General features: G+C 43.5%; 2 protein-coding genes across 11 annotated transcripts in view; both read left to right on the forward strand.

The window, feature by feature from the left end:
* Positions 1 to 2093: 2093 nt before the first annotated feature.
* Positions 2094 to 84976, forward strand: LOC118385968 (myosin light chain kinase, smooth muscle-like). 4 transcript variants are annotated; one of them, XM_035773250.1, is made up of 33 exons: positions 2094 to 2308; positions 15384 to 15532; positions 22068 to 22224; positions 34874 to 35081; positions 36225 to 36270; positions 36696 to 36861; positions 37162 to 37327; positions 37581 to 37602; positions 37764 to 38344; positions 38560 to 38763; positions 39876 to 40010; positions 49668 to 49820; positions 53189 to 53326; positions 55213 to 55410; positions 55594 to 55840; positions 56220 to 56300; positions 56647 to 57428; positions 58754 to 58870; positions 59741 to 59809; positions 69418 to 69465; positions 69980 to 70107; positions 70272 to 70428; positions 71850 to 72155; positions 72315 to 72341; positions 72528 to 72612; positions 72925 to 73128; positions 73748 to 73965; positions 74229 to 74352; positions 78788 to 78940; positions 79354 to 79477; positions 80383 to 80473; positions 80747 to 80875; positions 83288 to 84976. In XM_035773250.1, the coding sequence occupies exons 2-33, from the start codon at positions 15399 to 15401 to the stop codon at positions 83518 to 83520; spliced, it is 5631 nt and encodes a 1876-aa protein (XP_035629143.1). In that variant the 5' UTR covers positions 2094 to 2308; positions 15384 to 15398; the 3' UTR covers positions 83521 to 84976. The 4 variants fall into 4 exon arrangements, with proteins under 4 accessions (XP_035629143.1, XP_035629145.1, XP_035629142.1 ...); XM_035773249.1 differs by lacking the exon at positions 2094 to 2308 and adding an exon at positions 7892 to 7987; XM_035773252.1 differs by lacking the exon at positions 15384 to 15532.
* A 13802-nt stretch (positions 84977 to 98778) lies between these two features.
* Positions 98779 to 144179, forward strand: part of LOC118385969 (formin-like protein 2) — a 94880-nt gene continuing 49479 nt past the window's right edge. For 3 of the 7 annotated variants that reach the window (XM_035773253.2, XM_035773255.2, XM_035773257.2), the window contains exons 1-3: positions 98779 to 99376; positions 136879 to 136962; positions 143006 to 143086. In XM_035773253.2, coding sequence (XP_035629146.2) covers positions 99263 to 99376; positions 136879 to 136962; positions 143006 to 143086 — 279 coding nt within the window. In that variant the 5' untranslated portion in view covers positions 98779 to 99262. Of the gene's footprint in view, positions 99377 to 120505; positions 120579 to 136878; positions 136963 to 143005; positions 143087 to 144179 lie in introns of those variants that run through there. The other 4 variants (XR_004826136.2, XM_035773256.2, XM_035773254.2 and 1 more) reach the window with 2 other exon arrangements.

Genomic DNA, 144179 nt, shown 5'->3' on the forward strand with positions numbered 1-144179 from the left:
TGTTTTCTACATAGCACTGCCATCACTGAGTGTTGACAGGCTGTGAAATCAGCTGCAAGTCAAGAAATGCATTTCACTGGGTTCTGTAACAGCCAGAAGACGTGGCAGGTGTTTTCACTATTCAGCCTCTTACTTGAATCCCACACGGACTAAATGACCATTCCACATGTTACAACTGTCTGCCTCAACTCTTGCGATAGCTCAGCTCCAAGAAGATGTATTTTTCACAGTAATATTTAATCAGCACAGAAATAACTACACTTTAAATGGGGCTTTCAAAAATGGTGGTCAAACCAGTGGCTGCTCGTCCCTAGTTACCACAGCCACAAAGTCAAATGAGGCTAGGCATAAGGTTAGCAGTGTGGTTAAGGTTAGGGTTGGGTTATAAATTGCAGAAATAGGTGGGGATTAGCCATAATTCAACTTTGTGGCTGTGGTAACTAGTGACAACCCTAGTGGCTCTTGGTGATAGTTGTGAACTATGGTGTTTGAACTGATTGTGGAGTGAATACAGTGACAAATGCAGAGGAGAAACAGCCCTAGACTGTCCTTTTTGTTTTGAGTAATCACAACCTGTCCAGGTAATGATGCAAGTAAGCCTGAGAGGCTATTTCAGTTTCGTAACTGGGTATTCAAGGTAATCAATACATCACTATATATACAAAAGTATGTGGACACCCCTTCAAATTAGTAGATTTGGCCATTACAACCACACCCGTTGTTGACCGGTGTATAAAATCGGGCACACCACCATGCAATCTCCATAGACAAACATTGGCAGTAAAATGGCCTTACTGAAGAGCTCAGTAACTTTCAACAAGTCAGGTCATCAAATTTCTGCCCTGCTGGAGCAACAACTGCTCAGCCACAAAGTAGTAGGCCATACAAGCTCACAGAATGGGACCACCGAGTGCTGAAGCGCGTAGCGTGTAAAAAGCGTCTGTCCTGGTTGCAACACTCACTACCCAGTTCCAAACTGCCTCTGGGAGCAACATCAGCACAATAACCGTTAGTCGGGAGTTTTATGAAATGGGTTTCCATGGCCGAGCAGCGCACACAAGCCTAAGATCACCACGTGCAATGCCAAGCGTCGGCTGGAGTGATGTAAAGCTTGACGCCTTTGGATTCTGGAGCAGTGGAAATGTGTTCTCTGGTGTGATGAATTACGCATCACCATCTGGCAGTCCGACAGACTAATCTGTGTTTGGCGGATGCCAGGAGACCTCTACCTGTCTGAATACATAGTGCCAACTGTAAAGTTTGGTGAAAGAGGAAAAATGGTCTGCGGCCGTTTTTCATGGTTCGAGCTTGGCCCCTTGGTTCTAGTGAAGGGAAATGTTCATGCTACAACATACAATGACATTCTAGATGATTCTGTGCTTCCAACTTGGTGGCAACAGTTTGGGAAAGGCACTTTCCTGTTTCAGCATGACAAAATGCAGAAATAGTTTGTCGAGATTGGTGCAGAAGAACTTGACTGGCCTGCACAGAGCCCTGACCTCAACCCAATCAAACACCTTTGGGATGACTTGGAATGCGAACTGCGAGCCAAGCCTAATCAACCAACATCCGTGCCCGACTTCCCTAATGCTCTCGTGGCTGAATGGAAGCAAGTCCCCACAGCAATGTTCCAACATCTATTGGAAAGTGATCTCAGAACAATGGAGGCTGTTATAGTAGCAAAGGGGGCACCAACTCCATATTACTGACCATGATTTTGGAATGAGATGTTCGATGAGCAGGTGTCCACATACTACTCATGTAGTATATGTGTTAAGGACTGAAAGTTGGTTACATTTCAGAATATGGCTTTCTATTTGTAGGCTATGTGGAATAAGCCCTGAATAGCCTATGTAAGTTATCTATTTGAATTTACCAGTTTAAATTTATGAACTAATCCTCAAATAAATAGTGGAAGAAGCTGAGAGCAAAATACATCATGTAGTTACATCATTTCATACATCAATTTACAAATGCTGTGTGACCCAGACCAGGCAGTACATTTGGGGATAGATCTGCAGATTTTCAGACCTCCCCCTTTCCCATCTCGCACGACCAATGAAATGTCTCACAACGTATGTTAGGATTGACGCCAAAAAGTTTGATAGTGGCAACGAATCCCGCAAGATCTTACTAAAGTAGACGGCGATACATCCGACGGATGAGTGACCCATCTGTCTTTGAAAGCGCAATACATTTTCTCTGCTGAATTGTTCCAGGAGAAGTTTATCTCATCAGAGTGAAAAGTTAGAGCAGAGGAGCAGCGCTTCATATTGGCGAGACGCTATTTTGGCAACGTGCTGTTTTGGTAAGTCCAACTGAAATATTGAAAATGTTTGTCTCAGCCTACCTGTAACTCTGGGATATCACTGCACCTACAAAAGGTTGCTCTGATCATGGTAGGCTATTGCATAAACGTTTCAAATGAAGGAACTCTGATCATGACAATGGAGAACTTTTATGATTGCCTCTAGGTTATTGATTTAGCTTACTCTATTATTGATGTGATTTTACAATTGTTTGTATGAATTTCCATTTTCAAATACATCGACCTTTAAATGTATTTATTACTTTATATTAATCTGAAATTACTCGTGATATTATTCTACTGAATTATTTAAAATAGCCTAATACTTTACCACAATATTTTCAATCTATAGTTCTTGTTATTGAGCTTTTCATTTTTTACTTTTTAGTGTCAAATTCCACATAAACCTTGCAGTAGATGATTCGAAAATCATGTGGTGTTTTATTTCAAGGTGTTCTCAGGGAAATTTGTATTATTCTGTACTTAAATCTGTGTCACTCAATTTAGTATGATATATTACGTTACGTTAGATTATGAATGGAATAGCAGTCGTACAATATCATACATATTACCCGGTCATGCAATAGAATACGAATTGGATGACGTAATTTATCATACGTCTTGGAAGACATGTATAATTAAATACGTGTCCACAACAGAGGATCGAGTAATCGAATTGAACGGTTTATTAACCAGAACTCACAGGCTGCTGTTTTGGCCATAGCCTACTCCAAATAAATCAGTAAACAACAACAGGCTTCCAACTCTCTGTCAGGATGCAAAAAGAGAGCAAACAATAGCAAGCATGGTCTTTCAACCTGCAGTGCCTGACCTCCTGCCTCCCTCCACCAACCACAAGGACACCTGGCACCAGAACATTCCAGGCATTCCTTTGGTTGGCAGACAACAGGTTGACCGGATACTGGTAAAGTGCACCACAATAAAGGAACAACATAACTTAGGGACACACAGTTGTCTATGTGGGTCGCTACACCCCCACCCCACCTACCTCAAAGTCCCTTGTCTCCGAGGGAACACACAAAGTCTTCGGAAGCAAACCGGAGGTCTCCTTTGTCTGCACGGGCGTGATGGGGCAGAGTGTCTGTTCTTTGGAAGGTGTCTCCTAGTGTACTCCGACCCCCGGGGGAACAGCAGGGCTATCAGGGGGCTGTCGAAATGCTATCTCCGCAGGGGTGCGGATCTCCCCCAGCATGAGAAGGGCATGTGTGCATGAGGTGGCGTTCTGGACAGTGGAGTGGCACGCCATGAAGACAAGGTGCAGATGATTGTCCCAATCATGCTGGTGTTTGGCAGAGATGTTCAGCTGCTGTGCAAGCGTTTTGTTGAAGAACTCCATGAAGCCATTGCCCTGTGAGTGGAGTAGTGCGGATCTTGAGAATATCCAGCTGCTCACACATGGTGGCTAACACGCAGCACTCAAAGTTTCTGATTGTGAATGGACTCCGCAGCGCCAAACTTGCTGAACGTAACTGCTGTGAGGGCGTCCACGATGGTTTCTTCCTCTTGGTCAGGCAGAGCGTAGGCCATTTTGTAAAATAGTCCATGGCCGTGAGCACCCAGTGGTTTCCACTGTCTGGTAGGGAATGGACCAATTACATCCACTCCTACTCTCTCCATGGGCGCCCCGACTGGACGCTGTTGGAGTTGTGTGTGAGAGCGGCCTAAAGGGCTCTTTCTCGCTGTGCTCTCTCTTTCTCGCTGTGCTCTCTCTTTCTCGCTGTGCTCTTGTGCTGCCCCCAGTAAAAGCCTTGACGGAGGCGGCAGAGTTATTGTGACCCCAAAGTGTCCAGTCCCTGCTCATCCATGTATGCCCTGGAGCACAGCCTCTTGCAGTGCTTTGGGGACCGCCACCTCTCTTCTCCTGTAGCTGGCCCTTTCCATGCTTGCTGTAACACACCCGTAGTCAGCCGCAGAGCCCCGAACTTTTACCACAGCCCTTTGGTGAGAGCGTTGCCATTCAGCCATGTTGACCACCTGCAGCTCACAGCAGACAGGCACGTGACATAATATGGCACAGGCCCCCTCCTCTGTACACAGCTCTCTCACGGGCCTCTCTCCGCTCAGTGGTGGAACCTGTCTGCAGTACACGGCCGGTGGGACGTGGCATTGGAGTGGCTTATGACTGAAGCTCCTTCAACCAGCATGCGACCTTCCTGTCTGGCACTTTGAAAGACTTGAGGCACTGAAGGGGGCAGGGTGGTCAGTCCTTACCATGAAGGGCAGGCCACCCAGGTAATACTTGGAAGTGACACAGTAGCGGCACTCATGTTTGTTGAATGTCTTGCTGAAAGTCAGTCACCACTTTCTCCCCCCTCTGGCCCCACCTAGGCCAGCACCCCACCCATTCCCACATTGCTTGTGGGGGGCGAGCATGGAGGCCTCGATCAGTGCACGCTGAAGGGTGTTGAAGTCCTCCTGGCACTCCATTGTCCATATCAAGGCCTTGTCTGGAGCAGCCCTGTACAAACCTCCTGTAGTGCTGCTGGTCAATGGGGGTAGGCCAGTCTCAGACAGCCCCCACTTTGTGCTCCAAGAAATAGAACCTCTCTCCTCATGAAGTGGCACTCCACCACATGCCGTAGCACTCCCAGGGCAGACTGGAAGGAGCTGCCGTGGGCAAGGATGTCATCGAGGTAGACCGCACACTCCTTTGGTGGAGATGCCGTCCAGCATCCTGTCCATTGACCTCTCAAAAGTAGCTGGTGCGTTGCAAAGGCCCTTGAACTGCCAGTGACCTCTGCCCTCTTGGCTCTGGCCTCTGGAGATAAGGGCACCTGCCAGTAGCTGCTGCAGAGGTCCAGATCAAGCGACTCATTGACGCATGGTAGGGGTGTATGAATGCTTCCCGGTTACCTCATTCAGCCGCCTGTTCTTCTGCACAGAACCTCAGCTTACCCCCCTTTTAAGGAACCAGCCCTGGGGCTGTCTGAGGGCTCGATGAAGTCCTCTCCTGGCGTGCCATGCAGGTACAGCAGGGACGCACCTTGATGGGCAGAGTGTTGCCGGTGTCGGTCTCATGTGGGTCTGACCCACCTTATCCTCAGAGCATTGTTCAGAACTTGAACAATGACTGCCACAGATGTTCCACCTGCTATGAGTCAAGACCATCACAGTTCTTTTCCCATATATCCTTCACTGCCAACAGTGTCCTCTCCTATCTTGAGTAGCTGGGCTAGGGGGGAGGTGTCATTGAGGTAGCTGGGGGAATGTCACACTAAGCTGTGGGGGCTTAGCTATAGTGTGCAGCTGGGGGAAGGTCTCACACATATGTGGGGGAGGGGCAGGGCAGCCATGAGTATTTGGTGACTGCAGGCCCTCCCTGGAAGCTAGTGTGCCCCTGTCTAGGCCTAGCTGGAAGCCTGTGCTCCGAAGAAAGTCCAACCCCAGGGTACATGGGTACTGTACAGCTGCTACCCACACAGGATGATGCACTGTCCTGCCCCCTACCCTTTCATGGGTACCAGCTCACCTGTGACCGTGCGGGCTGAAACTGAGTCCAACCTGGTACAACGTCTGACTTCACCGGGGTTACTGTGGACTCAGGGCACCCCCTTGACAGGGATGTAACAAAAGTCCCCAACACAGTTCCTGCCCACCGACAATGCAGGCTACATCTGCTTGCAGTTGTCTGCTTTTGAGGGAAGTGGAGCCTTTCTCCCCCGTCCTGATGATAATGGGGGTTGGTAAAGAGAGCCAGGGGTCCTCCCTGCCCTGTCTTTGTGGACCCCAAGCCCTTTCCCTGGGCTCTGGGGGACATAGGGCAATTCCTGGCTCACCACACCCCCAGCAGACCATGGGGCCAGGGTGTGTGTTGCATGCGGTCTGTGGCGATATCGCACAAATTAGTTGTCATTTCAGTCACCCATACAGGCTTTCCAGGCTCTGCACCACAGCCCGCACAGTGGGTGTATCTCCAAACGCCCCCACTGTTTGCTTCTGTAATGACTTGGGATGAGTTAGCTGGGTCTGTGTGTGCAGCTTCGTAGTAGAGCATGAACTGGTATATATAACTGGTCACGTGCCAGCTCGCTCTGCACGGAGGGGGCATGTGAGCGCATGCCTGCTGAGTGATGCGTTCAATGTCATTAGCGAACACCCGTAGCGGCTCCCCTGTATCTACTACTCAGTTTGGAGCCCAGCAGCTCGGGTTGTAAGTAGTGTCCAAAGGGCCTCATTGTTCCAATTAACACCCCATAATCATGTCTGTCCTCCGGGCTAAGCAACAACAAACAGGACAAGGCATCATCCGTGAGGCACAAAGCTAGTTGAAGTCCTCCATCTTCATCCGATCACTCGTCCCCACAGCGACCGTACGTACATATCCCAACCAGAAGCCTGTAATCCATGGCAACATCCACATTGAGCTAAAGGCTCGAGCTGCCACTTTCAAGGAGTGGGACTCCTTGAAATCCGGGCACTTATTAGAAATCCCGCTATGCCCTCCGATGAACCATCAAACAGGCAAAGCGTCTATACAGGATTACGTTTGAATCCTACTTCACCGGCTCTGACGCTCAACGGATGTGGCAGGGCTTAAACTATTACGGACTACAAAGGGAAACTCAAATGTGAGCTGCCTAGTGTCGCGAGCCTACCAGAAGAGCTAAATGCCATTTTATGCTCGCTTCGAGGCATGCAACACTGAAGCGTGCACGAGAGAACCAGCTGCTCTGGATGACCGTGATAACGCTCTCGATAGCCGATGTGAGCAAGACCTTTAAACAGGTCAACATTCACAAAGCCGTGAGGCCAGATGGATTACCAGGACTTGTACTCAAAGCATGCGCGGACCAACTGGCAAGTGTCTTCACTTACTTTTTCAACCTCTCCCTTAATGAGTCTGTAATACCTACATGTTTCAAGCAGACCACCATAGTCCCTGTGCCCAAGGAAGCGAAGGTAACCTGCCTAAATGATAACCGCCCAGTAGCACTCACGTCGGTAGCCATTAAGTGCTTGAAAGGCTGGTCATGGCTCACATCAACAGCATCCTCCCGGATACCATAGACCCACTCCAATTCGCATACCGCCCCAACAGATCCACGGATGATGCAATCTTAATCACATTCTACACTGAACATTCCCACCAGGACAAAAATAAACCCTTTGTGAGAATACAGTTCATTATCCCCCCCCCAATGCATAGTCACTTCACCCCTACCTACATGTACAAATTACTTCAACTAACCTGCACCCCCACACACTGACTCAGTACCCCCTGTGACTCAGTACCCCCTGTACAGTATATAGCCTCGTTATTGTTAGATGTTTTTATTTGAAACATTTGGTAAATATTTTCTTTACTATCTTATTGAATTGCACTGTTGGTTAAGGGCTTGTAAGTAAGTATTTCACGGTAAGGTCTACACTTGTATTCGGCGTATTGTACACCACGAAACCTGCATGCAATTTTTAGTAGCTTTACAACGGAGTTGCTTACTTGCTTCGGAAAACCCCCCTGCAACTAATTTTCAACTTGGTTGTATCCAGTTTAAACTTTGAAACTTTGCGAAACTAATTGTAAGTAACAACCTATCAAAACAAACATGTCACATGATCCATTCGAAGGTTCGGAATTCCGACCCAGTTGTCATGTCAACACAGCCGTCAGTGCTGCGCAACCTGGAATCAGGGCTGACAGAACAGACGAGCACAGTGGTATAAACATTATTGGCGTCATGGTTTATGTATATGGTTTAGCAATCAATAACTAATTTTGAGGTGATCCTAAACCTCTCACTGAACAGTTTCAACTGAAATTTTCCAACATGAACTGTGCTAGCTATCTTAGTTCGTTGCTAGCTTGGTTAGCACGTTCCTAGCTAGCTATGTTGGTGTTTTGCAATGTCATTTTGGCTAGCTAGCTAAATTATACAGGCTACAGGTCTGTATCCTTGCTGTTACAATAACCAAACGTTGGAGAAACAAATAATTTGTGAAACCAAGATGTAATGCAGCAGATGACATTCGGTGGGTTCTGAATTCTCAAACAAGCAGCTTCAATTTGATTGGCCGTTGCATGCAATTTGGGTTTGAGTCTCTTCATGTAACAGCAAAATTGCTTGATGTCACTTGCAACTGGAAATAAAATGGCGTGAGCGTTACTTCGTGTAACCCAAGCCTAAGGCGCGGTAGATCTGTACTATGTACACCATTTCTTATGTTTTGCCGTTCTTAGGTTTCGATTTTGCGCCTTTTGTACACCAGCTGAAAATACAATATTTTTGGTTATAGAAAATATATTTCAGTGGTTTAGATGGTACCATGATTCTCCACACAATGAATGCCTGTTTTGTCACACAAACAGAAATTGGGCGAACTACTGAAATTGAAGCAATCAGGAAATGACGGAATTCTGCATATTGCACCTTAAAGCCTGCAGTGCCCGGCCCTCTGCCCGAACCCGCGTCGCAAGGTTAAGTTTAGAATAAGAGTTAGAGGAATGTTAGTTAAAATGCTGCAATTGTCCTTGATTCAAACATGCAACCTGTTGGATTGCTAGACTGTGACCGATTACTCCTCCCCGACCAACCATTCTACTTCAGACAAACGAAACTAGACCATTAGTATGTATCGTATGTCTTGGAGGTGCTCAGAAATACGTAAAGTATACTATGTTTTTTATGGTTCTGAGGCCAGGCGTTAGGGCCTTTCATTTATTGCCTTTGAGTGACAAGTCCAATCGAATCACATACACATATTTAGCAGATGTTATTGCGAGTGTAGCGGAATGCTTCTGTTCCTAGCTCCAAAAGTGCACTAGTATCTAACAATACACACATCTAAAAGTAAAATAATGGATTCAAGAAATCTATATATTAGGACGAGCAATGTCGGAGTGGCATTGACTAGAATACAGAATAGATGCATGAAATGAGTAAAACTGCATGTAAACATTATAAAAGTGACCAGTGACTCCATGTCTGTACATAGGGCAGAAGCCTCTAAGTTGCATTTTTGATTAACTGATTGGTTGCTGGCTAGTGATGGCTATTTAAGTCTGATGGCCTTGAGATAGAAGCTGTTTTTCAGTCTCTCAGTCCCAGCTTTAATGCACCTGTACTAACTTCACCTTCTGGATGGTAGCGGGGTGAACTGGCCGTGCCTCAGGTGGTTGTCCTTTTTTTCCTTCCTGTGTAATTGTGGTTAAGTGTCCTGGAGGGCAGGCGATGTGTCCCTGGTGATGTGTTGGGCAGACCGCACCACCCTCTGGAGAGCCCTGCGGTTGTGAGAAGTGCAGTTGCAATACCAGGCAATGATGCTGCCCGACAGGATGCTCTCAATTGTGCATCTGTAAAAGTTTGTTAGGGTCTTGGGGGCCAAGCCAAATTTCTTCAGCCTCCTGAGGTTGAAGAGGTGCTGTTGCGCCTTCATCTAAATGTCTGTGTGGGTGGACCATTTCAGATTATTATTGATGTTTACGCCAAGGGACTTGAAGCTTTTCACCTTCTCCACTGCGGTCCAGTAGATGTGGATGGAGGCGAGCTCCCTCTGCTGTCTCCGGAAGTCGACGATCAGCTTCTTCGTTTTGAGAGGTTATTTTCCTGGCACCACTCTGCCAGGGCCCTCACCACTTTGCTGTAGGATGTTTCGTAATTGTTGATAATCAGGCCTACTACTGTTGTGTCGTCAGCAAACTTTATGATTTGAATTGGAGGCGTGTGTGGCAAAGCAGGCGTGGGAGTACAGGAGAGGGTTGAGCATGCCCCTTTGTTGGGCCCCTGTATTGAGGATACGTAGTGGTGGTGTTTCCTTCCTTCACCACCTGGGGAGTGGCCTGTCAGGAAGTCCAGGACCTAATTGCACAGGGTGTGAGAGTTCAGACCCAGGGCCCTGAGTTTAGTGATGAGCTTGGGGAGTACTATGGTGTTGAATGCTGAGCCATAGTCAATTGAACAGCATTCTAACATGGGTATTCCTCTTGTCCAGATGGGATAGGGCGGTGCAATGGCGATTGCGTCGTCTGTGGATCTGTATACAAATTGAAGTGGGTCTAGGGTATCCGGTAATGTGGAGGTGATTGGATCCTCAACTAGCCTCTCAAAGCACTTAATGATGACAGAATTGAGTGCTACGGGGTGATATTCGTTAGTTAAGCTACCTTTGTTTCTGTACCCAAGAAAGCAATGGTGGACATTTTGAAGCAAGTGGGGACAAGTGTCCGTAGACACTCCAGCCAGCTCGTCTGCTCATGCTCTGAGGACTCGACTAGGGATGCAGTCTGGGCGGGCAGCCTTGCGAGGGTTAACACACTTACATGTCTTACTCACGTTGGCCACGAAGTCCACGTTGAGACTGGTGTTTTGCGGGAACTATTTAATGAAGCTGCCAGTTGAGGACTTGAGGCAACTGTTTCTCAAACTATTCGCTAATGTACTTGTCCTCTTGCTCAGTTGTGCACCGGGGCCTCCCTCTCCTCTTGCTGTTCTGGTTAGGGCCGGTTTGCGCTGTTCTGTGAAGGGAGTAGTACACAGCGTTGTATGAAATATTCAGTTTCTTGGAAATTTCTCGCATGGAATACCCTTTCTTTCTCAAAACAAGAATAGACTGACGAGTTTCAGAAGAAAATTCTTTGTTTCTGTCCATTTTGAGCCTGTAATTGAACCCACAAATGCTGATGCTCCAGATACTAGTCTAAAGGACAGTTTTCTTGCTTCTTTAATCAGGACAACAGTTTCAGCTGTGCTAACATAATTGCAAAAGGGTTTTGTAATGATCAATTAGACTTTAAACTTGGATTAGCTAACACAACGTGCCATTGCAACACAGCAGTGATGGTTGCTGATAATGGTCCTCGGTACGCCTATGTAGATATTCCATTAAATTTTAATCGTTTCCAGCTACAATCGTCATTTACAACATTAACATTGTCTACACTGTATTTCTAATTAATTTGATGGACAAAAAAGCTTGTCTTTCAATAACAAGGACATTTATAAGTGACCCCAAACTTTTGAATGGTATATAGCTAGATATATAACATTTTACCCCCCTTTTCTCCCCAATTTCGTAATATCTAATTGGATTGAAGTGCCTGATGTAAGTCATCCCGACTTTGCCGCCTCTGACGCATTCTAAAACCATTATATAGTCTAATGGATTTGATTTCCTTTACCAGCATGAACGACGACAATGACCGTTTATAATGAAAACGATTTCTATTAATTTTCTAGTCTTCTATTCTTGGGATTTTAGAGTTGTAGGATTTTATTTGTGTTTTTTGTTTTTACCCCGTTTTCTCAAATTTCGTCATCCCGTTGGTAGTTCCAGTCTTGTCCCATCGCTGCAACTCCCTACAGACTCGTGAGGCGAAGCTCGAGAGCTGTGCGTCCTCCGAAACGACCCTGCCAAGCCGCACTGCTTCTTGACACAATGCACACTTAACCCGGTAGGCAGCTGAACCAATGTGTCGGAGGAAACACCGTACACCTGGTGACAGTGTCGGCGTGCATGCGCCCGGCCCGACACAGGAGATGCTAGAGCTCGATAATACAAGGACAACCCAGCCGGTTAAACCCTCCCCTAACCTGGACGACATTGGGCTGATTGTGCGTCGCCTCATGGGTCTTATGGATACCGGGCTGCGACACAGCCCGGTATCGAACCAGGATCCGTAGTAACACAGCTCGCCCTGGGAAGCAGTGCCTAACATGGAACCCAAACCGGCTGCGCTATTGTGCAAACATTTATTTTGTTCCCCTACACCAAACGCGATCACGACACGCAGGTTAAAATATCAAAACAAACTCTGAACCAATGACATTAATTTGTGGACAGGTCGAAAAGCATTAAACATGTATGGAAATTTAGCTAGTTAGCTTGCACTTGCTAGCTAATTTGTCCTATTTAGCTAGCTTGCTGTTGCTAGTTAATTTGTCCTGGGATATAAACATTTGTAAGTCGCTCTGGATAAGAGCGTCTGCTAAATGACTTAAATGTAAATGTAATTTAGTTGTTATTTTACCTGAAATGCACAAGGTCCTCTACTCTGACAATTAATCCACACATAAAACGGCCAACTGAATCGTTTCTAGTCATCTCTCCTCGTTCCAGGCCTTTTCATCTTTGAAATAATATGGTGATAGGCATCTACACTTTCATAGTATTACCACGACGACCGGCAAAAAAAAATCTTTCAATCACCCGCGTGGGTATAACCAATGAGGAGATGGCACATGGGTACCTGCTTCTATAAACTAATGAGGAGATGGGAGAGGCAGGATTTTCAAGAGGATTTGCGTCAGAAATGGGAATGACTTCTATTTTAGCCCTTGGCATCGCAGACGCTCGTTGGCGCATGCGCAATAATTGAATAGCATGGATTTCTACATTTATTTTAAGACAGGCAAGCGACGTGTCTGGTCTGGTCAGCATGTTAGACCGCTGCGCCACTCAGGAGGCCCCTGTTGAATTTCTTCTTAATGAGCTTGATCCATAATCAGTTGGACATGAGTAGTGCCATAAGTAATGAAACACAGGTGATTGAACAGGAAGTCCAATTAATACTGTAACACTAATAGTAATCTTCACTCTTCACGCTATTTTATTGGGCATCCAGAACCTAAGGACGGTCTTGAGCAGAAGTCTTAGGTCAGCACTTTTCCCTGTCCAGACACTGACTACAGGCAATGGAGCTGGTTGGTGTTACAGTAGGTTATGTAAAATTCCCAGGTTTTCCAGAAATCCCATTTGTAATAATCCTGAAATCAGGAGAAAATAAGCAGGAAATCTGGAATCTTCCCATGTGGATAAAAACCAACACATTATTTCACCTTTTATTTAACCAGGTATCCCAGTTGAAAACAAGTTCTCATTTACAACTGCGACCTGGCCAAGATAAAGCAAAGCAGTGCGACAAAAAACAGAGTTACACACGGGATAAACAAAAGTACAGTACAGATTTATGGAAAACAAACTTATTATTATGGTTTGATATGACATGACTCGGCTACAGTCACAGTTGGCAACTGAAACTGTTATGAGGCATGGGCCCTGGTCAAAGGTAGTGCACTATATTGGGAATAGGGTGCCATTTGGGATGTACTTTGTTGAGAGGTGTGGGTTACTGGGTTGTTACTAGCCTTATCACAGTCCTGTCCTATGAGCTTCCTGATGCTATTGACAAGCAGTAGTATTGTCCATGTACATCATGGACCCAGTTTTTATTTATTTGGTATTCATTTTTTATTTTTTTTATTCTCCTAACTCATGTTTCCCCCAGCTGTCAGTCAACAGTGTGTCACATTTACCAAAAGCTCCAAGTGTGACTCTACTCTGAGTAAGATTAGATGTTGTGTTCATACACACGTTATCCAGTTTGGCCCCATCATTCTCCTTTCATTATGTCCTTTGTATTTAACTGCAGTCCCCTCCGTGTTGTACACCGGTTTGTCATCCTGGTGATTCATTGTGCGTCCCAAATGGCACCCTATTCCCTATATAGTGCTCTACTTTTGCCCAGAGCCTGGTCAAAAGTAGTGCACTACATAGGGAAAAGGGTATACTTTGGAATGTGTATACCTTATGTGCTGTGGATTATCTCATCCTAATGGCCTCGAGTGAAGGTGAATGACCCCATGGCCATGTAAAAGTGTTTGCTTATTGCTAGCAACGGTCCCCCAAATTGTCAGAGTACATCTCTCCCAGCCAGGTATTCCAGGTATGCATATGTGACTTAACCCTTAGATGAAAGGAGCATTGGTATTGGAGTACTTTGGATGGAACCAATATTCCTGTGGGCCTCCTGGGCCCATGTTGTTAAGGGTTAACACAGTTAAATAGTCTTATGTATGGAAATAGCCACGTTTATGTGGGTTTGCAATAACAGTGATACATTTTTAGTGGTTTGTCTTCTATCAGCTATTGCAAGCATTTTTATTTGCCTGCTTTTTATTATGCCGTGGTTCTTTTTATTGATATTGGTTTTTAAAGGGTATGAACCTTACTTTGACCATGTCGAATGTGAGGTATGAAGCATGACTGACTCGGGGCCATGCAAAACATCATAGCTCAAATAAACTGAATATACATTCTGCAATGTGTCCACTGATAAAGCACCAATGTGCCTATCTTGGTGTTCCAATAAATAATTAATGAAACACAGGTCTGGCTGTGTTTTTGCTGATAGTGGCCCAATGTTATTATTTCATAGATGGCAAGCAACATGGCATCCTGATGATGGATTACAGAACATGCATCCCAAATGGCACCCTATTCCCTATATAGTACACTACTTTTGACCAGAGCCCATGGATCATTTGGGACACGGATAGAAGAATGCATTCAGAAAAACAACAGTTCTGTAGTTAAGGGCAACCTTTTGATGTTCGTGCTATGCTTAGAGGGAACTGTTTGTCGAATTTGTGTACAGAATAACAACTAACAGTTGTTTTTTTTCCCTGTCTTGATGGTTTATACAGCAAAAAGGGACTTTGTTGGTTATTATAGGCCTTGCACATCCTGTCAATTAAATGTTTTCTCAGACAGGAACCATTTATGTTAATTCCTGTGGCTGATGGAAAGTCAATACAAGCAACACAACTGTTTTCATTCTCTAGTCCTCACCAAGCACATGTTTAGATTCCACCTGAGGTTATACTCCAATTTTGTTTGCATCAGTTTCTCCTCATTTTCGTTTTGATTTCCAACTGAAGAGAAGCTAATGAATAAAACAAAGTATTTAACTTTTAATCGAGACCATGTGTTCTTCCTTGATAGATGTGTTTAACGTGATGTTGTGTTAGTTGAACAAAGACTCAGACTTCTTTTGGAAGTAAGCCATCATTTGACAGGCTAAATAGAGTAACATAATATGGACTTTTGAGAATCAAACGGAAAAAGAGGACAAAATTGGAAATCGGACGCCTTTGGGCATTTATTGTGTTTTATCATCGGTCATTTAAAAATAAATCAGGCTGGAGCAACTATATACTTATTAATTCAATCAATAAACAAATGAACCAATTACTCTCAATCCATGTGAAGATGTGCAGCTCTGTTTGTCCTTAGACAAATAATGTTTTCCTACCTTAACTAATTTTATCCATGCAAACAGAAGAAAAAAGGAGGGATGCTCACAAACCCAGCCCCAGGGGTAGCCAGTGGTGATTCCTCCGACGAGCAAGCATCAGGATTCCTAAACAGAGGCAGGCCTTGGTCCTCCACTGCCCCTCCTATGGCAAAGGCAGCCCAACACAGAGTACAGTGAGTTGGCTTCTCTCTGATTTTGTTTACCCTCCCCTTTTCTGTTGCACATACAATAAACATTAAGTCATTAAGAAAGTATGTACCTTTTTTAAAACATATTTTTTTTTGTGTTGACATGAATGTAAAATGTAACACGGCGCATGGTGATGTAATCATTGAAATCTGTCATTGTCTGTCCACTGCAGGGCAGAAATGGCATCTTTATAAACTTGGCAAAAAATAAACTTCCTCCCACTGTCAACTGCATTTACTTTCAGCAAACTTAACATGTAAATATTTTTATGAACATAAGATTCAACAACTGAGACATAAACTGAACAAGTTCCACAGACCTGTGACTAACAGAAATGGAATGTGTCCCTGAACAAAGGGGGGGTCAAGATCATAAGTCATTAAGTACTGCAGTGCATCTCCTCCTCATGGACTGCACCAGATTTGACAGTTATTGATGTGAGATGTTACCCCACTCTTCCGCCAAGGCACCTGCAAGTTCCCAGACATTTCTGGGGGGAATGGCCCTAGCCCTCACCCTCCGATCCAACACTTCCCAGACGTGCTCAATGGGATTGAGATCTGGGCTCTTCGCAGGCTATGGCAGAACTCTGACATTCCTGTCTTGCAGGAAATCACGCACAGAACGAGCAGTATGGCTGGTGGCATTGTCATGCTGGAGGGTCATGTCAGGATGAGCCTGCAGGAAGGGTACCGCATGAGGGAGGAGGATGTCTTCCCTGTAATTCACAGCGTTGAGATTGTTGTTGTTATTGCAGCCAATCTCAGTCCGATGATGCTGCGACACTCCGCCCCAAACCATGACGGACCCTCCACCTCCAAATCAATCCCGCTCCAGAGTACAGGCCTCGGTGTAACGTTCATTCCTTCAATGACAAACGTGAATCCGACCATCACCCCTGGTGACACAAAACCGCGACTCGTCAGTGAAGAACACTTTGCCAGTCCTGTCTGGTCCAGCAACGGTGGGTTTGTGCCCATAGGCAACGTTGTTGCCGGTGATGTCTGGTGAGGACCTGCCTTACAACAGGCCTACAAGTCCTCAGTTCAGCATCTCTCAGCCTATTGCGGACAGTCTGAGCACTGATGGAGGGATTGTGCATTCCTGGTGTAACTTGGGCAGTTGTTGCCATCCTGCACCTGTCCCACAGGTGTGATGTTTGGATGTACCGATCCTGTGCAGGTGTTGTTACATGTGGTCTGCCACTGTGAGGACGATCAGCTGTCCGTCCTGTCTCCTTGTAGCGCTGTCTTAGGCGTCTCACATTACGGACATTGTAATTTAGTGCCCTGGCCACATCTGCAGTCCTCATGCCGTCTTGCAGCATGCCTAAGGCACATTAACACAGATGAGCAGGGACCCTGTGCATCTTTCTTTTGGTGTTTTTCAGAGTCAGTAGAAAGGCCTCTTTAGTGTCCTAGGTTTTCAGAACTTTGACCTTAATTGCCTACCGTCTGTAAGCTGTTAGTGTCTTAACGACCGTTCCACAGGTGTATGTTCATTAATTGTTTATGGTTAATTGAACAAGCATGGGGAACGGTGTTTAAACCCTTTACAATCAAGATCTGTAAAGTCATTTGGATTTTTACAAATTCTTTGAAAGACAGGGTCCTGAAGAAATAGGGACAAACGTTTTTGCTGAATTTATATATAGATCCCATATGGTATTGATCTCTAGTTCTCCCCATTGTTCTAAGGTGTTAGAGGGGGCAAAGGAGGGATTTCTGTCAACAGGAAGCAGGAATGATATTGGTGTAAGGTCAAAATAGACTTTAATTTGCTTCCAGATTCGGACCGTGCTGTGTATAATAGGATTGTCACTATAAAGTGACATCAACATGACAGGTGACAAAACCAGTGCCAATAGAGAATTGGGGGCAATCCTCACGCTCCATACTAAGCCAACTGGATGACGGAAATGCATCATCCAGCAAAAACATAACAGCACAGAGGTTAGCAGCCCAATAGTAAAATAGAACATTTGGGAGAGACAATCCTACTTCCATCTTGGAATTAGAGGTGTTTTTACCTATCCTGTGTGTTTTATAATCCCAGATGAATGGATTGATAATTGAGTCCAGTTTAATGAAAGGACTTAGGTATGAATACTGGGATGTTCTGGATTAGGTAAAGCAGTTGTGGGAGGAAGACTATTTTAATGGCATTAATTCTTCTGAGCAATGAAATTGGGCGAGTTCTTAAATTGTATGTTTGTCTTGAGTTTTTGCATCAGAGGGGTGAAATTCTCTTTAAATACTGAGGGGTATTGTTTGGTAACTACATGCAGTGCCTTGCAAAAGTATTCATCCCCCATTAAGTTTTTCCTATTTTGTTGCATTACAACCTGTAATTTAAATAGATTATTATAATGTCATGTAATGGACATATACAAAATAGTCCAAATTGGTGAAGTGAAATAGATTTTAAAACATATTTTAAAAATATAAATAAAAATGAAAAGTTGTGCATTCATATGTATTATCCCTTTTGCTATGAAGCCCCTAAATAAGATCTGGTGCAACCAATTACCTTTAGAAGTCACATAATTAGTTTGTTTGCACACAGGTGGACTTTATTTGTCACATGATCTCTGTCTGTCTGTGTGTGTGTGTGTGTGTGTATATATATACACCTGTTCTGAAAATCCCCACAGTCTGCAACACCACTAAGCAAGGGGCACCATGAAGACCAATGAGCTCTCCAAACAGGTCAGGGACAAAGTTGTGGAGAAGTACAGATCAGTGTTGTGCTAGAAAATAATATGAGAAACTTTGAACATCCCACGGAGCACAATTTTAAATCCATTATTAAAAAATGGGAAGAATATGGAACCACATCAAACCTGCCAAGAGGGCCACCCACTAAACGTCATGGATCAGGCAAGGAGGGCATTAATCAGAGAGGCAACAAAGAGATAAAAGATAACCCTGAAGGACCTGCAAAGCTCCACAGCTGAGATTGGAGTATTTGTCTACAGGACCACTTTAAGCCGTACACTCCACAGAGCTGGGCTTTATGGAAGAGTGGCCAGAAAATAGCTATTGCTTGAAGAAAAAAATAAGCAAACACGTTTGGTGTTTGCCAAAATGCATGTGGGAGACACCCCAAACTTATGGAAGAAGGTACTCTGGTCAGATGAGGGTACAATTGAGGTTTTTGGCCATCAAGGAAAATACTATGTCTGGCGCAAACCCAACACCTCATCACTCCGAAAACACCACTCCCACAGTGAAGCATGGTGGTGCAGCATCATGCTGTGGGGATGTTTTTCCATCGGCAGGGACTGGTAAACTTTTCAGAGTTGAAGGAATGATGGATAGTGCTAAATACAGGGACATTTGAGGGAAACCTGTTTGTCTTCCAGAGATTTGAGACTGTCACCGAGGTTCACCTTCCAGCAGGACAATGACCCTAAGCATACTGCTAAAGCAACACTCGAGTGGGTTAAGGGGAAACATATTTAAATGTTTTGGAATGGCCTAGTCAAAGCCCAGACCTCAATCCAATTGAGAATCTATGGTATGACTTAGACTGTTGTACACCAGCGGAACCCATCCAACTTGAAGGAGCTGGAGCAGTTTTGCCTTGAAGGGGCAAAAATCCCAGCAGCTAGACGTGCCAAGCTTATAGAGACATACCCCAAGAGACTTGCTGTTGTAATTGCTCCAAAAGGTGGCTCTACAAAGTATTGATTTTTGGGGGGGGGGGGGTGAATAGTTATGCACGGTAAAGTTTTTCTTTTCTTGTCACAATCAAAAATATTTTGATCAAATGATACAACCCCCCAAAAAAAAAAAAAAAAATAGAGATATTTTAATTCCAGCAAAATAGGAAAAATGTCAAGAGGGGTGTATACTTTCGCAAGCCACTGTATAGGAGAATGTCATCTGTGTATAGTGAAATCCTATTATAGCCGTATATCGCCTGAGCGAGAGATTCAATGATTAGAGCAAAAAACAGAGGCAACAGCGCACAACCTTGCTTTGTCCCTATATAAAGGTTAAATCGTGGTGACAAAGTTTGGTACGTGGGTATTCTCACACAGGGGTTACTATATAAAAGCTGGATCCATTTTGTGAACCCATCTCCAATATTACATTTCTGTCGGACCTTGAATAGATAGGACCACTCAACTTGGTCAAAGTCCTTTTCGGCGTCCAAAGATATAACGACAAGGTTGAAGAGGCTCCTGGGATTGAAGAATGAGTTTCTGTTAGGGATAAAGAAGACCGCATATTTTAGAAAGGCCTTTTATTGTCCCCAGCACAAGGTGCACCTGTGTAATGATTGTGCTGTTTGATCAGCTTGATATGCCACCTGTCAGGTGGAAGTATTATCTTGGAAAAGGAGAAATGCTCACTAACAGGGATGTAAACAAATTCGTGCACAAAATTTGAGAGAAATACACTTTTTGTGCGTCTGGAAAATTACGGGGATATTTTATTTCAGCTCATGAAACATGGAACTGAAATTTTACATGTTGCATTTTAAAATATTTTTGTTAGTATACTTGCAGAGTAATAATACATTAACTTTTTGTAGATAGACTGCATTGACGTTGGGGCCAATCAAGCTTCTTTTGTTAGATTCATTTAATGTCACTAACATGTTTACCCAGAGCTCAAGCTAAATCCTTCCCCTTCTTGTGATGCTTTTGTTTGCTGACAGGGCATGTCAATGTCATGTTTTGAGTGTGTCATGCCATGTCTGTGAGGTAATAACCCAATGGCAAAGGCTGTGTCCCAAATGGCACCCTATTCCCTATACAGTTCACTACTTTTGACCAGGGCCTCAACTAAAAACACATTTCAAAGCCCCTCAGTTACCCTGAACTGACACCGCTCTCACAACACCAAAAGAGCAAGAGGGCTTTACAACACGCCACATCAAATACACAGCTGTATTGACATCATTATTAATCCCATGTGATGTTACGTGGCATTGTGTGGATTTGGGATATGAATTGTATTAAATTCTAATAAAGGCTATGCTCAAGTTCTTTGTTTGAGGCTTGAAAGCCACTGCCATTGAACCGTAGAGTACAACGAGTTTTTTTTGCAAAGTTTTTTTTTGAAGCAGATTAATGAAACTAAATGCGGCATGAGCTTTCATCCTCTGCTCAAAGGTATAACTGCCTTTCCTGTTTCCCAGTGGAACTGGTAGTTGTTAATCATCAAATCCTTTTGCTTAATACCACCAGTACTTGTTGTTAAGCTGGAGAGTAGTCCAACAAGCCCTTCTGGCATCTCGTGGAGGTAACATTCATGGTTTTCTACCCTGTGCCACTCTCACGTTCATCCTCAGGGGGCACCGGCTGCAGCTCCATATTGCTGCAGCTCCATATTGCTGCAGCTCCATATTGCTGCAGCTCCATATGGCTGCAGCTCCATATGGCTGCAGCTCCATATGGCTGCAGACTGACGGCCCCGTGTTTATACCAGCGTTAGGCATCTAACGTCTCAAAACAGGCAGGATAAAAACACGTGTACTTGTCCCAACTCCTCTATTTGAGACCATGGTGGTGATTAACACATTCCACACATGGATATACAATGACCAAGGCATCTGTCGGACCTACTGAGTACAGTATGTGGGTGTTGTCCTTATTTAGCTATTCTAATGACTTAGATTAGATACGCAGGGATGCAAATGTTGGCCAGCTAGAGCTAGATTGAGCACGTACTGTGATCCAGAAAACTTTGAGTAGTCAAATATGGTGATTATTCTTTTTGTTGAATATTTTTTTTGGGGTTGCTTATTTGCTCTAAATTTGACTTTTGACTCTGTCACAGAAATGTGGTCGGGGGGCTGAAAAGGTGTCTGAGTGCCATTTCTGTTCAAGCCTGTGCTGGAAAATAAACATGGGAGGTATTTCCCCTAAATCATCAGGAAAAGGAAGTTGCAGTTATTTTCTAATATTTCCTTAACTACCTCTACAGCTTGGCCTTCCAAAGCTAAACTAGGTGTATAAGAATAACAAGCTCAAAACTTGCAAAAGTAATGATTGTTAAAAATCATCCATTGATTCACAATTGTTTTTATGGTTGATAAGGTCTACTGATTTGGCTCGACACCAGGGTGTATTCATTATACCGATTCTGTTGCAAAGAGGTTTGTACGCTTGCAACAGGAAATGTTTACTCCAAACTGAGAACATTTTGCAACAAAAACAAGCATTTCTATTGGACAGATTCCGGTAGGTCCCTTCCCATTTTCATTCCGTTTGCTCTGTTTGGTTCTTTTAACGGTTTACGTTGCGAGACGTAATAAATACACCCCAAATGGTGGATTAGATTAAAGAGAAAAGTATATAAAGACAGGAATCACATTTCGATTTCATCTGTAATATGTGAAGCCAAACAGCCATTAGCTGTGTCCCTATTCCCTTTATAGTCTGCTATGGACCCTGGTCAAAAGTACTTCACTACGTATGGAATAGAATGCCATTGGGGATGTGGCCTATAAAAGTGAAGAGCATTATCAAAACAATTTTCAATAAAGTAATTCTATCCTTTACAGAAATATGGGGGATGTGCAGCTCGTGACTACAACGCGTATCTCCAAGACCAGCTTGACATTAGGCCGCGGTTCTCCAAGTCCGGAGTCTCCAACCTTCACTCTTCCACCCCGCAATGCCCGGGTCAGCCCAGGAGAGACCGCACGCCTTGATGGGAAGGTAGGAATCGCTCTCTCAAAGCCTGTCCCAATTCGCTCCCTGTATCCCTTCCCCTTGGTCCTATCTTCGTTTATGTTAGCATTTCTGAATAGGTATAACCAGTGTAGTGGTAAGGCTTCCACCATATCTGCAAACATTGAAAGATTAGGACCATAAGGAAGAGAGTGATCCAATTTGGGAATGGACCAAAAATGTAATGTTTTTCCTCCCTCCTGACTTTGTACCAGTTATATGTTTATCTTCAACCCACCCGAGTGTGCGTGAGCTGAGCATGTTGTATAACCTTCATTGTGTTTGGAGTAGAGGTGCTGAAGTGTACTTTGTTGCCTTGGGTTAAGGTCTTGTGTTGACCCCCACCCCACCTCCTGTTAACCTCCTGTTAGAAGGCCCAAGGCTCCTACTGTGCTGTTTCTGAGCTCTCCTTGGCATCCCTCTCTGAGTATCACTGTCTGTTTGGACTTGGCCCAATCCCAAATCGACCCCTACACCCTATGCACTTGTGGAGATGAGCAATATGGTGAAAACTCCACCTAGCCTATCCAAGGGGCAAGGTGGAGATATTGCCATATCACTAACACCTATAATATCTTTTCGTATCTCCACGTGCGTAGGGATTGATTTGGAATTGGGCATCAGTGTCCAATTTATCAGCTCACCCAGTGTGGTCATGGGTGAGCAACCAGGCTTTTTACAAAACAAATGACAGTCTCAGAATGCTTTTCCCAACGTACTTGAGGCTGGCAGACGGTACTGTCAAGTCTTGATTTATCGCAAAGGTCCTTTTGGCAAAGATTGCTTGAATTTCCATTTTCCAAATGATTAATGGATGGTGACTTGTTATCCTTAAAAATACATTTTTGCCCAATATGTTTTGAAGTTAACCAAACATTTAAATCATTGATGCGTAGGCTATGCTTTTTTAAAAATACACTTAAAAAATGGGAAAAAAGAGATCCATGTTGATCGGGATTAAGTTAGAGGTTTATCATGGGTGAAATGCTAGTCAGGAAGAATAATGTAATTTATGCCATTTAGCAAACACTTTTATCCAAGCAATTTAGTCATGTGGGCATAAGTGTTTATATTGGTGGCCACAGTGCGACTCGAACCCACTATCCTGGATGTGCTAGTGCCGAACTCTACACAGGACCACAATGCTTTTCTCCAATACATTTGATTTCCTAACTATATCTCCAGAGTGTAGGTCATTGGTTTTGTGATCTTGATTTGTTATCCACCAAAAATGCACGATTGAAATGTTACTCTGTCCACTGCACATGTCGTCAGCATGGCCAGTCAGTTAAGCTAGACAAACTCTCTACAGTGGCTTTGCTCTGTGTTTGGAACCTTTTCATCATGTACCCGTGTCATGTTTTGACACTCCCCTAAGGGTCGGTTCTGCTCCTCAGATGTCCCGGTCTCAGTTCCTGTCAAGTCTCCCCACTGCGTTCCATGTAAAAGGGATAGTTCACACACAAAATAAATGACATTGGTTCACTTACATTGTAAGCAGGCAGTCAATACTTTGGTTATGTTTACCTTACTGCTCTCTTCAAATGCTAATGAGTCCTCTTTAAAGGGGAAGTTCAGAATTTTACAACTTGATGTTCGATGGTTCCTCACCCTGAAAGTAGTCTACGGGCCAGAAGAAACTGTAATCCATGGTTCGGTTTTAACAACATGAAGGCAGTGTTATGGCCCTGCTGTGTGTGGGATCGCTCTTCGATTGGAAAGGATGTGTGACTAATGAGACTGTGGTGTTACAGAAAGCAGGCTCCTGTCGCTTTGAGTTCACCTCCACCGTACACATGGTTTTCATTCGGCTTCCCTGTCTCTGCTTTGAGTCTAATGTGAAGTAATGGAGTCATTTCTGGGGCTCATGGTAAAAATCCAAATTGCATCCTCTTTATGAAACGATAAAGGAAAGCTGGGTTCCCCAACTGGCGGCCCGCGGGTCAAAACCATGTGTATGGTGGACCCCCATGTTTTGTGGACATAAGATAGAAAAACACCAGGAAATCAGCTCCAAGTGATTTTCAAATCTGTTCAAGTATTCCCACGCATATTAGAGACATTCTGTATGTGATCGTATACAAATAATAATAATTGATTGGATTTATATAGCGCTTTTCTACAAACTGAGGAACTGCTAAGCACTTTTTACATAGTAGGGGGAAACTGACCTCATCCACCATCAATGTGTAGCACCCACCTCAGGGATGCACGGTGACCATTTTCGTGCCAGAATGCTCACCACACATCCGGTGAGGAGTGATATATGCCGATTAGGTGGGCATGATGGAATGTGGCCAGGTTGGGAATTTAGCCTTGATACCGCTGTGAACTCCCCTACTCTTACAATAAGTGCCATGGGATTTTGAATGGCACCAGCTTTAATGTCCTATCCGAAAGACTGCACCCTACGCAGGGCAATGTCCTTAAATGTAATCCAGGTGTGAAACGATTGTTTTAGTCAAATATTCTATCTGTTTAGTCAGTCAATTTGCAGCCCCACCGTCCGCTCAAGAAACATTTGCCCCGCATCTGTATCTAGTTAATGATCCCTGCAGTAAAGTCTTCAAGAAGGAGAGAGAATTCGGAAGGAACTGTTAACAGGCGTTTGCCGACAATTTAAAGTCAATAAATAATGCCTATCAACCAATCAGCATCCAGGATCTGAACTACCCGTTTCCAAAGTTGATTCAACTAAACCAGGCTGGACTTCAACCAGTGCTCATGATCAAGATCCAGTATGAATGTAAAAACCTCCCCTATCTTCAACTTCCTCTGGCTTCTCTAACATACCATCTTTGCCTGTGTTGCCGTCAATGAGCTTCCACATTTTAGTTGATTTTTTCCCCCCCTTCTCAAATGGCTCTTGGTACTCTAAATACTCTCGCCGCCCGCAAACCCTTGCGGTGTGCTCCTAAAACACAGTGGGTAAGGCAAAGGGAATTGAAATGATAAATGCCGCTGCAGTCTGGAGCCGGAGCCAGGGAAGCAGCAGGAGCATGGAGCTAGAAGCTTGGGACTGCTGAGGGAGTTAGAGGAGAACTGGACTGACTTTGTGTCTGACAGTGACTGCAGCTCAGACACTCGGTCAGAATCCATTGAGCTGTGGCCACAGATGTTTAACACCACAGAGCACCACAGGTCCACAGAGCACCCTGTTGTGCTCCACGTGTATAGCTCACTCACAAAGGAAGCTCATCCCTCCACCCTGTGTCATCCTAATCTATGAGTTTATTTGAATTTGTCTGGAAATGTATTTAAGATCTTTAAAGTTAAGTTGTGTTGGATGAAATGTGAATAGGGAAACATTCATAAGGATCCAAGTTGGGTTGCTGGGATTTCTGGAAAAACTGGGAATTTTGGGAAAGTTACCATAGATTCAAGTATGTCTCACCCGCCTACTGTAATTCCTATGTTAAAGGATACACACTTCTGACTGTTGTCATGACACACCCCTGACATAATGTAAGGAAGCACATTATTGAATCCCCCCTGAAAATATTGAGATGGCATGATAATGGCTGCCTCAAACAATTCTGGTCATTGATAGCAAAGCCTTTGGCAACCAAGAGCTGTTTCCTGATAGAATGGAGCTAACTGTTGGAGTTGAGAGGTCCAGTTTGGGGGAACTGTTCTGTTAGAAACCCATTTTAGCACTCTGGTTTTAGATACAGTACCGATCATATAGGTTCATACACAGCGACCCTAATATGTAATTCTATGGGTTCATATGGTTCAAATTGGTTTATTTTGGGCATAATAACCCACTGATATTGAAAGTACTTTAAATTTAAGTACAGCTAACTTGAATATCTTTAATTTAAGAAATATAACTGACACAATGGAAATTGTTTCTGCAGACTGACTACTCGCCTGGGTCACTTCTGTTCTGGCACATTGACAGTATGGATAAATCTGTATTATTTATAGATCCTAAACACAGACCTTTTGCATTCCTGTGCTGCACGTTGGACCAACAATAACAATACCTTCAGTTCTAATTCTCTAGCTCTTTCTATAATGTGTAACAGTCTTGGCATTTTAACCTTCATACAGTGATTATGTAAACAAGATTTTGGACAATACATTTTCTTTCCAATTCTAACACATTGTATTTCAATTACTGTTGATACTAAACCAACGCTAAATCCAACATCGAAATAAATGGATGTGTATTTTTGCTATGAGGATAGTCTAGTCCCGCCTTATGCATCACTTCCTTATCCTTTGGGATTGGTTGTTTGTGATGAGGGTGAGATGCTTGTTAGCAGAGGAAGAGAGAGCCAGCATTGCGGTGTCTGATTCAGTACAGCCTGACTGTCCAGTGGTAAGGATACCTGGGTTCAAATATTATTCAATGCTATAAAATGCTCCCAAAACTGTCACTCCAAGCAGGCTAGTCCAAACGCTCAAGTTATTGAAAGAATTGAAATAGTATTTGAACCCAGGTCAGGTGCTGAGACAGTAGATATATGGAATGCGTCTTGATAGGGATTAAAAGATCTTAGTCTTGTGACTTTCAGCTTCCTGAGGTATTGTTTTTTTCAGAGCCGCTGGAGCAGAACCCAGGCAGCTCCTCTTCTGCTTGGATGCTCTGCAACAACACAGAATTTCTCCAACTGTTACTTTTTGTGGAAGTGTACAGTAGTACCTCAAACTGTGAGGGAGCTAAAGCATGTTTGTGTGCAGTGAGAGCTTCTTGGTGGAGGAATTTTGAAATGACTTTAAAAATATTGTGTGGGATGTAGAAATGTTCAGCACCAACCTTAAGACTTTAGGTTCTTTGGTATCGATGGAATGGAACACTTTGGGCATCTGCCAGCCAAATGCCACACACACACACACACACACACACACACACACACACACACACACACACACACACACACACACACTGTTAGATTAAAGCGGGCTCCCACCATCTATGATTTACAGACGACCTTCAAACAATGGTATCGTGTGCACATATGGTTATCTGCTTCCAGGAGGAGGTCATGTGTCAGGGAGTTTGTTACTTTGTTCTGTTGCTCTCCCAGGCAGCATTCATCACTACTGAAGAAAAGATCCATCACCTCTCCTTACGTCTGTGTCCCAAATGGCACCCTATTCCATATATAGTCCATTGCTTCTGACCAGGACCCCTAGGGCTCTGGTCAAATGGAGTGCACTATATATGGAATAGGGTGCCATTTGGGATGCATACTAAGTCCTTACTCTTGACATTGAGGATCCAAGAAGAAGAAACCTTCCCAGTGCTGTAGGTCATGGTGCGACAATAAATACCACTGTCCCCCTTCTTTTGCCCGTCTAGATTGAAGCTTTTTCAATGGCTCTGTGTTACGTAGCGGGAAACTTGACTTCTCTTTTATCAGAACAGTGCAAGTTGTAGCTCCTCTGGCACGAAGTAAAGATATTTGTGGGGTCAGATACTGATCTCGATGCAGATGTTCCTGTTTATGCAAATCCCCCTGTTATCATTATAACAGAATCACTAGAAGCAACATACAAGGCGATCCAATTTTTTCTTTGCTATTATTATCCGTGAAACCCTTGCCCCAGGCAATTCTTACATTTAAGGAAATGACACCAATATCTCTAAAATATACTGACCACTTCATCTCATTATACGCAGTCAATGTTTTACTATATCTAGACAATGTATCCCAATCGCTCCCAAACGCATTAAAAAGATCATGGATAAATTCAGCGCCATCAAGTTTTAGCAAATTAATCAGCCCTACTGCCTCTTAAGACTCTGATGGAGGACTCCATCTCTACTTATAGATTCCCAATTGTTTCCAATTTTAGAAATTTGGGAGTAGATACATTTCTTTCCTTAGATAAAACCATTTTCAGAAACTTTAACAGAACACTCAAATCAATTCAATCCGACCTCAGTAGATGAACTAACGGTTGCTTTAACCGGCAGAATAACCATTATCAAAATAAATATATTGCCACAGCTGCATTTCTGTAGTTAAATGCTTCCCATGGTTCCCACTTCTGGTTAACGGGATAAAATGCGTAGTGTAGTTTAAACATTTATGTCAAGATAAGCCATCCTGAATAACATTTATAAACTTACAAAGAGAGAAAGACGTAGGAGGACTATCCATACCAAACTTTAAATTCTATTTTCAGGCTCGAGCAATTCGCCCCGTCAAATTGGTTTAGACATGATTTATTCTGCCCACTCGCTGAATATAGAGAGATCGTGTATCGTATTACCCTGGAAGAGGCTGTCTACTGATTATAAGCCTTAAACAATGCAAATCACACTTTGTTCAAAGTAGAGCTCTGAGACAGGATTGTCGAGGCACAGACCTGGGGCAGGGTACCAAAACCTGTCTGCAGCATTGAAGGTCCCCAAGAACACAGTGGCCTCCATCATTCTTAAACGTAAGTAGTTTGGAACCAACAAGACTCTTCCTCGAGCTGGCCAAACTGAGAAATTGGGGGAGAAGGGCCTTGGTCAGGGAGGTGACCAAGAACCAGATGGTCACTCTGACAGAGCTCCTGAGTTCCTGTGTGGAGACGGGAGAACCTTCCAGAAGGACAACCGTCTCTGCATCTCTGGCCAGACGGAAGCCACTCCTCAATAGGCACATGACAGCCCGCTTGGGGACTCAGACTATGAGAAACAATATTCTCTGGTCTGATGAAACCAAGATTGATCTCTTTGGCCTGAATGCCAAGCATCACATCTGGAGAAAAGCAGGCACCATCCCTACGGTGAAGCATGGTGGTGGCAACAGCATGCTGTGGGGATGGTTTTCAGGGACTGTGAGACTAGTCAGGGTCAAAGGAAAGCTGAACGGAGCAAAGTACAGCGAGATCCTTGATGAAAACCTGCTCCAGATCACACAGGACCTCAGACTGGGGCGAAGGTTCACCTTCCAACAGGACAATGACCCTAACTGCTTCGAATACACCGACAGCGTCTTTGCGCAAAATAGTATGCAGCATCATCTGGATATATATGCAACAAAAGTTAAACATTTACCTAGTGTTAGCATTTCTGTCAAGACGTCTTTTTCATCCAGTTTGATGCATACGTTCTATAAATCCATCGTATGCACCACACCGAACGCACTGCAACTGCTTCTGCTTTGGAAATTAATGTAATTCTGGTTTACCAAAATGCGATGACGCCGTCGGTGTGATCACAGGAGTGGCTGCAGGACAAGTCTCTATGTCCTCGAGGTTCCCAGCCAGACCTCAGACTCAAACATCTCTGCAGAGACCTGAAAATGGTTGTGCAGCGACCCTCCCCATCCAACCTGACAGAGCTTGAGAGGATCTGCAGAGAATGGGAGAAACTCTCCAAATTCACGTGTGCCAAGCTTGTAGCGTCATACCCAAGAAGACTCGAGGCTGTAATCACTGTCAAAAGTGCGTCAAAGTACTGAGCAAAAGGGTCTGAATATTTTTTTAATAAAAAAAGACTTTTCCGAAAATTTCTAAAGCATTTTTGCTTTGTCAATATGGGATAGTGTGTGTAGATGGAGGGGGATTTAAAAAAAAAAAAATCCATTATAGAATAAAGCTGTAATGTAACAATGTGGGGATTGAATACTTTCCAAATGCATTGTTTACTGAACAAAAATATAAACACAACATGTGAAGTGTTGGTCCCATGATTATTGAGCTGAAATGAAAGATCCCAGAAATGTTCCATATGCACAAAAAGCTTATTTCTCTAAGTTTGTGCACAAATTTGTTTACATCCCTGTCCGTGAGCATTTCGGCTTTGCCAAGATTCTCCATCCACCTGACAGGTGTGGCATATCAAGAAGCTGATTAAACAGCATGATCATGACACAGGTGCACCTTGTGCTGGGGCCAATAATAAAAGGCCACTCTAAAATGTGGACTTCTGTCACACATCGCAATGCCACAAATGCCAAGTTATGTTGACGTGGTATTACACTCTGGGTCAATAGCCAGGCCAAAAGCATCGATCTAAATATGGCTCTGGCCAGGCATAAAGTACATTCAACTGTCCAAGTGGCCAACAAATATCTGGCAAAAAGAAAAAACATGTCAACATAATTTAACAGCTAAGTTTTGAGGGAGCGTGCAATTGGCATGGTCATTTCTCTACCAATATCCGCTTCAATGTCATGGCAGTATGTCCAACCAGCCTCCCAACCGCAGACCATGTGTAACCACACCAGCCCAGGACCTCCACATTCGGCTTCTTCACCTGCGGGATTGTCTGAGACCAGCCACCCGGACAGCTGATGAAACTGTGGGTTTGCGCAACCGAAGAATTTCTGCACAAACAGTGAGAAACCGTCACAGGAAGCTCCTCTGAGGGCTCGTCGTCCTCAACAGGGTCTTGACCTGACTGCAGTTCGGCGTCGTAATAAACTTCAGTGGGCAAATGCTCACCTTCGATGGAGAAGTGTGCACTTCATGGATGAATCCCGGTTTCGACTGTACCGGGCAGATGTGTATGCGAGCAGTTTGCTTATGACAATGTTGTGAACAGAGTGCCCCATGGTGGGATTATGTTATGGGCATGCATAAACTACGGACAACGATTACAGTTTAACTTTATCAATGGCGATTTGAATGCACAGTGATACCCTGACCAGATTCTGAGGCCTGTTGTCATACCGTTCATCTGCCACACTCACCTCGTGTTTCAGCATGATCATACACGGTCCCATGTCGCAAGGTTCTGTACACAATTCCTGGAAGCTGAAAATATCCCAGTTCTGCCATGGCCTGCATACTTACCAAACATGTCATCCATTGAGCATGTTTGTGATGCTCTGGATTGACATGTACGACAGCGTGTTCCAGTTTCTGCCTACATCCAGCAACTTCGCACAGCCATTTGAAGAGTGGGACAACATTCCACTGGCCACAATCAACAGCCTGATCAACTCGATGCGAAGGAGATGTTGCTCTGCATGAGGCAAATTGGTGGTCACACCAGATACTGACCGGTTTTGTGATCCACGCCCTTACTGTGACCAACAGATGCATATCTGTATTCCCTGTCATGTGAAATCCATAGATAAGGGGCTAATGAATTTATTTCAATTAACTGTTCTTCTTACACTGTATGAGCATTATCTCAGTAAAATATTTTGAAGTTGTTGCGTTTATACTTTGTTCAGTGTGGTGTGTGTGTGTGTGTGTGTGTATGGTGCCATTTGGGACATGGACAATAAGTAATTGGGCGGTGCTGCAGGACTATTAATATGGCATAATTACAGACTCTCCTGAAAGAATATATAAATAAAAAAATGTAATGTGTTCATTGGCAGTGAAAAAGTACTATAGTCGTGCTTGTCTATATTCTACAGTAGACAGTGCAGTTGTCCATCGCAAACCAGGTCTGTGTCCCCATTTGAGGTCAGCTGGTCGTGCTGCCTGACGGTGACCGTACGTGTTTTTTTTTTTTTACCTTCCCGGCAGGCATTGTTGTTGTCATGCTCAAGGGGCATGTTCTTAATGTGAGGGGATGCTCCTCTGAAGACGAGGAATGTCCACCAACATGGAGGCAGCCATCTTACATGCCACGGGTCAATGTAGCGCCTCTCTCCCCAGCCTCCCAGTCATTTTAATGGCCTGCTAAGGGTAGAACTCATCCTCCTAAAGAATTCTATTATTACATAATTACGAGCCAGTAGGAAAATCTAGGGGGAGCAGCATGCGAGGGAGGCTCCATGTGAACGCTGTGAAAGGTATGCTGCCAGAAACCTGATGGTGGTTGAAACTGCTTGCCTATTGAAAGCAGATGTGGACCACTTCTAGGCTACTCCTACACGGCTCCACCCTGACTCACCGCTCCGCTGACTCCTCTGACCAGTGTTAGAGAAGCGGCCATCTTTCTTCTGCTGCTGGTTACATTCAAATGTTACATTTAGGTTTTAATGGCGTACACTGTTCACATAGGCTACTTCAATGAAGGCCTTTTTTCCCCGCAGAGAGCGGTCTCATCCGTCCACTGACCGTTGTTTGGAACGATAATTGAACACGGGTAATTGTCTTTTGCGTGTGTAATTCATGGCAGCCTTTTGGCAGTCTGGCTTGAAAGTGGCTGCGAAGCCAGGAAAAATGCAATGTTGATGAGATGAAGACACCAGGTTGTTTTTGAATGGTGAAACAGCAGTCAAATACTTAATTTTTCCCCCTCCAATGGAATGTTAGCTCAGGATTAAACATGAACATGTCCCTAAATGATGTTGGATTCTCACAATGTGGATAGTGGCTATTCACAGCACTGTGAGAATCAACTTATGGATCACTCAACCTGACAGAACAGGGATGTGTCTCAAATGGTGCCCTATTCCCTAAGTGCGTTTCTTTAGAACAGAGCCCCTATGGGTCCTGGTCAAAAGTAGTACACTATGAAGGGAATAGGGTGCCATTTGGGACGTTAACCTGTTCTGACACCATCCGGACGGTAGCGATCACAACTTGGTGGGAATACATACAATAGGTTCTGCTGAACTGTACGTCCAATGAGAATTAGCCAGACAATTATTCTTGAGTCTCTGAGAGGCCAGCTCCAGCTGTAATCCACTACAGGTGTCTTCCAGAATGCAAAGTTGAAAAGTAATTCTCTGCACAAGACATTTTGAGAATTACAGGGCCAAATAAACCATAAGCGTATTTCTTGGGGAATGGAAAGGACAAGGCCTTCGTTCCAAATGGAACCCTATTTCCTATATAGTGCTCTACTTTTCACTAGGACTTTGGTCAAAGGTAAAGCATTAAATAGGACATAAGGTGTCATTTGAGAAGCAGACAAGAAAACGTCTGATGCATTTATTGATTTGGAGCAGCGTCTTGTCTAAAGACACAAGGGATCAAAATAGTTGCTTCACATGGAAACGGTGGCAGTATAAATCGCTCTGCTCTCATGATTAAAATAACAAACTTCAGCTTCCCTTTGATCATTTTCCTCTTCATTATGAGGGGATTTCGTTGTAAAGTCTGCTTTTATCCCAGAAGTATTAGCCTTGTTATGGCAAGTAGTAACGCTTGATGTGGTGATACATTGGGTGCCAGTAGCGTGACTCAAAGCACTAGAGACAATATTCCTCGCTTTGTTCCTCATACGTCTCTCTCCCTGTTTACTTGTCTTCTTGCATTCTTGGGTATTTCGATGCTCTTCGGGAGCTAGCCTGTATGTCCAGGATGGATCAGCAGTCAAGGCTCTCCTCGGCTGCCAGTGCATTGATCCATAGTCCTGTCGCAACCTTTGTTTTCATGCCATTTTTCCCTTGACAAACCAATATGGTACTTGTGTCCGGTTTTTGTATAAACTTGACTCGGTGTGTAAACAACCCGTTGTTTCTCCTATACTCTACATGTGAACATGGTCATTTGGGATGTTTGAGGTCGAGAGGTTGACCACTAAGTTTTGTGAACGAGAAGTCTCGACTCTGCTTCAAGATTTCTGTGGCACTGAACGTCAAGCAGCTGAGGTTTAAGAGGAAATGCCAGTGTCTGTTTGATTTAATAACGACTTTAAACCTAGTACTGCTATTTTTGGGCAAGCCTGAGGAGGACTGGGTACAGCAGAGGTAATATTTTATTGAAACTGAGAGGCTAGTTTGACAGACTGGAATGAGAGTGGTCGATTACAGAGAGAAGCTGGACTTTCGCAGCTTTTTTGTAGTTGTTTTACCTCCCCTAAGACTTGAGTTCCATATGGAATCAATCTATTGTCTATGAGCTGTCGAGCCATATTCATTTGTATGTTCAATCTGAAATGCGTACCAGCTGCAGTGGTTAACAATTTTAACGTTTTTTTGCTGTTTAATTTAAAGCCAGTATGTGCAAGGGCTTGTATTGCTTTGCAGAGTGAGACCCATGTAATGTTCATGTTTGGGTTTACCATGGTTCTCCTCCGAAATGGTATTTTACAAAGTCCCAGGGGTTCAAGCTAAGGATGGTTGGCAATGCTACCAGTGGAAACACAGAGTGGGAGACAAAGAGATTGCCCATCCGCTGTCCTTTTATTAGCTGTGGTCTCTGCCTGTAGATTTGTGATGCTTCAGAGAAAATAAGCTGTAGTGCGATTTTTTTATGGAAGTCGACAAGAAGTGAAATGAATCGGAAGTTGTGGAAATGTAGGTTTTGTTGGAAAACAGAAGACCGGGATAATTAAACAGACATTAATTACTGCCACAAGTAGCATTTGTTGTATTCTGGGAAGTCGGAAACGCAGAGAGTAATCAGTAGCTTCCCAGTTCGCTTGCTGATTGTTGATATCAATGCTTATCATTTTGTTTTTGTAAATATCCTATTGTTTGCTGTGTCCATTTTGTTTTTACATGTTATTAAGTTTTAATTAGGCTATGGGCCACAGATTCAGTCAGTTTCACACACCCAGGGAGTTCCTGTGCTCCGACTCCAATTGTATTGAGAAGATAAATGGATGGATGTGAACACATACTAGGCATGGGGATTGTCACGGAGCTGGTGTCAGTCAGTGGCCTAAAAACGAATCTGCTTGTTTAAAAAAAGTCATTTCTTACGGAAACCATTATGATTGTGAGTAGCACACCGTTGGGCTGTGTTTCAACCATGACCATTAACCCCTGATGCCCCATTTTTCTTCTGTTTTTGTATAGTTAAAATCCACTGAAACACATCCATCTATTCCCAGGTGAGAGGACACCCTGAGCCCCAGGTCATGTGGTCCAGGAATGGGAAAGCGGTGATAGCTGGAGATCGCTTCGCCATGGAACAAAGTAGCCGTGGAACCTTCAGCCTAGTGGTCCACGGTATCCAGGAGGAGGATGCGGGACGTTACACGTGTGAGGCAGTCAACGATGCCGGAAGTCGCCAGGTCACAGTGGAGATCACTGTAGAAGGTACAGAAGCGCCTTTAATTTGTTTCCCAAATGGCAGTCTAGGCTTCTATTTGGAACACAACTTGACCCTCTCCGTCAGCCAACCAGATAGATAATTGAATGGTCTGTCAACAAATGTTTTGGCAGGGTCCACTGGCTTTGCTTTGTAGCTCCCTTTCAAATGTAGCATGGAAAGCAGACTTCTAAGGAACCCTGAGAAATGCACGGCCTCAAAAGCTCATGTGAAATTAAAACCAAGACTGTCAAGTATTTTAAACACCAGCACATTTATTCAACTCCATAAAATATAAGATGTCCTGTAATACGGGCTTTTATACTGCTTTTATACTTTGCCCAAGTGATGTTTTAACTCTATGTAATGATAGGGATAAGGTTGAGTATGGATCATCTTCAAAAGGACCACTTTGTTTTTGATTTATTGCAGATAATGTCCTTTTCTATTTCCCCATTCAGAAGGAACTCATTAGAGCAACCCATCCAAAGCCAACAGAGGTTTTCATCCCAAATGGGCCCCCTATTCCCTATATAGTTCACTACTTTTGACCAGAGCCCCATAGGCCCTGGTCAAAAGTAGTGCAGTAAATGGGGAATAGGGGGCCATTTTGGATTTGTACTGTCCTGTAAGCATAAGCGGTGTTAGCACACTTAGAAAAAAAAACAATTCCTTGGTGTAGACATGCCAGCTGTGCCTTTCCATTTCCGATAGTTACACTGTGGATACTTGGGTAACATTATGCATGATAGAGGGGGGCCGGCACCTACTGCTTTCCGGGGAGAAGTTGAGGATGTCCGAGTGTTTCCATACATTTCGTTCAGCTTTCCAAGATCATAAACAGCTATTTAGGCACCTCAGGCTCACTAAACATTAACATATGGAGCACGCCCTTTCTAACAAGTAGCAGAACAAACACATCTTACAAAGCATTGGACTGAGATATGAAGCATTCTGCAACACTGCCCATTCATTTACGTGCTGCTGGAATTGCACCAGTGACATATTCTATGGCTGTCTCCAATTGCACCCTATTCCCTATATAGTTCACTACTTTGGACCAGGTCTCTGGGCACTACATAGGGAATAGGGCGCCATTTGAGACGCATACTTTTAGTTTTTTAAATTCATTATCTCATGTTTTCTCTCAGGGAACACGGGGAAGAAATACAGCCTCCCCTCCTCCAGTAGAACAGGGTAAGATGTCTTTGGTTGTGTCCCAAATGGCACCCTATTCCCTATAATGTGCAGTACTTTTGACCAAGGCCTTATGGGCCCTGGTCAATAGTAGGTCACTATATAGGGAATACGGTGCCATTTGGGACACATTTTTCTTTGCACATGGTGGTATGATTTCTCTTTTTTAAATCAACCTTCCTATCCTGTTCCATCTGTAAAACCAGAATATTTGTTGCATGAGATGTTTAATCTTGTATTTTTTTTATATTTAGAATAATGCAGATATTTTTTATGTTGGTGTTAAAAATATAGCCAGTCAGTCATATTGCTATATTAAGTCATTATTTAAATGTCATTTGTTTGTTCAAGTGATGTTATTGAGCAGACACATCTTTGGACGATAAGGTAGTGAGTGAGTCATTGTGTTTTCTCTCTGACTCCAGCGGGCGGTTTGGAGTTCCAGCGGTGGAGAGCAGGCCCAGTATTTGGGGGGAGAGCCCCCCCAAGTTTGTGACAAAACCCTCACGTATTTTTGCCAGAATGGGACAGACTGGCAAATTCTCGGCCAAAATCACAGGACGTCCACAGCCCCTGGTTACCTGGCTCAAAGTGAGATGGAACAGAGAGAGTTTGGGAACTTCTGTAACTTTCCCCAAGTTTTCCAGAAATCTCAGTTGTAATGTTCTTGGAATTAGGAGGGAATAAGTATGAAATCTGACCAAGATTTCTAGAGACCTGAGAATTTGGGGAAAGTTACCTGAATTTTGCAACTCTAGATGGTATAGAGAAGACATTCTGTCTTTCAAAGATAGAGGGTGGGGAGTCTTCATCTCTGAATTTCTGACTTCACTCTCTTCCTCTCTCCCCCTCTCTTTCTTCCACTTTCTCTGTGATGGATGGCTGTCGTAGGGAGATGAGGAGCTCCATGCTTCTCCCCACTTCAACATGTTTGAGAAGTCCGGAATCCACTTCCTGGAGATCCGAGACGTGTGTGTAGACGATGCAGGAATGTACACCTGCTCTGTAGCCAACAGTGCTGGGAAGGCCACGGCTACAGCGGAGTTGATCGTTCAGGGTAGGACACTGCAGCCAATCACACAGCTTGTTATTCAGCCATCAGCCGTCAACACACAGGTTGTGGCCCGAATGGCACCCTATTCCCTTTGCAGTGCACTTATTTTGACTTGGGCCCACTAAATAGGGAATAGGGTACCGTTTAACGTCACAGTAAATCATCAGCAGCGCCAGTTCTGAATACCGAGTTATATTTCTGAAATGTTGATTTGTATTTGAGAGGGGAAATTCAGTGTGTATCCATTCCTTTTTAGGTTCAGGCAGTGACTCGGGCATGTGAGTATGTATCTCATAAAATTCCCTGCATAGTTGTATTACTGTGACTACATGAGTAAGCATTTTTGTGAGTTGGCTGAATTTCTAGAAAATATTTCCACAATTTCTTCACAGTGAGGTGTTCAATCTTTTGACAATGTCTTGTGTTACTACTTCTACAGCCTAAGTCCCTCGGCTCTGGTAGCACCTGTCTCAAAGACAACTGACTCACATGAAGTCAAGCCCACAAGTAATGGCCTGCTCGCAGACCAACGATCCCCTGCCAAAACAGGAGACGGGACCGAGACCAGGCTCACCACTCTCACTAGGGAGACCAAAGACAGCACAGAGATCAAAACTCCAGCATGGAAGACCAGCGCAGCATCTCCCAAGACCACCGTCGTGACTTCTCACAAGCCCCCTGCGGACCTGCCAGACAAAACCCCTAGAAAGCCTGGTGTCTCTCCCCCCAAGACTGCCAGCTCCACAACCCTGCAGCACCACCTGGGAGGCCAGGGTGCTGCAAGGACCAGCCCTCACCCCCAAAGCAGAGCCCCTGAGAGTGATACAAGAGATCCGTTGAAACCCCCCCCAAAGGGAGTCCCAGAGCCGTCTCCAGAGCCCACCAGAGAGACCAGAAGGCAGACCAGAGAGAGCCGGTCAGAGAGGGCAGCAGTGACTGCAGGAGCTCAACCCAAATTTGACTCTGTACCTCAGAGCCAGGATGCTACGGAGGGGACCCCAGTCACATTCAAATGCCAAGGTGATTCAAAACATTTCGCGATTCTATGTTTTCAGATGTTAAAAAATAAATAAATCTATATTTAATCTGAGAAAATCGTACATGGCCTTCCCAACACATTCCCAACTTTTAGATGTTTTTGACATTTTAATAGGCCATTTGGACAATGTTCACTAATAGCTACTTCATTGTTGCATGTTTATCCCATTAGATTGACTGTTGATGTGCTCTTCCAGTCTCAGGTTCTCCTGTGCCTGGCCTGAGCTGGGTTAAAGATGGCCTCCCTTTGAGACCCAGAGCAGGGCTGACCTTCCAGCAAGATGGCAACACACACATCATCACTGTGACCAACGTCCAGAAGAGGGACAGTGGAACTTATGGATGCACCATGACCACCAGCACTGGGAAGGTTTCTTCTACTTGGATCCTCGGTGTCAAGAGTAAGTACTTAGTATGCATCCCAAATTGCACCCTATTCCCTATATAGTGCACTACTTTTGACTTGAGTCCTATGGGTCCTGGTCAAAAGTAAGGCACTATATAGGGAATAGGTTGCCACCTGGGATGTAGTTTTACTGTAAATAAGTACATTTAGCTTTAATAGGGTGAACGAAGGCCCGTGTTGTGTAGGCTCATTACATTACTCCTTTTCAGTGAACAGGTCTATGTTTGTGAAAGTGTAATAGTTTTGAGCAGTTTCTGGTCTCCAGCTCTGCCTTTGGGTAAAAAAAAAACAACATCTAATTCCTTTCCCCTGGCTGTCTCAATCAAAACATGGTAATGATGAAGGCAGGATAAGTGAGCACATTGAGGTCCATTCCTCAGCTACAATGCTGAGTTGATCTAAAACGAGACTGTTGCGTTTGGAAACGAGACTGTTGCATGTCCTTATAACCCCCCCAAAAGTTGCTTGTTTATTTAATGATAATCAATGTGAAACTATTTTAGTGGAGGATTTGGAGAGGTTTTGATGTCTTGTCTAGTTGTTATTGTTTGGACTTGACAGACTGGCACCAGTCGACCAGTGATTCAATTTGCAGCAAAAGGGGAGCGTCTGGCATTTTTATATTGTGTTTATTTTCTCTAATTCAGAACAGTGCCAACCACTATGCAGATTGAGTTTTCTTGAGACGAGCAGTATATATTTGTTGGGAGTGAGCATCCTTTAGGAATGACTGTAACAGTTCTTGTCTTCCTATGCCATCTATTGGAAAGGAGGAAAATAGCATCTTGTCAGATACCCAGTATGCGTCCTGATTTTCCCAAAGTGTGGCACACTGGCACACTCCCCGTCATCGATATAAAAGGTTTGGTGTCAGCTTTGGTTGGAGAGCATTTCCAGCATTGTTAAATCTGAGATGGGAGTGTGCAAGTGCACACTTTGGGCAAAGGGTGCAGAATCACGATGGACCCCCCCCCCCACTTTGCTAATATCACATTTGTCACTCTTAGACTGACCATTACCACGCATTCCATTTGAAATGTACTGCAAGGCTCCAATACAGCATACTGTAAATGTTAATACACCATCTGTGTACTCCCTCCCCTGCAGAACCACGGCAGGAGGGCAAGCCCCCGGCATTCAGCACAGTCCTGAAGGGATGTTCAGTGAGTGAGGGCCAGGACTTCCTTCTGCAGTGCTCAGTGGATGGAAAGCCTCGACCTGACCTCTCCTGGCTCCTAAACGGTGAGAGAGCCTATCATCTCCCCCTGTAGTAAAGAAGGGTTGCAAAAGTTTTCCCAAAAATCATGGTTGAAGGATTCTGGAATACTTCCTGATCCTGGGGAATCTTCCAACCAGGATTTCTGGAAACTCCAGGAGTTCTGGGAAAGTTGAGGGAATTTTGTAACCCTTTCCGTACCAGTCATCACGTCCAGTTATGCCGCTTTACCCACTAGAGGGGGGTGACTTCCTGTTTTGAAGGCTTTGCACCCACAGGACTGACCAACTAAAATCAGGTCCATTTCTATGAAAAGTGAAGGATGATATGAGAAGGGGGAGGAATACAAATTTCTCTGTACTCAGAACCCTCTTGAACAGATCAGCTAGACTGGGGGGTGTGTTATTGTTTGTGTGTCCCAAATGGTGCTCTATTTCCTATATAGTGTGCTACTTTTGACCAGAGCCCTATGGGATGCCATTTGGGAGGCATTATAGGAGTTCTGCTACTGCTTTCCCTCTCAGCCTGAGGGCGGCCGATCAGAGGACCAACATTTCACAAGTCTGGCTGCTCTGCTGCTGAAGGCTCATGTGTCTCTGTACCACGTCCAGATCACACAGTGTTTATTTTTCATCTTTAACTGCTCCACATATTGAACGTCGGGGGAAACCCCCTTGAATGTTGTGTTTTATAAGGTTACAATAAAAAAATAAAAAATGTAAGCATTGGCGTTGACAATTGATCTAGTAGAATTTCAACTGAACACAGTGAAACAAGGTTATTATAGTTTTGTGATTTTTCTATTTGTTTTTATTTCTGTTTCTGTTTTCAGACTTCATCTACTATTTTTTATTTAGTTTGAGTATTCTAAAATGTCTATTTTTATATTGAGTTTCAATTTTAATGTTAGGGACAAAGTAGCACGTGTGGGAGGCTAGGATCCATAGTGTTTTTTGGGGGATGTCACTTCTTGTCACTGGGGGGGGGAGTAATCCATTCAGATTGATTTATGAATTATAATTTAAATGTAACTTAGATTTAAAACGAGAATTGTCTGCCGCGCAGTTCAAAGCTATGGCCAGCTCTGGTCATGGGTCTTTTGCCTGTTGTGTAACAGCTTGATAGCCTTGACTATGTTCGCCCTGTTGTCAGTTAGGACGAGAAGGATCTTCTCCTCTGGTATGTCCAATGTGCAGTCAATTACCTCTCCGGTGTGCGGATGCTAAATCCGATGGAGGTTGAGCAATGCATGCGGTGCCTTGTTGAAGGAGGGGTGACAGAAGCTGACTGAAATGCTCATAAATGAAGCAATCAGTCCTTTCATGCTCCGTTTGTCTACGCCCAGGGTTATTTTTCATGCCTCATTCAGAATGTCATAACTTTCTGGGTTGCTGTATCAATTTGCAAAGCAATCAACCCATTTACTCTAGCACCGGCAGGAGTTTTGAATAAAATACAATTCTATTTGTCACATGCTTCATAAACACTGCTGTAGACTAACAGGGAAATGCTTACTTAAGGGCCCTTCCCAACATTGCAGAGAAAGAAAATAGAAAAAGAATAGAAAAGTAACATGTCATTTTTAAATTTGCAATGAGTAACTACAGGATACCAGTACCGAATGGGTCCAAGCCTTCAGTCAGATGCCAAGCAGTTGCTATACCAAGACCTGCAACATTTTAGAATTCTGGATCTCGACCCGCTCGGGTCCCAGACCGGGTCTTGGGTATTCGGGTACAGGTGGATCCTTGAAGACCTCTAATCTGTGGATCTGCTTGGGCGCTATACGAATTGGAGTGGGTCCAGGGTGTCTGGGATGATGGTGTTGATGTGAGCCATGACCAGCCTTTCAAAACATGTTATGGCTACAGTTGTGAGTGCTACAGGGCGATAGTCTTTTAGACAAGTTACCTTTGTGTTCTTGGGAACAGGGGATATGGGGGTTTGCTTGAAACATGTAGGTATTACAGACTGGGTCAGGTAGAGGTTGAAAATGTCAGTGAAGACACTTGCCAGCTGGTCAGCGCATGATCTGAGTACGTGTCTTGGTAATCTGTCTGGCCCTGCGGTCTTGTGAATGATAACCTGTTTTTACTCACATTGGCTATGGAGAGCATGATCACACAGTTGTCCGGAACAGCTGGTGATCTCATGCATGGTTCAGTGTTGCTTGCCTCGGAAGCGTGCATAGAATGCATTTAGCTTATCTGGTACTGTAAGTTTGCATCGCTGGTCAGCTTGTACCTGGGTTTCCCTTAGTTATTTGTGATCGTTTCCAGGCCCTGCCAGATCCGACGAGCGTCTGAGCCAGCATAGTAGGATTCGATCTTAGTCCTGTTATTACGCTTTGCCTGTTTGATGACTTGTCGGAGGTCATAGTGGGATTTCATATAAGCGTCCGGATTAGTGTTCCGCCCCTTTGAAAGTGGCAGTTCCAACATTTTAGCTCAGTGCTGGTGTTTCCTGTAATCAATATCACCAAGCCGGTGACTGATGTGGTGAACACCTCAATGCCATCGGATGAATCCCAGAACATATGCCCATCTGTGCTAGCGAAACAGCTTAGCATCCGCTTCATCAGACACTTCCGTAATTGAGCGTGTCACTGGTACTTCCTTTTTGGAATCAGGAGAATATACACTGAAAATAAATATTAACACATGTAAAGTGTTGGTCTCATGTTTCATGAGTGTTGGTCTCATGCTGAAATAAAAGATCCCAGACATTTTCCATATGTACAAAAAGCTTATTTCTCTAGCATTATTGGTGTTAGGGAGCATTTCTCCTTTGCCAAGATAATCCATCCACCTGACAAACTCATTAAACAGCATGATCATTACACAGGTACACCTTGTGCTGGGGGGCAATAAAAGGCTACTCTAAAATGTGCAGTTTTGTCACACAATGTCCTCTAGAGCTGTTTCCAGAGAATGTAATGTTCATGTCTCTACCATAAGCTGTACTCAATTTCATTTTAGAGAATTTGGCAGTGTCCAATCAGCCTCATAACCATAGACCATGTGTATTGCTTTGTGACGGGGCGAGCGTTTGCTGATGTCCATGTTGTGAACAGAGTGCCCCATGGTGGCAGTGGGGATGTGGGCAGGCATAAGCTACGGACAACGAACACAATTGAATTTTATCGATGACAATTTGAATGCACAGAGATACCATGATGAGATCTTGAGGCCCATTGTTGTGCCATTCATCTGCCACCATCACCTCATGATTCAACTTGATAATGAACGGCCCGATGTTGCAAGGATCTGTACACAATTCCTGGAAGCTGAAAATGTCCCAGTTCTTCCATGGCTTTAATACTCACCAGACATGTCACCCATTGAGCATGTTTGTGATGCTCTGGATTGACGTGTACGAGAGTGCGTTCCATTTCCGCAATATCCAGAAACTTCGCACAGCCATTGAAGAGTGGGACAGCATTCCACTGGCCACAATCAACAGCCTAATCAACTCTATGCAAAGGAAATGTGTCGCTCTGCATGAGGCAAATGATGGTCATACCATAACTGACTGGTTGTGTGATCCACGCTCATACTTTAAAAAATATATTTTTAAGGTATATGTGACCAACAGATGCATATCCCAGTCATGTGAAATCCATAGATTAGGGCCTAATTAATTGATTTTAATTGACTGATTTCCTTATACACTGTAACTCAGTAAAAAAAATGTTTTTTTTTTGTACCTTGTCAGCTCAGGGATTTGAACTTGTAACCTTTTGTTTACTAGTCCAACGCTCTAACCACTAGGCTACCCTTCCGCCCCAATGATGCATTAATTATAATCATATTCTGTTGAAGTTTGGTTTGATCTGTATCCTTCACCCCAGCCTAACTTGATTCAGTTCTCAACTCTAACTTTCATGACCAGTCAAAAGTTTGGCCGCTGAAATAGTTTAAACTGATAGGGGTGAGTCTAGGCCAGTGTAATTGTTTATGTTTTGTTGTGCTTCGGGGGCCAAATGTGTTGAATTATCCTCTTCAGAAAACATCTTCTTTAAGCACTAATTGAATTGACTTGTTTTAGAGAAGTATCATTGTCTCAGTCCCAAATGGCACCCTAATCCCTTCATAGTATAGTACTTTTGACCAGACCCCTATATACCCTGGCCAGAAGTATTGCAGTATATAGGGTTTCATTAGGGATGTACTCATAGTTTCCAAAGGTCCGCTTCTCTTAGTGCTCCAGGTTTGAGCTGTTGTTAGCCTTAAAGACGGATAGACAATTAATGGCATCATAGTCAACTCAGGGAAGAGAAATAGTCCTGTTCCCAGCAACTGTGTAGGGATCCCAGTACCAATCCATTCACAGCCCCTCTGTTCTCTTCTGTTCCTACCGCTGGAAAATACACCCACAGCCATTAAACAAATATGAAGCCGAGGAACCATATAAAGGAAAAGCATGCATCCCTCCTTCCTGAAACCCTGCTGAAGTATTACACCCAGACAGACTTGGCAAGTGGTTGTGCTCCCTAAGCAGACATCTGAGATTCTCTCTTTCCGAGACTCGGACATGCGCAGGCCGATTCTGAAATACCTGCCAACAGGCTCCCCTGGATTTCAAAGTGAATGCCTTTCTTGGGATCGGGTTGTCCAGCACTGGGCGCGGGAGCCATTTATAATTGTTGGTGGCAGAGCATCACAACTCATCCAGGTTAAATTCAACACCGAGCTAGCTAGCTTCCCGACTGAAATGTAGGCCTGCGAGGAAAGATTAATACATAGTGCCTTCAGAAAGTATTCATACCCCTTGACTTATCCCACTTTTTTGTTAAAGCCTAAATAAAAAAATGATGAAATATTTTTCTCACCCATCTACACACAGTACCCCATAATGACAAAGTGAAAACATATTTTTAGAAATGTATTCAAATGGATTAAAAGTGAAATACTAACACATGTTCACCTTTGGCTGTGACTACAGCTGTGAGTCTCTTTTTGGGTATGTCTACGAGCTTTACCCACCTGGATTGTAAAATATTTGCTCATTATTCTTTCAATTCTTCAAGCTCGGTCAAGACAGCCATTTTCAAGTCTTGCAATAGAGTTTCAAACTGATTTTAAGTCAACTTTAACTAGGCCACTCAGGAACATTCAATGTTGGTAAGCAGCTCCAGTGTATATTTGGACTTGTTTTAGTTTGTCTAGCTGAAAGGAGAATTTGTCTCCCAGTGTCTGGTGAAAAGCAGACTGACCAGGTTTTCCTCTAGGATTTTGCCAGTGCTTAGCTCCATTCCATTTATTTTTTTATCCTGAAACTCCCCTGTCCTTAAGGATTACATGCATACCCATAACATGGTGTAGCCACCACTATGCTTGAAAATATGGAGAGTGCTACTCAATAATGTTTGATATGATTTTCCCCAATTTGTATTCAGGACAAAAAGTGAATTGCTTTTCCAAATGTTTTGCAGTATTACTTTAGTGCCTTGTTGCAAACAGGATTCTTTTCACTCTGTCATTTACGTTAGTATTATGGAGTAACTACAATGTTGTTGATCCATCCTCTATTTTCTCTTATCACAGCCATTAAACTCTGTTTTAAAGTCATCATTGGCCTCATGGTGAAATCCATAAGACAGTTGCCAGAGAGGAAGGAAATTGGATCTTTGTATTGACTGGATGTATTTATACCCCATCCAAAGTGTAATTGGTAACTTTTTGAACATGACTTTCTGTATTTTTACCCATCTACCAATATGCGCCCTTCTTTGTGAGGCATTGGAAAACCTCCTTGGTCTTAGTGGTTGAATCTGTATTTGAAATTCACTACTTGACTGAGGGACCTTAAAATTATCTGTATGTGTGGGGTACAGAGAGGAGGCACTCATTCAAACACATTGGTATTGATTATGTTTTGTGACTTGTCAAACACATGTTCGCCCTTATTTAGGCTTACCATTGCAAAGGGGTTGAATTCTTATGGACTCAAGGCGTTTCAGCTTTTCATTTTGTAAGTTTATTTGTAAAAAAATTCTAAAAACATAATTCTACTTTGACATTATGGGGTTGTGTGTGTGTGTGTAGGCCAGTGACACAATCTCAATTTAATCTATTTTAAATTCAGGCTATAACACAACAACATGTGGAAAAGGTCAAGGGGTGTGAATAAAGAAGGATCTTTTGCCGTTGTATCAGCATGTACCTCCGTGAGGTGTTGTCTTTTTATGCCTCTGCATATTTATTCGTTTTTATGAGCGATTTTACAGCAAGCATACGTTTGCTTAACATGAACGTCAACGGGACATTAAGAACTGTAAAATACTATGCTTTATCGAAGACATGCTGCTGTTCTGTTCTGCCAATGCATCTGGTAAGATCCGTAGGGGTGGGGTTTGTCTGTTTGTGAACAAAGACTGGTGCACAATCTCTAATATTAAGCAAGTCTCGAGGTTCTGCTCGCCGGAGTTAAACCTCATGAGCTGTAGACCATACTATTTACCAAGAGTTTATCTATATTTTTTGTAGCTGCTTAATTACCACCACAAACCGATGCTGGCACTAAGACCGCACTCAGCGAGCTGTATTTGGCCATAAGCAAACAAGAAAATGCTCATCCAGATGCGGTGCTCCTAGTGGCTGCTGAATTTAATGCAGGAAAACTGAAATCCATTTTACCTCATTTCTACCAGCGTGTAACCTGTGGAACTAGAGGGGGGAAAAACACATTAGATCGTCTTTACTCCACACACAAACAAAGCTTTCCCTCGCCCTACAGTTGTCAAATCTGACCATAACGCCTGATTCCTGCTTATAAGCAAAAACTCAAACAGGAAGTACCAGTGCTGTGCTCAATACTGAAGTGGTCAGATGAAGCAGATGCTAAGCTATAGAACTGTTTTGCTGGCACAGATTGGAATATGTTACGGGATTCATCCGATGGCATTGAGGAGTTTACTACATGAGTCACCAGCTTAATTAAAAGGTGCATTGACGATGTCGTCCCCACAGTGACGGTACGTACATATCCCAACCTGGAGCCATGGATTACAGGTCACATCCGCACTGAGGGTAAAGGCTAGTGTTGCTGCTTTCATAAGCAGGACACTCAACCGGACACTTGTAAGAAATCCTGCTACAACCTCCGACGAACCATCAAACAGGCAGTGTCAATACAGGACTAAGATCAAGTCCTACAACTGGCTCTGACGCTCATCGGATGTGGCAGGGCTGGCAAACTATCACAGATTACAAAGGGAATCCCAGTCCAGAGCTGCTCAGTGACGTGAGCCTACCAGATGAGCTAAATGCCTTCTATGCTTGCTTCAAGGCAAGCAACACTTGCGTGAGAGCACCAGCTGTTCCGTATGACTGTGATCACGCTCTCCGTAGCTGATGTAAGACCTTTTCACAGGTTTAACATTAACAAGGCCACAGGGCCAGACAGATTACCAAGACACATACTCAGAGCATGCGCTGAGCAGCTGTAGAAGAGTGGGTTGAGAGTTTCAATTTCTCGGTGTTCGCATCGCTAAGGACCTATCATGGTCCAAACACACCAACACAGTAGTGAAGAGGGCACAACAACAACTCTTCCCCCTCAGGAGGCTGAAAAGATTTGGCTTGTCCTTCAGTGCGTCAGTTCTACGGCTGCACCATTGAGAGCATCTTGACTGGCTGCATCACTGCTTGGCATGGCAACTGCTCGGCATCTGACCGCAAGGCACTACAGAGGGTAGTGCGTACGGCCCAGTACATCACTGGACCCGAACTCCCTGCCATCCAGGACCTCTCTACCAGGCGGTGTCAGACTGTTTGATCAGCTACCGCATGGCAAGCGGTACCAAAAGTCTCCTGAACAGCTTTTACCCCCAAGCCATAAGACTTCTAATTAGTTAATAAAATGGCTACCCGGACTATCTGCATTGACCCTTTTTGAACTAAATCCATCCTTTTGACTCCATGCACACACACTGGACTATCATGTATATAAATTATAGCTTGGCTCTATATACATTGGGGTACCAGTACCGAGTCAATGTGCAGGGGTATGGGGAAATTGATTTAGATATGTATGGGGTAAAGTGACAGGATACATCAGACAGTAGCAGCAGCGAAAGTGTGTGGCAAAAATATTTGCCCCACACATCACATACGCCAAGTTGTCATTGCTCATTGTCTTATCCCTTGTTAAAATGTTTTTCTATATTTACAGTACAGGTCAAAGGTTTAGACACCTACTTATTTCAGGGTTTTTCTTTATTTGTACTATTTTCTACATTGTAGAATAATAGTGAAGACATAAACTTTGAAATAACACATCAAATCATGTAGTAACCAAATAAAGTGTTAAACAAATCAAAATAGGTTTTGAGATTTTTCAAAGTAGCCACCCTTTGCCTTGATGACAGCTTTGCACACTCTTGGCATTCTCTCAACCAGCGTCATGAGGTAGTCAACTGGAATGCATTTCAATTAACAGGTGTTCCTTGTTAATTTGTGGAATTGCTTTCCTTAATGTGTTTGAGCCAATCAGTTATGTTGTGACAAGGTAGGGGTGGTATACAGAAGATGGCCCTATTTGGTAAAAGACCACGCCCATATTATGGCAAGAACAGCTCAAATAATTAAAGAGAAATGACAGTCCATTACTTTAAGACATGAAGGTCAGTCAATCTGGAAAATTTCAAGAACTTTGAGCGTTTCAAGTGCAGTTGCAAAAACCATCAAGCAATATGATGAAACTGGCACTCATGAGGACCGCCACAGGAAAGGAGTTACCAGCCTCAGAAATTGCAGCCCAAATTCACTGTTCAGGTAAGACAAATCTCAACATCAACTGTTCAGATGGGACTGAGTGAATCAGGCCTTCATGGTCGAATTGCTGTAATGTAGTAGTACACAGCGTTGTACGAGATCTGCAGTTTCCTGGAATTTTTCTCGCATGAAATGGCCTTCAATTCTCAGAACAAGAACAGACTGATGAGATTCAGAAGAAAGGTCTTTGTTTCTGGCCATTTTGAGCCTGTAATTGAACCCACAAATGCTGATGCTCCAGATACTCAACTATTCTAAAGAAGGCCAGTTGTATTGCTTATTTAATCAGCACAACTGTTTCAGCTGTGCTAACATAATTGCAAAAGGGTATTCTAGTGATCAATTAGCCTCTTAAAATGATATACTTGATATATTAGCTAACACAAAGTGCCATTGGAACACAGGAGTGATGGTTGCTGATAATGGGCCTCTGTATGCCTATGTAGTTCATGTAGTCATTTACAACATTAACAATGTCTACACTGTGTTTCTGATCAATTTGATGTTATTTTATTGAACAGAATGTGCTTTCCTTTCAAAAACAAGGACTTTTCTAAGTAACCCCCAACTTTTGAACAATTGTGTAATTTTTGCATTGTTGGGAAGTAAGCATTTCACTGTTATGCTACACCTGTTTACAAAACGTGACCATTCAGAATTGATTTGAAGGAATACACTCTCTTAGTCCTTTGATTTGATATGAAAATGGATTTACACAACATGTCCTGCATGGTAAACGTCTTCATTTGTAATGACCTTTCATTATCTCTCCCCAATACGGCCCTGCTTTACCGTGACAGCAAAAGTGTACCCTGCTCTGTGTAAGAGAAACTATTTTTGCTGGGAGTGGGTTGTGATTAGGTGTTACTCAAGTGTGACACATGTTCCTCTCTCTTCCGCCATCAGACAAGCCCATGCCGTACGCCCGCTCATCCTTTGAGAATGGCCTGGCCCAAATCACAGTCCAGGGCGCCCTGCCAGAGGACGAGGGCCTGTATACTTGTGTTGCTGAGAACATCCATGGGAGAGCCGTGTGCACTGCCAAAGTCGTCATCAAAGGTGGGCCTGGGAGCCTCTACGGAGGCCATATGTATCGAGTTTCTCGGGCTGCGTTTACACAAGCCGCCAAATTCTGATGTTATTTTCACTAATTGGTTAAAAGACCAATCAGATCTTTTGCCAATAATTGGGCAAAAGATCATAATTGGACTTCCTGTGTTAACGCTACCTCAGAGTAGGAATGCTAGGGTCAGCTCCCCTCTGTCCATGTAATCTTATTCATTGTCATCTAAAAGGCGAAACTGATCTAGATCAGCACTCTCCTCTCTGAGACGTTTGATACATCCAGCCTCAGATGTGTTTCTTTATCCTTTGCATCTTTGAGAAGACACATTTAATCTGTGATTGATGTATCAGATATTTCCCAGAGGACTACCCCAATAGAGCACATGTATGTAATTATTTCTCAAAATGATGCTGATTACTTGTACTTTAGCAGTTCCGCTATTAGTCCCCGAAGCCCTATAGTTTGTAATATATTCAAATGTTATGACTTTGGCTTCCAAAAGTCTGCAGTGCTAAAATTAGGGGAATGACCATTGAATGTTATTTTGATAACTGGGTTTAGATTTTACGTTTTTGAACATCTAAACACGCGTTTTGTTTTGGCTAAATTGAGAATGCGCTCAAATCATGAGATAGGAAAATGCTTCTTTTTTTTTTTTTAGAAGAATGAGTATTTGACAGTTTGCTAAAGCCTTGAAATGTCTCTTGTGAGTACTTTGAGCCTCTTTGAAGAAGTGCTACTCTAAGATAATAGCTATTTAGGGATCCAATGTAGCATTTAAGGAAACATCTGCTCTCTGTTCCAGCATGCAGTTTTAGTCCCAAATGACACCCTATTTCCTTAAGTAGTGCACTACTTTTGACCATGGCCCTGATCAAAAGCAGCACACTGAAAAAATAATTGGTTACCATTTGGGATGAAATCCTTGTCTATCAGCACACGCCAGGCTTCAAGGTGGAGGTTCAGCTATTTGTTTCGCTGGGGTAAACATTTGAAATACCACCATTTTCCCAGGGGCACACTCCAACATTCAAACCTCATTTCCAAACAAAGCACGTGTGTTTAGTGAGTCCGCCAGAGGCAGTAGGAATGACCAGGGATGTTTGGTTGATAAGTGCATGAAATTGACTATTTTCCTGTCCTGCTAAGCATTCAAAATGTAATGAGTAGTTTTGGGTGTCAAGGAAAATGTATGGATGTAAAAAGTACAATATTTTCTAAAGGAATGTAGTGATGTAAAAGTTGTCAAAAATTGGAATGATAAAGTACAGATACCCTCCAAAAACGACTTAAGTAAAAATACTTTAAAGTACTACTTAAGTACTTTACACCACTGGTCAAAGGTGGTGCGCTAATAAAGAGAATATGGTGCCATTTGGAATGCTGGCTGAGGCAGCAGTGAAGCAGGGCTGTTTAAGCAACAGTGCTGATGGAAACATGCTGGAGATGCCTTGGATCTCCCTCTGGCATGCTGGATATGCATACAGACTGTGTTCTGTGTTTGACAAGCCTGTCTCCCTGTCTGTTGGGTCCTGACATCCACAGGGTTAGAGCCATTTTCAATTTATAAACTTGGGGGAAGGGAGGTGGGTTGACTACGTAAAACCAAACACCATACATGGTGTGCATGAATCAAGGAGCGAGGGCCAAAAAGTTCTCGTTGGTCTCTCGTTCTCTCTCTTCCTCTCTCTCTCTCGTTCTTTCTCACAGCGAGGCTGGCCTGTTTTGGTGCCCAGACTACCACTCTGTAACAGCATGAAGCGAACCCATGTGCAGATACTGTGTATGACTGTGTGAGAGCGAAGTCTCGAGTCTCGCTCATCTTAATATCTGGGTGTTATTCGTTGCAATGTAATTCATCTGAGTCTACCTTTAATGGACTGAAGCGTAATGATGAGTCAAGTAATTTGATTTTGGACTCTCAAAGACCTTGGCAGGAACATCGTCCCTATGGTCGTCTTTTAATGAGATTATTCCAGTGTTTGCATATTCAGGAAAATGTTCCTTGCATGTTTGCCAAGAACATCACAATATGGGGAGCTGACTTCGTAGAACCAAGCACAATACATGCTGGTAATGTTCAGGATGTATCTAGTATTCATGATCTGCATTCCAAATGGCACCCTATTCCCTATGTAGTACAGCACTAAATAGGAAAAACGGTGCCATTTGGGATTCAGACCCCATCAGAGATGGTAGAGAAACCAAGACACCCCACTCCCTTATTTTTTAAATTTATTACACAGACCGGAACCTTGACCATTTTTTTCCAATGGTAAACTGCCGGAGTTAATTTTATAGTGTTGCTTTGTGTTCCAGATGGCAATTCCATCTGAGGATCAGGTGTACTCGTGACGTTCTGCTCCATAGCTTCTGGAAGTGTGCAGACAGTGGCTGCTGCTGCAGCACCTATATATGCTTGGCTGCCAATGTCATTAAGAACATAAACAGTTTTCCACAGATTCTTTGGTATGGGTTCTTCAGTATTTTAGGTTTCGGATATCCTGCAGTAGACTGCCAGACAGCTCATTTCCTGATGTAGGAGAGCTGTTGCTCTCTCCCAGAAGGTTATCTTTTTCTGAACGAGCAGAGACTCCCAAGAGACGCACAGGGAGTTTGTTAACATCAGCATGTTCCTCTTTGTTTTTCTAAATCATCATGACTGTGTCCCAAACGGCTCCCTATATAGTCTACTAGCTTTGACCATGGGCTATGGTCATAAGTAGTCCATTATATGGGGTGCTATTTGGGATGTATTTTAAGAGATTTTCTCCAGCCTCTATATATAGTACTCCAGGAATCCATGTTGAGGTAATATTTATTTACATGACTGTGAAGGAAAGACCTTCACTTGGAGAAGATTCTCTTAATATAGCATATTTAACTGTGAAGCAAGTAATGTTATGTCTTTGACTGGAATGGAAAATGAACAGAAAGACAAACTCCCAATAGCCTGCACTGATTGACATATGCACACACCCAACTGCTAATTGTCTTGTTAATAAGTTGTTGGCTGTTTAATTTCACACTGGAGGACTGACACAGGTGCAGATGATATTAGCTTAATGAATTAATGTATTTTTAACCTGTGTCAGAAGTGTTTGGAGAGTCCTCCAAGCAAGGCTGTTTTTTTCTGGTTTTTACTTGCTCTGCAGTTTTAAAATAAAAAATAAATAAAAAAATGTACCTCCTTTTTATCTGTTTTAAGCCTTTTGACTGTTAGAGTAGGCCAGCTCCCTCACAATGACAGTCGACTGGGGTAAAGTTAACCGTCCTTAGTTCTCTAGGCTTAGTGTGCTGTTCAGTGAATTACTCATGTTCCTGTTCTGTAAAAAGTAACCCTGCAAATGTTACATTTCAGCTAAGAAAAGTGCCGAGAGGACGGACCCTCCAAATGCAGTCGACACCAAGAAGCCATCGGCCCCTGTATTTCTCAGAGGTCTGAAGGATCTAAAAGTCATGGACGGTAGCCAAGTCATCATGACCGTGGAGGTGACAGGTAAGAGAAGGCCTCTCTGGTCGTATTCATTAGGCACCAAACGGAAGAAAACAGACAAACAGGGGAGGGACTACCTGGACAAGTCCAAGATGTGCCCCCCTCTATTAAAAAAATAACCTTTACTTTGAAAAACATTTTACTGTGGTGCACCCCAATGAATACAACCCTGGTGGGTGTCTCGTTTTAGCCCTGATTCCCATTAATCAGAATGGAAAACTCATCGTGTGTGTTTTCAGCGACTGTTTGCTTTAGAAGCTGGTATTTCCTGCTTGGCCCCCCAGAGATACTTGTTTGGTTTTCGGGTGTTTTCTGCATTTCCATTTCCTTCCAATGTGTGACCTGAGGGGATGGATTGACTCTGAGTATTATCACTTATTATTATTACGTAATCTTCATTATCCCACTGAGGTTGTTTGCATGGGGGAGGAGTCACTAGTAATGCGTCGTATGATTTACATTATTCTAGACCTAGTCTTTTTAATGTGAATAGTGATGGAGTAGGAGGGTCTCTTGCTTTATTTTCTTATAAAGATTTCTAATAGCATTAAAGCACATGCATTTTATTTTGATCATGCCTATGTGAAAAAATGCATACAATTATGCAAGACAACTGTATATCATTGAGTGTGTTATGTAATACAACCTGTCATAACGGCCTGCTACTATAGGGCACAATTTTAAAGGGGTAGTTCACCCAAAGAATATGATTTGAGATTCCTTACCATGTAAGCGGTCTGTGGACAAGGTGAGACTGAAATCTGTACTTTGGTTTTGTTTACTTGTCCACTGTCTCCAAATGCTTACTTTTTTACTTTTTTGTCCAAACCGTGAATTTGAATTAGAGGAAGTAGAATCAATTCAAAGAAATTCGACTAACATATGAAACGTAAGTCTCATTATTTTGGCAAATATTTCTGCCAAAAGTATCTCTCACCTCTTACTTAACCAATAAGGCCCGAGGGGATGTGGTATATGGCCAATATACCCTGGTTAAGGGCTGTTCTTGTGCATGATGCAACACGGACTGCCTGGACACAGCTTTTAGCCGGGGTATATTGTCCATATCACAAACCCCCAAGGGGGCTTATTGCTATTATAAACTAGTTACCAACATAATTAGAAAAGTACAAATAAATGTTTTGTCATACCCATGGTATACAGTATGATACACAGTACCACGGCTGTCAGCCAATCAGCATTCAGCGCTCGAACCATCCGGTTTGTAATAAAGAAAAGATACCATTTCAAATATTAGTTTGATTATAACTCAATGTTGAACAAGTTTTTGCTTTGAGATGTAAGGTCAAAGATGGTGGATAAATGAAGACATCCCATAAAGGCCATTTACCATCTTTTTGTTGTTGTCAGACTTCAGTTCTACTTAAAGTAAAGAATCATCCATTTTGAATATTATATTGTATTTGTGCATCTGAGTGACGTTATATCGATTTCCAGGAGAAAGTTCATGTTTTCATGTGTATCTGAGCTATTCGGCATTCAACCAGGCAGAAATACAGCCGGGAAATGGCCCTGGGAATTGATAGATCGTATTTGTGAATCTCCGAGCGATGTTCTAACATTCAAAATGGGTGAATCTTTCCTTTTAAAGGGGTGGCTCTCCCATAGGCAATAATCAATAGTAGCTGGGCTGGTCTTTGGTTCATGGACTGTATATGAACCAGAAAGTGTTAAAATAAACAAATGTAATTAAATGATACCTTTAGTTGCAATTGTGGCCAATTGACTCAACTCCATTCTGAATTTAACTTAACCCAGGTCCAAATCATCTTAAAGTCACTATTGATCTACACAATCCCATTTTAGACATGTTGAAATGATGTGGACATGAAACACAAGGATTAATGTGACCTTTTTTATGGTCGTAGGGAATCCTCATCCAGAGATTGTGTGGCTCCACAATGGGAAGGAGATCCAGGAGTCTGAGGACTTCCACTTTGAGCGGAAGGGGAACCAATGCAGTCTGTTCATCCAGGAAGTCTTCCCTGAGGACACTGGGAAGTACACCTGTGAGGCTTGGAACAAAGTAGGGGAGGTTCGCACAGAGGTCTCACTCACTGTACAAGGTAGGCTAGCAGCCTAGCTAACTCCACTTGAGATAGCTCGGTGTGTCAAGTGAAATTGTATGTATTAAACTGTAGCAGACGTAGTTTATGCCTAGGGTTACAAAAATGTGGGTAACTTTACCAGCATTTTGCAACCCTGTTCATGCCATAATGACCTGTTGGTTATCCATGTCTGTCTTCCAGAGCCCCAGGATGGGGTCCAGCCCTGGTTCATCACAAAGCTCAAGCCCACCACCGCCTACCTGGGCCAGAATGTCCTGCTGTCCTGTGCCATCGCTGGGGACCCCTTCCCTCAGTGGAGCTGGATGAAGCAGGGCCAGGTGGTGACCACTGACCTGGACTATGAGATACTGCAGAAGGAGGATGTGGTGTCCCTGCTCATTAGACGAGTCCGGTCCCACCACGCCGGGGACTACGAGATCAGCCTGAGGTAGGCTTCTACATCCCAAGTGGCACCCTATTCCCTATGAAGTGCACTACTTTTGACTAGATGACCAGGGGTTGCACTTCATAGGGAATAGGGTGCCATTTGGGACATAGTGGGAGGACTCCTTATAAAGTAGATGACTTGAATGTTTCACTTTACATCTTTTGTTATGCTTTGATTGGTTATTATAGTACATGGGTTAGGGTTACATATTGAAAAGTCATGTTAAGGTCATCTAAAACTGCCATCACTGAGACACAAGCCCTCTTCTTGATGCTGTCCCTTTTTTTTAGAGGGATTTGGTCTGAAAGGACCAGTTATGGTCAATTAAAACACTCCCTCCTCCCCAGTTTTCCATTACTTTTCTCATCCTCTCTTCTAGGAACAAAGTGGGTGACTGCAGTTGTGTTGCCACTCTGGTGGTCAGTGATGGTGCAGTGGTGTCCAGTGGAGAGCACCAAACGTATGTAACTAACTAGCCTACTGCTTTATTGTCGAGGTCCCTCAACCTGGGCTATTTTTGCCTTCCCTTCCCCTCCCCAGACCCCAGTTTCAAATCCGCTTAATCCCTGAATATAACCAAATAAATAGTTTACAGTACCTCCTCCAGCTGTGCCATTGTTCAAAGCCTGGGGGCTGGGGCCCTGTTCAGGGTGCATGCCCTTATAAGGCTACTGAAGTCATCTCTGATGTAACATGTTGAGTTGTGTATCTCCCCCAATTAACTAGTGGAGGCTGAGCCAGCCGGGGCTTTTAAACAACCCCTGTTTTTTTTCCTCTTCCACACCTCGCTCCCTCTGTTGCTGCAGCCCTGAGCCTTGTCAGCGTGTGGGAGGAGTGGACGGGACAGTGCGAGGCAGAGAACCACCAAGCAGCAGCTCCATTCCGCAGCAGGGGTCAGAAGAGCCAAGCACAGCCCGGGGACTCCTGAAGAGGCGCGTGGAGACCAAGGAGCACCGCGAGGACCAGATCCGCCTGCAGGAGGCTGAGCAGCGTGACTTCCGCACGGTGCTGGGCAAGAAAGTCACCACCAAGAGCGTCTCCGAGGAGGACCTGAAGGAGATCACGGCGGAACAGATGGACTTCAGGGGCCAGCTCCAGCCCAGAGGGGGCAAGCCCAAGACACTGTCTGAAGATGAGAGGAAGGTCAACGCTCCCACGCAGGTGGACTTTAGAGATGTGCTAGGGAAAAAAGGGGGCACCACCGCCACCTCCCCGAAACCAGGTACCGCTCCTACTGAGAAAGGAGAGCCTACAGATTTCAGATCGGTTCTGGCCAACAAGAAGAATCAGACGAGCTTGGAGAAGAATGGGGAGAGCCCTGCTCCAGAAGCAGCAACACCGAAAGCCCCTGCTGCCACTGAGAAGGAGAAGAACGCTATCAACTGCGTGGCAGGTGGGATTATTGATGAGAGTAACAACATTGGAAAGGAGCCTTTGTTCAGTCAGAAGCTGAGTGATATGAGCGTGGTGGACGGGGCTTGCCTGAGGCTACATTGTCAAGTGACCTGTGACCCCCCAGCTACTATTACCTGGACTCTAGACGGGAAGGTCATCAAGCCCTCCAAGTTCATCAAGCTGTCCAACGAAGGTAAGTATGTGGACCACTACTAGGCCGACCATGTCTGCGTCCCAAATGGCACCCTATTAGGTTTTTATAGTGCACTACGTATGTATTTCGCATCCCATGTGTTTGTGGAGGCTTGGCTTCTAATATTATGAAGTAGTGTGACAGACAGTGATGTGAGACAGACAGTGAGTTTCCCCTCTTGCACCGCTGCATTCGATATGGGATATGATGGAAACATATCCCTGTATGTAGAGGGAGTCGATGTTATCATAGTGCCGAATTGTTTTGTTCTGGGTGCTTGTAATTGTCTCCTTGTAGAAAGCCCCACATATTTACAAGGTGGTATGAATCGACTGTAGAGTAAGAATGGCCAAAGGATTCCCTGTTTCTGGGCTCCTTGGGGGTCCCCTGACACACCGCCAACACAGATGTCGTGTTCGTCCCAAATGGCACCCTTTTCCTGAAATAGTGCACTGCATAGAGAACGAGCTGTAATTTGGGACGTGTTCGTCCATAATCGCTGCTCTGTTATTTCAGGCAGTTTGTGTTGATGCAGATACCTGAAACTCTGGCTATCTTGAACCAGTATTTGTCAGTCCAGTTAGAGTGCATTTTTGTCAGAATAACAGTTCAGTCCAGAGTTGAGGCAGGAGTTAAGCGTTGCTCTGGTCCCATAGCTTGACGATGACAACGGCGAGTTGCCTGTCTGTTATTGAGTTCAACCGAATGACTCCCCTTGACCAGCTCTATGGGTAAGGGCTAATTTAACAAGACAATCAACGGGCAGCAGCACAGAAAAATAACTAGGCACACTGCTCAACCACCAGCTGTTATGTCCTGTGACACAGCCCCAGATCTCAACCGTCACACAGCCAAGTCAGGGCCTCGTCTAATGAAATAATGGAATCATGTATAGGTGACCCCCCCCACCCCCCCGCAGGTCATTTTTATTCTCCTTTTAGTGTCACTGTGGGTCATGTTGAAGAATGCGCATTTTTTTCATTTACGTTCCACCATAACAAAAGTAGTATGTGAGTTATGTCCTCATGGAGCCGTTGGGTAGTAATGGAGGCTACTCTGGCTACGGTTGTGTGTGTGTGCTGGGGGCCGCTGTAGCTATGGTTGTGTGTTCTCGGGGCCACTGTGAATATGATTGTATACTGGGGGTCACTGTGGCTATGGATGTGATTGTGTACTGGGGGCCGCTGTGTGTGTGTACTGGGGGCCGCTATGTGTACTGGGGGCCGCTGTGTGTGTGTGTACTGGGGGCCACAGTGACAAAGTTTCTCTGTGTGTACTGGGGCTACTCTAGCTAAGGTCCTCTATGTGTGTGTGTTTTCCTGCAGGAGGCCAGTGCTCCCTGACCATCGACAAGGCCCTGCCCGAGGACGAGGGCCAGTACAAGTGCCGGGTGGAGAACTCGGCCGGTAAAGCAGAGTGTTCCTGCATGGTGCTGGTGGATGGTGAGTTGTTCCTGGCTGCCGTGTCCCACTCCCATGAGTCCCCCTTGGACTCCCGGCTGCCCCGGCATAACCCTAGTCACTTCCTGCAATTACATGGGCCAGATTAGCCGAGCTGGAGTCCCTGTTCCAGGCTCCCACTGCACGTCCGCCTTGCCCAGCCCCCCAGCACTCACTAACAGGCCTGCATCAAAACATTAGGCAGGCACGCACGGTTCAATCCTAGTTTTAGATTAATTCGCAATACACATTGATTGAACTGTCGCATACTTATACTACTGTTGCCATCAATACAAAAATATGAGATTATGAAATGTAATTTAGGGAAAGGGGGTTACCTAGTCAGTTGGACAACTGAATGCCTTCAACTGAAATGTGTCTTCCGCATTTAACCCAACTGAATCAGAGAGGTGCGGGGGGGATGCCATTTAGTAAAATGAGTCGAGATAAAATATGTTTAGCAGGAGAGACAAAGATGGATACAGGGGCATATCTCAATGATTCAGTTCACTTTAAATGGTCCATTGGGAATCATTACATTTTTAACATTGACTGGTTCATTTCATGTATGGTGCACTGTCCACACGGTCTATACACACCATTATATTCCGGACGCTGACATTGCTCGTTATGATATGTCTACATTTCGTTTCGGATGTGTATTATTTTGAATTACTGCACTGTTGGTGTTAGGAAAACAAGTGACCAATAAACTTAGATTTGATTTCTATAAAGTACTGTACAAGACTATGGTTAGTTTTTTTTAGTTACTGATACAATTCGTAGGGAATTATTTTTAGCATGAAAGAAATGGCAATAATAATGTGTGGAAATCCGTGACCTGAAACATGTTTTCGTTTTCCTCTCCCATAGATCCTACAGACACAAACTCGACAGCAGCTGACAAGAAGAGCAAGAAGCCATCCATCCCTACCTCCGAGAGTGAGTTTCCAAAATATGCTTATTCCCCAAAGAAGGAGCGGCATGGGATCTGCCTTCCCCACTGCTGCAGCCTGTCTGCCTCCTCGAGCTCAGGCACTTTTATAGCATGTGAACTAAAAATATATATATATATATATATTGTTCTTACCCTGTAATCGGCTTGCAGTATGTAGAGAACAAAGGACAGATATAAGGTGTAAATAGCGATCAGTAAATGTTTTATCCGAAGTAGGTTCGATTTACACTACTAGAAAAGATGACTAAGAAGATGTGCTTATCTTAATAGTCCTCTTAATCTTTCCAAGCTTGAGGAATGCATAGGTAGTTTGACAGAGTTATGTGCTATACCCCTGCACATTATTTTCCATATGATTTAATGATGTAAGCCTGTAAAAAAAACAGCCGAATCCTCCTTCTGAATCAAGCACATAAATCTTCCTTTACATAAAAGGCTTTGGATCGGGCACGCTTAGGGCTGAGCATGAAGCATGTCCGTTTCGCCCTTCAGCCTGGATGGTTCCTTCCAGGGGTCAGAGGCCACTACGACACCCCTCCTCTGTGATGTTTGACAGAGCTAATTGACTGCTGTTTGTCTTTAAGCCCGGGACACTCGCTGGCACTTAAAACAAGCCCAAGGAGGGAGGGAGAGGAAAAGGCAAGGGGGAAAGGGAGGAAGCGAGAGCGAGAGACCCTTTGCATTGCTGCCCCGCTTACTCAACCTCCTCTCCCGAACTTCCATGTAAGGCTCGCGTCTCCCTGTTCCTCAGCCATCTCTTGATTCAGCCAGAAGCACATGCTCCGGCCTCTTTTTCCAATACTTGGAGGTTCTGCAGAAAATCTGCCAGCTTTGGGATACGCTTTTGTCCTGCTGGAATGTGGCCTGACCCCAACAAGCTACAAAACTCAGAGCTGTAGGATAGTTTGGAGCAGTTAAATAAAAGCAGGAGGCTGAGACCTGACACAAGAGCCCCAGATTTATTAAGGCTAATCTCTTTTGATGTTGGATTCCCAAGTAGGGTAGATTTGAAACAAGGAAAATGTTTTCTAGTCCGGCGTCGGGTATAATTCTGTTTTTAGAATGATTCATTCACTACAATGTTCCAAATGTGGTATTGGATGTCATGTGAAGCTATAACTCCGATTTGTGATAGTTGGTGTCAGTGCTTATACTGTAGTTCTTACATATTTTGTTATTTTACATGGTAATAGAAAGCTTATTGTTGCCAAATGTAACGTTAGTTTTATAACTTCATTCTATAGCTGGAGGACTCCTGATATCCGTAGGAGTGTTTAAGTTTTTTGTCTGTCTTTTTGCTAGCTAGGGCCATCTACTTTTAAGTGCTGCCTGTTTTCCCAGTGGCTGACTTGGTGTGTGAACTGCTGACTGCTCATAATTTGCAGGTAGTTGTTGACACATCAACCAGGATCAAGGGGCTTGTTTTGCTCCCCTCCTAAAGAAATTGCCTGACAAACCTGCTTGCCCGACCCCATCTCCTCCCTTCTGGAGACCTCATTTCCCTCATCAACTCATCCCTGACCACTGGCTGCATCCCCTCTGACTTCAAAATGGCTCGAGTTGCGCCCCTCCTCGAGAAACCATCACTTGACTCATCGTCAAAAACTATAGACCTGTATCCCTTCTCTCTTTTCTTTCCAAAACACTCGAGCGTGCTGTCTCTGATCAACTTTCTCATCTCTCTCAGAATGATCTTCTTGGCCCTAACTAGTCAGGCTTAAAGACTGGTCATCCAACCGAGACTGCTCCTCTCTGTGTCAGAGGTTTTCCACACTGCCAAAGCTTACTCTCTCTCCTTTGTTCTCATCCTCCTAGATCTATCCACTACCTTCGACACAATGAACCATCAGAGCCTCCTCTCCACTTTCTCAGGGCTGGATGCCTCAGGCTCTGCACACTCTTGGATTGCATCCTACCTGGCAGGCCGCTCCTACCAGGTGACGTGGAGTTGATCAGTGTCTGCACCACGTACTCTCGCTACTGGTGTCCCCCAGGGCTCGGTTCTAGGCCCTCTCCTCTTCTCCCTATACACAAAGTCAGTCGGCTCCACCATATCCTCACATTCTCTCCTATCATTGCTATTATTACCTTTATTTAACTAGGCAAGTCAGTTAAGAACAAATTCTTATTTTCATTGACGGTCTAGGAATAGTGAGTTAACTGCCTTCAGGGGCAGAACGACAGATTTTTACCTTGTCAGCTCGGGGATTCAATCTTGCAACCTTTCGGATACTAGTCCAATGTTCTAACCACTAGGCTACCTGTGGATGACGGTCAACTACTTTTCTCTTTCACCCCTTCTGACACCCAGGTGGCAACACGCATCTCTGCGTACCTGGCAGATATCTCAACTTGGATGTTGGCCCACCATCTCAAGCTCAACCTCGACGGAACTGCTATTCTTCCTGAGGAAGGCCTGCCTGCTCAAAGACCTATCCATCACGGTTGACAACTCAACAGTCGCCTTCCCAGTGACCCCGGACAACACCCTGTCGTTCTTTGCAAACATCAAAGCAGTGACCCGCTCTTGCAGGTTCATGCTCTACAACATCTGTAGAGTACGACTCTACTTCACACAGGAAGAGGCACATGTCCTAATCCAGGCACTTGTCCTTTCCTTTCTGGACTATTGCAACTGGCTGTTGGCTGGGCTCCCCGCTTGTGCCATTAAACCCCTGCAACTTTTCCAGAATGCAGCAGCCTGTCCAGTTTTCAACCTTCCGAAGTGCTCTCAGGTCACCCTGCTCCTCCGCACCCTCCACTGGCTTCCAGTCAAATCTCGCATCCACTACAAGACCATGGTGCTTACCTACGGAACGGCAAGAGGAACTGCCCCCTCCTTACCTTCAGGCTATGCTCAAACCCTACACCCCAACCCGACCATTCTGTTCTGCCACCTCAGGTCTCATGGCCCTCCCCCCTACGGGAGCCCAGTCCAAGCTCTCCTGTGTCCTGACACCCCAATGGTGGAACCAGCTTTCCCCTGAAGCTAGGACAGCAGAGTCCCAGCAGAAAACGTCTGAAACCCAAACAGTATCTTAAATCATTCTCAACACTCAACTAGCACTTGCACTTGACCCCCCCTTCTAGCTCCAACTCTACTGATAGCTACGTTGAGGAACAATGTACTGTCTATGCCTGTGATATGTGATTGTCCTACCTAGCGATCTTAAGATGAATGCACTAACTAAGTCGCTCTAGATAAGAGTGTCTGCTACATGACAAAAATGTAAATGTTTTGATTCAGATTCTCATCCAGATGCATGGTCGTATTACGTCGAAGTGCTTTATCGAGTGGGCTATCGATGTTATTCGCCATGTTATGGTTATTCTAAAGCAGTCCCTGTTGCTCGTTCTTGTGTCTCATTACAGCCGCAGAGCGTGGTGAGCCATGGGAAATGCGTCAGTGGTGTAGTGCTATGAAAACAAGCAGCTTTTTCATCCCCGCTGGAAAACTCTAACCCCTGCACATTTATTTAACTTGCGCTCGGGGGCACAGTCCAGCACTGCAGGGTCCTGGAGAGCTCAGAATGCACTGTCCCATCGGGACACTCAACCGCTCCTTTACCTCATATCAAACTTCTTTCATCTGTGCCCTCCACTCCTTTTGACAGCTCGTAACAATGCTGGACAAGTGAGATGTAATGTTCTCACTCTGTTATGATGGAGTGTGTGCTCATCAGGTAATTCAATGATTTCTCTAGATTCCATGTTGGGGGGGTGGGGCGATTAAAAAAAACTGATTGTGATACAGGCCTGTGCAGTGCAATGTCTCCAGATTGTCTAAACACAATGAAAGTAGAGAGAACTGACTCCAAGCCTGTGAGAAGGAACCAGATCAGGGCTCTGTGGAAGGGTTAAGGCCGGACTGGTTTTGACAGCTTCAACACGTCTCCGGCTGGGTAACATGGTGCAACTGCTCTGAAGCTCACATATGGACCGTGAGCCTTCAAGGCTTGATATCCTGGGTGCTGGCATAAGAACAGTTTAGTAGCAAGTAACTGAGAATTTTCCACTTCACAATATGTACATCACATCTCAATGGATTGTAATTGTGGAGTTCTCAGCTGAAGGCGTCCACATGCTTTCCATCCGAAACAGTTCGGGAATAGTTCGTGACGTTTTGGTCTTCGCCAAGTTTTTTTGTTTTTTGGGGGGGCTGTTCGTGCACAAATATAACGTGGCAAGCCAAAGTCTATGCCCCTTCGGTGATTGGTCAACAGTAGGGGTCATTCAACACGAGAGTAATTGTTTTCATGTACATTTTTTCACTTGAGCAAAACTGCAAACGTCTTAGTTGGATGTAAATTTGTGACATAAGACCACCTTGACAACATTTATGGGATTTCTTGAGTTACACTACATGACCTAAAGTATGTGGACACCTGCTTGTCGAACATCTCATTCCAAAATCATTGGCATTAATATGGGGTAGCCTCCACTCTTCTGGGATGGCTTTTCACTAGTGAGGGGTTGGTAATTTCAGTCCTCGAGGGCCTGATTGGTGTCAGTTTTGCAACACCCCAGCTAACACACCTGGCTCCAATAATCACCTAATCATGATCTTTAGTTTAGAATGCAATTTGATTAATTATCTGTGTTTGCAAGGGATGGAGAAAATGTTGACAAATCAGGCCCCAGAGGACTGGGGTTGCGCACACCTGCACTAGATGTTTGAACATTGCTTCGGGGACTTGCTTCCATTTAATCACACAGCATTTGTGAGGTCGGGCACTGGCTCGCAGTCGGCATTCCAATTCATCCCAAAGGTGTTTGATGGGGTTCATGGCTCTGCAGGCCAGTCAAGTTCTTCCAAACCAATCTTGACGACCCATGGACCGCGCTTTGTGCACGGGGGCATTGTCATGCTGAAATAGGAAAGGGCCTTCCCAAAACTGGTGCCACAAAGTTGGAAGCACAGAATCGTCTAGAATGTCAATGCATGCTGTAGCATTAACCTCCCTTTACTGGAACTAAGGGGCCTGAAAAACAACCCCAGACCATTATTCCTCCCCCACCAAACTTTACAGTTGACACTATGCATTGTGGCACTATGCACTGTTCTTCAATCTCTCCCAGCTTTGATGCACCTGTACTGACCTCGCCTTCTGGATGGAAGCTGGGTGAACAGGTAGTGGCTCGGGTTGTTGTTGTCCTTGATGGTCTTTTTGGCCGTAATGTGACATCGGATGTTGTAGGTGTCCTGGAGGGCAGTTAGTTTGCCCCCTGTGATGCGTTGTGCACCACCCTCTGGCGAGCCTTGCGGTTGTGGGCGGTGCAGTTTCCGTACCAGGCGGTGATCTAGCCCAACAGGATGCTCTCAATTGTGCATCTGTAAAAGTTTGAGGGTTTAAGACACAATTCTTCAGCCTCCAGAGGTTGAAGAGGCACCGTTGCGCCTTCACCACACTGTCTGTGTGGGTGGGCCATTTTCAGTTTGTCTGTGATGTGTACATTGAGCAGTGTATAATTTTTATGGCGCTGGTCTGATCCTTTTGCTACCAAAGTCGATTATTTCCTGAAAACGCTGTTCCATTTATCTAGCGTTTTGATTTGTTATGTGTGAATGTCCACTATGTCTGGGCTGGCTGGCTGTTTTTCAAGGATACACAAAAAAGCGGTTTGGTTGAACTGTAGATGGGAAGGTGTACCTTTGCCCTAGTCTGAGGTCCTAAGTGCTCTGGAGCAGGTTTTCATGATACTGCTACCACCATGCTTCACTGTAGAGATGGCGCCAGGTTTCCTCCAGATGTGACACTTTGCATTCAGGCCAAAAGAGTTCATACATATTTCATCAGACCAGAGAATCTAGTTTCTCATGGTCAGAGTCCTATAGGCTCCTTTTGGCATACTCCAAGCAGGCTGTCATGTGCCTTTTACTGGGGAGTGGCTTCTGTCTGGCCACTCTACCATAAAGGCCTTATTTGGTGGAGTGCTGCAGAGATAGTTGTCCCATCTCCACAGAGGAACTGGAGCTCTGTCAGTGACCATCTGGTTCTTTGTCACCTCCCTGACCAAGGCCCTTCTCCCCGATTTCTCAGTTTGGCCAGGCGGCCAGCTCTAGGAAGAGTCTTGGTAATACCGAACTTCTTCCAATCCTGTCTCAGAGCTCTATGGACAATTCCTTTGACCTCATGGTTTACTTTTTTCTCTGACACGCACTGTCAACAGTGGGACCTTATTTAGACAGGTGTGTGCCTTTCCAAATCATGTCCAATCAATTCAATTTACCACAGGTGGACTCCAAGTTGTCAAAACATCAAGGATGATCAATGGAAACAGGATGTACCCGAGCTCAATTTAGTCTCCTAGCAAAGGGCCTGAATACTTATGTAAAAGTATATATTTTAATGGATTTGCACATTTTATTTACTTGAATTTGCTTTGTCATTATGATGTATTGTGTGTAGATTTAGGGGGGGGGGGTAAAAATAATCAAATTTAGAATAAGGGTGTAACGTAACAAAGTGGGGAAAAATGGAAAGGGTCTGAATACTTTTTGAATGCACTGTATCCATAGCCCTCAAATTCAACTGTGGACTTTGAAGCCAGTTCCACTGTTTAAAAAAAAAAAATGTTCCCCTCTAATCAGTGATGATTTTAGACCTGGGACACCAGGTGGCTGCAATTGATTCAGGTAGAACAGAGAACCAGAATGCTCCGGACCTCGTAGGGTAAGAGTTCAATACCCCTGATCTATAGTATGACAGCATCAGCAGTTGGCTACCAACAGCTGGCAGACATATTTACATGTGCTTAGTTTGATCAATTTTATTCAGATGGAAAACATGAGCTTAATGCTCTTTTGACTTTCACTTACACCGTTTGACTTCCATGCATGATTAGTTTATTTTGGACCAAAGCAAGATTATTTTTAATTGTCAAACGGCAGCCATGCATCGACTGTCACCAGAATAAGACCCTTAATATTTATTGGCGCATCAAGCTCATCACCTTGCACTTTCACAACCCTGTGAAGTTCACAATTTATTTAATCTGTAGCCCCAACCCTAATAAACTGCATACATTCCCGAAGAGTCATAGTGGGAGTCCAAGTTTACTTCAATATGGTTATTATATCAATATTTTAGCATCAGTGTTTTCACCGATATTTCTCACATTTATTTTAAAGACACATTAAGGACCGGGCCTCCCAGGTGGCGCAGTGGTCTAAGGCTGTGCCACCAGAGATTCTGGGTTCGAGCCCAGGCTCTGTCGCAGCCAGCCCCGACCGGAAGGTCCACGGGGCGACACAAATCATCCGGGTTAGGGAGGTTGGCCTAGCGTCGTCCGGGTTAGGGAGGGTTTGGCCGGCAGGGATATTCCTGTCTCATCGCGCACTAGCGGCTCCTGTGGCGGGCCGGGCGCAGTGCACGCTGACCAGGTCGCCAGGTGTTTCCTCCGACACGTTGGTGCGGCTGGCTTCTGGGTTGGATGTGCGTTGTCAAGAAGCAGTGCGGCTAGGTTGGGTTGTGTTTTGGAGGACGCGTGGCTCTCAACCTTCACCTCTCCCGAGTCCGTACAAGTCCAAGTCTCCATCCATGGCTAATTTACGAGAGGCAATTTTAGCTAGTCAACATAGTACCACAACACAACGAGATGCAACAATTCAAGTTTTTTCTGTCAATGACTTTCAATTTTGCTTTCGATGTGATTGGAGTCAGGCCAAATCCAAACTGGCTTCCCTTGACACTTTTTAATATTATTAGATTTTGTTTTGATGTGACAGGACCATTCACAGTTGAGCTCACTCAGCCAATCAGCGTTGAGCTAAACTGTTATATTTTTTCAATCAAGGGAGGTCAAATGCTCACTGGCTTCTCTTGAATTCAGTGCTATGGATGGCAACAACATCATACTCTTTTTGACCAGACAGAGTCAGACGGGTACTGTTTCGCTCACTTTGATGCTTTCTCTAGTGAGATACAGCCTCTTGCGAAATGAAGGAACATTATGAAACAGACCATTTCTGGGGGAAGCCTGGCTTCCCTTGGTACCCATGAATACAGACACTACCTTTTAACTGCAGCGCAAAGGCTGGGTGCAGTAGTTTATTTAGAATTCAGAACTGAACTGATGTATGTGAACTTTACAACTGGACTAATTAAGCATTCGTTGTTCTTTAAAGAGAATCTATCTTTTGGTGTTTTTTTTTTTTTTTTTTTCATTAGTCCGCTGTTGATACAGTCGCGACATATTTTGCATGTCAGCAGTCAAGTTTACAAGACTTTGGACTTTCAAGATGCAAAGTGTCACCGGCCCCATCACGTTGTCATGATGCAAAATGTATTTGCATCATGATGTGGCCTGTGACACATTTTGCTTCTTGAAAGTCCAATATCTTGAATATTTGACTGCTAGCATGCAAAGCATTTAGAAAAAAATACCAAAAGAGTGGATTTCCCCTTTTTAAGTTCTCTACTTGTTTTGGAAACTTCATGAACACAAGCTTTTAAAGAGTACACTATTTCCCGCATTAAACCCTTTCACGGCCATTCAGCTCATAACAATTTTAGTGTGTTTAAAAGCCTGTTCTCTTTGTTTGGCTGTCATTTTCTGTATTTGCAATTAAACTTTTTATCAGCTTCATGTTTTGTTTCAGTACACTGGGCAAAAATAGTTGTTGTAAAAAGGATGTTCTTTCCAGAGAGGAGGATCTCATGCAGAAAAGAGGGAAGTAAAAGACATTGCGAGCCTAAGCTGTAATTCATCAAGGTTAATATTCCGTGTTGCTCCTCACTAGCTCCATTAGTTTGTTTTTACTGTCACATTCATTCTTGACGGCAATCAAATGTAATGTATGTTGTGCCAAGAGCTATTTCCTGAATCCTTTTTTTTTTTTTCATGACCAAAAAAGGCAAATTACCAAAGGACATGGCAGCACTTTCTTCCAGGACATCCACAATAGAATAGCTCCCTCCCCCAAGTTCACTTATCAGACAGTTTGTTCTCGGTTCCCATATACTGTCCTGGGAAGAACTAACATTTTCTATGAAGTTCATAATGCCTTTATAATACACTAGTTATGGCAGACTATACGCCTAAGTCTTCAGAACTCATAAGTGGTTATAAAACCAAAATGATTTTATAGATGTACTATAAAGGCAATTGCTTTAAACAAGGATTCTGAATGTACGAATGTGTTATTTCCCACAGTATGTGCTCCGTCAGAGGCTAGCCTACAAACTGGACTGGTGTTTGAAACTTGTGGTAAATGAGCTGTACAAATTCAATCTTCATCTATGCTTTGATCAATAAGTCTTGTCAATAGTAACAACTGGATTCCAGCTATATTGGTGCAGGAACACTGAGTGATTATGTTGGGAAAAGAATGTGAACTTAAACTTTGATTTACTGATACTTGGCTGCTGTTGTTGCTCACAATGTAATCAATTGCAATGACGTTAATTTATGCGAATTCTACACACCATTTTTAGAATCAGTCTGGGTTCTGATCAATATATTCATTTTACTTGAATAATTGCGTTGAAGATTCACAAATGGGAGTCATTTATATCAAATCTCATTGATCCATTATCAACTGCATTGACAACTGCGGCCTTCCCAATTTGTAATAATTTATTTTTTCCAGGTGAGGCAAGGATAAAGAAACCGAATACAAAGACTCCTCCCAAACAGGGTAAGAAATACTTCCTCATACATGCAAAAGGTATCTCTATGTACCAAGCTTCTCAGAGTAGGAGTGCTGAAGTAGGATCAGCTCCCCCTGTCCAAAAAGACAAAATGGATCCTAAATCAACTCTTCTACTCTGGAGCACTTGATACATAGGGCCCCTGTACTATAACTCTCTGGCCTAATAGAGAACGACCCAAATGTCAACAAGCAGGATAGATGATCCCCCTAGCCTGTGCTCCAGCCCAGCTCTCATTCAGGCTAGAGGGCCTAGCTCATGTGCCAAACACTGGCTGAACTCAGCTGCTCTGTGAGAGCTGCTCCCTGCTCTGTCTGAGGGTGCCTCTAATAGCAATGGGAGATTCCCCCTGCCAACCCATCTCAGCCCCCAGATTATTGGACAAACAGTGGACGGGGGGAGCCAGATGAGTACTGAACGCTTTACCTGGAGGTTTGTTCTGATGATGGATAGAGATGTTTCTTGCTGAAGTGTGTGTGTGTGTGTGTGTGTGTGTTCCAGCTATACCACCTCAGATTGTTCAGTTCCCAGACGACATGAAGATCCTGGCAGGAGAGAAGGTGGAAATTCTCTGTAAGTTTGGAGGAGCTCCTCCAATCAAATGCACCTGGCTCAAGTTCCGCAAACCAGTAAGGACAAGTCTGTACCAACCATCACCTGAAATGAACCACCATGTCCAATTTCTAATTATTTATGTATATATATTTAATAACACTATAGTAACTCTAACTGTTTTAGTGAAAGTTTCCTTCTCTGTGATATGACTGACCTTTTATGGTGGTTTTGTCTGCAGATCCAAGAGGTCAAAGGTGATTTAACCATTGAAACCACTGAGTCCAACAGTAAACTGACCATCGCTGACAGCCAGCAGGAGCACTGTGGCTGCTACACCGTAGAGTTGCGAAACAACTACGGCGTGAGACAGGCTGCTCTCAACCTCACCGTTGTTGGTATGTTCCATTTATCCAAATCAGGCCGTATTGAGTTTGGCCTCTATGCTCGAGGCAGTGACGCCATTTTTAGCTCCATCATTGAGATTCACAAGACAATTAAGACTCTTGCGACATCTTTCCCTGTGAAATTATTTTTGCTATAACGCATGATTTAACTCGCCCCACTACCCATCATGTTCGTCTCTCGTAAAAATGGCAGTCCTGTAGCTTTGGGGAATGTGGTTGGGGAAGGGAAGGTACGCAGGCCGGGAAAGCTGGAGCTCTCTAGGTCCTAACACTAACAAGCCACTGCAGGGATCTCCAATGGCCTTTTAAGGCTTGTGCTTTCTCTTCAGCTGTTGCTTTAATGAGGCCCTTTGCCACTTCTGTCAGAGTGGAGTGTATCCAGCCTGACTCAGGGAAAATACGCAGCAGCCTGGGAGACGAGTTATTGAGCTGCTCCACATAAACGCAACCGTTTATGTGCCCAGAGAACTGTTAATAGCGTACAGAGACACAGCACTTGTTACACACTGGTATAAGCAGCCCCCTACTTAGATGCTTGTTAATGTGTAATGATCCTCACGTTACTATTACAACCTTCGACTGCATGTATGGCGTATAGAGGTTTTAGTATAGAATTTTTCATATAATTAGTTTCATTGACTCCTCCACCATTGCAAGCCTGTTGGTGTCAAGCTGTGCTCTTTGAGGCGGATTCCTTTGGTGTTTTACAATGGAACCCTGTGGATTAAGTGGGGGTATGCTTGTAACAGCTTGTGTAACATGGCTCGCACCCCTTCAACAAAGCAGGGAGAATAAAGTGCACTGTAGCTGGCTGTACATAAAACTGATCCAGACTTCGTGTGGATCCTCCCTCCTCACTGATCATCTGCTCTCACGTATAGTCTCCTGTACTGTGCCCTTTAATGGACACCCTGCCCTGACTGGATATGGTGAGACTGTTGTTGACGAATGGTTGTTGGCTGTTCAGAAGGTAGCCACTATAGCCAGACAAACCTTTTTTCATTACCAACACGGCTGTGCTTTTGTGTATGGTGACTACTGAGTACTGACATTTGTGAATGGAAGGTTTGTTTGTCCTTCCTGGAACTGTTATCATTTGATCTCCCCCTCAGGTGGTTCATCTTGCACTACATCTGTCCAAATCTTCACGAGTCGACTAACTCAACTCGCGCCTGTGCAGCGGCCGAGAAGTGGGGGTCTAGACTTTGTCCCAAATTGAACCCTATTCTCTAAATAGTGCACTACTTTTGACCGGGGCCCATGGGTATCTGGTCAAAAGTAGCGTACTATATAGGGACTGGGTTACATTTGGGACAAAGCCTGGAGTATGTTTCACATCAATGTAACCCGGACCAGTGTTCAGAACTCAGCGTTGACCTCTTGAGTGGCTCTGTGTGACCTCTGTGTTCCAGACAAACCTGATCCCCCTGCCCGTGTTCCAGCCGCCTCAGACATCCGCCGCTCCACCCTCACGCTGTCATGGTACGGCCCCACCTACGACGGGGGCAGCGCGGTCCAGTCTTACAACCTAGAGATATGGAATTCTGTGGACAACGAGTGGAAGGATCTGGTCTCCTGCAACAGCACCTTCTATAATGTTCACAATCTGCTGGGTCAACGCCAGTACAAGTTCAGGGTGCGGGCTGTCAATATCTACGGTATCGGCGAGCCCAGTGCAGAGTCTGAGCCTGTCACAATGCTAGAGGAGGATGTAGAGGGTAAGTGGGGGTCTTTTGGTGTACTGCCACTCATTGGTTACACTTGTCACTCGTTGTTAACAAGCTATTTTCCTTGACATTGTCGGACAGTGATTCATACTAATGATTATTGATTCATACCAATGACTAACGATATTTCTTTATAATTTTATCGAACAGAAAAGGAGGAGGTTGAGGATGATGAAGGTATGTCTAATCCAATCCATGTTTCGACATAATTGTTTCCTTCAAAAAAATGAAAATTGCTAACACCTATGAAGCACATATGTAAAATGCTTTATTTCGTCCTTTGTTTTGCAACGTGATTGTGTTATGACTGACTAGGCATATATACACTGTCATAACTCCACAGTGTCATGTTCCTATTTTCAGACAAGGAGCCAGACTACAGAGATGTGACTGTTAGAACAGATGTTAAAGTCAAGGATCTGTACGACGTGGAAGAGCGCCTCGGAACGTGAGTACCCATCTACAAACGTTGGTCAGCAAAGCATTTATTTAATTGTGCTCCTCAGGCTCAGTCAGTAGAGCATTGCACTTGTAACACTTGAGTCGTTGGTTCGATTTCTGCTCCGGATCCCCATATGAACAGAGTATGCCCTACTACTGTACGTCGCCTTGGATAAAAGCTTCTGCTAAATGGCATATATTTCATGCAATGTATTGATCTACATTGACACTTGTCCGCAATAGGCCTATTGTACATGCCTCTCATCCATGATCTCCTCTATCAGATTCCCCAAAAACATTTTTGTCTTCTATGTTGTAGGGGGAAATTCGGACAAGTATTTAAACTTTTGGAGAAGGCAACGAAAAAGCATTGGGCTGGAAAGTTTATCAAAGCCTACTCTGCCAAAGAGAAAGATAATGTGAGACAAGAGATTGCTATAATGAACTCCCTCCATCACCCCAAACTTGTCCAGTGCATTGATGCCTTCGAGGGAAAGTCGGACATCGTCATGGTTTTGGAAATGTGAGTATCTTGCATTTCACTTTTATATCTTACAAATAATATTAATTTCAGTTACCCTGTGGGGCCTGGTCAAAAGTAGTGCACTATATAAAGAATATGTGCCCTTTGGAGGACACAGGCCTATTTACAGTAGTTTGGCTAGAAATGTTATTTAGTAGATGATGACACTCGTATGTTTAAAGATGATATCATTTTAATTTTTAATTTTTTTAAATTATTTTGGGGAAGGAATTTGTTTTCCATTTCCAACATTTCCGTCTGATTTATTTTTTTACTAGACAGACACTTCAGACAGAACCATCGGCTTTTTTATATGGTTATGCTTTGAAAAAGTTCACTTGCCAAATATTTTAGACATGTAAACACATTCGACTGAAACATTTCCCCTTTTTCTTTTTATAGCATTGTCAAACAGTTGACTGACACAAGATCACTTGACTCGCATTAAAAACAGCAATTGTCCTTAGTACCAATTTTAGATATGCCTTGTAAGCTGAAAAATGATATTCGAGATACTCTAGATTTGACAAGGATGTGGTATCCAGTGAATGATTTTCATATTTGGCAGTGATTATCTATATTGCAGGATCTTAACCATCTTTTCTCTCTCCCTCTGCAGGATCTCTGGTGGGGAACTGTTTGAGCGTATCATCGATGAAGACTTTGAGCTGACGGAGAGAGAGGTCATCAGGTACATGCTGCAAATCGTGGATGGGGTCCATTACATCCACAAGCAGGGCATAGTCCATCTGGACCTGAAGCCTGAGAATATCATGTGTGTCAACAAGACTGGGAGCACCATCAAACTCATCGACTTTGGCCTCGCACGCAGACTAGGTAACCAGGCCTCATGTGCAGAAGACATTTTCAGGATTAGAGTTGCAAAATTCTGGTAACTTTCCCAGAAATCCTGGTTAGAGGATTCCCAGATATCCTGCTTATTCCCTCCTGATTCCAGAAATATTCCAACTGTGATTTGAAAACTTGGGAATTTTGGTCAAGTTACAGGAATTCAGAATCATGATGTTTCTTTTCAATAACTTCCTATGCTAAACTTCAACATTTCATTCTTGAAACCCTCTTCCCTTGTGTGCTCCTAGAAAACTCTGGAACATTGAAAGTTCTTTTTGGAACCCCTGAGTTTGTGGCCCCAGAAGTGATCAACTATGAAGCAATCAGTTACCCAACAGACATGTGGAGTATAGGTGTCATCTGCTACATTCTGTGAGTGTCAAGCAAGTTATAAGTACCCTTATAACCACTATAAGTACCCTTATAACTAGTCTTATTTGTAATGTTTGTGGTAAGCTTCTATGGTAACACTTTATTTGGATAGTCCCAAATAAATGGTTTGTAGATTGTTCAACTAATTGTCAGCAACATTTCAACTAAATATCTACTTGCCCTAGCTTTGAAAGGCAACATTTGGTTGTTATTATGAAGTATTTACTGATGTCCTACACAGTTTGTGTAATTTTATGGTTTCATGTCTGACTGTTTAGTGATGAGCAAATCCAGAAATGGCTTCTGACATTTTCCAGTAGGATCCCTGAGATGACTAATACCTTTTGGACAGTCAATTATTAGTGATCGTTATGTTGCTCTGGTTGTCTGTAACATTTGTAAATATTTTAAATTGAGGCTCAGAAACCCTTAGAAATATATTTATAGTCTGCTTACTCCAATATTTTTCTGTTCAACTTTAATGATTCCATTTGGCAAAACCACTCCCACCCTCACCAAACGAAGTTGCAGCTCCTGCTGCCATTTTGCCCTTTTTATTCATTCCAATAGGCCTCCAGTGTTGTTGGAAGGTTGCTTGGACAGTCGCTGAGGCTGTATTTGTCTTATTGTTGAAAACACTATTTCAGGTGCAGCAGGTTTAGTGAGTTAGCTAGCTAGCATTGGTAATGTTGGCACCAAAGACACAGGCTGAGACTAGGACTCCTTAATGATTTGCCTATACATTTTAGAGTCAATGTTGTGTTCTTTCTGGCAGGCCTACATGTTAAGACAGTTGCTAAGATGAAACTCTGCTTTTATTGTTGCAAACTCTATTATTTTGGATGTAGCAGTCGGACTAGCTAGCATGCCATCTAGGATGCAGTAACTCTTATGGTTAGCGTAGCTAGTTAGCATCTAATTATACTTTTTTTTGTGGGTTGCAGTTGATTGGTGACAATAGCATGAACAGATATTCAGCATGACATTCATCCAAGCACTATAATTCACAACCCAAAAGTAATATGAAATACACTCAGAACTTATGGCGTGAGCAAAATATTTAGACTAAGCCTTGTCTGTGCTTGATAGCCAGCCAGCTAAGCTAAAAGCAGGCGGAGCATTGGGAGGCGAAATGCACCCTGCGAATCATAGTATGCTGTAGGTGAGTGCAATACAGAAGCTTCAAAATGACAAATGAGGAATCGTGCAGTATGACTAACAAAAATGATCTAACAGTAGTGTGTACTCACTGGCCAGTTTATTAGGTACACCTGTCTAGTACTGGGTCGGACCCCCCTTTGCCTCCAGAACATCCTGAATTATTTGGGGTATTCTACAAGGTGTCAGTAACATTCCACAGTGATGTTGGTCCATGCTGACACGATGGCATCACGCAGTTGCTGCAGATTGGACAGCGGTTCATTCATGATGCGAACAGCCTGTTCCATCTCATCCCAAAGACGCTCTATTCGGTTGAGGTCTGGGGACTATGCAGGCCACACAAGTAAACTGAACTCTGTCATATTCCAGGTGATGTTTTTTCACTGTCCAGTGTTGGTGATTGTGTGCCCACTGGAACCACTTAGTTTTTAGTTGATAGGAGTGGAACCTGGTGTGGTCGACTGATGCAATAGCCCATCTGTGACACGGATCAGCGAGTTGTGCATTCCTAAATGCCGTTCTGCACACCATTGTTATACATTATACGTGATTTATCTGTTTGTGGCCCGCCTGTTAGCTTACACAATTCTTGCCATTCTCCTTCGACATCGCTCATCAACAAGCTGTTGTCGCCCACAGGACTGCCGTTGACTGTTTTTTGTTTGTCACACCATTCAAATCAAATTGTATTGGTCACAGACAACATGGTTAGCAGATGTTAATGCTAGTGTAGCGAAATGCTAGTGCTTCTAGTTCTGACAGTGCAGCAATATCTAACAAGTAATCTAACAATTGCACAACAACTACCTAATGCACACAAATCTAAGTGAAGGAATGGAGTAAGAAACATAAGATGCAAGATATGGTATAGAATACAGATGAGTAATGCGAGATATGTAAACATTATTAAAGTGGGATTATTAAAGTGACTTGTGATCCATTTATTAAAGTGGCCATTGATTTTGAGCCTGTATGGAGGCAGCAGCCCCTGTGTCAGTGATGGCTGTTTAACAGCCTGATGGCCTTGAGATAGAAGCTGTTTTTCAGTCTCCTGGTCCCAGCTTTGATGCACCTGCACTGACCTCGCCTTCTGGATGGTAGTGGGGTGAACAGGCCGTGGCTCGGGTGATTGTTGTCCTTGATCTTTTTGGCCTTCCTGTGACATCGGGTGCTGTAGGTTCTTAGAGGGCAGGTAGTTTGTCCCTGGTGATGTGTTGTGCAGACCTCACCACCCTCTGGAGAGCCTTGCGGTTGTGGGCGGTGCAGTTTCCGTACCAGGCGGTGATACAGCCCAACAGGATGCTCTCAGTTGTGCATCTGTAGAAATTTGAGGGTTTTAGGTGATAACAAATTTCTTTAGCCTTCTGAGGTTTAAGAGGTGCTGTTGCGCCTCCACCACACTGTCTGTGTGGGTTGACCATTTCAGTTTGTATGTGATGTGTACTCAGAGGAACTTAGCTTTCCACCTTCTCCACTGCTGTCCCTTCGATGTGGATAGGGTGCTCCCTCTGCTGTTTCCTGAAGTCCACAATCATCTCCTTTTGTTGATGTTGAGTGAGAAGTTGTTTTCCTGACACCACACTCTATGTTCCCCCACCTCCTCCCTATAGGCGGTCTCATCGTTATTGGTAATCAAGCCTACTACTGCAAATTAGATGATTTGAGTTGTAGGCGTGCATGGGTGAACAAGGGAGTACAGGAGGGGGCTGAGCACACACCCTTGTGTGGCCTCAGTATTGAGGAGCAGCGAAGTGGAGATGTTGTTTAATATAATAATAATATATGCCATTTAGCAGACGCTTTTATCCAAAGCGACTTACAGTCATGTGTGCATACATTCTACGTATGGGTGGTCCCGGGGATCGAACCCACTACCCTGGCGTTACAAGCGCCATGCTCTACCAACTGAGCTACAGGACCACCTGGGGGCGGCCAGTCAAAGTCCAGGACCCAATTGCAGAGGGCAGGGTTGAGACCCAGGGCCTCCAGCTTAATTCTGAGCTTGGAGGATACTATGGTGTTGAAGGCTGAGCTATAGTCAATGAACAGCATTCTGATGTAGGTATTCCTCTTGTCTAGATGGGATAGGGCAGTGTGGTGGCGATTGCATCGTCTGTGGACCTATTGGGGTGGTATGCAAATTGATGTGGGTCTAGGGTGACAGGAAAGGTGGAGGTGATATGATCCTTGACTAGTCTCTCAAAGCGCTTCATGATGACAGAAGTCAGTGCCACGGGGAGATGATCATTCTCGGTAAGCCCTAGACACTGCGTGAAAAGCCCAAGAGGGCGGCTGTTTCTGAGATACTGGATTCTGCGTGCCCTGCACCAACATAGTTTTGCCCATTTCAACGTTCAGTCAAACAGTAACTGGGTGCCTGTTTGCCTGCTTTATGTAACAAGCCACGGACACTTGACTTATTGTCTGTAAGAGTGATCCATTTTCATGAACGGGCTGGTGTATTTAATAAACTGGCCCGTGGGTGTATACAAACAGCATAACTGGTTATAAAGTGGCAGAATTGTCTTTTAAACCTTGCTCGAACCCTAACCAGCAAGCTGTTGCAGTAATGGTTGATAGTTTGAGCATCTGTATGTCATCTATAGGGGACTATGCAAATAAAGTATGGCTGTCTATGTGCTACAATGTGTCCCTAATCTCAAACCAGCCTTATCAGGGTTTTTTTGGCTTTCATGTTCTCTGCAACAGATACTTTCCACCAGCAGGCAGTGTATGGTCCTTTCCGTCCTCTATGCCTGTAAATGGATATAGAGGAAGAGCACAGCGATACTCTCCAGTGCCCCCAAACCTCTGAGGTCTCCTTGGTCCACAAAGATTTATTACACACTGCTTACATAAGTGTTACAAATGAGTCTCTCCCCGTATCTCCTCTGTTGCTTCAGATTCCAGAGTGCGTCCCAAATGGCATTCTATGTAGTGCACTACTTTTGGCCAAGGCCCTATGGGAATAGGGTGCCATTTGGAGAATAAAAAAGCTTTACTGATGTACCGTTATACACCTACAGTATGGAAAACACCTGGATGTGCCCAATGAAACAAGCAGCTTTGTTGAAATTTACCAAGACCACCAATAGTAATAATTTATACTACAATTTGGCCTTTCATAATTTAAAAGTAAGCAGGTTTTAGGGTGCCGTCAGGGTGTGGTGTACTTTCCATGCAAAGCAGAAGTGTTTTTTGGTAGATATTGTTGTGCAATTTTTGTAGGTCAACCATCACGATCCTCTATCGCTTTGCCTCTTTCTCTCCCCAGCGTGAGTGGCCTGTCCCCGTTCATGGGGGACAACGACAACGAGACCCTGTCCAACGTGACCTCGGCCACCTGGGACTTTGAAGACGACGCCTTCGATGAGATCTCAGACCACGCCAAAGACTTCATCACCATGCTGCTGAAGAAAGATATGAAGTAAGCACGATGGTGCTGCTCTCAAACACAACATGATGAAAGACCGTATTCATCCCAAATGGCACCCTATTCCCTACATAGTGCACTACTTTACCATATTTTAGGGTGCCATTTGGGATGAAGTCCCAGTCTTGACATGATTTGAGTGTAAATGTTGTAGAATGGCTTTGATCAGCCTGCCAGATGTCTGTTTTCATTTGTGAGGTGTAAGCTGTACGTAATGCTTCCTTCCCAAATGGCACCCGATTCCCTGGGTTGTAGACTACTTTTGACCAGGGCTCTGGTCAAACGTAGTGCACTATATAGGGTGCCATTTGAGACTCGACCCAAATCACTATCTGATGTGTTGGAATACAGTGAGAATGAGATCCTTACGCCTCTCGCTCAGTGCTCATGTGGTTCTCTGATCGTAGGGCCAGACTAACATGTGATCGCTGCTATGAACACCCATGGCTAAAACAAGACACGGGCAAAATGGAGGCCAAGAAGCTGTCCAAGGAAAGGATGAAGAAATACATCCTGAGAAGGAAATGGCAGGTAGGTGCAAGCAGAACAGATCGTGGGCTTTGTCCCATAGGGCTCTGGTCAAAAGTAGTCGACTGCAGTATATAGGGAATAGGGTGTCATTTTGGGATGCCGCCCATTTCTCATGTCACAGTGCAACATAACGGCCATCCATCTTTAACAGTAGGGCTGTGCTCCGCAGCGTAAAATTGTTTAAATGAGAAACAAGACGAGCACTGTAGTATGGCACAGTATATGAATCATCCAAAACATGTGCGTTTGAGAATGTTATTTAGAATTCTGCTATAGGAGAGGCTACAGTAATTGTTGACTTGCCTCATCAGGCAGTCTCGATGAGCTTCCAAGTTGGTTAAGAAAAGTGAATCTCACTAAGTCCCTGCAGTTCAACTCATTCTCTGAGTGCTCACACATGAGTAGACCGCTCATTTTACAACAAAGTCAACATGGAGGTCCATTAGTATTTCATGAGGTTGAAAAGGACAAACTGCAAGCATCATGTTGGAAAACTAGAGCACAAAACAGTAGACTGTGAAAGTGGAGCGATGTCTCTTTTTTTTGTCCTTTGTTGCCTTCAGGATTTATAATCTCAGGGATCAAGTTATCAAGCTTTGGTTGTAGTAGCAAGCATACTTTTAGGATCACAGGCTGGGTGTGTCCCAAATGGCATCCTTCGCCATATATAGGGCGCTACTACAGACCAGCTCAGTGCACTATAAAGGGAATAGGGTGCAATTTGGGACTCACACCTAGTCTATACTTCATGGCCAACAAACAGGACATTTCAAATTGATACAAACGAGCCCATTTACTTATAAGATTGCGGTTCTAACATTTCTGGAGGATGTAATTATCTTCTAGCCTAAGGACTGTTTGTACTGCTCAGACATGTAACGATTGCATCATTGATTTCATGGCAGAAAACGGGACATGCAGTGCGGGCCATAGGAAGACTGTCGTCCATGGCGATGTTGGCGGGCGTCAGTGCCAAGAAGGGCTCCCCTACCGAAGGTGGCATGGCATCAAAACATTTATTTTTTACTCATGAATGTTCTAAACCTTTCTGTTGTACCCCTGAACAAGGGATGGCACTCAGCTAGGGGTGTTTGTTTTATTAATGCCACTGAAAATATTTGCCCTCATTTTTTGGAGCACTTTGGTTGGTACAGTAGGTGGTGCTGCCAAGGGAGCTACTGCTCCTATTTGAAGTCAAAGCAGCACTCTCTGCACCAGTTTAACTTGAGGCTAAAACAATGTCATTTTGTTTTGTCCCATATTTTGCAGAGGACAACCAGTTCCTTGAGTTCCTGGAGTCTGAGGAGAGAACCCAGGTCAAGCCCACCTTCAGCTACATGATAAAGGATGTTGAGGTGGTAGAGGGGAGCGCAGCCAGATTTGACTGCAAGATTGAAGGTAATGTCTCACAAACTCCTCATTTACATATACATGCAACATGGCCTCCTAATTTACAAATGCATGCATCACAAGTGCTGTATCCATTCATCTGCCATGAAGTACATAAACCAAACAGAAGGAAGGCAAATATGGTTTTGTGAGGCAGCACACATAGTGTAAACTTGTCTCTCGATGGTTGTCCATAATTGTAATCTGTTCGATCCCATTCATATTTCTAATACTACCTGCATCCTATGAATACCCATTGAGAAACACAGCCTGCATCCCAAAGTGGCACATGCTACAATATGCTGTTCAACCTATAAGAATGCTGCTCATTGACTACAGCTCAGCCTTCAACACCAACACCATAGTGTCCTCCAAGCTCCTCACGAAGCTCAGGGCCCTGGGTCTGAACCCCTCTCTGTGCAACTGGATCTGAGACTTCCTGACGGGCCAACCCCAGATGGTGATGGTAGGCAACAACACCTCCGCCAGGCTGATCCTCAACACAGGGGACCCACAAGGGTGCATGCTCAGCCCCCCCTCCTGTGTACTCCCTGTTCTCCAACGCAATCATCAAGATTGCTGACGACACAACAGTGGTAGTGAGGAGGTGAGTGGTGGCAGGAAAATAACCTTTCCCTCAATGTCAACAAAACGAGCTGCTCACGGACTACAGGAGACAGCAGAGAGCACATCCCCAAACACGTCAACAGACTGCAGTGGAGAGGGTCAAAAGCTTAGTTCATGAAACCAGTTTTAACCAGGGCAGTAGCAAATTGAGTTAGAAAACCATGATAAATCTGCAACAATCAATTATCATGTTGAAGACGAAGATGCCTAGTTTATGGCACAGTATCGTATTTTAAATCAATTCCAGCAAAAATGTAAAATGTAACATTTCATCCCAAATTCTCATTACTGAAAAGTGTCATGATTAAATTATCGGTTCATTTTATATAATTGTTGTTCTAACTTATTTGAATAAAACACATTATGTTGCTGTAGTATGTCCATAAATTATAATAATTGTATACCTAGTTGAAGTTTAACTATAATATTAGTACATAAAAAGTGTCTGTGGACATGTTTCTCATTACCATAACACTTTCAAGTTCCTATATATTTTTTTAATAGTTTAATAGTTTTATTCACGTATGATGCATCATCTATTGAAGTAGTCCTTAGATGAGCACAAGTTAATATCTTCACTTAGATGCCTTCAGCATGAGGACCTTATTCTGAAGGCATATTTCGGTAATGTAAGCTAATTCTAATGTATAGTCAATGGGGTGCGCTGGGCTGTAACTTTAATTTACTAGGACCACTGCTTACATATAGTATAGATTTTTTATTGTTGTCAAACATCAATTATTTGATTAAGTAGAGGTTGTCAAGAAATATGGTTGTATAAACCCAATTTTGTTTCACTAACAGCCACAATCTGGAGTTTGTCTTTCAGCAAAGAACAACCCCACCACTTAAAGGAGAATATCCCCCATTTTGATGTGTGATTTTAGTATTCAAGTTATTTGGATCAACAAATTAGTTACTGAATCTCTAATGGAGCTCAGTACAGTTTTTTTTGTTTATGGCAAACTATGCACACTCATTACCAAAACATACATTCTCATCTCAGAAACCTGCTCATCATTACTGTAATGCACCAATATTTTGTAAATGGTAAGAAAAATAACTAAGTCAAAATTACTGAAGTATAAATCTAATAGTATGCCTTTATCCAAATGTGTACATAAAAATAACATGTCTACACAAGTAATTATGACAAACAAGATTCAGAAGGTTACGTGTTGCGGTAATGAGAAATTACAAAATGTATTTACTTTTAAAAAATTAAATGTTATGTTTAACTTAGGTGATCAATGTAAAAAAAAAAAAAATTATTGATTTGTTTACCTTTTTCGACTTGGAAAACAGTTATGGAAATTGTGGTAAAATGCATAATATCAGGTCAACTAACTTTAACAATAATTCTGAAATGGCAATTGCACCGCCCGCAACCGCAGGGCTTTGCAGAGGGCAGTGCAGTCAGCCCAACGTATCATTGGGGGCACACTACCTGCCCTACAGGACATCTACAGCACCCGTCACGGTAGGCCAAGAAGATCATCAAGAACCTTGGGCAACTGCAGCCTGGTGATCTCTGTGAGGTGAGCCCGAGCCATGGCCTGTTCACCCTGCTACCATCTAGGATTTGGAAGCCGTACAAGTGCATCGAAGCTGGGGACCGGTCGACTGAAGCTGTTGATCAATCTCCGGGCCATCAGACAGTTAAATAGTAACCACTAGCTGGCTTCCACCCAGTACCCTGTCCTGAACCTTAGACACTGTCACTAGCCGGCTACCATCCGCTAAACTGTACACGAACCAAAGTAATAAAGTTGGTCTGTATTTTGTGGTTCCCAGGCTACCCTGATCCAGAGGTGGTGTGGTACAAAGACGAACAGCCCATCAAGGAGACGCGCCACTACCAGATTGATTACGACGAAGAGGGCAACTGCAGCCTGGTGATCTCTGAGGTGAACGGCGACGACGATGCCAAATACACCGTCAAGGCTGTCAACAGTCTGGGCGAGGCCACGTGCACAGCCGAACTCCTGGTGGAGGTGATGGCGGAGGAGGAGGAAGAAGAGGAATGAGTGGTACAACTAGTACAAAACAAACCGATATCCCCTGTTTTTAGCTTTTACTATATTTTTTAATAGCTGTGTTGGTAATACACTCCACTTCTCTGACACACTCTGAAATGGGGGGAGAGGGAATGGGCTTCATTACCTTTTGCTATGATTATGCACTTTCCAACTTATCAGTTATAGTAGATATCAGATGTTGATATTTCTAACATTAACTTGACATTAACCGCATTCCAGCTGTTTGTGTGATCCATTTATTTGATTTGCTACATTTACAGTCTCTACGGTTATCTACGGTTTTCTCCCCTCAACCAAACAAACCCGAAGTCAGTGGCGTGTTTGTGGGTTGTTCCACCAATTTGGTGCCTTTTGAGAAGTGTAACTTGGTCAACATTTTTTATTTTATTTCACCAAATGTTAACTTTGTCATAGAGTGCACATGTTCAACTTAATAACAAACACATTTTCCTAAGTGTGTAAGTGCCAAATAATGTAACACGGTTGACAATTTCATCTTATATCGGCCATGTATCCCCTAGTGACGGGGGAATGGAGGTTTGTGTGCAAGCTTCACAAAAACATGTTTAATTGTTAAAACATGTCTAGCCTGTCTATCTATGCGTAACAGAGTTGATGTGTTATGGCTGACCCGCTCAGTTTTTTTCCACCACAGGAGTAGAAACCAGCTACCCTGCTTTTACACTATGATTTGATTGTTAGATGTTGAATGTTTCTTTTGAATAGAATATTTAAACATGTATAGTTTAACCATTATTTGAACGAGTTCAGTTCACGTAAACAAGGTTGACCCTTAAAATGAGGGACAGACATAAAGGAGTCACGAATCACATAACATAAAGGATCCTCTTCACATTTGGCTTTGTCAAAGCGGCAAAATAACTAAGGCTTTACAATGATGGTGAAATGTTGGGGTTAAGTGGGTTCAAATGTTCCGAGAAGTCAGAGGGTGCACATCAAAATGCAGAATTTAGCCACTTTATTAGCAAGTTATTATTTATATTAAAAATCTGTGATTTGAATTGTCCATGTGGTCTGTTAAAGGGCACTTCATTTAATATAACAAGGGTCAATTCAATATTGGTGACCATTTTCTACTTATATAAAAAGGCAATAATTTTGTGGAATGACCCTTGTTTTATCAGCATTATGGTATTTGCAATTACTTGGGCTTTTAGAATGTTTTTTTAAATTATTTAAGCACAGTCTTGTTATCATATTTGAGCATCAGTTTTGTGATTTTCCCTGCAAGCACGTGTCCACCATTGTTACACATTTGCAATACTAAACAGACCAGTGAATTATCACACAGATTTTTATTTTGTATTCGGTTGTGTGTAGATTATATTTCTTCAATTTTTATAAATGTATGAGAGATTACATGTAATGAGAACACTACAAGTGTAGTTGCTCACGGTTACAAAATAAATTATCACAAAATCAAGCTGGTTGTATTTCGTGATTGGGATGAGTTTCCTATAGTGTTAGAAGCATTGGGAAATAATGTCTAAATTGTTTTTGTCAGTTAAAAAAGAAAAACAAACAGGGAAAAAAATGACCGGCCGGCATTGCTCAATTAATTGACTTATTTCTATAACTTCCTTAACTGAAGAGGCTAATATGTACACCATAAATACTAGAACTGCACAACTATGAAACTTGGCTTCAGATACCCTCACCTCTGGGATAAAGCTATTCTCAAAACGCTAAGCCAGTCATCCAAAACCATAATTGACGGCTCCACACTCAGGTGCTCCTGCCAAAGGACAACCTGTGACCCCTTCTGATTCTAGACTAAGACCAACTTCCTTCACAAGGCCCAGGGTCACAAGGAACAAGCTCCATTATGTTGGCAATTGTGAGACTTGGAGCAACCACCACCAGGGACAAGTGAACATCAGCAATGACTTCCAAAAAAACCTCACCAGGAACATGTCCACGTTCCCTAACGCCCTCTTCCTCCAGCCCTGAGCACTCGCTGGAGGTGAACTGTTAGCCATTGCCGCCTCACTCTGACTTTGAGAACAATCTTTACCTTCTCCAGAGAATTAGTGTTCCTCGAGTATTATCAATGGGAAACACTAACTGTATTCTCCTCACCTCCGTTTGGTCATTTTCACGATTTCATAAATTAATATAACACAACTTTAGATCATTAGAACGCATTCCCCAAAAGCCACACAATACCCCTGAACGGATTTCTGCAAATATGTAAAATACCACGTAAGTCCTCTTTTACAATCGGGGTCGTCGCAGAGTTCGATTGCTCAAACAACCCTGAAAAGGCAGGCTATCGCTCCCTCAGTTGCCTATTGTTAGGGTTGCGTAAATTCGACTCTGGTATCGGGATAAATATAACAATGAGTCACCGATTTTATACTATGTATTTTTTATTAGCGAAGTAATAAATGGCAAATGCAACTTTCGTATATACTGGCTCACTGTAATGCCACGCAGGGCAGAACAGAGAACTGACAAGATTCGCACAAGTAGACAATGGACCTGATCGGACAGCTCAGAGCCTCTGCTCTTTTCTGTCCATAAGAAACAATTGGATTGGTGGAAGAGGCAGGGCAGGCCAGGAACAAGGAAGAAGGGTGTGGTCAGCAAGGCATCCCCGGAGGCTGAATGCCCTAAGGTTATCAGAACGGTTGTAGATTAGTTTCGCCTTTTTGCTTTTCCCGACATGAGTTCGTGGTGATTTATTTTAGAAATAGAGGTAAAAAATTAAAAGAAAAAGTTAAAAAGAAAAAGAACTAACAAGATGTATGTAAACAGTGTTCTTATACTGTGATAGACATTAGGCCAACAGACGGGTTGGAACAATGTCTATCACAGTAGAAACTGGGTGTGGTTTAGACTCACCCAGCCTATTGGTGATTGTTGTCGTACGAGCTGGTACCAGCCCCCGGGCGCTCCAGTTGATAGATGTAACTTGCTGTGAAGAATATCTATGTGCTCATGCTCGATACCGTTATCTCGCACCTGGCTCCTGTTATCTAACAAAAGACCGCTTGTTCTCGCAACACCCCGCTCTGAATGTGCCCCCCCTCCCAACTCATTGCACAGTTCCTGTCTTCATGCTACTCTATTTTTCCATCATGAGAAAGGCCCATGGCCCTGAAACTTAACAATGTTTCAAGTCAGCTATGTTGCAAAACACATACATACATCCACACAAGCCAACAGCAGATAATATTCAATCATATATATGGTAATGGCTATAATGTAAAACACAGAATCCAACACTATGCACATCAACAACTAATGCTAGCCAGAGTGAGATGCGCTAAAATCTAAAGAAGGAATACCAAGATAAACCCTCAAACTTTTTCAGCTAGTTGGCCGTCAACATTTTAGCTATTAAGAGAGATGCTCACTGTGGATAACAGTCATACAAGATTTCAGCATAGCTAGCTAGCAAAGCAATTCACATGTCTTGCTAGTCAACCAAATGACACCTGCATCTCCAGCTGTAGCCACTGAAAAACAATGAGGGGAAAAAGTCACTCACTCACCCACTCCTCCAATGACATGACATCCTCCCAGCAGCTAACGTTAGACTCTGTTTTTAACTTGCTAAATAAATAGGTAGTGCCAGAAATAGACAAGCTAGCCCAGGGGTGTCAAACTCAATCAGCACATGGGCCGTATTGAAAATGTGGTGCACTCAAAATGTGTTGTTGTTGAGTAGCCAGTCTAGGCTACTGCTCAAATGATGCTGTAATAGGCCTACATGTTTCTCCTTTGTATGGTGTTTTGTTGCATGTTTAGTGTGTTAGGTTATTCATTGTCAAGCTTTACATTTTAGAAATCGAAGCCACTGAAAGCAAGCCCCATTGAAGTTGAATTCACCATTGCAAGAACATTGAGCTGTAATTTTATAAAGTAGACTGTTGACTCATTTTATATTTGCTTGTTTGTCCAATTTGGTTCAAGGGCATTGTTTGATACCTGTACTAGCCTATTATCTACATTATGACTGACTTGTGATCTTTGCCCATGCTAGTTTGATTGTATTGACATTTATTTTTGTATTTATTTAACCTTTATTTAACTAGGCAAGGCAGTTTAAGAACAAATTCTTATTTACAATGACGGCCTACACCGGCCAAACCCGGACGACGCTGGTCCAATTGTGCCTGCACTGAGACTCCCAATCACGGCCGGTTGTGATACAGCTTTAGTTACAGTAGTCCATTTTAGTTCAAAATATTGAGTCATTGAAACTGGAACAGTGCATCCCAAATGGGTGGAGGCAGCAAACAATGTACCAGGCCAGCAGGGATTTACAACTTCATTGCAATATTTTTTTGGGACTACCAAGAAATTGGTGAACTATATTAATCATGCATTGAACTGCATCCATCCATTCTGCCAACAATGCCTTACTCTACGTCATGGAATTTTGAGTCAAATAGGTTCTATTTTTAAATCCTCTTTTAAAAGTCAGTTTTGCAGCATAAACTAGGAATTTTATATGTTTTACTGCTGTTATGGTCTGTTTCATATCTGCAAAGTAGTTCCAACATTGTCGGTTCCACTTTAACAGAAGAAAACACTACATGCTGCATGAACTTTCGACAGCTCCTCAACAACAGGAAGCGACAACTCCGGTGGATCTGGCTTTCCCCCGCAACCTCTCTTCTTCAAGCTCCTGATTCTCATCACAAGATACAACCTAAAGAAAAAGTCTTCCAGCGGAACCTCACTAATCTCACAACATGACTGAGAAGAGTCTCCTCCCTCTCACAGCTCAGTGAGAAATGTCAGCTAAATCAGCACCTGACAACCAAACAACCTCGTTGTCAGGCTGTGGAGGAACCACAACCTCCACTACTCTGGTAAAGGACATGTCAGCTAAAGGATCAAAATATAATCACTGACAACTTCTGAATACAGTAGATCACTTGGGGGAACCAAATCCTTTCTCAAACCACCAAGATAACCTAGTTCCTCAGTGTCACTCAACCCAACAAAGAACGTCTCCCTTAACTAAATAGACACAGGAATCAACCTCTGCCAGCAGAGGGTACACTATATCACATATCTCTGCCCAGGTCGTCTCTGCTCTTCCTCATTCGGGAGAACCATTTCCTCCAAGTCCCCACACAACATCCTCCTCCCTATCTGGTTTTCCATCAGCACTCTTCTGAACATGAGTTACTTCACAACCTATGTGTAGTTATATTAGTTAGCTACACTGCTACATGGCAGCAAAAAAAAGGTATTAAAGGCCCAGTGCAGTCATGTTTTTCCTGTGTTTTATATATATATATATTCCACACTATGCGTTTGGAATAATATTGTGAAAATTTGAAAAGTATTTTGCCCTTTTTAGTGTAGAGCTGTTTGGAGCTAGGTTTGCCTAATGGTTCTGTAACCTGAGCTAATGCGTGGAAGTATGAGTATGCGGACTGTGTTGCGTGCATGTGCCCCCAGGAGACAGCAACCTTAACTGGGTCCAGGGCCAGCTCCGTCGTGACCTCCATTGGTCGGCCAACCCAAGCTGAGTATTAGTTGTTGATAAGGAATACCAAACTAAAGAGGTTAATTAACATAACACCGACCACATTTACATGCGCACAGTATTCTGGATAATATCTCGGTTAAGGTCTTATTCAGGACAAGCTGTTAACATGCATCTTTGATATCCCGCTCACGAGTAACCATGAATAAACAGAATATTCTTTATATTCCCAGGGACGGCGGAAACAATTGATTTTACATGTACAAAAAAATATAGATAATTTTCGGCTACCTACATGAGATTCCTATTATATATAAAAGAGTGAGATTAATTTATTTGTGAAATGGCAACCGAGCATTGATCGTGTCACCAGAATAAGATCCTCAATATTTATTGGAAAGCAGGATCAACCTCATAACTGTGTACTTTCACCAACCTGTGCAGTTCATAGTTTTGGGAAAAGTACTCAATTATCATACTTGAGTAAAACAGAAAATGAAAAGTGAAAGTTACCCACTAAAATACTGCTTGAGTAAAAGTATCTGGTTTTTAATGTACTTACATAAAGTGGTAGAAAAAGTAATCAAATGTCATACTTGAGTAAAAGTAAATGCTGTACATCAAATTCCTTATTAAGTAAACCGGACAGACGGGCACTCTCGAACATTCAGACATAATTTGCAAACACAGTTTTCGCGAGTCTGCAAGATCAGAGGCAGTAGGGATGACAAAGTGTTACATTGACAGGTGCCATAATTCTGTCCTACTTTAGCATTCTAAATGTAATGAGTACTTTTAGGTGTCAGGGGAAAATGTAAGGGGTAAAAAAATATTATTTTCCTTCGGAATGTAGTGGAGTAAAAGTTGCCAATAATATAAATAGTAAAGTACAGACACTCCAAAAAAACGACTTAAGTAGTACTTAAGTATTTTTACTTAAGGACTTTACAACACTGGCAGTTCATGGCTCAATTCATCTGTAGCCTAATAAACTGCATGCTTTCCTGAGACACAGTGGGAGAACGACACAACATATCATTGCATGACTACAATTTTACATTGATATGATGGTTGTAAAGACTCCAGCCACCCTAGTCATAGACTGTTCTCTCTGCTACCGCAGGGCAATCGATACCAGAGCGCCAAGTCTAGGTCCAAGAGGCTTCTAAACAGCTTCGACTCCCAAGCCATAAGACTCCTGAACATCTAATCAAATGGCTACACAGACTGGCCATCAACGGTGAGCATTTGCCCACTGAAGTTGGTTACGACGCCGAACTGCAGTCAAGTCAAGGCCCTGGTGAGGAAGACGACCACGCAGATGAGCTTCCCTGAGACGGTTTCTGACAGTTGGTGCGAATCGGTTGTGCAAATGCATAGTTTCATCAGCTGTCTGAGTGGCTGGTCTCAGATGATCCCGCAGGTGAAGAAGCCGGATGTGGAGATCCTGGGCTGGCGTGGTTACACGTGGTCTGCGGTTGTGAGACCCGTTGGACGTACTGCCAAATTCTCTAAAACAACGTTGGACGTGGCTTATGGTAGAGAAATTAACATTTAAATTATTTGACAGCTCTGGTGGACATTCCTGCAGTCAGCATGCATATTGCATGCTCCCTCAACTTGAGACATCTGTGGCATTGTGTTGTGTAGCAACGCTGCACATTTTAGAGTGACCTTTCAATGATCATGCTGTTTAATCAGCTTCTTGATATGCCACACCGGTCAGGTGGATGGGTTATCTTCGCAAAGGAGAAATGCTCAGTAACGGGGAACATTTCAGAGAAATAAGCTTTTTGTGCTTATGGAACATTTCTGGGATCTTTTATTTTTAGCTTATGAAACATGGCACAAAGACTTCACATGTTGCGTTTTATATTTTTGTTCCATGTAGAATCCACAATCTAACTCCTTGATGTCTCTCAGCCTCGGAGACATTTTGAGTCTCCAGGTCCTGGGTGATCAGACTCACACTGCCCTCATAACCCCTCCCCCTGTCACCTGGCCATTCTTATACAGGTAAAAACACTCTGCCATCTTAAACCACCGTATCGTCTTTGCAATAGCGGGAGATATGACAGGACAGGGTGGCAACTTCAACAACATAAGCATTCACAGTCTTCAGTAGTGATTTAAACTCATGAGTGTAAACTCGTCTGTTCAGAAAGAGAGGATTTCTGGTTTAACCCTTAGATAACCGGGACCAGTTAAGCAGGGATTAGGACGGCTTCAGGAGACCACAAATAACACATTCCTATGCATTACTAAATGAGTGGTTGGCATCTCGTAAGGCCCGTTGTCGCATGTACTGTACGTCACATGAACATTTTATGTGACATGGGGAGAGTGGGGTAAGTTGAGCCATTTTTTTTACATCCAGCATCAATCAGTCAAGGGAAATGTAGTATTCTTTCTAACAAATATATCTACATATTTCAGGATGTTGAGTATCCCTGGAAATGACCAGAATTCATGCAAACATTACAGTTTTGAATTTGCAAATATTGGGAATATAACCACAAAGTATTGTTTTATGTGCACTGCGCCATCACACAGCAACAAGTCAATTTGATCAATGTTGAAGCCCATACATTTCTGGAGTGACGTTTATTTATTTTTCCTACCATATACAGTGCACTCGGAAAGTATTCAGACCCCTAGACTTTTTCCACATTTTGTTGCTTTACAGCCTTATTCTAAAATAGGATTAAATCAAATGTTTTCCTCATCAATCTACACACAATACCCCATAATGTCGAATACTCCATCACTATTCAGACCCTTTGCTATGAGACTCGAAGTTGAGCTCAGGTGCATCTTGTTTCCATTGATCATCCTTGCGATGTTTATGTAACTTGATTGGAGTCCACCTGTGGTAAATTCAATTTATTGGACATGATTTGTAAAGGCACACACCTGTTTATATAAGGTCCCACAGTTGGGAGTGCATGTCAGAGCAAAAACCAAGCAATGAGGTCGAAGGAATTGTCTGAAGAGCTCCGAGACAGGATTGTGTTGAGACACAGATCTGGGAAAGGGTACCAAAACATTTCTGCAGCACTGAAGGTCCCCAAGAATACTGGCTTCCATCATTCTTAAAATAATGAAGTTTAGAACCAGAAAGACTCTTCTTAGAGCTGGCCCCCCAGCCAAACTGAGCAATCGGCGGAGAAGGGCCTTGGTCAGGGAGAGGACCAAGAACCCAATGTTCACTGACAGAGCTCAAATGTTATTCTGTAGAGATGGGAGAACCTTCCAGAAGGACAACTATCTATGCAGCACTCCACCAATCAGGCCTTTATGGTGGAGTGGCCAGACGGAAGCCACTCCTCAGTAAAAGGCACATGACAGCCCGCTTGGAGTTTGCCAAAAGGTACCTAAAGCACTCTCAGACCATGAGAAATGAGATGCTCTGGTCTGATGAAACCAAGATTGAAGTCTTTGGCCTGAGGATCACGTCTGAGGAAACCTGCACCATCGCTACAATGAAGCATAATGGTGTCAAAATCATGCTGTGGGGATGTTTTTAGGTGGCAGGGACTGGGAGACTAGTCAGAACAAAGTACAGAGATCCTTGATGAAAATCTGCTCCAGTGTGCTCAGGACCTCAGTCTGGGATGAAGGTTTACCTTCCAACACCCTAAGCACACAGCCAAGACAAGTCTCAGAATGTCCTTGAGTGGCTCAGCCAAAGCCCGGACTTGAACCTGATCGAACATCTCTGGAGAGACCTGGAAATAGCTGTGAATCGACGATCCCCATCCAACCTGACGGAGCTTCAGAGGATCTGTAGAGAAGAATGGGAGAAACTCCTTATGGGAGAAACCGTCTTATATGGGCAGAAAACGTCTTCTTCTAATCTAACTGCATTGTCCAATTTACAGTAGCAAAAATACCATGATATTGTTTGAGGATAGTGCACAACACTTATCACGGCAACTGATTTGATACATTCACCTCTGAAGGTAAATAATGTACTTACATTCAGTAATCTTGCTCTGATGTGTCATCCTGAGGGTCCCAGAGATACAATGTAATGTATTGTAGTGTAGTTGTGTTTGAAAAAATCTCTGGCTCCACAACCACCCCGCCCGGCCATCTAGATGTATTTTATGTAGGGAAGCTAACGAACCACCATGTATGGCATTCCTGGGAGTGTGTAAACTCAAATGTTTTATTGCCATAGCATGTTTGTATGTTCTCTATAGTTATGTCCTTGAAATTGTATAAATTGGCCAATTCAGCACATTTGGGCAAACTCCCGGCAGACTTGATGCCAACTATTGTGACTCTGGGATGCTGACCTTCTAGGCAGAGTTCCTCTGTCCAGTGCCTGTGTTCTTTTGCGCATTTTAATCATTTATTTTTATTGGCCAGTCTGAGATATGGCTTTTTCTTTGCAACTCTGCCTAGAAGGCCAGCATCCCGGAGTCGCCTCTTCACTGTTGACGTTGAGACTGGTGTTTTGCGGGTACTATTTAATGAAGCTGCCAGTTGAGGACTTGTGAGGCGTCTGTTTCTCAAACTAGAAACAGCGTCAAACTAGTACACAGCGTTGTACCAGATCTTCAGTTACTTGGCAATTTCTTGCATGGAATAGCCTTCATTTCTCAGAACAAGAATAGACTGACACGTTTCAGAAGAAAGGTCTTTATTTCTGTACATTTTGAGCCTCACATCTGAAAGTGAAAATCAAATGAGCAGTTTCACACCTAAACTCCACATTTTACTTAACATTTGTTTGTAAACCAAGTAAATGCAAACAAACACTGTATAGCTTAAATACATGGTTAGAACTATATTTTTGATATCATGGATGGTCAGTCCTTGGTATCCATAGCATAGTCTATGGATTTGACTGGTTCTATTTCTCCAGCCCCATCCTTCAGCTTTTTAGCAAAACTGTGGCGCTATTCGTTTACATACATTTGCTCTTTTCTAAGAAGCTGTTTTTCTGTCTTGACCATTTAATCAAAACAATCACAGTATTTAAGGTATTTAATTGTTAACTAGAAATTATTTGATATTGAGATAAAAACAGCTGTATTGGACATTTCTTATTGAGTAATAGTGTTATATGGTGCAACCCAATCCTATAGTGAGTTACTTTTAATATAAAGCTAAATTTATGAAGTCGAGAACAAAATTACTAGTATTGCAAGCAAAAATAATGATATTACTAGCCAAACTAAACATTGAAATGATATCATGTTAAATGCGAGAGCAAATAAATTGTAAATGGACACAAAAAAAATCATGTTTTATGATAAAGCGATTAAAATAAAACGCCTCCCTCTTTGAAATTTTCTTTGGTTATGCTACCTTGGCCTTTGCTTCGCTGCCTTTTCTCAATTTGCAAATGTTGGCACATTAATTCCAGCAAGATAGCACCCTTGCATCCCACTGCTGGTTGCCTCTGAAGCTCAGCAGGGTGGGTTCTGGTCAGTCCCTGGATGGGAGACCGTGTAAAGTGGTAAAAAAATAATCCCGTGGAAAAATAAAGGTGTGAAAAAAAAGTCACGTGGGGATTTTTTTTTTTAAACGAGGGATTTACATGTAAAACTAAACACATTTCCCGAAACCGACGTGTGACTCGTGATTTCTGTTGTTAGTAATTACATTTTTACAGATTACATTTTTAACTAGTGTTAGAGGTTATTCAAATATTCCGTTCGTGTTAAGCGTTATTATCTTGCTGGAAGATTGACTTGTGTCAGCCTCCTGTCAGATGCATACACGTTTTTGTCTAAAATGGTACCTGGTAAAGTTCAGGATGTCACTGACCTTAACAACGATCCACTACCATATTTTACTGTAGGTATGAGTCATTTTTCTGCACAAGCTTCGGTTTTTCAATGCTAAACCACCACTGATGTTCTTTTTGGCCATGCACGCCAGTGGTGGGTTTGGTGGAGGGAAGGGGGATATGGTATACATAATTGTCATGGTCATCAAAACATTCAGTGACCACTCGAGCCCTTTGGAATTTTGGATGGGGCATTGTCATCCCGGAAGAGACCACTCCCATCAGGATAGAAATGCTTCACCATGGGTTGAAGGTGATCACTCAGAATGGCTGTGTATTTGTTGCCGTTTTATCTTGCCCTCGAAGTGGTTGAATGAACCATGCCAGGAAAAGGCACCCCACACCATAAGACTCACCAGAACCCTCATTTACTCAGGTGTCTCCATTATTTTTTTTCTCATTTACTTGTGTGTTTCTAATGTCTGATTCACATAGCAAGAAAGGAATTGTATCACATTTTTCTTCTTCTTGAAATACACTTAATATACACTAGAGGGCGTTTTCGTTCCATGGGACATTACTTTCTCAGTTTTGGACCTCACTCAGAAAATGTCTGGGTAAAGCCTTCATGCAGCTTGAATCTTTAACAAGCCCAATATTCTGTCCACATTCACGATGCTTAGTTGACCTGAATACTATATCTTCCTGTCTCTTGCTGTCTACTCTGAACTGAAATGGACGCTTTGACGTGACATTTTATTCACGTTTATAGAATGACCTGAACGAACTCCCTGTGTGGGTGATGTGTAGACTTTTGCCCACTGATTAACAGACATCGTTGGGGGTTAAGGAGGGTTGTAAAACTCTGGCTCTGTTGTGGCTCCACCACAATGTTCTCTTGGTGTCACATCTCCTCCCTCTCATGAGCGTGCACTCTAGAGCAGTGTTTCCCAAACTCGGCTGATTCAAATAATCAAAGCTTGATGATGAGTTGGTTATTCGTGTCAGCTGTGTAGTGCTAGGGCAAAAAACAAAATGTGCACCCAGAGGGGGGAGGGGGGCCGGGACTGAGTTTGGGAAACCCTGCTCTCGTGTTTGAGAACACAACGTCCTTTGGCTGCGTTGTAGAGAAATATCGCAACAGCTGTGAATTGGTGTCCCTGGGAGATTCCTGACACAGAGATTTGATTGTGCTCTCTTTATTTTTGGCATCTGTTTGGCATTTTACATTTCCGTGTGGTGCGCCTTGGGCTCTCTTAGGAGTGCCTTTAGTGGGGATTTCTGTAGGCCTCTCAGCACTGTGCAGCTGTGCGGTGTCTCCCCCTGAACCACCATATTCCCCCATTCTCTATGTGGAGTAGGCCAAAAAAGCCTGCCCTGGAGGAGTGTATTATGTCATTGTTTGTTGTGATACAAAACATTGACCAAAAAAACTAAGGCATTTACTATAGTATTTGGCCTAGCGGTTGTCATAGTAACACATTTTAGCCTATTTGTCACAAGATAATGCTGGTGCAACGCAATGTGTTGTTTACATGTTAAAGTTTGTGGAATGTATTCCACCTTCGTGCTCAGACACTGATGATGGCATCATATCTAGTCACGTGCACTGGGTTATATCAACGGGGTAACTTGCCCTTTCATAGTCTTTCTATCAAATACCTGGTGTCAGAGGCCCCCTTCATTCCATCATTGTTTGTGGGGGGCATCTCTCTCTCTCTCTCTCTCTCCCTTTTTGTCTCTCTCTCTCCCTTTTTGTCTCTCTCTCTCTTTCTCGTTCTCTTTCTCTCTTCTCTTTCTCTCTCTGTGTGTTCCAGTGGACTGACACGATCTCTCTGCCTTTCTCAGCCATCTCCTGTGTCTAGCTAATCAGCTGCATCAGGTCTATCCCACTCACTCCACAGCCTTGGCTACTGTCCACTGCAGACGTCTGGGAGAGACCCTACTATTGTTGGACTGTTAATTGTTTTGTGTGTGTATTTTACAGGCATAGCTCTGCTGAGCACTACTGTTCTGTATGTTCATTACTTCATTTGTGGTGAATAATAGGCCAGTTGTTGAGCTCCTAAACCAATGGGATTACGACTTCTAGGGGAAAAAGAAAGGCCAATTATTATAGCTACTGTATGTGATGCAGGTTGTAATATTATGTTGAAAAGATATATCTTTGGAGATTCCACTGACAAGGACATTTTGATTGTAATTACAATGTTATGAAGATATACCCACCGGTATTAGATGGTATTTGATGTTTTGTTGTGTGTCTGCAAAGGGGAAGAATATCAAAGGGAAAGAATATAATATCTTAACTTTGAGTATTTTACATTTCCATGTGGAATTCTATGAAATGATATTGGAATTTAAAATAGAACTCTATTTGTGCTAAACATACAGTGCCGTGCGAAAGTATTCGGCCCCCTTGAACTTTGCGACCTTTTGCCACATTTGTTTTGTTTTGCAAGGAGGAATGGGAAAACATTTCAGTCTCTCAATGTGCAAAACGGATAGAGACATACCCCAAGCGACTTACAGCTGTAATCGCAGAAAAAGGTGGAGCTACAAAGTATTAACTTAAGGGGGCTGAATAATTTTGCACGCCCAATTTTTCAGTTTTTGATTTGTTAAAAAAGTTTGAAATATACAATAAATGTCGTTCCACTTCATGATTGTGTCCCACTTGTTGTTGATTCTTCACAAAAAAATACAGTTTTATATCTTTGTTTGAAGCCTGAAATGTGGCAAAAGGTCGCAAAGTTCAAGGGGACCGAATACTTTCGCAAGGCACTGTATATGTAGGCCTACTTTTGTTCCTCACAAACTTGATAATTTCACATTAACTGACTATAATGACTGGAATGACCGTGATCTATCCAGCATATTTTTATGCTTTGCCCATGTCCCCAAATATCACTTTTGTCAACTGACTCAGTGACTGAATCAAGCCAGTCAAAATCCTGCTTAATCACGATGCTCGATAATTGAATTATGAGAAACGAGACGGAGGAGGAGAATATTATACAAACCAAAACAATTTGGAGCATTTTGGTGTGCCTCACTCTTCATTATGTCCCTGATGCAATTTGTGTAGCCAGCTAACACAGCTGACCCCCTGATAACGCCCTGTTGACACACAGTCTGTGTTGTTCACTAAAACCACTGTGCATCTGGAGAACCTCTCATTTTCATGGAACCTCTCCCCAAGCTGATGTCATCCTCTCTCACAAGCAATGGGACTGCACCCTGTTTGGCTATACGTTATCTCATATCTTCTGCAAACTAAAAGCTTAATAGATTCTTTGCTCTTTTTTCTCTTTCAAGCCTTCGGAAACAATCTACACACAGCACCCCATAATGACAAATCAAAAACAGATTTTCAGGGTTTTTTTGCCAAAAAAAATCTGAAAACATCATGGCTTGGTTTTTGCTCTGACATGCACTGTCAACTGTGGTACCTTATATAGACAGGTGTGTGCCTTTCCAAATCATGTCCAATCAATTGAATGTACCACAGGTGGACTCCAATCAAGTTGTAGAAACAGCTCAAGGATGATCATTGGAAACAGGATGCACCTGAGCTCAATTTCGAGTCCAAAGCAAAGGGTCTGCGTATTTATGTAAATAAGGTATTTCTGTTTTTTATTTAAATTTGCAAAAAAGTCTAAACCTGTTTTTGTCTTGTCGTTATGGGGTATTGTGTGTAGACTGCTGAGGATTTTAATTTTAATTTTATCCATTTTAGAATAAGGCCGTAACTTAACAAAATGTGGAAAAAGTCAAGGGGTCTGAATACTTTCTGAGTGCACTGTATAATGGTTCTAAAGGAGGACTTCTAATTAGGCCTTTCCTAATTCTTGGGGATATGGGATTTAAATACTGTACTACGATTGTAATAAAGGTTGTGGACTAAGTAAATAAGGTTGTTATGCACATGTTATACACCACGAGTAGACTGCATATACCAGCATGCAATCATACAAAACATTGTGCGGCTTTTGGCACGCCCAAGTAGTAGGCTTGTCTGAAAGAGCTCGTTACTCCAACGTGTAGAGATGTGATTGTGAATGCGGCGTGTAGAGTCGGCAGGACTCTACTGTATTAGTTAGTCATCACTGGGGAGATTTAGCTAGCTACACATACGGGGATTGCTAAACTTGAATCATGCACATCGTCATTACATCTAACTGGGAGTGGAGCAGAAATTGTGCAAGATATGGATAGGAGTTATCTTTGGTTCTAGAGATTGCGCGGTTGTTGCTCCGAGTCAAGTTTCCAGCAAGTCCCATATTCCATAATGCTTCACGAGGACTCGACTCATTGGAACCATGTGCACATTTCCTCACGTGTGTTTCATGTTGAAGCGGTGAGGCTGGGATAAAACGGGAAAATTAGCAAACAACAAGCATCGGTGCAGATATATATTTTATTGGTGGGGGGGGGGGTAGTAGACTTTCTGATTTCTGAAGTCGAGGAGGAAGGTGTGGATGGTAGTTGTGATCCAGCTCAAATAAATCAGAAACATGGGGAACGCAGGGAGTATGGACCAACAAACTGATTTCAGGGGACACAACATGCCTTTGAAACTGCCCATGCCGGAGCCAGGTGAATTGGAGGAGAGATTCGCAATCGTTTTGGTATGTTCACTGTACTTTCTTATCGAACACTGAGTTTCCCATTCTTTGTCTTGCGCCATGCCTCATTTGCGCTTGGCACGGCACAACCGCTAACAGTAACTAGCGCAGCATTCTCCCAACTCGAGCTCGTTCATCTTTTGTGTTGATTGAGTTCGACTTCGAGGGGACATTTCACAAACATACAAGTTTGTGTTTTTTTGTTTAGTCTTTTTACGCATGCCATGTTAGGTTAGTGTTAACGCTAGCTGATAAGTATGGCAGTCATTGTTTTGTTTTGTTGTTTTTCTTTCTTGACATGTTTTTACATGGATCCGACTGCAACAGACAATCACATGTAGTTGTTATGTAGAGAACTACATGGACAACATTCAAAGAGTTTTAACAGTTTAGACATTTCCTTTATTTTAACGGGTGAAGTTATACAGGTAGCCATTGAAGGCAACGGACCTCGGCAAGTTTGCTCCCTTATACGATCAGCATGTCAATATAACCTCAGACATTTGAGTAGTTAGCTGTTTGCCCCATACATGGACCAAACGGTAGTCTGGCAAATTCGAAAATTCCTTTCTGTGTGTGACATTCGTTGTGTTTAGTCAGAGAGTGTTTGTTCAGCCTGTATACGCATAGGCTATTTACCTACACAGCATGCTTCTGTAAATGTGATGTGTGGCCAACCTGTGTTTACTCAAAGAACCACCTGCACAGCTGTCAAGACAAAATGAGCAAGTTAGCTACTTTATTGACTTCTGCTCATCTCCATGTTCTGTTTTTTTTTTAAAGATACAGCCTACATGACTAATACACCTTCTCAATGTTTCAGTATCCTAAATCATGGCCTTAAATCATCATCATCCTATGTTTTGCATTACATACCATTCACGACAACCTGTTCAGCTTCTCTGCGTTCAAATGCGATGACAATTGTGCATTTCTGTGCTATGTGTTGCTGCTTCAGGGGCACTTTACAGTACAGCCCTCCAGTCAAGGCACATGTGGAGGGGGGTGGGGGCTCATGACTGTAAGGCCCGGTTTTGTGAGGTTGTGTAAATGTGGGTCAGACATTATTGTAGTCAGATCTAATACTCCACTCAACTGAGGGTAGGCGGCTCTGTTGTGGGACCTGGGCGCCTGCAACACACTTAGTCTAACACAGACCTACTAAGAAGGTCATGCAGTGCCATGTGACTTCAGCGATCCTGCAACTGGTACTTGTCAGAAGGAATGGTTAAAAGAGGAAATAACTGTTACCCGTTTCATTCTGTGTTTCCCCCTTTTCTCTGCCTTGGGGTATAGTCTGTTACTCTGTTTGCTGACTGTGCTGGCTCAAGCCATTTTGCTTGTTATTACCTAATGGAGCAAGTTTTTTTTTTTCCTGTGGGAGTAACTAATGCGTGTCACAGTGTTCTAGTTGGGGCGTAATTGCTGCGTGTCCTGGCCAGATGAATCCCATTCTGTGTTGGAGGAGAGGGAGGCAGGGAGCAGACTTCTGTCTAGAGATGGGTCACATCCCAAACGGCACAGTATTCGCTTGACCAGAGCCCATAGGTAGTGGACTTTATATGGAAAAGGGTGTCATTTGGGACAGAGACAGGGTTGACGTCACACTGCCTAATCCCGTCTGCTTTTAGGATCACCTGGCTGCTTCTCATGATCTGCCTGGCTCGAATACCTACTTTTCAAACTAACAGGCCGAACAAAGTAGGACAGAGGAACGGAATTGAACTGCCTTAAGGCGCTACTCTGAGGATGCCGCATCATTGAGTTCATAGTAACGGTTAATGGTCTGTTAGCTTTTCCCAGCATGCTCATTACCCATATGTATTTTCCCTCCGTAAAGGTGTAGGTCATTGATGGCCTAATGAGTCGTATTGGAAATGGATCCTATTAGTAAATGCTACTAGCTGAATCAATAAGCACTGGCTGAAACAACAGAGTGGGTCTGGTGGCACCAGGAGTAATCAGTGCTGGGACTGACGCTCACTGAAGAGGGGTGGATGTGACATTAAGGGAGTTCCAGCTAGAATGTTCTTCAGCATGGTTGGCATGTCAGCAAAACTCCCTCCCTCTGCCAGTAGGATGTCTTTACTCTTGGCAGGAAGCGAACCGTGCGACATTAGGCGAGTTTAGCGTCTTAATCACAGCACGTAGCTATATTTAATGCGATTTAAACCCTGTTGCATGTCAGCCATGCCCGTTGGCTGGTGGCTCCCCCTATGCCTCGGTGAGCGTGTGAATCTGGTAACCTGGTGTGTCACTTTAACCTGCAAGGCTAGTGATTGCAAAGATGTATTGGGCCCCTCTATCATTGATCAATACCACCATACATACACTCATCAGCAGCAGGCTGATGGTATCACGGGTTGGATGTTATGGCTGCTCATTTCTTTCTTTGACAACTCAAAAAATCATTCCAATCTCCATAGATTGGGCCTATGTAAAACAGTGTATTTCTATAATAAACAGGATGGCATGTATGTAATGAAATTATTTGAGAAAATATCCCTTTCAAACTGCGATGCTATATTGTCCGGGTATATTAGTCCTATATTTAGAGAATTTTAAATAGCTTTTTCCTTAAAAGTTAATTACAACATGTTTACATAAGAGCTCCCTCTTAGTCTGATCCTTAGGGATCTAGAGCAGTGGTCACCATGGTTGATCTTCAGGGCATTCCTAGTCGATCACCAAACATTTCTGTAGATAAACCAATGCTACTGGTTTGTGCTCTCTTTTTCTTTCTTTTTTGCGCTGTTGGCGGTAGGTGCACTTCATTCAGAAGCCCAGGTAGGCAAAGTGTTCCCATTTTTAACCATTTCATTTGTTTAAAAGAAAAACTCTGCCTATCTGGCGAACTGGGAGAGCTGTGGCCAAATGAAGTGTGCCTACTGCGCTGTCCAATCAGATAGCTCAAATCACCATGCCTACAGCTTCCACGACCCTGGCCACAGCAACATTTTATACTAGCCTACTTGACATTTCATAACTTTTAAAACCATGACCAGATAGAGAGACTGTCAAAGAATACAGCAAAGAGATTCTGGTTTTATGAGTGAGTTCATGTTGAAGTTTTTATTCAGCACTGTCAACCCTGTTTTTATTCAACACTTTTACAAAACATTAAATGCACTCACGCTGCAGCTGAAAAGAAATGAGTAGCCAAGTGTATTAATAGGCCTGCGTTTGTATTATTAGCAGCTCGACGTTGTCACGTTCTGACCTTAGTTCTTTGTTTTAGTATGGTCAGGGCGTGAGTTGGGTGGGTTGTCTATGTTAGTTTTTTCTATGTTGTGTTTTGCGTTTTGGCCTGGTGTGGTTCTCAATCAGAGGCAGGTGTCGTTAGTTGTCTCTGATTGAGAATCATACGTAGGTAGCCTTTTTTCACCTGTGTTTCGTGGGTGATTATTTTCTGTTCTGTGTTTTGTATTTCACCGTTCAGGACTGTTTCGTTCTCGTTGTTTTTGTTTTGTGTTCATATAATAAATACTATATGGACACTTACCACGCTGCGCATTGGTTCTCCGATCCTTCTTACTACTCCTCCTCAGAAGAGGACGAGGAGAATCGTTACAGACGTGTCTATTTGAATATTAGTTTAATATTAATAATAGGAAAATGCCACTTTCTCTGGTCAAATCAAATCAACGTTTATTTGTCACATGCATCGAATACAACAGGTGTAGACCTTACAGTGAAATGCTTACTTGCAGGCTCTAACCAACAGTGGAATTTCAAAAAAAGAAGGTATTAGGTGACCAATTGGCAAGTAAAAAAGTCAAAACAACAGTGAAAAGACAGTTAAAAATTAAGGCTATATACAGTAGCGAGGCTATATACAGTAGTGAGGCTATATACAGGAGCGAGGCTATATACAGGCACCAGTTAGTCAGGCTGATTGAGGTAGTATGTAGATATGGTTAAAGTGACTATGCATATATGATAAACGGAGAGTAGCAGTAGTGTAAAAAAGGGGTTGGCAGGTGTTGGGTGGCGGGACACAATGCAGATAGCCTGGTTAGCCAATGTGTGGGGACACTGGTTGGTCGAGCTAATTGAGGTAGTATGTACATGAATGTATAGTTAAAGTAACTATTCATATATGATAAACAGAGTGTAGCAGAACTATAAAACTGGGGTTGGGGGGGGCCACACAATGCAAATAGTCCGGGTAGCCATTTGATTACATGTTCAGGAGTCTTATGGCGTGGGGGTAAAAACTGTTGAGGAGCCTTTTTGCCCGAGACTTGGCACTCCGTTACCATTTGCCATGCGGTAGTAGATAGAACAGTCTATGACTGGGGTGTCTGGGGTCTTTGACAATTTTTTGGGCCTTGCTCTGACACCGCCTGGTGTAGAGGTCCTAGATGCCAGGCAGCTTAGCTCCAGTGATGTACTGGGCCATACGCACTACCCTCTGTACTGCTTTGCGGTCGGAGGCCGAGCAGTTGCCGTACCAGGCAGTGATGCAACCAGTCAGGCAGGATGCTCTCGATGTTGCAGCTGTAGAACCTTTTGAAGATCTGAGGACACATGCCAGATCTTTTAAGTTTCCTGAGGGGAATAGGCTTATTTGTGCCCTCTTCACGACTGTATTGGTGTGTTTGGACTATTCTAGTTTGTTGGTGATGTGGACACCAAGGAACTTGAAGCTCTCAAGCTCGGTCCTCCTTTTCTGTAGTCCACAATGATCTCTTAGTCTTGGTTACGTTGAGGCATAGGTTGTTATTCTGGCACCACCCGGCCAGGTCTCTGACCTCCCTATAGGCGTTGTCGGGTGATCAGGCCTACCACTGTTGTGTCGTCTGCAAACTTAATGATGGTGTTGGGAGTCGTGTCTGGCCATGCAGTCGTGGGTGAACAGAGAGTACAGGAGGGGACTGAGCACGCACCCCTGAGTGGCTCCAGTTTTGAGGATCAGCGTGGCAGATGTGTTGCTACCCACCCTCACCACCTTGGGGCAGGCCATCAGGAAGTCCAGGATCCAGTTGCAGAGGGAGGTGTTTAGTCCCAAGATCCTTAGCTTAGTGATGAGCTTTGTGGGCAACTATGGTGTTGAACGCTGAGCTGTAGTAAATGAATAGCATTCTCACGTAGGTGTCATAGGAACAACATGAATTTGTGCATGAGGCATATGCGGCGCGACTTGAGTTTCGCCATCAGGTGGAAGACTGTGTCCCTTCTCTGGAAAGTCTCTCCGTTGAAAAGGAGAGAGCAGGGACTGTGAGAGGTGGACCCTCTGCTGCTTCCTCCCTCCACTCAGACTCATTTTCTGTTCAAAACAACTGGGAACTCGGAAATCTCTCACTTCCGACTTCAGTGTGTTCAAGACAACTGGGAACTCTGAAAGAAACGGTCATCCAACTCGGAATTCATTAATTTTCTGAGTTCCCAGTTGTCTTGAAAGTACGATCAGTTCAGTAAAACAAAAAAGCGAATTATTTCAATTTATGCTCAGCTGTGCCTCGCAAGTGCTACACGAACGGATCTATTTTGTCATCAAAGCTCGAGTTTTGAAATATGAGAAGAACAATATTGGCAAGCCACGCATAAAGCCAATATGCTGTGATTATGTATTAGGCCTAGTGCCCAAACCTCATTCCTACAGAACTGTTTTGAATGGGTTAATGTTACATTTTCTAGGTCATGTTGCTTTTTGACTGCAAAAGGTGACCACTGATCTAGAGGGTAGCTGCGAAGGTCCTGCCAGCTCCTACATTAAGAAACCAGGTGGATTTAACAAGGTTGAGAGGGATTTGGCTAAATGAAAGCATTGACTTCTCCACAGACCCTGTAATGTTCAACCCAAAACAACTCTATGTCCATGATCAGCAGACAGCTGTGCTTTTTTTTAAGGCTATGTGATGCACCTCATTACAGGTTTATTCTGTTTGAGGTCACAATTGACTGTGTAGTAACACTGTAATTACCATAGTAACAACATTGTAACATGTTGTTACCTAGGCTTATAAATAGACTAATTGCTTTGTAATTACATAGTAGGGGAATTTGGTTGTTATTACGCAGGTGGAATAGTGGACTTTATATGTACTTGTACTGTAATCATAAGAATAGACATTGAGAACAGAGTTAGTGTGCTTTCAGGTAGCCTTTGCCTGGAGAAGTCTACGTTTGCTCCAGGCTGATTCTACTAAGCCTAACCGTTTCCCCATATAAAGCAAATTGGCTTCCATTGATACAGCTGCTGTAGGGGACTCAAATAATCCCTAGAGCTATGGCTGATATTTAAACTAGACATCATTTGAATGTAAGGCCTCTGCCAAGATAAGGCAACGTTTTTCAAATGCGACCTTGACCATGGAGAGAAGATAGTATAATGTGAACTTCGTTTTAGGGCTGTTACGATTATGCCATTTTTGGTAACGATGAATTGTCATTGTAAATGGCCCCGTTTTTGTCATTGTTTATTTTTTTTGTCATTATTTAAAAAAAATTGTAGTGCATCATAATGCATCTTTCAATATTAGCTGCAACATACCTAATGAATACCACACAGCTTTGGTGATACCCCTGTCTAAAAACAAGTATGGTTTTAACTGCTTATAATAATAATAATATATGCCATTTAGCAGACGCTTTTATCCAAAGCGACTTACAGTCATGTGTGCATACATTCTACGTATGGGTGGTCCCGGGAATCGAACCCACTACCCTGGCGTTACAAGCGCCATGCTCTACCAACTACGGAAATGAAGCTTCTCTTTACTGTGCCGTTCTCCTCTTAAAATGACTACTAACATTTCCCACTTCATGTAAAAAAAAAGAAAAAAAAAGAAAAGACAACTTCTATTGTGTAAACTACTCTATATATACAAAGTATGTGGACACCTTCAAAGTGGTGGATTCAGCTATTTCAGCCACACCCTTTGCTGACAGGTGTATAAAATCGAGCACACAGCCATGCGATCTCCGTAGACAAACATTGTCAGTAGAATGGCCTTACTGAAGCGCACAGTGACTTTCAACGTGGCACCGTCATAGGATGCCACCTTTCCAACAAGTCAGTTCTTCAAATTTCTGCTCAACTGTAAGTGCTGTTATCATGAAGTGGAAACGTCTAGGAGCAACAATGGCTCAGCCGCGAAGTGTTAGGTCACACAAGTTCATAGAACGTGACCACCAAGTGCTGAATAGTCTGTCCTCGGTTGCAACACTCACTACCGAGTTCCAAACTGCCTCTAGAAGCAAAGATAGCACAATAATTGTTCGAGGGAGCTTCATGAAATGGGTTTCCATGGCTGAGCTGCCGTACACAAGCCTAAAATCACCATGCGTAATGCCAAGTGTCGGCTGGAGTGGTGTAAAACTTGCCGCCATTAGACTCTGTAGCAGTGGAAACGCTTTCACTGGAGTGATGAACCACGCGTCATCATCTGGCATTCCAACGGATTCATCTGGGTTTGGCGGATGCCAGGAGAACGCTACCTCCCCGAATGCATAATGCCAACTGTAAAGTTTGGTGGAGGAGAAATAATGATCTGGGGCTGTTTTTCATGGTTTGGGCAAGGCCCCTTAGTTCCAGTGAAGGGAAATCTTAACGGTACAGCATACAATGACTTTCTAGACCATTCTGTGCTTCCAACTTTGTGGCAACAGTTTGGGGAAGGCCCTTTCCTGTTTCTACATGACAATGTCCCCCGTGCACAAAGTGAGGTTAATACAGAAATGGTTTTTCGAGATCAGTGTGGAAGAACTTGACTGGCCTGCACAGAGCCCTAAACTCAACCCCATTGAACACATTTGGGAAGAATTGGAACACCGGCTGTGAGCCAGGCCTAATCTCTCAACATCAGTGCCCAACCTCACCAATGCTCTTGTGGCTGAATGGAAGCACGTCCCCGCAGCAATGTTCCAACATATAGTGGAAAGCCTTCCCAGAAGAGCTGAGGCTGTTATTGCAGCAAAGAGGGGACCAACTCCATATTAATGCCCAAGATTATGGAATGAGATGTTTGACAAGCAGGTGTCCACATACCTTTGGTAATGTAGTGTATATGTAATTGAATATAAAGTTGAAATTCCCTTCTTCTTAAAGGAATGTTTTAAGACGATTATGAAGCAAAATAACATTTTCACGGTTATTGTCCATAATGAATGGTTAATTATACAATAATTGTGCCAGCCCTACTTCCATTATCTTCTATGTAGATTTAATTAAGTAGCAGGACTGTAATTTCATTTCCATTAACACATTTTTGCTCGAAGGGCTGTTTTTACCAGGTAGCCTAACTCATTCTTTGTAGGTAATACTTTGTCGCAGTAAAAAAATATTTATTTTCTTGTGCATAAGGCCATGACAATATTATTTTTTACAAACGCTCAGTTTTAATCATACTCAATGTATTCTAGCTGTCATGCTTATTTTACAATGAAGGGTAGGCCGTCAATTGTAAATAAGAATTTGTTCTTAAACTCACTTGCCTAGTTAAATAAAGGTTAAATAAATACAAAAATAAATGTCAATACAATCAAACTAGCATGGGCAAAGATCACAAGTCAGTCATAATGTAGATAATAGGCTAGTGCAGGTGTCAAACACAAGGCCTTTGAACCCAATAGGACAAACCAAGCGAATATGAAAATGAGTCAACAGTTGCGTTAACTACTTCATAAAATTACAGCCCGATGTTCTTGCATGGGTGACTTCAACTTCAATTGCGCTGCTTTCATTTTTTCCTAACTGTAGGCCTCAACACTCTGCAATGTCCCCTTGCTGTAGTTGCTTACATTTCTGTCGTTTATTGCGTTGTGTAGTAAACTGTCATACTGAACATCCCTCCATTGATCAGTGTCTAAGCCCCTCTGTTTTTGGTAAGCATGATGAAGACCGCTCATTACACACTAAGGCTCTGTTTTCATCAGAAATGTGGACGTTTCCATTTTTCATCGAACACAGAGGTGGAAAACAGTCGGTCTAAGTGAGTTTGGCATTTAGGCTAGTCGTCTCTTTCGCTCAGGAGCATGTCTGTAAGCTCTCGTGTGGTTTCCATAGCACCCATGACATTAGCGTTGGCTGTTTCAACATGGGAAATAATCAAAGAGATGGGTTGCACTAGACTAGAGGTGTTTTCCTGTTTTTCGAAAGGGCAATTCCACAGTAAAGGACCCCATTTTTAACTTAAAATTCTATTCACTACTTTTAACAATTTACACGGAACATTTGACAAAAACACATTTACTGGAAGAACTGTGCAGATGCAAAGTTTGGTAACATATCACTGTTCACCATGTTAAAGCAGAGATGGATCTTCATTTAGGCTTTGCTGTATACACAGGCTTGTGAGGGAGGCAGAGAAGTTTGAGGCAGTTATTGGGACTTGCTTGAATACCATATGGGGGCTGAGGGTTTAGCTTCTGTCGTAGCTGGAGTTCTCAATAGCCAAGATTACTGTATATATAAACTGCTTTGTTTAAAGGAAGCCAAAGGACCATGAACTTTTCTTGTTATTTTACCCTGAGATACTGTACATTTTTTAAAAACGTTTTGGTAAACGGGCCACAGTTTGAAAAATGGTCAGCTCGCACTGGTTAGAGTACATTTGCCATTTTAACGTACCTTTCTCCTTGCCCACTCAGTAGGCCTATATCTTTTGAGAAAAGACATGCAAACACTGGTAAAGGATAAATACATTAATAGCCAGCATTCTTTTCATTTTTCATGCTGACTCTTCATTAAGAGTCAAATAAATGGCTATTCTCTGTGCCGCAGAGCCTGGCACTAACGCTAGACTGGCAGGCAGCTAGGCTAGTGGCCGTCCCTTCCCCGGGTCCAGAGGCCAGCTCCGTCCCATAGCGCTTAGTCTGGGGATGATTCTGACCTGGGCTGCTTCTGCTGGGTCGTTCAGGGGATTGATTGAGAGGCAAACAGTCGACGTGGTGTCAGAACTCCAGGATGCTCCCGGACTAATTAGCCGTCGCGCAGAGGAACACAAAACTGTTAATGGAGAGAAGTAGTAGGCTTAGTGATCCAGCTAGCACCACATTGGCCAGTCCAACCCATCACAAGTCTTAGGCTGCTGTGGTGTGCGATGGGCTTTTTATAGCATACCTGCAGGCAGGCAGGCAGGCAGCAGAGCTTGAAGGCTTCGGCCTCGCTCCCTTTGCTGGCATAGAATCGTCTGGTTGTGTGGGAACCAGCCTTTGGCTGTGTGCAAGGAGTGTCAGGTCGAAATCGTTTGGGTTCTCTTTCAGTCTGCACTTTCGGTACAACACCTCACAATAGGGAGTCGCACTCTCGCAAGCTCGACTGAAGAACGTACGATCACGCCTGACAAGGCCAATGAAACTCAAGCCTCGCTGGAAGCCCTGTCTTCCACAGGTGATAACACTGAGGCTCGGATTCATTTCTTATTCTTCAGGTCTTCACATCGAGCTGAGTAGAACGATTAACGCTGCTATCTTGAAACAAACATTGGAAATCGAGACTGTCAAACTTGTGTGCTAGAGTTTGTATTTTGTTTTTGTTGTTTCCCTCCTCCAAACCAATTATACTGAACAAAAATATAAACGCAACTGTTAGTGAGTATTTCTCCTTTGCTGACAGGTGTGGCATATCAAGAAGCTGATTAAACAGCATGATTGTGCATGAACCTTGTGCTAGGGGCAATAAAAGGCCACTCTAAAATGTGCAGTTTTGTCACACAACACAATGCCACAGATGTTTTGAGGGAACGTGGAATTGACATGCTGACTTGGAATGCTCACCAGAGCTGTTGCTAGGGAATTGAATGTTAATTTCTCTACTTTAAACCACCTTCAACGTCATTTTAGAGAATTTGGTAGTACATCCAACTGGCCTCACAACGGTTAACCACGTGTAACCACGCCAGTCCAGGACCTCCACATCTGGCTTCTTCACCTGCGGGATCATCTGAGACCAGCCACCTGGACAGCTGATGGAACTGAGGATTACTGTCTGTAATAAAGCCCTTTTGTGGGGAAAAACTCATTTTGATTGGCTGGGCCTGGCTCCCCAGTGCGCCCCTGCCCAATCATGTGACATCCTTAGATTAGGGCATAATGAATTTATTTCCATTGACTGATTTCCTTATATGACCTGTAACTCAGTAAAATCATTGAAATTGTTGCATATTGCGTTTATATTTTCATTCAGTATAGTATTCTTCGAGATGCTTTAGCCAGGCTATAGAAATGAGTTAGATGGCAAAAAATGTGACTTACACGACGAAGACTGACATCCAGGCATGGGTTTGCGACCATGCCCCCAGTCAGGCAGCTATTCTACAGCACTAAAAGATACGATTGTTGTGCTGTTTGTCTCGGCTTGGCGCACGATCAGGCTGCCCTCACTCGAACCAGTCTGGGTGCGCATTGCCACTGACCTCGTGCAAAGTCTCTGGATAAATGTGTAGCCTTCTTGAGGAATCGTTGAGTTTCTGGTAGTGACTTTCCTCTCCCGGATGTCTGTACCTCGGCTGATGCTGAGTTGCGGGAGGCGGGGATGGGAGCTGGGGCTTTGGTCAAATCAGATGTCTTGTTTTTGCCTCAGCTTGATGCATGCGAATGCTGCCCTTGCTCAACCTGGTCTTGTGTGTATTGTCACTGGTCGCAGGAGACTACTCTCACCGCTTGCATCCCTTTTCAGTATTGGTTGACTAAGGGTTCAGTCTTACTAGACTTTTGAGACTAGGCTATAGCGAAATGCTGCAAAACGTGCTACTAGCTATTCCTGCCTTCCCAACGGTGGAATTGCTGGTGTAGTTCTCTAATTTAGTGTGCATAGCGTTCAGTTGCTTGGTTATTCTAAACTGACAGGTCCCACCTCACAGTGCTACGGTCAGAGATTTGAAATATCGGAGGAAGGCTCCACAAGCTCAGGCTTGGCTACTAATCCACTGGGCGAACGCCAGCTATCTGGCTACTAGCTTAGCTTAGACTAAATCCTCATGGCTAATGTCGGCTAGTATACATAACGAACAGAAAATGAAACTACTAGCTTTTTCCCAGTGTTATGGCAACCCCACCCCTATGTCCAATTTTTGGAGTTGTAGGGAGTGGAGGAAGCGGGGCATGTGTGCGCACCTCTGGTGAGGATGCAGCCCCCGGGCATCTACTGTATCTTGGGTAACCCCCGGAGCGAGGGGCTTGTGGCACAGGTCTGAGTCACTAGTGTTCCCCACCATTTAAAACAACAGCGGCCCCATTTGGTTATGGCTAAACTAGATACATCAGCCGTTGCAGGAGCCCCAGGTACCCAGAAAGGTTCCCAGGTTCCATGCAGGCTATACAGTCTCACGTGAGCACAATGTATGCTGGAAGCTAGCCTCTGCCAGGTCCCCAAAAACGGATGTTCCGGTTTTCAGGGGAAATCGAAAGAGCCTTACGATTTTGGATGTTGAACAGAGATCTCTGTAATGACGAGATGCTCATGTCTCTGCCCTAACGATGGGAGTTGTTGTCCAAAAGGTGGGAAATAAGCCCATGGAGTGAAACCTCTCGCTTCGCCTCTTCCTCTCTGTCTTAACAAGGCGACACTCCATCTTAGCTCCTCCTCCACATTTACTGGATGTGGGATTTCTACTCTCTATATCCAGACATTTTGTCACCTTGAATATGTAGAAGGAATAACTCGCTTTCTGCCCATAAGGGGTCACCCTTCCCAAATATATATATTTTTTACTGGGTTTTCATCCGGGATTTCATCGCCAAGACAGGCATGTGCGTGCTAGTCCCTATGGGGTCTGGTGATGCAGGTTAGGGACTTTATAGGCAATCTAATGACGATTGTGGAGTTGTGGACGGAACAAGGAATGCTGAGTTCAACCTTGCTGTTTCCCACACACAGTCTGAGGTATGACCTCACGATGCTCAGTCTTCCTCCGTCTCACCACATTTAGTTCTGGTTTTCCCTCAGGGGTTTATTTCTAGTACGTGCGTTCCAGCGCTGGGTGTTAGCCAGTCCAGGTGAAAACTATGATCCCTTATTGATGTCACCTGTTAAATCAGTGTAGTTGAAGGGGAGGAGATGTTTTAAGAAGGGTTATTTAGCCTTGAGACAATTGAGACATGGATTGTGTATGTGTGCCATTCAGAGGGTGAATGGGACAGGTAAAACATTTAAAGTGCCTTTGAACGGGGTATGGAAGTAGGTGCCAGGTGCACCGGTTTGAGTCAAGAACTGCAACACTGCTGGGTTTTTCATGCTTAATAGTCCTCTATCCATTGCAACAAAAATGAATATATTTATTCCTTATGTTTGAATCCTCTGGTTTAAAGGGTTGACTGTAGGGGATATTTGTGCGAAGGCGACTTGGGCATCGCCATACACTTTGTGAGGTTTTATCACTTGATGTCACTGCTCTCGGTGTGGCCCACAGTGCGCTTACAGTTACAGGTAGTACACAAGTTTAAGTGCATATATATAGCCTCGTCTAACCCTGTTAAAAATGGAACAGATCTGCACAATGCCAGGATGTCATTGAACATTCATCATGACACAAACATAGCTTACAACTTTCACTACACATTCACTTTTTCCACATTTTATGTTAGTCTTATTCTGGAATGGATTGTTTTTCCTCATCAAACAGGTTTTTTAGAAATGTTTGCAAAAAGCTCCAGAGTTCCTTTGTGGATATGGGAGAACCTCTGCAGCACTCCACCATTTAGGCCTTTATGGTAGAGTGGCCAGACAGAAGCCACTCCTCAGTAAAAGGCACAGGCTGCTTGGAGTTTGCCAAAAGGCACCTAATACCCTGACTACATCGCTCCCGTTGAAAAATACATGTAGAAATCTGTTATTCAATTATTGCACCCACACTGCTCGCGCGCGTCAACGAGTGTCTGCGTTGCCAAGGGCTAAAATAGAACTCCTTTCTATTTCTGACGCAGATCGCGCTGTAAGTCCTGCCTCTCTCCCACCTCATTGGTTATACCCACGTGGGTGATGGAAAGAAGAACTGTGTTTCCGGTTGTCATGGTAATACTATGAAAGTTTAGATGCCAATCACCATATAAGTTCAAAGATGAAAAAGCCTGGAAGGAGGAGAGATGACTAGAAAGGATTCTGTTGACCGTTTTATGTGTGGATTAATTGTCGAAGTAGAGGACCTTGTGCAGTTCAGGTAAAATAACAACTGAATGTTTATATCCCAGGACAAATTAGCTAGCAACAGCAAGCTAGCTAAATAGGACAAATTAGCTAGCAAGTGCAAGCTAACTAGCTAAATTGCCATAAATATTGAATGCTTTTTGACCTGTCCCCAAATTAATGTAATTGGTTCAGAGTTTGTTTTGATATTTTAACCTGTGTGTCGTGACCGCGTTTGGTGTAGGGGGACAAAATAGATGTATGCACGATAGAGCACACGCACAGCCAGTTTGGGTTCCGTGTAAAGGACTCTGATGATGAGAAATAACATTATTTAGTCTGATGAAACCAAGATTGAACTCTTTGGCCTGAATGTTAAGCATCACGTCTGAAGGAAACCTGGCACCATCCCTACAGTGAAGCATGGTGGTGGTAGCATCTAGCTGTAGGGATGTTTTTCAGGGACTGGGAGACTAGTCAGTATCGAGGGATAGATGAACGGCACAAAGTACAGAGAGATCCTTGATGAAAACCTGCTCCAGAGCACTCAAGACCTCGGACTGGGGCGAAGTTTCATCTTCCAACAGGACAACGATCCTAAGCACACAGCCAAAACAACGCTGGAGTGGCTTCGGGACAAGTCTATGAATGTCCTTGAGTGGCCCAGCCAGAGCCCGGACTTGAACTCGATCAAACATCTCTGGAGAGACCTGAAATAGCTGTGAAGCGACACTCTCCATCCAACCTGACAGAACTTGAGAGGATCTGCAGAGAGAAATGGGAGGAGAAACTCCCCAAATACAGGTGTGCCAAGCTTGTAGCGTCATACCCAAGAAGACTCGAGGCTGTAATTGCTACCACAGGTGCTTCAACAAAGTACTGAGTAAAGGGTCTGAATACTTATGTAAATGTGACATTTCAGTTTCATTTTTAAACAACTGTTTTTGCTTTGTCGTTATGGGGTATTGTGTGTAGATTGTTAAGGAAAATAAACAATTTAAAACATTTTAGAATAAGGCTGTAAGGTAACAAAATGTGGAAACCGATAGTGGTCTGAATACTTTCCGAATGCGCTGTATGTTGCTTCACTACCATCCATGCAGTTTTTTGTATTGGTAATTTCTTAGCTGTTGTTCTACCCTACCGTAATGAGCAGGTGTAGGGTGAGGCAAGTTAGACATGGTCCAGCTTGGCTCCTTTATGTTGAGCACAGCCAGTTACAGCCAGTCCTCAGTATGGCCCAACGCAGCAGCCCTTACAACAGTCACACAACAATAGGAGAGAAGAGTCACTGTTGGCACTCAGCCTCTGGAGTGGAACTGCCTTGCGAAGTGGTTCTTTGCACAGCCCAAGGTGACAGCTGTTTGAAACAGCACAAAATTAGACACTGTTTAGACTATCTTAAGTCTGGGTGTTTTTCTGTTTTTGTCATTTTGAATTGTTTTATGTTCAAGCTGTTTTATTTGAAGTTCAACCTTATGATTAAAGCAAACCATGCTTCATGTTCCTTCAAAACAGGAGAGAATGTTTTACACTGAGGTCAGTCATGAATTAGAATCTGTGTCCCGGGCACCAGAGGCATTGTTATCTTGTGTTGCCCCTTTAGATGTCAAGGACATATGCGCTATCAAAGGTGTTTACGTCTGACAGCACAGAGAACGGTGACTGGCTCCTTCAAATAGTCTCCGACCATTTAAACAAATATTTCCTTCATTTTCTATACCGCTTCTTTGAGTGAAAGTTGGTTAGAGTTAAAAAAATAAATAAATCAGGTTACAGTAAATGAAGTCCATGGCCTTTTGACCCTACAGCCAGACTGTATCTAGCCTACTCCATTGTGAGTGCAAGGCCATTGTGTCTATCATAGTTATTAGATCTCGGATCTACTGAAGCTGAAATATTAAGGCTTTTGCAGAAAGCTCTGCAGAAGTATCCCCCCCAGTACTGACTGATGCGCAACAATCAGCCGGAGTTCTCTTGAGACATTTGTTGCCTTTTGAAGATGTCTGAGTAAAAGGAGGGTTTTGTAGGGTAAGCTCTTGCCAGAAGCAACATCTGCAGTGAAAATGTGAGGTCCCGCCTTGTGCATTTGAATGTACTCTCATGTCATGGTTTGATATAGGCCTCAGAGACAGCTCCTTAGGCTCAAAACAATACAGCAATCTGCTGTTACAGGTTTTTTGGGCTGAAAACCAGCCTCTCCCCCTGGGCCTTGCACATCATACACACACATTGGGCAAAGACCTGACGTCAACATCCTGTCAACATCACATTTTAGTTGGCTGAGTGTACAAAACATAAACTCTTTATTGCTCTTTCCATGACAAAGACTGACCAGGTGAAAGCTATGATCCCTTATTGATATCACTTGTTAAATCCCCTTCAATCAGTGTAGTTGGGGGACAGTTTAAAGAAGGCTTTTCAAGCCTTGAGAAAATTGAGACATGGATTGTGTACAGTGGCTTGCGAAAGTATTCACCCCCCTTGGCATTTTACTTATTTTGTTGCATTACAACCCGGAATTCAAATGGATTTTGGGGGGATTGGTATAATTTGAAAATGTGAAATATTTTTTATTGTGACACAAACAAGAAATTAGACAAAAAAACAGAACATTTGCATAACTATTCACCCCCCCCAAAGTCAATACTTTGTAGAGCCACCTTTTGCAGCAATTACAGCTGCAAGTCTCTTGGGGTGTGTCTATAAGCTTGGCACATCTAGCCACTGGAATTTTTGCAAAACTGCTCGAGCTCCTTCAAGTAGGATGAGTTTCCTGGTGTACAGCAGTCTTTAAGTCATACCACAGATTCTCAATTGGATTGACTAGGCCATTCCAAGACATTTAAATGTTTCCCCTTAAACCACTCAAGTGTTGCTTTAGCAGTATGCTTAGGGTCATTGTCCTGCTGAAAGGTGAACCTCCATCCCAGTCTCAAATCTTTGGAAAACTGTAACAAGAATTTACCTGTATTTAGCGCCATCCATCACTCCTTCAAATTCAATTTCAGTTTCCCAATCGCTGATGAAAAACATCCCCACAGCATGAGGCTGCCACTACCATGTTTCATTATGGGGATGGTGTTCTCAGGGTGATTAGAGGTGTTGAGTTTGCGTCAGACATAGTGTTTTCCTTGATGTCCCTGATTATAATTTTTTTTTTACACCTTTATGTAATCTTTATTTAACTAGGCAAGTCAGTTAAGAACGCATTCTTATTTTCAATTAACTGCCTCGTCCAGGGGCAGAAAGACAGATTTTCACCTTGTCAGCTCGGGGGATCCAATCTTGCAACCTACCGTTAACTAGTTCAACGCTATAACCACCTGCCTCTCGTTGCACTCCGCGAGGAGACTGCCTGTTACGCGAATGCAGTAAGCCAAGGTAAGTTGCTAGCTAGCATTAAATTTATCTTAGAAAAACAATCAATCATAATCACTAGTTAACTACACATGGTTGACGATAATCTAGCGTGTCCTGTGTTGCATATAATCTGACTGAGCATACAAGTATCTGACTGAGCGGTGGTAGGCAGCAGCAGGCTCGTAAGCATTCATTCAAACATTCATTTAAGCATTCATTCAAGCAAATGAATGCTTGAATGAATGCTTGAATGAATGCTTGAATGAATGCTTACGAGCCTGCTGCCTACCACCGCTCAGTCAGATTATATACTCAGTCACTCGCTCTGAGACTTGGAGTGGTTGTTCCCCTTGCTCTGCATGGGTAACGCTGCTTCGAGGGTGGCTGTTGTCGTTGTGTTCCTGGTTCGGGCCCAGGGAGGAGCGAGGAGAGGGACGGAAGCTATACTGTTACACTGGCAATACTAAAGTGCCTATAAGAACATCCAATAGTCAAAGGTTAATGAAATACGAATGGTATAGAGGGAAATAGTCCTATAATGACGACAACCTAAAACTTCTTACCTGGGAATATTGAAGACTCCACCAGCTTTCATATGTTCTCATGTTCTGAGCAAGGAACTTAAACGTTAGCTTTCTTACATGGCACATTGCACTTTTACTTTCTTCTCTAACACTTTGTTTTTGCATTATTTAAACCAAATTGAACATGTTTCATTATTTATTTGAGGCTAAATTGATTATATGGATGTATTATATTAAGTTAAAATAAAAATACTTGAAAAAAAAAATTGTTTGATTAATCGGTATCTGCTTTTTTGGTCCTTAATCGGTATCGGCGTTGAAAAATCATAATCGGTCGACCTCTAATTTGTTTACCAAACGCGCAATCAAAAGGAGGTATTTGGACATAAATTATGAACTTTATCGAACAAAACAAACATTTATTGTGGAACTGGGATTCCTGGGAGTGCATTCTGATGAAGATCATCAAAGGTAAGTTAATATTTATAATGCTATTTCTGACTTCTGTTGACGACACAACATGGCGGATATCTCTTTGGGTTGTTTTGGTCTCTGAGCGCTGTACTCAGATTATAGCATGGTGTGCTTTTTCCGTGAAGTAAAAAAAAAATCTGACACAGCGAGGAGAAGTATATCTCTAATTCCATGTATAACACTTGTATTTTCATCAACATTTATGATGAGTATTTCTGTAAATTGATGTGGCTCTGCAAATTCACAGGATGTTTTGGAGGCAAAGCCCAATGTAAACTGAGGTTTTTTCGATATAAAAATGAACTTGATCAAACAAAACATACATGTATTGTGTAACATGTTGTCCCGGGAGTGTCATCTGATGAGTGATTATTTTTATTTATTTTTTCTGTTTAGTGATTCATTTTATCTCTATTTCTGCTTTTTGTGACTCTTCTCTTTAGTTGGAAAATGGCTGTATGCTTTCTGTGAAAAGGTGCTGACCTAACATAATGATATGTTGTGCTTTCGCCGAAAAGCCTTTTTGAAATCGGACACTCTGGTTGGATTAACGAGAAGTTTATCTTTAAAATGATGTCTAATACTTGTATGTTTGAGAAATTTGAATTATGAGATTTCTGTTGTTTGAATTTGGCGCCCTGCAATTTCACTGGCTGTTGGCGAGCGGAACGGAACCCCGTTCCCAGACAGATTAATGGTGTTGCAGACTCTGGGGCCTTTCAGAACAGGTGTATATATACTGAGATTGCACACAGGTGGACTTTATTTAACTAATTATGTGACTTCTGAAGGTAATTGGTTGCACCAGATCTTATTTAGGGGCTTCATAGCAAAGGGGGTGAATACATATGCACGCACCACTTTACCATTTGAATTTTTTGAAAAAAGTTATTTGGACTATTTTGTGTATGTCTATTACATGACATCCAAATAAAAATGACATCCAAATAAAAATGCAACAAAATAGGAAAAAACGGCAAGGGGGATGAATACTTTTGCAAGGCACTGTATGTGTGCCATTCAGAGAGTGAATGGGCAAGACAAATTATTTAAGTGCCTGTGAATAAGGTTTGGTAGTAGGTGCCAGGTGCACCGGTTTGTGTCAAGAACTGCAACGCTGCTGGGTTTTTCACGCTAAACAGTTTCCTCTGTGTATCAAGAATGGTTCACCGCCCAAAGGACATCCAGCTAATTTGACACAACGGTGGGAAGCATTGGAGTCAACATGGGCCAGCATCCCTGTGGAACGCTTTCGACACCTTGTAGAGTCCATGCTGAGGGCAAATATTAGGAAGGTGTTCTTAATGTTTTGTACACACAGTGTACGTAAAACAAAAAAAATGTGTGTCCTTTAAACCTAAACCTAAGCTTTCTCCAATCCGTTTTTTTCTTTGTATCATACTCAAGTTCTCAGATAACTATGCTTTGAAATTCTGTTTTCAAAGTCCCAAGTTGTCATGTGATTTGAAGTCGATCAAACCAACACCTATAGATGTGTATGATAGAGGCGTGTATTTTTCCAGTGGGCACCTGTAGTTCAGAGAGGGTCAATGATCTCCCTACGGAGAGAGGTGGGTCTGAGTTTCTTACTGCTCTCTGTTCAGAGAATTCCTCAGAGTTCTCTGTCGAAGAGATTCATGTCTCAGATGTTGGCCTGATCACTGTGGCAGTATTACAGGGTTAATGGGTCCTGGGTCTTTTATCTGTAATCCCATTTCCCTTTGTTTGAACTGGGTGCCCTGGCACTGTCAGAAATGTTAGCAGTGCTGCCAAGACGCAGAGCCTAACCAGCTTTGAAAACAAGTGGGCCAATAAGGTGGCGAGGCTACCGTCTGCTACTGTACTGTATGTGCTGGGGGGGTATTCATCTGATTTCCACAAAACATCTGACTACGCTGACTTAAGTGTTTTACACATCAGCGAACAAAAAAGAAAGTCGGCAGCATGTTTTAGGTATATGCCCAAAAGGAGAACTATTTAGCAGTTTTCATGTCAGAACATAAGGCTACAGTCGAACCAGACCGTCTTAGAGGGGTGTCACAACTGGTCTGACGAAACTAGGATAAATAATGTTGACTTGCCACCTTCACAGATTAAATAAGAAACTGATTTGTGTCTAAATCTGATATTTTTACTAGATTATAGACTAAACGTGCTGAGTAAAGGCTTGTTCTTTACCCATCTCATTATTTTAAGTTTAGGACAAAGTTTCAGGCTAAAATTGTGTCCAGGTGACTGATGGAATGAAATGACCAATTACCCCTGTAAATTACACTCTTAAAGCCACAGTGCATTCAAAAACTAGACTTTAATGTGATTTATATGTATTTCCACACCATGAGGTTGAAGTAATACTGTGAAAATTAAGATAATGCCCGTTTTAGTGTAAGAGCTGTTTGAAAAGACCACCTAAAATGTCAGCCAAGTAATTTTTCCAACAATTGTTTACAGACAGATTATTTCACTTATAATTCACTGTATCACAATTCCAGTGGGTCAGAAGTTTACATACACTAAGTTGACTGTGCCTTCAAACAGCTTGGAAAATTCCAGAAAATTATGTCATGGCTTTAGAAGCTTCTGATAGGCTAATTGACATCATTTGAGTCAATTGGAAGTGTACCTGTGGATGTATTTCAAGGACTACCTTCAAACTCAGTACCTTTTTTTTTTGCTTGACATCATGGAAAAATCTAAAGAAATCAGCCAAGACCGCAGAAAATAATTTGTAGACAAGTCTGATTCATCCTTGGGAGCAATTTCCAAACGTCTGAAGGTACCACGTTCATCTGTACAAACAATAGAAATGGCTATATTGTACTTTCAACCTTTTCCCGTACTAGTTGCAAATATCTCTGTCACCCCAGCATCTTTGGTTTTTATGCTCTTGATGTCAAAATGTACTCACTGTTCCAAAATGTGATTGTTTGGCAACAGGACAGTTAACCCACGCTGCCCTCAAACCAAGGCACGCTTCCTGCTAATTATCTATAGGCTATGTTTCAATTAGGCTATGTTTCAACACAATTGACCTGTGTTCCGCCTCCTCATTCATTCATATAGAAGTAGCCCATTTCACTGTTGCAGGAAATGTACGTTTGATGCAGTAATGAGCCAGATAAAACTTCTCTCTTTGACGAGAACCCAAGCACAAACTTTTTCCTCCCTGGCACATTTTCTTGCTGCCGCATGCATTGCTTTCACTAATAATAATAATAACATGCGTGCGTTCATCTCGAAGTAAGTGCCTTATTACGTTATCATTATAGTTTCTGTATATCGTGTTGTCGTTTCTACTAAGCACACCGTATGTATGGAGCACAATGTATTTACTGTTTTATTAATGTTTTAAAGTACTGGTGACAAATCTTGCATAGGTTGAAATGGACAGATTTGATGTATGTAAAATACTTTTTGGAAGGTTGGACTGATTATGCTGAGCGAATGCTAAGCTAATTGCCAGCTATGTGTGGCGCCATGTTTGTTGACATCATACAATGCATTCTGCTTGTCACGTAAATGTCTGTCAGACCAAAGATGTTATAAAAGAACGAGGTGAAGAGATGGTTCACTCGTCTTTCGAGTACATTTTCGGAAGTGAATGATGGAAGTGAATGGTGAGGTCACCTGTGATCTGATGAATTGTGAATAGTAATTGCTATTAGCTAATTCCTATTATGGTTTCTGTCAGCCTAGAGTTAGCTAAATATTATTGTTTGTGTTAGGTCTAGGGCCTACCCAAATGAGTTAGATTGTTTGTCGACCGAGATAGTTTTAGTCGAGCAGTAAGAAATATATGTTTGCGCCCATCTCGGTGAACTAATCCATTGCGGAGGCCTAGACTTAAAGCTAATATATGCTTGATCTGAAAATGTGGTCGGAGGTGCCATGTGGACTGTGTGAAGCCATTGTGAAGCCTCCAGAGGCCAAATCAAGCTCCATACATGCATTGCCATGCGCCTCCCAAATGTTGTGACCATGCGGAGGGCTTTGTACAGCTTCGTGCTTCTCCCTCCAATTTGTGCACATTCATTGTTTCATAACTTTATTGTGTGAATTGTTTGCCTTTGATTGTTAGTTTATATCAATTCCCCCTTTACATATATCATCAGTAGACATTTACCTTTAATTCCTATAATTTCTACAATTTCTACAACAATCTACAATGTTAGTTACTTTGGTTACGGTAGTTTATGTTAATTAATTCAATATTATAATTCCTGTCTTACATTCTTTGCGGAGTGCACAACCTATGCTACACTTGTGAGAAACAAGTTTTTATTTCATTCTATTTACGAGATTTGTCAATTTAGTCATTGTCTTTTGTTTGGAGCACACCTGTCAATGTTGAGTAATGAGTAGGCTACCTGGTCTGCGTGCAAATGTAGCCATATAAATGTGCCCATTTGGGGATCTGATAGTATTTCTGATTGGCTTAACGCACCACCACTAATGATGACCTGTGGAGTTTCTCAAAGTAATGTTTTCTTCACCTCGAACAGCAAGCAAACAAGTCTGTATCTACAGCCATTGAAAATTACACAGGGAATCTCTGAGAGCCCAGCTTATTTTATACAATGCTTCAAGTTCGCTAGTGCATGCTTCCCAAGTTAATAGTTGATACAATGTTTCAATTCCATTGCAGACAGGCCATGTGTAGCCAGTGTGATTTATAGGATATTTATTTTTATCAGGATATTTTCTAACTGCAGGCTGCAATGTTTTTTTGTTGGCTTTATGTAGGCTATTTTTACATAGTTGGCAATCGCAATAGAAGTTTTGAGATATGAAGACGATATTATAAATGAAATGAAACTGTTTCAAGAAAATGTGCATATGAAAACCATAACTGGCACGTAGATCGATAGAAACGGTAAGATAAATTGGCATTCCATATTAGAAAGGTTGCCGACTCCTCATGTAGCCTATTACCGGCAACTTCAGGAGAGTAATTCCAGAATCTGAGGAAGCCAGCAGGAGTGGGAGGAGAATAGTTGGGCCAGGTTATGTTGGGCCAGGAGAATAGCTGGCGCTCTCGAGGCGTTTGTCTTATTTCATCAAACCCTAAGCTTAAAGCATCAGACAATCTCAATGCATATTGTTTATTTTATTTAAACACATAGGGTGTGTCTATATATGGAAGAATACACAATAAAACATGTCTATCAAACGATTGGTCAAAAGAACAGAACATTTTTGGTCAACCAATTTTTTTTCAGGGACAGCCCTAGTTTTTAATTAAATTAAATTTTACCCCCTTTTCTCCCCAATTTCGTGGTATCCAATTGGTAGTTACAGTCTTGTCTCATCCCTGCAACTCCTGTACGGACTCAGGAGAGGCGAAGGTCGAGAGCCATGCGTCCTCCGAAACACAACTCAACCAAGCCGCACTGCTTCTTGACACAATAAGCACTTAACCCGAAGCCAGCTGCACCAATGTGGAAACACTGTACACCTGGTGACCGTGTCAGCATGCACTTTGCCCGGCCTGCCACAGGAGTCGCTAGTGTGTGATGGGACAAGGACATCCCTGCCGGCCAAACCCTCCCCTAACCTGGTCAACGCTGGGCCAATTGAGACAGAGCCTAATCTCGGACTCAGAATCTGTAGTGGCACAGCTAGCACTGCGATACAGTGCCTTAGACCATTGCTCCACTTGGGAGGTCCAAGGACAGCCCTAGTTAGGTCACTCCTTCTTCAGTTAGCGCTACAACTAATGTTGTTTACATTTTCCAGTTTGGATGATAATTTTGTTATGCTGTCATTACTTCTGTGAATGTCTGAACATTCCATCTCAAAAAATAAACTGTTCAACATTAAGGACATAACATTGTAAAGACCGTGTTTGTGCAAAACGTTTCTGTGGAAAAACAGTGTGGCCAGCTCAAATGGTGACCGTTGCGTCAATCGTAACTGGACGTTCTAAACACGTTTTCTAATCACACCGATTTGAGGCTACTCTGCAGGGACCACTTTGACACATTCGTATGTGTCAAAGGGTTAACAAGCCTGCTACAATCACAAAGTCTCTTCACTTTCTCCCAATGAAACCCAAATGGTTGTGGCCATGAGTGAGCAATGTCTCTTTGAGAAGACACCCACAGTTTGAACCATGTCAGGAATGCCCCCTTCCTGGGATGTGCCTTTTGCAGCCTAGCAGGTAGAGTCTTTATGGCTCCCAGGCTGGCCCTGTCTTAGAGCCCAAGGCTCTGTGGAGCATGGGCCTGTTTACCCAGCAGTAAACCTCTGTGTCTGATGTGGTAAAGTAGAGGCAGACCCCTGGGTACTACCACTTAGGCCTGAGCAGACTGCCTCTATGTTCCAGTGTGGCGATCATGTCACTGCGGTCAGGGCCTGAGGTGGATGCCTCTCAGGTTTGTGACGCTGACCGCATGAGACAAAGCTTTTTCAGAAAGCTCCTTGGTAAAGATCAGGCATCACTGCTTGGTCAGCCTTACATTGAATGTGCCAACATCTTATTGAGTTTATTAGACTAAACCAATTGTCTGAAATTCATATCAGTTTAGTACTTTAGAACAATACAGGACTGACGATGGCAAGTCTGTTTAATTGGCTTGGCTAGCTATAGCTAGCTAGTTGGCTAAAAGTAGTTTGAATGATGCATCAACACCTGATCAACACAGCATCCGCTTTTTATTCTACCTGTTCCTGTTTCTGGAAAGATGTGGACTACGGTTTGAGGGGATGAGAGGTTCTCCTTGTAAGGACACTGTTACTGATTACTGCAGAGGTGTGGTGGTTTCTCAGGTGCTTATAAATGCCGAGGCGTCACCCAAGGAGATGCTACACAGTCGGTGGAGGATGTTCCAGCCTACCTGCAGTACAGAGGAGGAGTAGCTGTGAACTTCAGACCGGTGCCTGATGAAAAGCTAGGGTCTGACTGATGGTTCTCCCTCCCTGCCTGCGCCTCAAGCTAATTCTTTACTGAACTGCCTCATCTAGCTGTGGAAGAGCATCTCCCCTTGAACTGCCAGCTCCGTGAATTATTTGTATTTTTGATTTAAAATATATAATCAAAGCGACTTTGAGATTCTGTATGAAAAGCGCTATACAAAATACATCTATTATGATTGTAAGTCATTAAATAAGTAAATTTCTAGCCTAGCGTTTAATCAGAGGGCAAATGAAGTGCCGAGGCAATTTTCATTGTGATTCCTGGAGGTTTCATGAGTGTGTGTCTTTGCCAGGAGTTCAGAGATGCATCTACATCTACTCTGCTCACATGACTCCTACCAGAGAGGGCAGGAGGCTTTGAAGGCCCTGTAAAGCCAATGAGGTAGTGGGGCCATTAAAGTTAATTACCAGGCTTTAAAATGACTGCTTTGCAGAAGACCATTGCACAGAAATCAATGAGCCAACAGGGGAAGGCTAATTGGAACACTTTTTTATCTTCTGACATGAAAGTAACTTTGTAACCGTGCTGCTTGCCCATCCAGACTTTATGTCCGAGGTGGCTGATGTAATCGCTACACAGCAGAAGCACATGGAGGAATAGCCATGAAGTGTCAAACAATCAGCCTAATGCTTGTGACGTGGGAGCCGCATTAGATCAGAGTGTATGCTCCGCGGTGCTGTGTGGTGCCGCATCTTTGGGATGACGTAGAAAATAGAACAAATCAAGTTAAGGATTATGGGTTGGCATTACAAATTTTGATTTCATCAAGGTGCATTCCCCAATTTCAAGCAAACAGGAATCTAGGTTGTAGATTTAAAATTGTACAATACCGTAAGTGTGCGAGTATAATCTTTTGTAGTAACAATTGTGTCTTCTAGCCTATTCATTTGAGTTGACATTGACCCACATTTGCAACCCCCCCCAAAAAAAAAAAAAAATAAGTCCAACAACATTAAAATCACAGTGCAGTTATCACAAAAAATATACTTTTCCTTATAGTCTAACCAGACTATATGGCTGTAAATGCCTGTGGAAAGTTGTGTAATTTAAATAAAATCAGAGAGGAAGAGGCTACTAGGTTGAATTTGCGAGGCATGCAAGACAAGACGTTACGAGATACAGATTACCAAGACATTCTTTCTGCCTACCCCTCCTCTCTCTCCCTCGCGCTGGCTCGCCTGCACTTGCTCTTTGCTAATGATGCAAGTGTGTGTTCAGTCTTCGGGCCTATTGCGTGTAGAATATCCTAGCCTATTCGTTGATGATAGGCCCTGCTTTACTGAAGTTGCGAGACATTGCAAGCAAAAGAAATCGCAAGATACACTATTCCTTTTGTGAGATACAGCTTTAGATAGGCTTAGTGCACGGTTCTGACTGTCTGCCTGGTGGCTGACCGTTTTAATGGAACCCCCCCCCCCCCTAAAAAAATGTTTGGTGTAAACGTTAATACATTTTTTCTGGTATTCCAGTATGTTCAACATGTAATTCCTTTTTCAAGCAAGGACACTCAGTCACTCTATCCATGACTGAAGCAGTGTATGTAATGTATTAGAATTGTGCAAGGCTCATTGGCAATGGTATTTGCACCCTGGCAGACACCTATTCACCTGGGAGCATGGACTGGGCAACCCTATTGGGAAGTAGAAAGAATTGTTTTACACTTCTATACTAGACGGGGATTCAATTACTAAAACAAAGGAGACTATTGGCCTTTAGGGACTCCCGAGTGGCACGGCAGTCTAAGGCACTGCATCTTAGTGCTATAGGCGTCACTACAGACCCTGGTTCGATGCCAGGCTGTATCACAACCGGCCTTGATTGGGAGTCCCATACTGCGGTGCACAATTGGCAGCATCGTCTGGGTTAGGCCGGGGTAGGCCGTCATTGTAAGTAAGAATTTGTTCTTAACTGACTTGCCTAGTTAAATAAAATAAAAAGTAATATGAATAATTATGAGTAAAAATATTTTTTTAAGTCTGTGGAAAAACATTAAGCAACCAAGTATCATATTAAACATTACAGTGTTATGATAATGGGGACTTGCAGCAAATGTCTCTACATTTGTTTGGCATAGGATACATTCCTGTGAACAGCTCTCCAAACAAAAACAATAGCCTGTCATGATGGTGGGTTAAGCCAGGGGCCGGGCAGGGGGGGTCCCCAGGATTACACGGCTAATCTGAGGACAGACGAGGGACACCTGTGCCACCACATAATTCCGACTGGAGGATTATGGATCCACACGGTGCTAATGAGGGGAAGATGCTTGGCTGTGCTTGGCCAGGACACACACAGTCTGGTTTAGTGGAGGGAGGGCCAATGTAGAGGGACAGCGAAGTGCTGCCTGATAGCTGGCTCTGGCTGTCATGCACATTTAAAACCCAGCTGCTGCAACCAAGTGGGTCTGACTGTCTGAGAGAACATTTTATGTTTTATTTATCTGTTATTTTACCAGGTAAGTTGACTGAGAACACGTTCTCATTTGCAGCAACGACCTGGGGAATAGTTACAGGGGAGAGGAGGGGGATGAATGCCAATTTGTAAACTGGGGATTATTAGGTGACCGTGATGGTTTGAGGGCCAGATTGGGAATTTAGCCAGGACACCAGGGTTAACACCCCAACTCTTACGATACGTGCCATGGGATCTTTTATGACCTCAGAGAGTCAGGACACCCGTTTAACGTCCCATCTGAAAGACGGCACCCTACACAGGGTAGTGTCCCCAATCACTGCCCTGGGGCATTGGGATATTTTTTTTAGACCAGAGGAAAGAGTGACTCCTACTGGCCCTCCAACACCACCATCCAGGAACTGACCAGGACCAATCCTGCTTAGCTTCAGAAGCAAGCCAGCAGTGGTATGCAGGGTGGTATGCTGCTGACAAACATGGCGCACACAGTCATTTCCTGAACATTGAGCAACTCTTAGATTAGTGTTATACAATGACTTGTTATTACCAGATATATTTTTTTACAACGTCAAAGTGCATGTTGTGGCCTGCAGCCTGCAAAGTCAAAAATACAACAAAGATAGGGCAGATAGAGGAGCGTGGGGGGAATAAAAGTTGCTTTGAATAGTCATATTTATGCCACAGAAGGCAATTTGATTTGCAGTCCTCGTGTCATTATCATTCTCCTCCTGGTTTTATTCCCCCTCGCTCTCTGGTCTGATCCAACCCACTCTGCCTTAGCCTCTCCTGGGAAAGCCATCTAATGTTGGTCCTGGCTTGGAGAAAGCCAGACTGGATACACAGCTCAGGAAACGCTGAGGAAATACAGTAATGTGAGAAAGCCAAGCGGAGAGGCCTGGCTGGCTGGCTGAAGAGGAGCCCACTCATCCAGTCACAGATTCAGTCCTGTGTGTGTATGTGCAACAGCCGAGCAAAGAGCCCAGCCATCTCACCAGACCATGCAGATCAGCAAAGCCTCCAGTACACTCTCCCATTCTGTTCTGTACAGCAGCTATACTGGATCCTCCTGACACTGTTGCTTGCAGTGGATGGCAGCTGGACTGTAGAGGCGTAGGGGGGCCCACACGCTCATCTGACAGGTCCTGGCTGGATCAGTGACAGGTTGCGGGGGCGGAAGGGAGGGGCATGCTCTACTCCCTCATTGTAGCTAGACAGTCCCCTGGGTCGTATCAATCAAAGGCTCCTAAAAGATCTGAGAGGATGTGGGCGGGGGAGAGATGCTGCATTGCAGACACTATTTTGTATTTTCCGAATCCTGCAAAAGTGAAGTAAACTAGGCTAAATATGCTACTGTAGGACATGTTCTGGTTTGCAGAACTCTTAAGCTGGTGGGCAGATGGTGATAGATCACGGGTCACTGTCCGCATGAAGGATGAATGCCGTCAGAAATAAACAGACACTGTCAAGATTATTATTGGCCTCAGCCATTTTCCTATGATTCACCAGTGTGCTCAGAACAGTGGTGATCAGAGTTCCCAAGTTGGTTCTTTTAATAGCCTAATCACATGGCCTACTGTATGTCAGAAGTTGGCAAAAATGTGTTTGCGGTGGCATAAGCCATAGTGCTTTTGTCCAAAGCCCCATTGAATACTTTTTCACCATATACAAGCTTGAGGTTTTAGGCTATTGACTTCCTCTACCAAGCAGAGAAATTAGGCCTAGGCTAATTGATGTATCCTATCTCAAGGTTCAAGGGTAGCCCATGTTTGGGGAGGGGTCTCTGCTGGTCTGTGACGACAGCAAATGAAGCAAAAAATATGTGTTTTTTTTTTTACTAGCTATGTGAAGCCATTTTTCTTTGGATCTCCCAGGGAGATGGTGGGTAGAGGTGGAGGGGTTGAGTCAAGTACTGTCTGTCTGTCTGCCTGGCCAGGAGGCTGGAGTTTATTTAAAGGTAATGTTGTTGTTAGTCAATGGAGGTCCTCGTTCACGGCGGTCGGAGCGGACTGAATTCTCATCTCCGCAATACACGAGGATGAATATTTCACAAAGGTTGTCCACGTAGTGTGTTTTATGTGCCACGTTCAGGAATGTATTTTTTCCACATTTTGTTGTGTTACAAAGTGGGATTTAAAATGGATTTAATTGTAATTCAACTATCTATACAAAATACTGTAATTTCAAAGTAGAAGAAAAAGTCTTAACGTGTAAAAAAAAAGATATATATGAAAAATAAAACACTATATTGATTAGATAAGTATTAAACCCCCTGAGTCAATACATGTTAGAATCACCTTTAGCAGTGATTACAACTGCAATGCTTTCTGGGTAAGTCTCTAAGAGCTTTGCACACCTGGATTGTACAATATTTAATATAAAACATTAAAGCTCTGTCAAGTTGGTAGTTGATCATTGCTAGACAGACATGTTCAAGTCTTGCCATAGATTTTCAAGCCGATTTATGTCAAAACTGTAACTAGGCCACTCAGGAACAGTCAGTGTCATCTTGGTAAGCAACTCCAGTGCATTCGGAAATTATTCAGCCTTATTCTAAAATTGATTGAAATAAAAATTGCCCTCATCAATCTACACATAAATGATGACAAAGAGAAAACAGGTTTTTAGAATTGTTTTGCAAATGTATTAAAAATAATAAGTCTTCGAAAAATCTGTTTCCGCTTTGTCGTTATGGGGTGTTGTGTGTAATCCGTTTTAGAATAAGGCCGTAACGAAATGTGCAAAAAGTCAAGCAGTCTGAATATTTCCTCAAGGCACTGTATAAGGGTTAGTGAAAATGTTAGACCTTTCCAGAAACTGAAGAGGAAGACCAGCATTGTTTACGGCGTGCAGGCCAAGAGATGACACGCATTTTTCATTCTGCCGAATTGATTGATTTAGCCATCTCTCTGTTTTATTTAAAACAAGTTTGTTCAAGACTATTTTTCATTTGTTTAATGCAGCCTTTTGTACACAGGGATTGTTTACACAGCGATGGGCTATGTCAAGACCACTGGGAGCCAATTAAATATGGCAATGCAGTGACATCCCTGTTGGGCATATTTCATTTTGACTGTAAAGTTCACGTAAAAGTTTATTCTATGCTTCATCAGTAGATCTCTAGGCCTACATTAATCTAGTACATAGGCGTAGCCCACAGTTCACAAAACAACCATTGGTGTTGTTGCCATCTCGACAGCTAGGCCTTTAAACCTTACATAACATACTGTAGCAGGGCTATTACAGGCTGATCTCCACAAGTCAGCTCATGCCTGATTTCTTGGATTCTTGATTTGGTTTGACCTCCAACGAGGCATGTTTCTGAACTCTGGGGGGTGATGTCCTTCCTGTAGGCGGGAGGATGGTCAGGAGATGAGTTGCCATACACCTACACGTCAGTCAACGACGCCGCCCCATTCATACACACACACACACACACACTTCCGTAGCCTCCGGCGAGGGAAACCCGAACCGGGCGCTCTAAGAGCTCATTTCAGAGGCGGGAACATTAAAGGTGCTAGAAGTGGCCTCTGCTTGAGTTGGAACACAGGAAAGCTAGCCCACAGGGGCCGAGGGAGCAGCCAGCAGGCTGCGCTCAGGACTGCACATTTAACAGCACCTACGTCAGTGACACTGCCACAGACCCATATGTCTCGGGGCCAAGGGCTACTGCTGGGCTCCAAGTATAACAAGGCAGCAGGCAGGAGGAATTAACTTTCATTAATGGTTTCGCCTCCCTTATTTTGAGCATGTCATCCAATTGATTAATATGGGTTGTGTTTCAGTGGCTCGGTGGATATAATACGCTGCCCACGGCTTGTGGTTTTATGTCACTCTTGTGACTGGCTGCTCAGATGTAGTGTTCTCTTTTAGGGACCGGAAGGGGGTAGCTACTAGCTAGCGATGTTAGGAGTCTGGTTCCTAGCCAGACCAGTCGATGGAACTCGGGGAAACTCCAATTCCCTCCAGTCAGCAGGCTGCTTGTTTCCGAGCCGCTCCTGAATACGAATGTCATTTTCTGTTTCCTACAGTGGTGGGAGAGAGTGCATGGCAGTTCAGTGCTATTACGGGCATGAGTGCTTCTTGTGTTGTGTAGGCTCTGTGTGCTGAATCAGACATGGATCCTCACATGGCCTTTTCCCCCAACAGCATCCGTCACCATGAGACAATGTCGTAGAGATCCACCCACGGGCTTGAGTTTCTTCTGAGCTAGCTAACAGTCAATGCAGATACATTCCTGAAAGGCATTATTTAACACTATCTTTTCACAGCACTGGCAAACCATGACCAACCATGACCAACTCCCTGACCGAAAAGGCTGACCCATAGAATTAGCGATTTAGAATACTAGAATGTACTTGGATCTTCTTATGACGGGATCAAGGTCAGCCATTTTGGTCAGGGAGTTGGTCAACCATGGTTTGCCAGTGCTGTGACAAGATATTGTGTAAAACCATTTGAATAATTGATCTGCACTGTATGTTTGTTAGCTAGCTAGGCAGTTTCAGAAGAATGGTAACATACATTTTTCAAATTAAATGCCAATATGCAATTCAAACAATGCTGTCAATCTAAAGCCATACAATGGCTGAAATCAGTTGATGAAAGACAAGTTGTAAATGCAACAAGTACTGCTATCGTTCCCTAAATGCAACAAGTACTGTTCCTTGTTCCCGAAAGTAAAGTTGAGGCCGTGTGGTGGATTGATCTCGGAGTATGCATTTTGATCAGGTTTTATGCATTTTGGGAATTGTGAGAAACACTGGTCGATATCCTTTTTATCGCTTTTGAATGAGAGAATCAGATTTGGCTTTTTTTTTTTTTTTTTGTTCAGGCAACACTTGGCATGTTATTCGTTTCCTTCCTAACCCTGATGCCAGCTCTGTCTAGGTCAGGCCCTTCCAACACACATTGCATAGACACAGGTGTGAGACATGGGGTCATCTCTGGCTGTTTCCTGGTATCACTCGATCACGGAAAACGGCACACGGCGCCGGAGGGTATGGCGGCCGTTTTACATGCTATTTTGTGTATTTTTTTGGCGCTGACCGTAATTATTATTTTGATGATGATTTTTTTTACATGTTTTGGCCATCGTTTCCTATAACTGAAAGCTTCTGGACATTAGAACAGCCTCGTTATTGTTTTTATTGTGTTACTATTTCCTTTTTATTTAGCAAATTATGTGTCTTATTTTTTAACTGCATTATTGGGAATGGGCTCATAAGTAAGCATTTCACTGTGAAGTTGCATTCTGTTGCATTCGGCACATATGACCGATACGATTGGATTTGATTTGAGTTGCAGGATATCCCCCCCATCTGTCTTCCATTAGCTGTCCTCGCCGTGTGGCTCTGGAAACTTCAGTGGCGGAAAACCATAGACTAGCTAGTCCCAGTGCTGAACACACATTGATAGATGATCCTGACGATTGAATCAGAGTTAAAAACAAATCTGCACTAGACTGTAAAGTGGCCACATTTTTTCCTTCCTTAAGCAGTGGAAAACATTCTCCCTGCACCACTAGTAGTCTGTGTTTATAACAGAGACATGGTATTCAACGGTCATAGTAACAGAATGGACCACAGCCCTGGGTTGTATTTCATGACAATCACACAAATGCGGAATATCTAGGTTCTTGTTTATAATCTGCGTTTCTCATCTGAAGAATTGCTTCATGTTTTAGCCTAACACCTTTAGTTGTTTTCCGAGTAATAACGAAGGTTATGGTTCAATAGGGTGTGTTTTCTGTCAGTGAGTGTGCGCTAGGATAGGCAATGAATTTGGGTGTGTGGTAGCGATTAAGCACCAGCTAATTGTTTCAATATTTCCTAATGCACTTATGGGTGGGGTACAGTGAGGGTTGGGGCCAAAACGAGACAACCACAGTCTTCAGGGGGACATGACATAAAGCAGATGTTGATTAAGTAGGGTAGGCGAACCCGAAAAAGAAAGGGCTTCGTAAACAACAGGTGTGGACTAACAGTCAATTGTTGGGCCCTTCCCAACAATGCTGAGAGAAACTTCTAGGAAAGTGAAACACGTAATAATAGATTAACAATGAGTACTGATAATTTGGCTACATACAATGGGTAGCGGTATCGAGTCAATGTGCAGGGGTTCGGTTACGGTACAGCGGACAAAAATGAAATGCTAACAGTTACTCTAGTTCATTTTAGTTTATTTGGCTAAATACGCTAAAATTAAAAAGGCACCCTATTTGTGACCCAAGTCCAGTTTCTGTGACGTCATTCACAATGTTTCTGGCTTTGTCTGTTGTGACAGGGATTATTATACCGGGCCTCTCAAGAAGTTGTTCCCGAAATGGACCTGGATCTTTCCCACCTGGACAAATATGCATAAATACATTTTTTTTCAATATATCGACATGGTCGGATCCGAGTGAGGGAAGCAGTAGAAGAGTTTGTTTGTAAGCTACTTTATTAGCCGGAGATGACACGGCGGGAGGGCCCTTGCCTTGTGTTACTGTGAGCGAGACAAACAGGAGCAAGGAGGAGGTAGGGAGCGACAGAGAGACAGCACCCAACCATAACAAGCCAACTCACGCTAGAATGCTAACTTCAAGCTTGTCATAGCTAGGTTATTTATCATCCAGTAAGATTATTTAGTAGCTGTATTCACTGCTTCAAACCTGAGAGAAGCTAATTGGCTTAGATAGCCAGTTAGCTAAATTAGCTAGCTATTCAGGCTAATTGAGTCTGCATGCGCTTTCTTCCTGTTCTACAATTACAAATAACAGCACAAGGGCCTGTTGGCTCTTGGTCGTTGTACAGTATACTACTGACTGTAGTGGCGCTTTGATGACTTGTGACTGGCCGACAACAACAACAAGCTACGTGCACCACTCTGGGCTATTCTGGTTGAGCAGTGGAGAACATATGATTAACGTGTTATCCACAACTCTCTGTCCCTCACCGTTGTAAACGACTGTGAAGCCAAAATGTACCCAAGCTGGAGTTTTAAACAATGATTGAGGATCCCATAATTCTGGTTTTATCGAGCCCACCACTCGCCATCTACAGAGTTCCCGGCTGCCCCTCACAAAAGGATACTTTGAAAATTCGCCAGTTAATATTAGAATCTTGATTACAACGGGCGCATAGGCTGTAGTTTTAACGGAACTACAGTATGTTTTCAGCTCAGATTTATTGGGGACATTGCCCTGTGTAGGGTGCCATCTTTCGGATGGGAAATTAAAGATCCCATGGCACTTATCGTAGGGGTGTTATCCCCGGTGTGTTGGCTTAATTCCCAAACCCACTGGCTCCAGGTCTTCTATAAGTCTTTACTAGGTAAAGCTCAGCTCACTGGTTACCATAGCAACACCCACCTGTAGCACATATATTTCACTGGTCATCCCCAAAGCCAACACCTACTTTGGCCGCCTTTCCTTCCAGTTCTCTGCTGCCAATGACTGGAACGAATTGCAAAAATCACTAAAGCTGGAGACTTATATCTCCCTCACCAACTTTAAGCATCAGTTGTCAGAGCAGCTTACCGATCACTGTACCTGTACACAGCCCATCTGTAAATAGCACACCTCACTACCTCATCCCCATATTGTTTTTTTTGTTGGTCTTTTACACCCCAGTATCTCTAGTTGCACATCATCATCTGCACTTCTATCACTCCAGTGTTAATGCAAAATTGTAATTATTTCACCATTATGGCCTATTTATTGCCTTACCTCCCTAACCTTACAACATTTGCACAGCCAGTCAAGATGCTCTCAATGATGCAGCTGTAGCACTTTTTGAGGATGCCAAATCCCCTCCTGATGGGGAAGAGGCGTTTTCGTGCCCTCCACGACTGTGCTTGTGTGTTTGGACCATGATAGATCCTTAGTGATGTGGACACCGAGGAACTTGAAGTTCTTGACTCTCTCCACTATAGCCTTGGTGATGTGAATGGGGGCGTGCTCGGCCTTCTGTTTTCTGTAGTCCACGATCAGCTCCTTTGTCTTGCTGACGTTGATCGAGAGGTTGTTTTCCTGGCACCACACCACACTTCCCATTAGGCCGGCTCATCGACGTCGGTGATCAGGCCTACCACAGTCGTGTCATCTGCAAACTTATTGATGGTGTTGAAATCGTGAGAGGCCACGCAGTCGTGGGTGAATAGGGAGTACAGGAGGGGACTAAGCACGCACCCCTGAGGGGCCCCCGTGTTGAGGATCAGCGTGGCAGATGTGTTTACCTCCCTTCATCACCTTGGGGGTGTCCCTTCAGAAAGTCCAGGATCCAGTTGCAGAGGGAGGTGTTCAGTCCCAGGGTCCTTAGCTTAGTGATGAGCTTGGAGGGCACTATGGTGTTGAACGTTGCGCTGTAGTCAATGAACAGCATTCTCGCGTAGGTGTTCCTTTTGTCGCAGTGGTGAAAGAGCAGTGCGGAGTGTTGAGGCGGTATGCGAATTGGAGTGGGTCCAAGGTGATCCATGACTAGCCTTTTCAACGCATTTCATGGCAACAGATGTGAGTGCTATGGGGCGATAGTCATTTAGACAGGTTACCTCTTCTTGGGAAGAGGGACAATGGGCTACATGTAGCAGGGGCAATCTGCAATTCAAGCAGTAACAAAGCATAGAGTGTCATGAATTGAACCAATGCATGGGCGTTGGATAGCAGGCTGCTAATACAGCACATCACTTCCTGCTGCATGTCACTTTCAAATCCTCTCCATAACAAAGCAGATTTTTGTTTCCAAAGAAAATGGAATCGAAAGTTGTATTTTCTGGCTAAACCGTTTGGTTGGATGTTTACAGTTTGTTTTACGGAGTGGTTTCACTACAATAACTCTTAAGATTGCATACGGTATATGTGAGACAATCATATCTCATTGCAGAGGACCTATTTCAAGACAGAAAGAAGTTTGGATTTCCTTAGTGAGGATACGTAGCACCGGGGAGACTAGGCCTTGTTATCTATGCTCTCCCTCACAGCCTTCCTCCCCTATCTTACTCTGTCAGTGTTGTGTACTTGTGTGGATTCAGAAGTGCAATCACATAGAATGATGACACGCTTTCACACACACTCACAAAACCCACACACGCATGGTGCTGTGCCTGGGGATCCCTGAGGGATTAAATGGCGCTGAGTGATTGTACTTGATGGTGCTTATTATGATGAAGGGACGTTCATCTCAGAGAGAGATAGACATGGCTCCTAGCGCTACAGACGGGTTATATTATACAGTAGTGCAATCCCATGGATGACACACACACACACACACACACACACACACACACACACACACACACACACACACACACACACACACACACACACACACACACACACACACACACACACACACACACACACCCTGTATACAGACTACAGAAAGGGGTTAGTTCATCCCCCCTAGACACAGCCCACAGAGTCAGACTCATTAGGAGATAGTTCTCTCCTCACCCTGCTACTCCTTAACCTCTATATGTCACATGCCATCACAGTCTCCCTCACGATGACAGAACAGTTATTAAAGCTGCGTCGCAAACGGCAACCTATTCTCCAAATAGTTCCCTACTTTTAACCATTGGGCTCTGGTGAAAAGTAGTGCACTATACAGGGAATAGGGTGTCATTTGTGAACCATTCAGTTTACATTTCCCTCCCGCTTTGTCTGTGTTGTCTTCTGACAGTTCGGGTCGACGTTTCGTCATTGTTTTACATGTTATTATGGGCACCTGTGTGAAAGTGTCTTGTGGTGATGTTTTCCCTGATTCTCTTTCAGAATTCGATGAACCTTCCTCCAGACAAAGCGCGACTACTACGGCAGTACGACAACGAGAAGAAGTGGGAGCTCATCTGTGATCAGGTGGGATGTTGCTCTATCAATAATCTATTCACAAACTCCTAGTTTGGGATCTCATGTCCGGTGTGTCAGTGACTCACAAGTCTAACCAATGGCGATGGCATTCTGTGGCTGCATCCCATGTATCACCATGTTTTCTATATAGTACACTACTTTAGACCAGAGCCCATTTGGAACCAGGTTAAAAGTAGTGCACTCTAAACGGTATAGGGTGCCATTTGCGACGCAGGTGTTCTGTTCAGCAGACTGAGTGCTCGGCCCTTCTGCCAGTGTGTTTTCTGCTTACCTGAGCAGAGGGAAAAGAGGAGAGTGAGAGAGGGACCACCAAGCACCCGCTCAGGCCGAGGATACCATTGATACGAAGCCACCCTGAACACAATGAAGCTGGAGTGCGACACTGGGAAGAATTTGCAATTTGCTGCCTGGTCATTTTACATTTTTTTCACCTTTTTGTATCTGGCTTGAGTCAATGTTTCTGTCACTGTCGTACACCAAGTGATGTGTGAGGTGGTCTGTCATTTCTCAATGCAACCCTATTCCCAATTTAGTGCACTACTTTTGACCATGGGACCATAGGGTTCTGGTCAAACGTTTATTTTTTCCCATCTATATAGGGAATACTATAGGGTGCTTTTTGGGACACAGCGTCAGAATGACACTTCTCCTTCTAAACCAAGATTGATCAAGTAGTGGTGTAGGGATCGACTGGTGTAAATCTGTCCTGGGAATGTTTTGGCGTGAGATGTGATACGCCAGGATCCAATATCTTCTTCACTGTTTGTGCAAAAAAGTTGGATCATGTTTTCAAAAAAAAAATGGACTCCTGGGTTTTCATGTTTGTCGTCAAAATAATGAACCCATGTTAAAGCCTTGAATAATATGCTTTTCCATGTCACGGTATAGCTACACCGAGTTTCTCGATGTATAATCATGGAAACTGCGATGTTCGTAGGGGTAACCAGAGAAACAAGGCTGATAAGTACATTAGCTTTTAACAATATTTATCCTGAAAAAATATTCAGAGGGGTTGAATTATTCAATTCTTGGGGGGAAATTAAGGAGATTGATCAAATATTAAAGATGCTCTCACAACAAAAACAATGAGGAGATGATTCGAAGGAGGCCTGCATGAAGAACATGCTGAATTCGTCAATGTCCAATTATCCTCATCAGAGACTGTAATCACCTAACGAGCCTTACTCTGACCCTCAGTAGACCTCTCATCTACATCATGGGTTCGTCCCAAATGGCACCCTATTCCCTATATAGTGGACTGCTTTTGACCAGAGACCTGTGGGCCTTGGTCTTAAGTAACAAACTAAATAAACAAGAGTGCCATTTGGGACATAGAGCATGGCTTTTCTGTTTGTCAATGCCATGTGGATGGAATGTTGGTACAGCAATGTTTTTGAGAGATGGGTCGTTTCACAAAAAGAGTACCTTTTGATATTTGTACCGTTTATTTTTTTTTACCCTATTTTCTCTCCAATTTCGTGGTATCCTATTGGTAGTTAGTCTTGTCTCATCGCTGCAACTCCCGTACGGACTCTGGAGAGGCGAAGGTCGAGAGCCGTGCGTCTTCCGAAACACAACCCAACCAAGCCGCACTGCTTTTTGACACAATGCCCACTTAACCCGGAAGCCAGCCGCATCATTGTGTCGGAGGAAGCACCATGCACCTGGACACTGTGTCAGCGTGCACTGCGCCCGGCCCGTCACAGGAGTCGCTAGTGTGTGATGCAGTGCCTTAGACCACTGCGCCACTCGGGAGGCCCTTATTTAACTTTTTCATAGGAACATTTGTTTTTCATTAAGTTGAACATGAGCTTTGCATTAGAGGTTGACCGATTATGATTTTTCAAAGCGGATACCGATTATTGGAGGACCAAAAAAAAGCAGATACCAATTAATCGGACAATTTCTATATATATATTTGTAATAATGACAATTGCAACAATACTGAACTTTTATTTTAACTTAATATATAAATAAAATCAATTTCATCTCAAACAAATTGTGAAACAAGTAAAATTTGGTTTAAATAATACAAAAACAACGTGTTGGAGAAGAAAGTAAAAGTGCAATATGTGCCATGTAAAAAAGCTAACGTTTCAGTTCCTTGCTCAGAACATGAGAACATATGAAAGCTGGTGGTTACTTTTAATATGAGTCTTCAATAATCCCAATTAAGAATTTTTAGGATGAGTTATTTTAGGAATTATAGGAATATTTATCTCTCTACCATTTGTATTTAATATACCTTTGACTATTTTATGTTCTTATAGGCACTTTAGTATTGCCAGCCTAATCTCGGGAGTTGATAGGCTTGAAGTTATAAACAGTGCAATGCTTGAAGCATTATGAAGAGCTGCTGGCAAACGCAGGAAAGTGCTGTTTAAATGAATGTTTACGAGCCTGCTGCTGCCTACCACCGCTCAGTCAGACTGCTCTATCGACTCATAGACTTAATTATATTATAATAAACACACAGAAATACGAGCCTCAGTTTCCGGATTTGACCATATTAATGACCTATTATTTCAAACACAAAACGTTTATTCTTTCAGTGAAATACGGAACCGTTACGTATTTTATATAATGGGTGGGACTCATTTCGTGGAATGACCCAGTTATTCACGGTGCTTCATCCTCAGCCTTTAGATTGGGAAAGCCCTTGAAGCGAAGTGTCTCTCGACTTGTTCCTCCTGCAACACAGGAGAGAGACATCTGCTTTCCCCATTCATAGAGGAGTTGTAACGATTTGCTCGATCAGCTGCCTGACGGCCCAGTATGGTGCATGTTCAGTGATTCCTCTCTGTCCCTTTGAAATGGGAAAAGTTTCTCTCATCTCCTTCTCCTCTTCCTTTTCCTGTCCCTCTCATCCACACTGCAGTGCTGCTTCTGAGAATGGGGGAGAAGCGTGCTGCCTGGGATTTTAAAGAGATTCTCTGGTACTTTTGTATACTTTTTAGCCAGTACGTCTGGAAGTAGCCCTCACAATCCAAAAGTGGTCCCCAAATAGGTCGTAGTAAGTCACGTATGTGCAGATATGTGCACCACGTCATTGCTCTCTCTCTCTCTGCTGCGTCCAGTGAGCCGTTGGGCCCGCCCTGCAACCTCATTGGATAGTGCTGAGCAGGCCTCTTTCTAGCTGTCACTCAAATGCAAGAGACTGAGGCAAGACATCTAAATGCTAGCGGGCTGGCCCACGTGGGGGGAAATGTAGGGAAATTTACACGGCACAGCTTCACGAACTCAGTCGCTTTCGCACTTGGGATTTCGTGGCTAATTGAGGTATGACAGTAATTCTGCTCAAAGATTATGCATGAATGAACTACACATTGACACATCCAGCCTAAAGCGGAAGGTTTCTTAGTCGCCAAAGTACCGGAGCATGTCTTTAACTCAGGGATTTACAACGGCGGCTCGGTTGTAATTACCAGGAATTCACTCCTCTTTATCTGGCGGCTATACCAAGCTCCTCGTTCCCTCCACACACAGGATATTACATAAGCTCCTGGAACAGTGCCCTTTAACCCCTACCTTCCCAGTCTCCCACTTCCTACTCTCCCAGATCCTTTAACCCCCACCCTCCCAGTCTCCCACTTCCTACTCTCCCAGCTCCCTTAACCCCCACCTTCCCAGTCTCCCACTACCTACTCTCCCAGCTCCCTTAACCCGTACCTTCCCAGTCTCCCACTTCCTACTCTCCCAGCTCCTTTAACCCCCACCCTCCCAGTCTCCCACTTCCTACTCTCCCAGCTCCTTTAATCCCTACCCTCCCAGTCTCCCACTTCCTACTCTCCCAGCTCCCTTAACCCCCACCTTCCCAGTCTCCCACTTCCTACTCTCCCAGCTCCTTTAACCCCCACCCTCCCAGTCTCCCACTTCCTACTCTCCCAGCTCCTTTAACCTCCACTTTCCCAGTCTCCCACTTCCTACTCTCCCAGCTCCCTTAACCCCCACCTTCCCAGTCTCCCACTTCCTACTCTCCCAGCTCCTTTAACCCCAACTTCCCAGTCTCCCACTTCCTACTCTCCCAGCTCCCTTTACCCCCACCTTCCCAGTCTCCCCCTGCCCTGTCTTACTCAGCCCCCATGCTGCAGGTGCAGAGGAGATGAGGAGAGATTCTACTGCAGTCTAGATCGAATCCAGACCACTACCCTTCCTATATCCTCTCTCAGACCACTTGTATAGCTGTCATAGACCATGCAGGAACTCTCTTTTATATGTGCCCCTATGAATCTCATATACTTTCTCTACTCTATAGGCCCGCCACATATATTCATTTCCCTGTCCTTTTCTATCAGCAACATATGCAGCCTGTCTGTCATCAACAATGGTTTCCATGTTTGAGGCCTAAATAACACCCCATATCTTGCACTACTTTTGACCAGAGCCCTGTGGGTGACCCTATGGGCCCGGGTCAAAAGTAGTGCAGTATAAAGGGAATAGGGTTCCATTTGGGACTGAGAGGCACTCACTCACGCATTGATGTGACGGCCGAGGCCATCGCCATCATCATACAGCCAGCAATGGGATGATCAAACCGCTCGCCCCCGAAACATAAAAACCACTCTGTCTGCATCCCTGCATGTCTGACCTGGGTTGCCTAGCGACATGTAGTGAGCTCTGGAGCACCGTGGGGGAAGGGGGGGGGACTGCCTACTGCCAGTCGGTCAGTGCAGCCGGGGGTAGCCAGCCTTCCTCCTGAGCTCTTAGTAGGCACAGATGAACCACTGCAGTGCATAAATACAGCATAGACACAAAGCTATTGTGTGGGAACTGGGCCTGTGTGGATTAACTAATCACCCTTCTGGACTGGCCACTTTTTTTTTGTCCCGAATGGCACCCTATTCCATATATGGTGCACTACTTTTGACCAGAGTCCATCAGACTACCTCTACCAGGGTGGTAGCTAACAGCACGCTGAGGCATATTGGTCACGTCCACTCCAGTGTGAGTGGAGAGTTAATCAGACATAGGGCCTGTCAGAAATGACACCCTATTCCCTATATAGTGCACTTTCTGGGGATTGTAGTACACCATATAGTGAATAGGGTGCCGTCTGGGACTCAGGCTCATTCAAACAGACTGCTTCCCAGCTCTCCAGCCTCTCACAACACAACAAAGCCCTATGATTTACATTGACTGGATGGATGATGGTGATTCATGATGGGGCTTTTGCGTGATTCGATAATATAAAGAGGGGTGTCCATCTCAAGATCAGCTGTTATTGTATCCACCACCAGCTGGTTTCACATTAAGACGAGGGAATCAAAAAGGAGTCTATGATGTTGTGGCCCCTGTGAGTGATGATCTGATGGCTTTTGATGCTAGTGCCATTACAAAACAACCGCAATGTTTCTGAGTCCGCAGGCTTGAGCAAAGTAGCTAGGCTCGTAACCGCTGCTGAACAAAAAGTAAAGTATTCGAATGTGTCTTGTGTGTTCTCTCTCTCCTCCTCTCTTTCTACTCCTCTCTCTTTCTCTCGCTCTCTCTCTCCTCTCGCTCTCCTCTTTCTCTCTCCTCTCTCGCTCTCTCGCTTCCTTTCTGGATTGGTCTCTCGCTTTTGCTCTCTCGCCTGTCCATCTCAAGATCAGCTGTTATCTCTCCACCACCAGCTCTCTCTTCTTCTCTCTCTCGCTCTCGCTCTCTCTCCTCTCTCTGCTCTCTCTCCGCTCTTGAGCTCGCTCTCTGCTCTCTCTCGCTCTGCTCTCTCCTCTCTGCTCTCTCTCTCGCTCTCTCTGCTCTCTCTCGCTCTCTCTCTCTCGCTCTCTCTCTCGCTCCTCTCTGCTCTCTCTCGCTCTCTCTCTTCTCTCTCTCTCTCTCGCTCTCTCTGCTCTCTCTCTCTCTCTCTCGCTCTCTCTGCTCTCTCTCGCTCTCTCTGCTCTCTCTCGCTCTCTCTGCTCTCTCTCTCGCTCTCTCTGCTCTCTCTCTCGCTCTCTCTGCTCTCTCTCGCTCTCTCTCCTCTCTCTCTCTCGCTTTCTCTGCTCTCTCTCTCGCTCTCTCTGCTCTCTCTCGCTCTCCTCTTTCTCTCTCCCAGGAACGATTCCAAGTGAAGAACCCACCTCACACATACATCCAGAAGCTGAGGGGTTATCTGGACCCAGCGGTCACCAGGAAGGTGAGCGAGTGTTGATTGTTCCCAACCAACTGTTCCACTGCCTCAGCCTCTTCCTTCCCCTTTCAACCAGCTCCACACCACCAGGATATCCCAGCGTCCCTATGGCTGTGGAAAGAAGGCCCAGTGGCCCCGAGAAGTAGTGGACCCCTTGGCGTTAAAGGGACATTGCACGTTCAAATAAAAAATGTGTCAATGTTTTCAGACCTCTAATGTCAAGATGAAACCACGACCCACTGCAATCGGTTGCGTAGATCCAGCTACTGTATGTCTCCACCCCAAATGAGTGCACCGTCATCATGGGAAATAGGCATATAGGTGTCCTTCTGACTACTTTTGAGGTCTGAAAACATCCGACACAATGTCATTTGTGAGTGAAATGTCCCTTTAAACATGGCCTTGCAGAGCCTTAAAGGAGTGTTATGATATCATCCCCACAACTTGCTGGTGGCAGCAGCAGGGGAGTGAAGCAGCCTGTACTGGCTGAGGATGACTCTCTGGCCACAGAAGCGGAGTTTGGGGTGTGGTTTTTTTCCTTCTAAAGTACAGTGTCAGCCAACCTTCAGGCCTTGCCAATAAGGCAGAGTTTTGGCTCGCGGAGAGCGATAGTGCCGCTGTGAGAAGGGGCTGCGTCCGCAATCGCACCCTATTCCCTTTATAGTGCACTACTTTTGGCCAGGGCCAGGAGGGTATATCGGAAAGTATCTAGGGAATGGGGTGCTATTTGGGTCGGCAGCGGCGTCTCTCTCTGTGATTAAAAACAAATGAACTGAATGACTCTGCCAGAATAACAGCAAACTGTTCCGGATCATTTCATTACGCTGAACTGACTGGAGTGAACGTTTCAAGAGCCACATTGTACGCTCGCGGCGGCACGACGAGAGCGAGAGTGCAGATCTGTAGCTGGCGATGGATGTGACGACGGCGACACAAATAGAATGTCTGTCTCTGCCATCCTAGGCTAATGTTGAATTATTTACAGCGTTGTTGGGTTTTTTCCCCTTCTTCATAGTGTTGAACGTTTGTCCCTCGTCCCCTTCCGCGATAGAAAGAGCAAAGGGAATGTGTTATGCAGCGTGTATTTTGGCACTCCTGC

The sequence above is a fragment of the Oncorhynchus keta genome, chromosome 7 (genome assembly GCF_023373465.1).
Source record: "Oncorhynchus keta strain PuntledgeMale-10-30-2019 chromosome 7, Oket_V2, whole genome shotgun sequence".
NCBI classification, from domain to species: domain Eukaryota; kingdom Metazoa; phylum Chordata; class Actinopteri; order Salmoniformes; family Salmonidae; genus Oncorhynchus; species Oncorhynchus keta.

Coding starts and splice junctions, on each gene's coding strand:
- LOC118385968 (XM_035773249.1), top strand. CDS start 7,922: ATGTCAACACAGCCGTCAGTGCTGCGCAACCTGGAATCAGGGCTGACA. Junction 38,345..38,559: donor AGTCACATTCAAATGCCAAG/GTGATTCAAAAC, acceptor GTGCTCTTCCAG/TCTCAGGTTCTCCTGTGCCT. Junction 49,821..53,188: donor TGCCAAAGTCGTCATCAAAG/GTGGGCCTGGGA, acceptor GTTACATTTCAG/CTAAGAAAAGTGCCGAGAGG.